We start from the raw sequence: 144,179 nt of genomic DNA on the forward strand, positions 1-144,179 counted from the left end.
CAGCAACTTACTGGCAGCAAAATTACAGTATTGCCATTTACAGCACCATTTATCCTCCTGTATATATATTTGCATCATTGCATATATTTACTGTAAAATATACAGTAATATACAATACAAACTGAAAATACAGTAACACTACATATATATCCTACAGTAAAATAGAGCTCATAATACAGTAAAACACGTCATATTACAGTAAAATACAGCTAATATTACAGTAAAATACAGCTCATATTATAGTAAAATACAGCTCATATTACACTAAAATATAGTTGATGTTACAGTAAAATATAGCTAATATCACAGTAAAATACAGCTAATATTACAGTAAAACACGTCATATTACAGTAAAATACAGCTCATATTACAGTAAAATACAGCTCATATTACAGTAAAATACAGCTAATATCACAGTAAAATAAAGCTCATATTACAGTAAAATACAGCTCATATTACAGTAAAATACAGCTAATATCACAGTAAAATACAGCTAATATCACAGTAAAATACAGCTAATATCACAGTAAAATAAAGCTCATATTACAGTAAAATACAGCTCATATTACAGTAAAATACAGCTCATATTACAGTAAAATACAGCTCATATTACAGTAAAATACAGCTCATATTACAGTAAAATACAGCTCATATTACAGTAAAATAGAGCTCATATTACAGTAAAATACAGCTAATATCACAGTAAAATACAGCTAATATCACAGTAAAATAAAGCTCATATTACAGTAAAATACAGCTCATATTACACTAAAATATAGTTGATGTTACAGTAAAATATAGCTAATATCACAGTAAAATACAGCTCATATTACAGTAAAATACAGCTCATATTACAGTAAAATACAGCTCATATCACAGTAAAATACAGCTAATATCACAGTAAAAAAGAGCTCATATTACAGTAAAATAAAGCTAATATCACAGTAAAATACAGCTAATATCACAGTAAAATAGAGCTAATATCACAGTAAAATACAGCTCATATCACAGTAAAATTGAGCTCATATTACAGTAAAATAGAGCTCATATCACAGTAAAATACAGCTCATATCACAGTAAAATACAGCTAATATCACAGTAAAATACAGCTCATATTACAGTAAAATACAGCTCATATCACAGTAAAATTGAGCTAATATTACAGTAAAATAGAGCTAATATCACAGTAAAATACAGCTCATATTACAGTAAAATACAGCTCATATCACAGTAAAATTGAGCTCATATTACAGTAAAATAGAGCTCATATCACAGTAAAATACAGCTCATATCACAGTAAAATACAGCTAATATCACAGTAAAATACAGCTCATATTACAGTAAAATACAGCTCATATCACAGTAAAATTGAGCTAATATTACAGTAAAATACAGTTCATATCACAGTAAAATAAAGCTAATATCACAGTATAATAGAGCTCATATTACAGTAAAATAAAGCTAATATCACAGTAAAATAGAGCTCATATTACAGTAAAATAAAGCTAATATCACAGTATAATAGAGCTCATATTACAGTAAATTACAGCTCATATCACAGTAAAATAGAGCTCATATTACAGTAAAATAGAGCTCATATTATAGTAAAATACAGCTCATATCACAGTAAAATAGAGCTCATATCACAGTAAAATAGAGCTCATATTACAGTAAAATAGAGCTCATATTACAGTAAAATAGAGCTCATATCACAGTAAAATTGAGCTCATATTACAATAAAATAAAGCTAATATCACAGTATAATAGAGCTCATATTACAGTAAAATAAAGCTAATATCACAGTAAAATAGAGCTAATATCACAGTAAAATAGAGCTCATATTACAGTAAAATAAAGCTAATATCACAGTAAAATACAGCTCATATTACAGTAAAATAGGGCTCATATTACAGTAAAATACAGCTCATATTACAGTAAAATACAGCTCATATCACAGTAAAATAGAGCTCATATTACAGTAAAATACAGCTCATATTACAGTAAAATAGAGCTCATATTACAGTAAAATAAAGCTAATATCACAGTAAAATATAGCTAATATCACAGTAAAATACAGCTCATATCACAGTAAAATAGAGCTCATATTACAGTAAAATAAAGCTAATATCACAGTAAAATATAGCTAATATCACAGTAAAATACAGCTCATATCACAGTATAATAGAGCTCATATTACAGTAAAATACAGCTAATATCACAGTAAAATACAGCTCATATTACAGTAAAATAAAGCTAATACCACAGTAAAATACAGCTCATATTACAGTAAAATACAGCTAATATCACAGTATAATAGAGCTCATATTACAGTAAAATAGAGCTCATATTACAGTAAAATAGAGCTCATATTACAGTAAAATAGAGCTCATATTACAGTAAAATAGAGCTCATATTACAGTAAAATAGAGCTCATATTACAGTAAAATACAGCTCATATTACAGTAAAATAGAGCTCATATTACAGTAAAATAGAGCTCATATTACAGTAAAATACAGCTCATATTACAGTAAAATAGAGCTCATATTACAGTAAAATAGAGCTCATATTACAGTAAAATAGAGCTCATATTACAGTAAAATAGAGCTCATATTACAGTAAAATACAGCTCATATTACAGTAAAATAGAGCTCATATTACAGTAAAATACAGCTCATATTACAGTAAAATACAGCTCATATTACAGTAAAATAGAGCTCATATTACAGTAAAATACAGCTCATATTACAGTAAAATAGAGCTCATATTACAGTAAAATACAGCTCATATTACAGTAAAATAGAGCTCATATTACAGTAAAATAGAGCTCATATTACAGTAAAATACAGCTCATATTACAGTAAAATAGAGCTCATATTACAGTAAAATACAGCTCATATTACAGTAAAATACAGCTCATATTACAGTAAAATATAGCTCATATCACAGTATAATAGAGCTCATATTACAGTAAAATAGAGCTCATATTACAGTAAAATAGAGCTCATATTACAGTAAAATAGAGCTCATATCACAGTAAAATTGCACAGTAATCACAGTATCACAGTAAAATAGAGCTCATATTACAGTAAAATTGAGCTCATATTACAGTAAAATTGAGCTCATATTACAGTAAAATAGAGCTCATATTACAGTAAAATACAGCTCATATTACAGTAAAATAGAGCTCATATTACAGTAAAATACAGCTCATATCACAGTAAAATAGAGCTCATATTACAGTAAAATACAGCTCATATTACAGTAAAATAGAGCTCATATTACAGTAAAATACAGCTCATATTACAGTAAAATACAGCTCATATTACAGTAAAATACAGCTCATATCACAGTATAATAGAGCTCATATTACAGTAAAATAGAGCTCATATTACAGTAAAATACAGCTCATATCACAGTATAATAGAGCTCATATTACAGTAAAATACAGCTCATATTACAGTAAAATACAGCTCATATCACAGTAAAATAGAGCTAATATCACAGTAAAATAGAGCTCATATCACAGTAAAATAGAGCTCATATTACAGTAAAATACAGCTCATATTACAGTAAAATACAGCTCATATCACAGTATAATAGAGCTCATATTACAGTAAAATACAGCTCATATTACAGTAAAATACAGCTCATATTACAGTAAAATAGAGCTCATATTACAGTAAAATACAGCTCATATCACAGTAAAATTGAGCTCATATTACAGTAAAATAGAGCTCATATTACAGTAAAATAGAGCTCATATCACAGTAAAATACAGCTCATATTACAGTAAAATACAGCTCATATCACAGTAAAATTGAGCTAATATTACAGTAAAATACAGTTCATATCACAGTAAAATAGAGCTCATATCACAGTAAAATACAGCTCATATTACAGTAAAATAAAGCTAATATCACAGTAAAATAGAGCTCATATTACAGTAAAATAAAGCTAATATCACAGTATAATAGAGCTCATATTACAGTAAATTACAGCTCATATCACAGTAAAATAGAGCTCATATTACAGTAAAATAGAGCTCATATTATAGTAAAATACAGCTCATATCACAGTAAAATAGAGCTCATATCACAGTAAAATAGAGCTCATATTACAGTAAAATAGAGCTCATATTACAGTAAAATAGAGCTCATATCACAGTAAAATTGAGCTCATATTACAATAAAATAAAGCTAATATCACAGTATAATAGAGCTCATATTACAGTAAAATAAAGCTAATATCACAGTAAAATAGAGCTAATATCACAGTAAAATAGAGCTCATATTACAGTAAAATAAAGCTAATATCACAGTAAAATAGAGCTCATATTACAGTAAAATACAGCTCATATTACAGTAAAATACAGCTCATATTACAGTAAAATACAGCTCATATCACAGTAAAATAGAGCTCATATTACAGTAAAATACAGCTCATATTACAGTAAAATAGAGCTCATATTACAGTAAAATAAAGCTAATATCACAGTAAAATACAGCTCATATTACAGTAAAATAGGGCTCATATTACAGTAAAATACAGCTCATATTACAGTAAAATACAGCTCATATTACAGTAAAATAGGGCTCATATTACAGTAAAATACAGCTCATATTACAGTAAAATACAGCTCATATCACAGTAAAATAGAGCTCATATTACAGTAAAATACAGCTCATATTACAGTAAAATAGAGCTCATATTACAGTAAAATAAAGCTAATATCACAGTAAAATATAGCTAATATCACAGTAAAATACAGCTCATATCACAGTAAAATAGAGCTCATATTACAGTAAAATACAGCTAATATCACAGTAAAATACAGCTCATATCACAGTAAAATAAAGCTAATATCACAGTAAAATACAGCTCATATTACAGTAAAATACAGCTAATATCACAGTATAATAGAGCTCATATTACAGTAAAATAAAGCTAATATCACAGTATAATAGAGCTCATATTACAGTAAAATACAGCTCATATCACAGTAAAATAGAGCTCATATTACAGTAAAATAGAGCTAATATCACAGTAAAATACAGCTCATATCACAGTAAAATACAGCTCATATCACAGTAAAATAGAGCTCATATTACAGTAAAATACAGCTCATATTACAGTAAAATACAGCTCATATTACAGTAAAATACAGCTCATATTACAGTAAAATACAGCTCATATCACAGTAAAATTGAGCTCATATTACAGTAAAATACAGCTCATATTACAGTAAAATAGAGCTCATATTACAGTAAAATACAGCTCATATTACAGTAAAATACAGCTCATATTACAGTAAAATACAGCTCATATTACAGTAAAATAGAGCTCATATTACAGTAAAATACAGCTCATATTACAGTAAAATACAGCTCATATTACAGTAAAATACAGCTCATATTACAGTAAAATAGAGCTCATATTACAGTAAAATAGAGCTCATATTACAGTAAAATAGAGCTCATATTACAGTAAAATAGAGCTCATATTACAGTAAAATACAGCTCATATTACAGTAAAATACAGCTCATATTACAGTAAAATATAGCTCATATCACAGTATAATAGAGCTCATATTACAGTAAAATATAGCTCATATTACAGTAAAATAGAGCTCATATTACAGTAAAATAGAGCTCATATCACAGTAAAATTGAGCTCATATTACAGTAAAATAGAGCTCATATTACAGTAAAATACAGCTAATATCACAGTAAAATACAGCTAATATCACAGTAAAATACAGCTCATATTACAGTAAAATACAGCTCATATTACAGTAAAATACAGCTCATATTACAGTAAAATAGAGCTCATATTACAGTAAAATACAGCTCATATCACAGTAAAATAGAGCTCATATTACAGTAAAATAGAGCTCATATTACAGTAAAATACAGCTCATATTACAGTAAAATACAGCTCATATCACAGTATAATAGAGCTCATATTACAGTAAAATAGAGCTCATATTACAGTAAAATACAGCTCATATCACAGTATAATAGAGCTCATATTACAGTAAAATACAGCTCATATCACAGTAAAATAGAGCTCATATTACAGTAAAATACAGCTCATATTACAGTAAAATACAGCTCATATCACAGTATAATAGAGCTCATATTACAGTAAAATACAGCTCATATCACAGTATAATAGAGCTCATATTACAGTAAAATACAGCTCATATTACAGTAAAATACAGCTCATATTACAGTAAAATACAGCTCATATTACAGTAAAATACAGCTCATATCACAGTATAATAGAGCTCATATTACAGTAAAATAGAGCTCATATTACAGTAAAATACAGCTCATATTACAGTAAAATACAGCTAATATCACAGTATAATAGAGCTCATATTACAGTAAGATACAGCTTATATTACAGTAAAATAGAGCTCATATTACAGTAAAATACAGCTAATATCACAGTATAATAGAGCTCATATTACAGTAAAATACAGCTAATATCACAGTATAATAGAGCTCATATTACAGTAAAATACAGCTAATATCACAGTATAATAGAGCTCATATTACAGTAAGATACAGCTTATATTACAGTAAAATAGAGCTCATATTACAGTAAAATACAGCTAATATCACAGTATAATAGAGCTCATATTACAGTAAGATACAGCTTATATTACAGTAAAATAGAGCTCATATTACAGTAAAATACAGCTAATATCACAGTATAATAGAGCTCATATTACAGTAAAATACAGCTAATATCACAGTATAATAGAGCTCATATTACAGTAAAATACAGCTAATATCACAGTATAATAGAGCTCATATTACAGTAAGATACAGCTTATATTACAGTAAAATAGAGCTCATATTACAGTAAAATACAGCTAATATCACAGTATAATAGAGCTCATATTACAGTAAAATACAGCTAATATTACAGTAAAATACTTTATAATTTATAAAATCAATGGTCTACGATGTTTAGAAACGTGTTGAAATAATCTCCTCCATTAAGCAGAACTTGGGAAATGTTTGTTAAAAGACTTAAAATGTGACTGGATGTTGAATAACCTATACCCAGCGTTACTCATCAGAGTCATATACAAAGCTCTGCATTTGCATGTGGTTTGTGAGTTTGCGTCGCTGTGACACAATGCTGCTGTTGTTGATGGACAGACTCATGGGAACTCTTGAGAAAGATATTTGCATGATGGCTTTCCAAAAACGGGGAAATTCTGAGCAGACAGGTTCATCTCCTTGTTTCCTCTCCTCTCTGAATGGACACACTCAGTGCTAGAAATGGAAATAATGCATACACTCTTCATCTGAAATTAAAGTCATTAAACTAGACAGCAGTTCAGAGCTTGAAGACTGATGAAGTCTTTTTTGAATAACTCTGCCATCTTCTTCTGGTGTTGGTGAGTATGTGGTATTTAAAGAATGTGATTTCTTTCGTCTCCGTTTCCTCCTCCTGATTGCGAAACTCTTAAGAGCTTTAATTTGACACTGATATATTTCTGTAATACTATCGCTGCATTATACGCAGTGTTATTTTCATACATGATCACTGGTGTCTTATTTAAAATTGCATATTTGTGTATATCCCTCGATAAATTGTGCTTTTCTTCTAGCAGGGTCTGAATAACAGGGGGGTTTGGGGTGGACAGACCCCATAATAATGCTTGAACCTCCCTCAAAATCAAAACAAGATGTATTTGGGGGAGGGGGGGGGGCACTTTAATAGTGAGAAATCACTTTCTCTGATCTGTATCTTAAATAATAATATTAATAATTAAAAGAATAGATAATATAAAATTACTTTTGACCACCCATTAGCTCATGCCACAGTAAATACATAATCACAGCAATCAGTTTATGCAGAATAATCTAGAAAATCAGAAGATCTAGAGCCCTTGTGAGGCATGTTTCTAGTAAAATATATGTTTGTATCTACATACAGCCTCATAGTAAAGTCATTTCAACGTTTGTATAGTATGACCTACAGTATAATGTCAGTAGGCCATCTACCTCACGAACCGTTAATTATTCCTGAAGACACCAAGTGATGAGGTGTTTCAGGTGTAATTCTGTCCCATTCTTCCTGCAAACAAGTCTTAAGGTGGGCAACAGTACGGGGGCTTCATTGTCACATTTTGCACTTCAAAATGTGCCACACATGCTCTATTGGAGACAGGTCGGGACTGCAGGCAGGAATATCCACATGTCTTCCTCTCTTTCTCTGAGGAACATTGTGTTTATTTCAATCATTTTCTCATGTATTTGTTGTCAAACTGGCGATCCTCGGCCCATCTCTGCTCCTAAAGGACTAGACCTTTACTGATGCTGCTTTAGTACCAGATCATAATCACCATCACCTGTTGACATCACCTGTGTCACATCACATCATTATTCACCAGTTTACCTGATTACTGCCCTAAACTGCTCATGTCACAACTTTTATTGAAATTTATGGCAAGAACCACAATTGGAATCCGAGTTTAATTTGAAAGAAAAACAAAATAAATAAATAAACGTTTGTTGTATTGTCAGCAATGAATTGCAATAATAATATCTTAAATAATAAATTAAATTTATGTTTAATATTAATATATATTAATATATTAAATAATATGAAAAACCATATAATACTATATAATATAAATATAATTTTTGTGTTTGTATATATATATATAGTATTATTATTGTTATAAATACTTTGAGAAGTGCTCTGTACAGTAGTAATGTATTTTAAATCATTTTTTAAATAAATGTATAATTTTAAAATAAATGTAGTTTTTATATATCTATTTGCGGTTTAACATTAATAGACATTAGTTAATATTAACATGTGATTGCACAGGACTGAACAACATTAGCCAAAAACACTGGATAATAGCCATTTTGATGACACGATTACACAATTTGCGGCATCGCAGATATCATACTCAGCCTTTGCTATTGGAGTGTTTGTCAGATTTGATATTAATAGAGCATAAATGGGAGCAGTATTTGATCAGATTTCTTTATTTCTAAAGTACGTCAGGCGGTGTGAAGGATGCAGTGCTTGCGTATGTTGCGTTCAGAATGTGCCTCTCCTCTTAAAAACAGGGTAAAAGGTTTCAGCTCAACCTTCAGTAAGGGAAGAGATTTGCATCAAACGTGATAAAAGAGTTGTTGTGTAAGGTTTTTTTTTTTTCAGATCAGCATGGGCCGTAATGCAGCATTCCTGCTCCTCTGGGGTGAGTGCAGTTCAGAAATTGTGTGTGTGTGTCATTATTAGCCACAAATGACTTTGTAAACTTGTCCTATGCTGCCTGTTTTAACCAGGACTCGCTGGTAGAAAGATATTGTACATCAACGGGGTCTTTCTGGTTATATTTAGGAATATTTAGGAATGATAAAATGGCCAAATATTTAGTAAAATCAGCTTGAACTTGGCATGTCATATCAACCAAATGTTGATAACCAAAGGTTTTTAATTCTACTTTTTACTGAAGAAATCTAAATGTACCATCCTTTCCCGATGGCGAAGGCAGGGCCCTGGATTCTAATAAACTAGATCGCTTTTAATTCATATTTTAAAACCAAAAAGAAACCCATAACCTGATTCCAATTGATATGAATAATAAACATAACCAATTTGGTACAAAATTACCTTTTACTTCAATACAATTAAACAAACAAAGATATACAAACAAAAGAAATAAAGGTTTGAAATAAAGGTTTGATTTAAGATAAAGCGTTCTAAATCCATCATGTTCCATCCAAAATCCACCCGTTCAAAACCCTCTAAATCCATCATGACCTCTTTTCTTGTAAATGAGCATTTTCTATCAGGCTCCTCGAAGTTTCAGTTTATAGATAATGAAAAGGTTATCAGCTAGTAAATAAAATAACTTTTTCATAAATGTCACTTGTGAAGTTTCATAAACTCATTTGGAGAGGAGCACGTGATATGATTGAGCATGTCTGGCTGCTCATCTGTAATCAGTAATAATCCAATCAGAGTGATCCTAGTTTACTATAAATGGATCATTTTCTCCCTACTGCTCTATCTTCATTTTGGAAGAATCCCCCCTTCCACCCCATCTCCTCCTTTTCCTCCCTTTTCTAAAGGGGGAGCTCTCGAGACCTACCTGATCTCGGATCTCCTGATATGCTTATCGACCGGGCGGGAGCCCTGGGCTTAAATATCTTTGAGCTCAGGGTTCCCGGGACAGCATGCCAAACCTGCTTTATACGCCAAGCATATCTAAGTGGGAACTCTTGAATAGACACTTCAAGGTAAATTTTCTTTTGCGTCAAAACCAGCTAAATCCACTGCTGCTTTTTATGCAAAAACCTCTAAATCCACATATTGGGACAAGACAGTGTAACTAATTGAAAAATTACTAAAGATGCAAATTATTTTACCAAACATTAAACACATTACACAAACCACCTAAAATGAAAAACATGTGAATCTGTCAAGTAAGTGGCGGTTCATTCCGCTGTGGTGACCCCTGGTAAACCATGGACAAAGCAGAAGGAAAATGAATGAATGAAATCTCTCAAGTAAGTGATTTGATCAATAACAATAAAACTGACATTAATTAAATATTAACTATCTGGTGTCAATTCTGATATTTGGGATTTGAATTATCTTTTAAAAATAGCTTAAATTAGCAAATAAAACACAAGGTGGGCCTACTGGACAAAAAAAGAGGTGTCTCAGACAATTTTAGAAATTCATTCATTCATTCATTCTCCCCATACTCAAGGTCTTGATCTCTTTTTCATCTCTTGTTTATCCTCATAGCATCCATGCTGGATAAAAGAACAGCATCTTAACTTCGTCTTTCTTAAAACAGTGTTGCCGTTTAATGTATAGTAAATCGCACTCAATCAAAGCAGCGTCGCTGCTCAAAAGCACGTTATGAATGCATGCTACACTTCCGACTGTACATTGTGTTTTGAGGTACGGGACGTTTTCATTTGCAATTCACTGACAGTCAGACAGGCTCATCCTGCCCATCAAACTCAGTCTTTTAAAATCGAAAGCAGAATAAAACAGTCTTCTCATAAAGCTGGCGTATCAGCGCGCCGCTACATTGAAAACATATGATTCGATTCACGACTTCTGATTGGTTCTCAGGATATAGCAGCTTTTGCTGTCAAAGGCAAGTGGCGTTTAGAGGCTTCTGCCAACAAACTGTTATTTCTGAATGTGCTGACGCTGGGATTTAGATGATGTGAAGCAAAAATACTTAATGAACATGCAGTACGTGCCTAAAGCATTCGCTTAGTGTCATTAGCTCAATTTGGCGTAAGTGGCGGCTTTTGCATCTGACCTCTTTAAATAAACCCTGTTGCAGGCCTGTGTCGGTGCTTGTGTTCGTAGTGGCATAAAAACCGCTTCGCCCTAAGCGCAAATAAACAACAGTTCGCTCTTACAGGAGCCGGGGAATGCTCTAGAACTGGAGCTATAGTGCGTGGAGGAAAAGGAGAGAGTCACGGCCAGAGGAGCCACTGAGATATCCTGAATTCTCAGGGTGAGATCTGGATGTCCGGGGTCATTGGCGATTCTCAATTGCGGTCGTGGATATCCGCCTTAGCGGCTCATGCTGTATTTAGTAAACACAGTGCAACAAATAGTCTGTTGATGCTCAAGGAGGAAATTGCTATCCTCACAGCATCATAGACGTTACAAGCTTTCTACAGTTCTCTATTCGACAACTAGCTGAGAAAATAATCTCGCTCTCACACCAACGTTCACCCCGACAACATCCACCCTGATGAAGTCTACCAGAATGCTCTTTTTCATATATCTTCCGGGATATTAATTTCCGGTCACCTTACAACCACTTCCGTCATGGCACAACAGGTAAAACTTCTTAAATATAAATGCATAAATTCAGAAACAAAACATCTAATATACAATCAACAAATAATGAAAGAAATAAAAATTTCATAACAAATAAATGAATTGCCAACTGGGCTTCATAAACAGGAAGAGTGAAAGAAAAATCTAATGGATATGCATTTACTGGGTAATCCACTATTTTATGGGTTAAAATCTGAGTTTAGGGTAAAGTGTGACATAAATAAAAATCACTGCTACAATGGATTATTCCTCCCTTTGATTTACTACATTGTGTGAACGATTTATTAATTTGCTACAAACATTTTGTATGTATTTCAGCAATAATATATATTGGCTGTCTAACCTTGACTTATGGTCCTTTCAAGAGCATTTCCCATTTTTACTTGCAGGAATATTGAGTTTTTGTCTTCCACCAGACTACTGCCAAATCAGTGAGTCTTTAAACAGCAACGTCTCTTCAAACCTTCAAACCTCAGAGAGTAATATTTCCATTTCTTCAACTCCTGTAACATTAACTAGCACCCAAACACCTGAGTCAACAACTGAAGCCTCAACCAGCAGAAGTGTCACAGACTCTGAGAAATATTCAGAAACATCATTGACAGACCCATCAGACAATACATCTGAATAAACAGCTACAGAAGACTCCATCTCTCCAGCAAACACCTTGAGTGCTTCAAGCGATACTAACAGCAACATATCTACACCAAACATGACTCTGAATAATACTGATGAGACCACCGTGACCACCGATTCCAATTCAGAGAAATATCTAGTGAAAAACTCATCAAAAAGCACCCAAACACCTGAGATCAACACTGAAGCCTCAACCAGCAGCGTGACAGACTCTCAATCATCAGTGGAAACGTCAGGCACTAAAACTCTATATATAATATGCACTTCAGCAACTACAGGACCTTCAATGATGTCTTCTGGTACAACTAAAAGTGTTGAGGATCATAAAACAAACACAGCGACAACATCACAGCAACCATCAGACAACGCATCCAAATACACCCCGGATACATCATCTCTACAGGTTTCATCTTCAACACCAGACTCTAGTCTAAATCTAAAGGAAACCTCAAAGAGTAATATTTCAATTTCCTCAACTCCTGGCACATTAACTAGTGTCCAAACACACGAGCTAACAACTGAAGTCTCAATTAACAGAAATCCGGAGAAATATTCTGACCCATCAGGCGGTACATCTAAATACACCGCAAATACCACAACAGAGCTTCCATCCTATACATCAGAAGACAGTCTGAATCCATACAACACATCTATGACTGAGTATCACAGCTCCATCACAGCCACAGAAGCCTCCGTCTCTCCACCACCGTTCATTTCAATTTCAACTGAGAACACAGAGCACATTTCAGATAATCTCTCATTTACAACAGAGCCATCTACAGCAATACAAAGAGTTGAGACACATGTCAGCAGTGCACCACAATCATCCACAACTGCCCTGTCATATGACAATAATCACAATAGAACAGCATCAACTATGAAAACAGCCGCAGGACTGATCTCATCCAGCAGTTCCACTGAAATGCCTGATAAAGAGGCTCTACACTGTAATCCCGAATAAGTTGACAAAACTCAAAAAATTTGAGGTAATCAGTTACGTCAAATTTTTTAAGTTATGAAATTTTCTATTTTAAGTAAACAGAAACATCAAGTTTTGAGTTTGTTGTACTCATGCAAGACACTTCTCCTAACTTAAAATACCCAAGTTACTCAGCTCATACATTTTAATAGCAATTAACTTAATTGTTTTAATTTCTCCAAACTTTAAATCCTCAAGTCACCTAGCTCATACATTTTAACAGTAATTAACCTAATTGTTTTAATTTCCTTCAACTTTAAATACTCAAGTCACCCAGCTCATACATTTTGATAGCATTTTTATTAAATTAACTTCTCCATCTCAGTTTCACAAATGAAATTAGCCATAATTTTAATCTTTAAACCCCATAAATCTATCAAAATACATCTGTAATTTTAAACACACAGACAATACCATTTTAGACATTTATTTTTAAAGAAAAAATGTCCAACAGTACAAATGTGCCTCCTGTGCAATTACAAATGTCATGAAACAATAAAAACAATTAGACATTAGGAGATTTAAAATAAACACTATTCTGAAATTAATAAAAATTTCCCAAAATGCAAATATATCAAACAAGAGCTTCAAGAAAAAAAAACACTAAGTTTGACAAAATTAAATAATAATAAGATTAATAAGAACTACGAAACTTACAGTCTTAAAGCATTCGTTAATAAAGAATAAGTGCACATTCTGTGAAGTGACTCTTGTTTAGAAAAAAAAAGTCATTGGCACAGTCACTATCAAATGGTTTATATATATATATATATATATATATATATATATATATAAATATTCAGTCTTGGTTGAACTATGATTCTGTCATTTACTCTAACTTATTCCAAACCTGTTTGAGTTTCTTTCTTCTGTTGAACACTTAAAAGGTTATTTTTGACAAAAAAGCTGAAACCTGGAACCACTGATTTCCACAGTATTTGTTTTCCTATTAGAAAGTCAATGCCTCAAAATAACTTTTGTATTCAACAGAAGCAAGAAATTCAAACAGGTTTGGAACAAGTGAAGAGTAAGTAAATGACAGAATTTTACATTCTAGACAATCTATCCCTATATATATATATATATATATATATATATATATATATATATATATATATATATATATATATATATATATATATATATATATATATAAAATAAAATGCACCATTACCAATTAAAGGTACATTCATGTTTTGAAGTTACTACCCCAGTGACAGTCTTTATTGAGTACAAAAAAAAGGCTCTACATCAACTCATTCTTTAAGGATTCTATGCTAATCGACTTTCTATTTTCTATCATCCATGCCAAGCAAAACTTTTTGTACAAGTTCAAAGTCCTTTACTATATATTATGTGAAGAGCATACATTAATCCAAACAAGACAAAAAAGGTCTGGAAGTGTGCTGTGGGTGGTGTCCAATTCATTCTTCAGGACAGCAGAGACCCTCAGTGACTGCAGGGCCAATAAAGCATCTTCAGTCAGCGCTTCAGGATTATTAATCTAAAATATAATTCAAGGATATTAATGTTAGGACAATATCAATATGACTGAGCCAATTTTACATGATTCATCAACAAGTCATGATTACAAATATGTTAAGTAAAAGTTGCTCCTCAACTTTCATCTTTTCAATAGAACATGCCTAATTGTGAAAAGAATGAATGAAGTCTTAGATGAAAATCAGGTGTTGATCAGATCAGATGTTGATATCAGGATCTTCATATTGTAAACTGAACTCAAGGTCTAGCTGAAGTTTCACTTTCCTTGCTGCAAAAGTATCATTGCAAAATACACTGTAATATTTATTTTAACTGGATATGCCAGGCATAGTAGTACAAAATGAATATTTTACCCACCTTTTACATGCCTCCATATAAGAATCTTTCTGTAGTCAGCAACAACCGACCTTCAATTCTGTATTTACACAAAGTCACAGTGTCATTCAGCTGAGAGTGGAAGTAGTACAATTGCATGATGTCTAACGTCAACCCCCAAAACGGTTAGCAATAGAGCTGATCATCATGTTAGTTGCTTTGATTCGATGAACACGGATTTGACTTAAACAGTATTGAAATTTTAAAAAATGAATAGGACGAAAAATAAATTTAAGGCCTGTTTTTAAAAGCTAGAAATAACAAAACTTACCTTATTGTCTAATGATGTAAAAATATATAGCCTAAAAAAATATATATTTAAGATATAAATATATTTTAAGCTGCAAAATTTGCACATCAGAAAAACTATTTCTTGTTTACCACGTCTGGATGATTAGAATATTTGTTTTGTTATTATTTTATTTAATATTTTATTTAATAATTTTAATTACTTTGTATTACTGTGTTATAGATAGGCATACTTTGTTTTTAGGCTATATATATTCTCTCCAGAGTAAATATTTTAAAAAAATTGATTGGAAAAAAAACGTTTACCATACCTTTAACATATGTTTGACTTAAATGACATTTAAAATCATTTAACTGATCGCATTGATCAGGTAATCATTGATATGCAGAGATGTCTTCTCGATCGCAGGGAAATAATCAGTGTTGATCAGTACTGGTGATTGAGGTAAAGTTAGTTTTATATTTACACATTTAGACTTTCTCCTTAATAATATAATATAATTTCAGAAAAGTAGTTTTTGCATATTCTAAATAGTAAAATCATATTAGCAGCCAATGACTTTCAAAGTACAACATTGTTCAGTCAAAAAAATTGTGCATTAAGTGTAACGTTAATGTTGTTTTCATGTCATACTTGTATATGATTTCAGACCGAATACACAAAGTACCATGGTAAACGACATATAGAGAGAGTCACAAGTTGTTACTGGACGAATGTATGAATATAAAACCAACTTTACCTCAATGTGCTAGTGTGAGATGAAGCTCTGCTCTGTACCTGCTCAGGTGAGGAGCACAGCTTAAATGTTCTCCGTTAGGCTCTCCTGTATGGATCAGCATGCAACAAGCTGTGTGTGACAGACAGCTACGTTTTGAGGCTAAGTTTTTGCCCGTCATCAGAAAATACTGTTCAGTATTTAGGCGGAGATTATTTGAGTTATGATTATGCGCCTTTCGTTTCCGTAGTGCCTACAGATCGCGAAGATAATACCACATTCACAGTCTGGACAGAGTTCAGCGCAGTGCCATGACGTGCGGTTGTGTGAGCGCGCGTCACCATGACAACCTAAACGCATGCTCGCGCCAAGATTTAAAAATATGTTAAACATTGAATCTGCCGATTTCAAATGTTTTTGTCCTTATAACACTGTTAAAATTCATAGTTAACACATTACAACTAACGCTAACGTTGCACTGATTCAACTTTTTTTAAACAGTAATGTTAACGTTAGTTAGCAACAAGTGGGGCTAAACACGTTTTCTGTAATGCACGACATGTAAACGCATTCAGACAAACTCTACATTACATTGAACTGTTACTGTGATTATATTGATTAAAACATAAATTTAATATTTCTTGGATTTGTAAATAGTTTACTTACTGTAGTGTGAAGCGAGGCCAATCCGCCATCTTGAAAAAACGAAGGAAGCACGAGAACGTACGTGAACCTGGATGACGTCACACGCAAAATCACTGGGCTGAAAGATTTTGAGTTAATGAAACTTTAAAGAGACATTTTGTATAAATTAAACACAGCAAAATCGTTCACCTTACTTGAAAGATTTAATTTTTACAAACTCAAAAATAAGAAAAAGTTCTAAATACTCATCTAGGTTAATTAAGATTAACGAATTTTAATGATTTAAGTTAATACAACTCAGTTCAGTTAATTAGTTACAGCATTAGGGTTTACAGTGTAACAGTGACTGAATCTACAGCTGCAGATATCATCACAGTCATAAACACAGATGACAGTCAAGAAACTCTGGTCAGTTTGAACACAAAAGAATCACCATCATACACAATGACTGATACAGGGAGCACAAGTTTGTTTACAACCTCAGACTCAGATATAGAGACCTTCAGCACTGACATACAGGAGCAATATTTAACTCCTACCGACCAAGACGACTCAAAAACAGCTTCTCCACAGGCAACGTCTACACTAGTTACCAACCATCTGCTTACTCAGGTAACCTACAAGTCATACCACACCTGGAAAATTACAGTTTCCCACATTTACATGTGACCACTGGTCATATTCTTTCATATTAGACCTATTTGTAAATCATTTACTGTTGCTTGGAACATTTAAATCTCTAAATAATTATTTATACTGTATTTAAAGGTGGGCATAGATAGTTTTTTTAATTCTAGATTAATCTCACTGTAATCTTGGAACTAATATAGATTAATCTAGATTAAAATGGCTCATTTGAATTCTGCTGAAGGCATTCAGTATATGTGTGCTACTCGAATAATGAATAAAAATAAGTCTTTGAGAACGATTTCTCAAGCCAGGTGGCGCATTAGACCAGGGGCTCATCTCCTGTTTCCAAAATGCATCAGAAACTGCTGGAGACACTGTTCTACCATAATCGGTGATGAAAATAAATGATGTTCAATAAGATGTGCTTGTGTTTACTGTTTATTCAGTTAAACATGAATGTCGAGCTGTAGGATTTTTGATCACCTTAATCCGACTGAAGTCATAACTGAACTAAACAACAAAATGGCTGGCCACTGGCCCTGAGGAAGCCCCGCTTTGGCCCGAATAGGCCCCGGAAGGGACAGCGGAAATGTGACTGTCCCTGGCTCGCCCTAGTGTGCTCGCTTTAGGCGCGATAGTGGAAACGCAGATCTTGTGTTCACACGCTCAACAGAAAGCGCTGTTCACCAATGAGTGATGCTGACACTGAAGAATGCGCAGTAACAGTCTATATTTGCGTAATAAAGCATACATTTCGCAGCTATAACAACTGATCAGAGATAGACGCCGTGGAAAAAACTCACTCTACAGACACACTCATGTCAGGATCCACAAGTATCACTTTAATAGTGATGGAGGAAAGCAAAAGTTACCTTACAAACATGCCAGCAGTTCAAAGGTCCAAAGAGAGAGAGAGAGAGAGAGAGAGAGAGAGAGAGAGAGAGAGAGAGAGAGAGAGAGAGAGAGAGAGAGAGCTTTCATTTTCTCCCTAGCAGTGAAACAGTGTCTCCCGGTTCTGCTATAAACATGTCCAGCAAACTCGCATGCAGTGAATTGTGGACAATTGTCTGCTTTTTAAGTAGGAGCATTTTACTCTCATTTTACACTCGCCATCGCCTCATTCCAATAGTATTCTACCACAATATAGCGCATATGAGATAAATGACGTCAGTATGTAATAATCAGCGATGATCTATTAATAAACCGATACTGAATTGTCCCTGTCTGCATCGATACTAATGTTACATCAAAATGAAAGGAACTGTGAAGCACTCCACATTTACAATAACTTTATTTTAATATTTACAGTAATGCGTGTTGGATTTTTCAACTGTAGTTAGTGAATATTGGCACAGATTTTGCTAAATCGCTAAAGTGATTTGATGTTGATGTATCATTGAGCTCTAATTCGCACACATGCATAGACTTTGTGTGTATTTACTCACCTGAATACTTAAAGTGGACCTATTATGCAAATATAACTCTAATAAACGGGTTAAACACACAGTTATGTGTCAGCAGTGTGTGAATATAGCCCGCTTCTCATTGTAAAAATTATTAATTAAATTTGTTTTTAATCAGACTTGATGCAGAAACACTTTGATTGATGTTCTCCCTTTGTACGTGTCATCAGAGGGGGAAAGCCCCGCCCACTAGAAACCATCTCTCCCTCATTAGCATAGGACAGTAGTTTTGTTTTGGAATCTGCCACTATGCTGACACATTTGTATTTGTAGCTCCGCCCTCTTTTGAAGAGAGCACAATCTCATTTGAATTTAAAGCCACAGTCACAATAGAGATCAAAGCCTAAAAGGGTCAGTGTCAGAGAGTTATGGAAATCCAGCATTATAGCTAGATATTAATCTAAATTTTTAAGTATTCTCAGTAAAAATATCTTATTTTCAAGTAATTTTCTTTTCTTTACTGTTTTTACAGTCAAGCCAGGCAGTGCCCTGTAAGTCCACCATTCAGAGGAACCAAATATCTAATGCAGACGCCACCTCTAATGCATTTTCTCCTCTCACATCTACAAACGAAGACTTGATATCCAGTGATAATCCAGTGACCGACCCATCAGCTCATAAACCCAGCCAGATATCCATCCAAGCAGAGCAGAAGGACTCAGACTCCACCAACACCTGCTCAAACAGCATACCTTCAACACCCGCAGATCTGATAAACTCACCATTATCTACCAACACCACCAGAGAAGGAATCGCTGATAAGTGTGAAATCGAAAGCATAACCTTTCGTCTAAACACAAGGAAAGTGCCCATGTTTAAAACTGTGGCCTTTAATTACCCACTCATGCATCAGGTCACAATCATGAGCACGGTGTCAGAACCATGAAGCCGTCACACTGATGAAGTGAACAGAAACTTCCTGCTAATTAAAATAGATCAAGTGTTTTGCGGTTACTTAACAAACTATGCAGGTTATTTGAGCGTCACACAGATCATATGACAAGGTGCTCAAATGGCCCAACAAATAAACAAACAAAGAAACTGGGAAAACAGTGGAGGAACTGGTTTGATACTGTATGAAGCACTTTCACTTTGACTATAAATATGATACCGCTTGAATCACAGGTATAAATATTGTATATAACATTGATTTTTACGGCCGTTACATTTCTGTTGATGCTTTTATCTGACATTGCACTGAATGTACAATTTATTTCAGTTCTTGCTTTCTCTCAACAACTTCTCTCACAACCTTGGTGTTGCTGGCACAGGACTGTAGTTTTTGAGTTACATGAAGGCTGTTTGAAAACACAAACAAGCAAGAGTGTTTATGTACAAAACTGTCACGCCTGTAAAATGCTGTAAACACTTATGTACATGGAAATCTTGTAAAACAAAAACTACACAGATTTTTTATTTGTCTGTAACTGTACTTACAAGTATGTATACACTGCAAAAAATGCTTCTGCTACTTATTTATAGTCTAAATATCTCTAAATTCTTAAATCAAGAAGCATTATCTAGATCAGTGTTTCCCAACCCTGTTCCTGAAGGCACACCAACAGTACACATTTTCAGCCTCTCCCTAATCAAACACACCTGAATCCCCTCATTAGAACATAAGAAGAGACTCCAAAACCTGAAGTTAATTAGTCAGGTAAGGGAGACATCCAAAATATGTACTGTTGGTGTGCCTCCAGGAAAAGGGTTGGGAAACACTGATCTAGACTAGTAAAACATATAGTCTTGTGTTCAGAAATAATGAGTCAAAACGAAGTGAGTTTTTCCTTAAAAGAAGAAAAATAATCTGACAATGGGGGAAGAAATAATCTTGTTTTTCGTTTTGACACAAGACTATTGTGTTTATAATAATAATAATAATAATAACAATAATAATAATAATAATAATAATAATAATAATAATAATAATAATAATAATTCCTAACATTTACATAGCTCTTTTCTGGACACTCACAGCGCTTTACAGATGTTTGGGGGGAATCTCCTCATCCAGCACCAGTGTGCAGCATCCACCTGGATGAGGCGACAGCAGTCATTTTGCACCAGACCGCACACCACACACCAGATGATTGGTGGAGAGGAGTTGGTCAAGCTGGATTTATACTTTTGCCTGGCGCCACATCACGTTCACCATTGTGGTATTCTTTAAAATGATAGGGGGCGCTCAAAAGAAACCCACCCTAAAGTCAGGCGGATAAACAGAGAAGTAGGAAGTTTCCAGAACTACGTCACATCATTAATATCAGTCAAGATTGTAAAACTAATTATTTTTATTGTTTTTATAAATTATTTTAATGATTATCAGGATTTTTATAATTATTTAATATTTTTTTGAATCAAACTTTGCTGCATCACTTGCTTTTGTTTATATCAGTTTCACCTATTAAAGTTTATTAATGACAACAGAACATGAGTTACTCTAATAATATGTATTTTTATTATGGCAAGAATAAAAGTACACGTACTAAAACATAGATGTGTTTTTAGCCCGCTCCACAATTGACACATCACTGTCTGGCTAGTTTCTTTCCTCTTCTTATGCTAAAAGGGAGTCATGGTTCACCAGTCCTGACCATCATCACCAATAAAGCCCAGAGGAACAGGCCATCAGTAAACCGAGAACTGAGTTCAACTCAAATCAAACCGCGTGAACTGTTCACTCGAGTCTAAAAAAAAAAAAAAACACGCTCCACCAGCCGAAATCATGTCACGCGCACCCAAAGCAAACCTCCGCAAACACATCGATGACGTCACATTCACCACGCGCACTCAAGCGAACTAGCGGACACGTCGACTATAAACCAGGCTTTAGGAGGCCATGACGGACAGAGGCCAGTGGGCAAATTTGGCCAGGATGCCAGGGTTATATCCCTACTCTTTTTGGAAAGACACTCTGGGAATTTTAACGACCACAAAGACCTCAGTTTGAGGTCTCATCTGAAAGATGGGAAAACACTAATTATTAACTTTTTTTACACTGGCTCCCAGTTACATTCAGAATAGATTTTTTATTTTATTTTATTTTTTTTTTATTGAATTTTTCAAAAGTAGTTGTGTGTACACAGTACTGAGTAGAACATGAACAGTATACATTATTTTAAGGGGAAAAAAAAGAAAGAATAGAAAAGAAAAATAAATGAATAGAAATTATAAGATAAATAAATAATAATAAAGTAAGAAAAATGTATAAATAACACTAGATAAATGAAATTAAAAAAAAAACAGCATTGTGGTGTAGTTTAAAACAATATTACAATATTGTGGTGTGTACAATTAAGGATACATAGTAGAGTTATAATCAATGCCAAGACAGTTCAAAGAACTGAATTTAAGTTCTAAGAAAGAATTTATCCAAAAAGAAATCAGAGCTATTCAAGGTAAGACTGCCATGTCTAGTATGAACGAAATGTCTTATCTGCAAGTATTTAAAGAAATCGTTTTTAGGGATATTATGCTTTAGATGCAGCTCCTCGAATGACATAAAAATATCCTTATGAAAGAGATCATATATCCTGTACATTCCCAAATTAATCCAGCTACCAAATTGAGAGCCCATATAGATATGATAAAAATTTGTATTACTGGTCAGTGTGGATAGAATAGGCAGGTTCTGGTTGTACTTAAGCGATCTTCTTATCTGCGACCATGTTTTGATAGTTCTGTTAATAAGCGGGTTTTCTTTTGCCTTGTCAGGAATTTGGGTTTTCTGGTCAAGTAAGTTAATCAAAGAAACTGGGTTACAAAACTCTTGTTCAATGTCAACCCACAAAGCATCTTCAGATTTATGTATCCAGTCTAGAATGATCCTAGCCTGTATTGCCCATATATAATATTTAAAATTTAATATAATAAATTTAGACATTGAACTATTAAGATCTTTTATATCAGCATTTGTCAGATTTGAAAAAGTCATGGATAGTGGGTATAATATTTTTGGGAATATGATCATTTTTATAAGGTTTATTCTTCCTGAGAAAGAGACTGGGAGTTTTGACCATCTTGTGATTCTATAAATCACTAAATGGCCTAGGAGCTCAATACATTATAGATATGCTCACTGAAAACAAACCTAACAGATCACTCAGATCAAATTAGGATCAAATAGATTAGAAATCCCAAGAGTTCAGTCAAAGCAGGGTGAATCTGCTTTCAGCTACTAACAGCGCCCCCTGCTGCTGGATCAGCTTCCAGAAATGATCAGATGTGCTCCAACATTAGACACATTCACATCAAGACTGAAAACACATCTGTTTAGCTGTGCCTTTACTGAATGAGCACTGTGCTACGTCCGACAGATTGCACTATTATGTTTTTCTTTTCTTTTTCATTCTTTTATAACACATTTTATCTGTTTTTATGCTTATTTATTTTATTTTTTTAAACCATTTTTATTATTTGTTTTTATTTCTCTTATACTTGTTTCTTTTATTCCTGTTTGTGTAAAGCACTTTGAATTGCCACAGTGTATGAAATGTGCTATAGAAATAAACTTGCCTTGCCTTGCCTAAAATATATCAAATCTAATCAAAATGAATAGAACAACTCATTTTCTTTGTGGATTCTGTGTTTAATGATTTGTTAAATGTATTATCATAGCATAAAGTGCATATGCGCAGGTATTTAATTTTGTTAATTCGCAGATATGAAAAAGTCAGGACCACGGTTTAAAGTCTCATCCGAAAGATGCTCATACCGAGGACTCACACAGACCGCAGGTTGAGCACCCTCTACTGGCCTCTCTAACACCACTTCCAGCAGCCACCTGGCTTTCCTATGTGGTCTACCATCCAGGTACTGACCGGTCGCAGCTCTGCTTAGCTTCAGTGGGCGACCATGTGAGAGTTAAGGAGAGCTAACTCCCGGCATTAATCCATTGGCTGATTAATTTTTGCCTTTTTAAAGCAAACACACTTCATTTTTGACTCATCTCTGAAAACCTCACAATATTTTGTGCTTGTCTAGAAAATGTTTCTCAATTTAAGAGTTTTTAGATATTAGGACTAAAAACAAGACATAAACTCCAATAAGAAAGGCATTTGCAGTGTAAGAGACTTAAAAAAAGTAATATATTAACATTTCATTTTAAAAACTGTTTTTCAGCAGTAAACTTTGGAAATTTACCATCATCTTCTGGGCATAATCTTTATACAGATTAAGCACTACTTATTTTGTTGCCAGTGTAATCTTGTTCATTAATATAATGCATATACATTAATTTAACAAATCTCTTATTTAAAACTGGTGAAGCTTCACGCTATTACTGATAGGGCTATTCATGTCTGTTGATATCTGCGATCTCGCTGAAAAAATGTGATTCGACTTTAAACTTTGTGTAATTTAATGTATTAAATGTACTGTGAATATCGCTTTGGGTCAAACAGATTTTCTGTAAGGGTTTGGCTTAGCTGCTAAATCGCTAAAATAAATATATCGTATCTATTTCATTTAAAAAATAAAGCACATTTGGGACTGACTGCATTCCTTTCATGGATAGACAGAAGGTTATGCACACAACTCACAGATCAGGTCAGGTTATAGACTGTGAGGTTCAGATAAAACCGGAAAAACAACCTGGAACAAATAAAACCTTGACTTCTCACTGTAAAAACACTTTTCTGAAGTAGATTTGTTTGGTCTCATTTCTAGTCCAAATATCTAAAAACTCTTAAATCAAGAAGTATTTTCTAGACAAGCCAAAATTAAGGGAGTTTTTTGTGAAAACAAGCAAAGTAATCTGCCAATAGGGTAAGGGAACGTCAAAATGAAAAACAAGATTGGCAGATTACTTTCTTTGTGTTTAGAAAAAAACTGCCAAAGAAATTTGGCATATGATTTCTGAAATCAGGACAATATGTTCTGCTTGTCTAGAAAATGCTTCTTGATTTAAGTATTTTTAGATATTTGGACTAGAAACCAGTTAGGAAAGCTTGTGTTTGCAGAGCTGCACAAGAACTCACAGGATAGAAAGGCTGGAAGATATTTAAAATTAAAGTAATGTTTTAAAATAAAGCATTTAAAACCAGAGATGCCAAATCCTCAGCAGATACTAATCCTCACATAAACGCCAGCTGTTTTTCTGATTTCTTGAGTTACGACAGATTCAATAAGCACACCTTTTTCTTTGTTTTCCTTCGATTCTTCTTTTTAAAGCTCTCCTCAGTGTCATCCTGAACTCTCTAAAGTGCTTTTGTTTTCTCCATAAGGGTTTTATTTGTTCTTAAGTATGTGAACGCCTGTAGAAATAAACGCAGACAGGTTTGAAAAGACATTAATCATGTAAGACTAAATAGATTATATGATGATTTCAACATAATATACAAAAAATAGTATATTAGTCTTATAGTCTAATAGTATAGTCTGTAGATGCCTTAAAACAGCCTCCGATATAATTTTATGATCATCAGAGTAAAATTACACACTTTTTCAATAACCTGTTTTCACAGCAGTGCTGGAATGCATTGTTGTATAAGTGCGTATATCCAGTTTGGTAAAAAGAGGAATGCATTAACAATGCACCAAGTGATAGCTAAGTGCTTTACGTCAGGTGACAGCAAACAGAGCTAATAAAAGCACTGAAGACTCTGAAGAGACACTGATTTTACCAACATTTATCAAGGAGTTTATCCTGGGTGTATGACATTATAGATGAGCGATGGATTGGGTGAGTCTGACTTCAGCATTACTATGTCGTTCATAACAAATTGCGCAGGTGCTTTTCTTCATTCTTCATTATCTTTTTAAGGTTATTGTGAATCACAATAAAAAGTTTCTGCGCTGGAAAAAAGTATTTATTTGTATGCATATTTAGAAAATTAATCTTGCTTTCACCTTTAATTTTTTGTTTCTCACTACATACACACTGTAAAAACATCTGTTATTTCCATATTTTGTGTTTATTAGTGGTTGTGATTTGCATTATGGGATGTTGATCTCTGCTCTGTCCACTTTTGATGTTGTAAATTAAATTCAACAGTTTAACAAAGTGACGTTTATCGATATATATATGAAATATAACATAATAAATAATATCAAGAAAAATAAGTCTAAAATTAATATACATCACAAACACAGACAATATAGCACTTTAAACTATTAAAAATGCTCTGAAATCACTTTTTTTTTACTACTTTACGACTATTACAAGGTTTTAATAGTCCATAACATCATTGGAAGAAAGATCAAGGTCCCATAATGCAACTCAAAAGCAGAAATAAATGAGGAAAATGTAAAATTAATCATAAAATATGGAAAACTGCTAATTTATGGATATCTTTTTACAGTGTAAGCTTCTTTTTGTATTGTTTTATGCTAAATTGAATGCATAATTTAGATTTTTCCAAAACAAAAGAGCTAATACATATGACTAAATCATGTTAGAATGATAAGTCAATAGGAAGACAAGACAAAAACGCAATAACATTGTCTATTTGTTTGTGCTTTTGCGATGTACATAATGCAAGCTGTGAAAAAGAATTCAACAGTAATTAGAGTATGTAGATAATTGTAGTGAAGTTCAAACTTCTGTTTATAAAACACTACAATATACAATTTTAATGTTTTTTTTTAAAGTTTTCATTTTTAAACACCATGATTAAGTGTATACACGGTCTTGCCCCTAAAGTAGTCTGTGAGTTGGTACATAAATTCAGCAGTGATGGGGCGAAGACTAGAGGACCAGTAAATGGGAATTGTAGAATCTGCAGATGCAGAACCGCTGTGGGTCAGTCATCCTTTTCAGTAAATATGGAATGACATGCCTGTTGATTTACCATTACAATCAGAACTCCCAGTGTTTTCTGTAAAGCTGAAAGAATGGTTGAACTCTTTACAGCAATGTGAACATTAAGTCTTCTTCTTTCAGGTTGGTCAGGTTTACATTTCTCTTTATACAGATTGACTTATATTTTATGTTTGTGGCTCTGTATGTATTGTACATTAGCTTTATGCTATATTCCTTATGTACGCAACATCGGTTATCTTAGTATAACAATGTCAAGTGTATTTTCCCTGTTAAATAAACAAGCAAATAAAAAAATAATAAACCTAAATTAGAAGCTAGAAAGACAAAATAAAGAAGAATGGTCAAAATACGTTTTATGATGTGAAACACTTGATGTTGGAAAATTTGCATTCGGCATTGAATCATTTATTTAATCATTTCTGATCTAAGCTCTAAACCTTGCCATTCAACAAATAAATGTGTGTTTATATTCCACATGAATGCACAGAAATGTTAAAAATAGCATTGTTAACATTGCTATCAATAAGCAACATTTCTTATGCAACAGATAAGCCTATTAGAAAACTGATGTTTTTTATGAGTTGATCAATTTCTGTGTTAGGTGTCATGTTGTTTCTATTGTGTCTTCCATTATTGTCCAACACTTAGGTGAGATGTTTTAGATGCTCAGAGGGTGAAGAGGGTGTTGATAATTGATAGGGCTCCAATTTTGGCTTTTTTACGAGATCTACAATAAGTCTTTGGTGTCTCCAGAATGTGTGAAGTTTCAGGTCAAAATATGTGTCAGATGGATTATTATACCCTGTTGGAAATCTCAATTTTGATGTAAGAGGAAATTGAAGCTGATTTTGTGCATGTGACTGTCAATGCAAATGAGCTGGTTCAGCCCCGCCCCCTCGTCGTCATTTGGCTTCAGAGAAAGATAATCAGGGTCACAAATGCCATTAAGACGATCGCAAAAACAAAACAAACACTTGTGTTTTTAACACGTTGGGCTGATTTTGCTCATTTTGATATGCTGTTGTACAGAGATCATTATACAGACCCCCTAGTTTTGCACAATTTTTTGGGGTGATTTTTTGAGATAAAAATGACTGATTGTGTGGTGGTAATTGCCAGAAATTTGTGGACAATTTTGCGATTATATATATATATATATTTATTATTTACCATATTAGGTTACTATGTTAGGTGTGCAATCTGACACAAATCATAAAAATAAAGCTTTATTTTGGTCTCTTGTCAGGACAAGATCTAAAACAGATCTAAACGGTAGGGATTAAGCCAAGGGAAGGGCGTATAACTCTTTTTTTATATCCATGGTCTTAGTTTCTCTCAGATTTCACTCCCTGGAGCATCTGACATCATGTACCTCACTCAGGACATGCGTTAGGGCTTCCCCTACCGTAATACACCTAAAACATGAATTGCTGTAAAACTCGTCAATGGCAGAGAAACGGTTTCTCTCGAAAATATTTATCGATTTGACGCACAAATACTGTCCTTCAATTCAGTCGCATCTAGTGGCCATCATCCGTGAACCATTCTCCATCATTGTAAGCTGCTAGCTGTTCAGTCTGTTCCAGTGCTCTGATTTGTTTGCTCCGACTTTCTTTTACAGTCTGAAGCTTGTCAAACGCACAAAACATCCACTTCGCAGCACAGGAAGTCTAATCCAATCTTTGCATTGACTTCACATGTCATTCACTTGTGCTTCATCCACGTCTGCTTACTGCACAGGCTGCAAAACAATTCCGCCCCCTTCCATATAACGTAATGATTGTGAGGGCGCAGGTGAGACGTCAATTTTCGAGACACTCTCCAATACATCATGTGCACTGGCTGCACACGTAAAACAATTAATTGCAAACTGAAATAAATATCATTTGATTATATGGTTTGGAATTGGATGTTTTTTGAGATTATTTACATTTTTTTGTGATTATTTTGCGTTTAATTAAGAATTTTGTAGGATCGTGGAAATTTGTGAGTTTTTCCTGATTATGCGTTAGATTCAGCGATCGCAGAATCGCAAAAAAACTAGGGGGTTACAGCTGATTACAGCTAAGATACATTATAAAATAAAGCGGATTTAACAGCCACAAACTGGCACTCCTGTGACTGAAGTGTCCTTGTTTATAGTTGTGCACACTAATGTTGTCTGGTGGCTGAATGATATGTATTTTTTTAAAGGCATCTGGATGGATGGATGGATGGATGGATGGATGGATGGATGGATGGATGGAGAGAACTATTCATTACTATTAATGCTAAATAAACATTACATAGCTGAACAAGTTTTTGTTAATACAGTTTAATACATTTTAAATTGAATAAAACTGCCACCACATTTGTTTAAAATACGCCACATGCTGCTAATCTGGTCATTTATTTTGCTCTTTATTCATAATGAAGTTATTATACACTTGTGCACAACTACATGGGTATGCTATGAGCCCAGCAACAGCTGACAGGTCAGGAAAGAACCTTTTTCTTTTGGTCAAAGATATTTTAATTCATAACAAATACTAAATAATGTTGTTCTGGTGTTTACCTGCAAACCAACTCGCAGCATGCAGTACCGTGGTGCTCACGAAAGACTGCGGTCAATGTGCTTTAAATTCTAGTGCTTGTCTGCTCGGTATTGCGTGGTTGATTAGCACTGGTTGTGCGCTCACTGCCTCCGTGTCGCAACAGAAATTGCTCATTGACAAGTACATGTCATCCTTTATAAGAAGTTGTTTTTTTCGCGCAGATGGATCAGGTCTGATCGGAGCTTTCACACATCTTTAAAATAAAAGTCGTTATTCATAAAAACATGGTGTCATTCGCGATTCACGCTAAAATAAATACCTATTTAATTAAAGTAATGAACCCCGGAACAAAGAAGGGAATATGCTGGGAAGATTACAGTGGAAATAATATATTTGGGTTTTTTTTCAAATAAAGCCAAGGTAGCACTCATTTTACAGCAAACGGTAAGAATGACATTCATACGACACTAGGCAAATAAATAAAGCACAGAATAATCTAAAATCACGAAGGTAAAGTTTTTCATCACTCAGCTTTAATTCAGATGGACAGACAGACCAGCATGAAGAGAACAGTTAATGCAGGATACAAACACACACGTTATTAGATCTCACTGCCGCATCTGACTATGTAAGTTAGCAATGTTTGCTCAAACATTTAATGATTTGTTTAGATAATATAATTGCATACATGCTGAATGCTTATAGCATACAAGATCGTATCGCTTGCTTTATTACAAATTTTATATACATTTTAAATAATTTGTTTAAATAGTTCTTTAAGATCGATTTCTAACCTTATTAGACTGAACCGAATGACAACAGCGAGCAGAAGAATGAAAGAATGAAGAATGAAAACACAGTGTGCTAAGACATGCACTGCTGCTTTCTGGCACCATCAAAATTAAAGTCCAGATTTGATCAGAAAGTTAAATAAAAAAACGCCTCAAACAATCAACCAAACTAAAAAAAGGAATCTGCAAAATCCTCCCCGATATAATGGCCTTAGCGCTATATCGCTCCACCACACTATGCAGCTGTGGTGATTCCAGTGGTAATGAACTATGTGGCTCAAAAAGTACCGTCCAAAATGCTAATAAAAAAACAACGTGTAGCACTTAATGCTTCTTGAAGTGAAGTTGGATCACAGGGATTTGGAACAGATCGTTTAATCCCAGTTTCTTTGTAAATCCTCTCTAATGTGACATGGGAATATATGCCTGTCCATCAATATTGGTGGGGACTTGCTGCGTTTAAATCTCTCCAATATGACAGTGTACCAACTATACCTGCACAACATTTCTGTGCAGACAGCTTTCAAAACTTTAGGTCCATTTAAGTTCTTTTGACACATTCTCTCATACATGTTTTAAATGTTATACATTTGATGTTTTTAGGGGATTTATTTGACAGATTCAAGGATGAGAAAAAAAACACTGATAATTGCAGTGTTAAGCTTAGGTGAGTTACTCTGAAATATCTTTATTCCTCTCATTACATTTTATATATGAAAATTTATCTGTAATATATATTGCTTTGATTTTTTTAAATAACAGCATTTACTATTACATCTATAACTGGACAAACAACTCCTGACAATGTTACAACAACAGAACAAACAGCTACAACCACTGCCCCTGTTACAATAACAGAACTTACATCTACAACCGGAGAAACAGCTACAACAGAACAAACATCTACAACCACTGACCCTCTTACAACAACAACAGAACAAGCATCTACAACAGAACATACATCTACAACAGAACAAGCATCTACAACAGAACAAACAGCTACAACTACTGACCCTCTTACAACAACAACAACAACAACAGAACAAGCATCTACAACAGAACAAGCATCTACAACAGAACATACATCTACAACAGAACAAGCATCTACAACAGAACAAGCATCTACAACAGAACAAGCATCTACAACAGAACAAGCAGCTACAACTACTGACCCTCTTACAACAACAACAACAACAACAGAACAAGCATCTACAACAGAACAAGCATCTACAACAGAACAAGCAGCTACAACTACTGACCCTCTTACAACAACAACAACAACAACAACAGAACAAGCATCTACAACAGAACAAGCATCTACAACAGAACAAGCAGCTACAACTACTGACCCTCTTACAACAACAACAACAACAACAGAACAAGCATCTACAACAGAACAAGCATCTACAACAGAACATACATCTACAACAGAACAAGCATCTACAACAGAACAAACAGCTTCAACCACTGACCCTCTTACAACAACAACAGAACTTACATCTACAACAGAACAAGCATCTACAACAGAACATACATCTACAACAGAACAAACATCTACAACAGAACAAACATCTACAACAGAACAAACATCTACAACAGAACAAGCAGCTACAACTACTGACCCTCTTACAACAACAACAACAACAACAGAACAAGCATCTACAACAGAACAAGCATCTACAACAGAACATACATCTACAACAGAACAAACATCTACAACAGAACATACATCTACAACAGAACAAACATCTACAACAGAACAAGCATCTACAACAGAACAATCAACTACAACCACTGACCCTCTTACAACAACAACAACAACAACAGAACTTACATCTACAACAGAACAAACAGCTACAACTACTGACCTTGTTACAACAGAACTTACCTCTACAACCGGAGAAACATCTACAACAGAACTTACATCTACAACAGGACAGACATCTACAACAGAACAAACATCTACAACAGAACAAACATCTACAACAGAACAAACAGCTACAACTGCTGCACCTGTTACAACAACAGAACACACTTCTACAACTGGAGAAGCATCTACAACAGAACAAACAGCTGCAACCACCGACCCTCTTACAACAACAACAACAGAACTTACATCAACAACAGAACATACATCTACAACAGAACAAACATCTACAACTGCTGCTCTTGTTACAACAACAACAGAACATACATCTACAACTGGAGAAACATCTACAACAGAGCAAACATCTACAACTACTGACCCTGTTACAATAACAGAACTTACCTCTACAACCGGAGAAACATCTACAACAGAACTTACATCTACAACAGAACATACATCTACAACTGGAGAAACATCTACAACAGAACAAACAACTACAACCACTGCCCCTCTTACAGTAACAACAGAACATACATCTACAACAGAACATACATCTACAACAGAACAAACAACTACAACAGAACAAACATCTACAACTACTGCTCCTGTTACAACAACAGAACATACATCTACAACCGGAGAAACCTCTACAACAGAACAATCAACTACAATCACTGCCCCTGTTACAACAACAACAGAACACACGTCTACAACAGAACAATCAAATACAACCACTGCGCCTGTTACAACAACAACAGAACACACATCTACAACAGAACAAACATCTACAACTACTGCTCCTGTTACAACAACAGAACATACATCTACAACCGGAGAAACCTCTACAACAGAACAATCAACTACAATCACTGCCCCTGTTACAACAACAACAGAACACACGTCTACAACAGAACAATCAAATACAACCACTGCGCCTGTTACAACAACAGAACACACTTCTACAACAGAACAATCAACTACAATCACTGCCCCTGTTACAACAACAACAGAACACACGTCTACAACAGAACAATCAAATACAACCACTGCGCCTGTTACAACAACAACAGAACACACGTCTACAACAGAACAATCAAATACAACCACTGCGCCTGTTACAACAACAACAGAACACACATCTACAACAGAACAAACATCTACAACTACTGCTCCTGTTACAACAACAGAACATACATCTACAACCGGAGAAACCTCTACAACAGAACAATCAACTACAATCACTGCCCCTGTTACAACAACAACAGAACACACGTCTACAACAGAACAATCAAATACAACCACTGCGCCTGTTACAACAACAACAACAGAACACACATCTACAACAGAACAATCAACTACAACCACTGCGCCGGTTACAACAACAGAACACACTTCTACAACTGAACAATCAACTACAATCACTGCCCCTGTTACAACAACAGAACACACGTCTACAACAGAACAATCAACTACAATCACTGCACCTGTTACAACAACAACAGAACACACGTCTACAACAGAACAATCAAATACAACCACTGCGCCTGTTACAACAACAACAACAGAACACACATCTACAACAGAACAATCAACTACAACCACTGCGCCTGTTACAACAACAACAGAACACACATCTACAACAGAACAATCAACTACAATCACTGCCCCTGTTACAACAACAGAACACACGTCTACAACAGAACAATCAACTACAATCACTGCGCCTGTTACAACAACAACAGAACACACATCTACAACAGAACAATCAAATACAATCACTGCGCCTGTTACAACAACAACAGAACACACATCTACAACAGAACAATCAAATACAACCACTGCGCCTGTTACAACAACAACAGAACACACATCTACAACAGAACAATCAAATACAATCACTGCGCCTGTTACAACAACAACAGAACACACATCTACAACAGAACAATCAACTACAACCACTGCCCCTGTTACAACAACAACAGACCATACATCTACAACAGAACAATCAACTACAACCACTTCCCCTGTTACAACAACACCAGAACACACATCTACAACAGAACAATCAACTACAACCACTTCCCCTGTTACAACAACAACAGACCACACATCTACAACAGAACAATCAACTACAACCTCTGCCCCTGTTACAATAACAACAGAACACACATCTACAACAGAACAATCAACTACAATCACTTCCCCTGTTACAACAACAACAACACAACATACATCAACAACAGAACAATCAACTACAACCTCTGCCCCTGTTACAACAACAACAGAACACACATCTACAACAGAACAATCAACTACAACCTCTGCCCCTGTTACAACAACAACACAACATACATCAACAACAGAACAATCAACTACAACCTCTGCCCCTGTTACAACAACAACAGAACATACATCTACAACAGAACAATCAACTACAATCACTGCCACCATTACAACAGGTTCATCTACAGCTACAACCACAGTCTTAACTAGTTCAATACCTACAACAACCACAACAACTGCAAGCACAAATCAAGAAACAACCCAAACCACTTCAACATTTCATGCTACGATTTCCAGCCCTGATAACTTTACAGATGACTTGTTAAATTCATCTTCACCAGCATATATTGACAGAGTAAAGAAAGTCAAGGAGGTACGTTGTGTGATAAATATTTATAGCACAAATATTGACAGTGAAATTATAGTTTTAAAAGAAACAGATGTTTTTGCACATCGCTTTGCTGTTGTTTTATAATTATTAGTCCTGGTATTTAGGGGTGTTTTATTTTCCAAAGTCCATCATAAGTCTAATGCTGGGTTTTTCCTGGCTCAGAGTGAGGCGAAGGTGGTGTCTATTTAAAAAGGCATTACGTGTAACTGGCTAATATGCTTAAATCTAGTAATCCAATTTATGATAAATATCAGTAAAGATGAAAAATCAGATGTAACAATTTAGAGAAGTGTTTTATTAAACTGAATAAACCTGAATCCGACACAATAATATGAAGTTAAATCTGTTTTGTTAAATATGTTAAATTGTTAACACAAATTAACAATATTTAGAGATCACTACATTGCCATATGCTCTGTGTACAATCATTTCTGTGTAGTGATGCGATTACTGATGAACATGAACTAAAGCCACCAGTAGGTGGCAACAAGTCTTAATAAGTGCATCTCAGAGCTCATCTCCCGAAAAGAAAACCAATCGATTTGTTTGGTATTATTTTTGTTGACAAAATAAAACAAACCAGCAGAAAATCTGCATATCTTGGTGAATAACTCTCAAATTTGTATTAACTCATTATACTGAAGTGTTATACACGATTAAATATCATGTTAATGTGCTATATCTTCAGGAAAAAACTATCCAAATCGCAAACAGATTATTGATTATCTTGTGAGATGTGCAAACATTATTAAAAGTGCATCAATATAGACAAACAATGGTTCTAATAAGATTTTCATTTCAAGTTTATTCATACATTAAATATTGAACAAACTTTAAACTGAATTATATGTAATTAACTGCAAATTTCCCAAAATTTACCAAAAAGGTTTTCTTGTAGACTAACAAGTCTATGGACATGATCAAATGGCTTTGCTGATGTAAATGCATGTTTTGACTTTTGTGACTGTTTACAAGCTGTTTTAACTCGCAGTCGAAACACTGATTGAGTGATGATAAAGCCTCAGATTAGGTTATGGCAGATGTGCTAAACAACATAGTGATGTTTTCCATGAGCTAAAAAAAAAAAAAGTTAATTGATGAATCTGAATCAATTATGAATGAGGACTCAGTCCATTCCTCACGCATCTTGTGTTTAGCTCTAACTATTGACCTTATTCTTTATGTACATGCGAGTGAATCTTATTGGCTCAAGACTTCTGGTCTCATTCACTGCCATTGACTGTTAGCTATTAAAAAATAGCTTGTATTGCTGCTGGTGTTTCAAACTGGTATTTAGAAATTATATAATTTTATTTGAATAGTCATAATCACACTTGTTAGTAGAGCATAATTTTCTGATAATTTTCTGCCTTTCTCATTTCAAGATATACATGCCATAGGCAACTGAATCAGAGGTTCTAAAACAATCACAAAATCAAGCTTACTTCCACATTGCAGAATACGGTCAATAATCGCTCTCCTCTTTGTGTACGTATCACAGTCAAATCATGCATCTCCGAGAATCACGGACATCACTGCCTATGAGTTCTGCTTTCCAAAATGTGATGAAATTTTGGTAGCCTATAGTATCACCTCTATCTTTTCTTGATCGTCATCAATAAAGGCTGATTCAGTAGAAATCGATGTTGCTCCTTAATCTGGCAAGCAGTTCTTTATAAGCGATACAGACACTAATCACTGAAATCCAACAATTGGTTGCTTTCCTGTTGGCATGGGTGGTCTAACAAACATGGTTTAAGGTTTTAGATGAAATCACATTACATTTCTAAACAAAATGGTTCAAAAGCAATAATATTCACTGAAATGTGGACAGTGCTACATATCATGTAAAAACAAAATAAGTATTTAATGTTTAAAATGAAAACTTATGAATGTTGTGTTGAACCTGACATTGTTCAAATGTTCCCACAGCTTGACCCAGTCTTTAAAGCAAGATTAGGCCCTTCTTACATTACAATGAATGTTATAAGATTCCGGTGAGTATTCATTTTTCTTTTTAATTTATACATTTATTGCTTTTATACATTTATACATTGATTACATGAAGCTGTTGAAGAAACTGAAACTTAAATCTAAATCCAGTGAAGAACTTCACGAAAATGCTTGAAACAACTTACCTCAGTAACTGAGATGTTTTAAGCAACTACCCAGATTTTTTTAACCTGTACTTTAATACTCAAGACCTTCTGTATTGAGAATTACATTAAAAATGACCACAACTCTTTCTTTTCTGTGTGCACCTTCTAGTTCTGGATCAACCATCACTGAAATGAGTATAACAATGGCCAATTCAACCAGCAATGGAAGCTCAGTCTCAGAACAAATAAACAACGCTATTACTAATGCAAACATTAGTTTAACTATCAGCAGTGTACAAGGTAAGATATACATACATCATTATTAGACTTTATTAGACTGAAGACATATGACTGGAGATTAATAGTTTTCTGATCTGTTTCTCCCACACTACTACCATACCTACTACAACCACAACAACAGTGACAACAGAACAAACAACTACAACTACTGCGCCTGTTACAACAACAACAGAACACACATCTACAACAGAACAAACACCTACAACAGAACAATCAACAACAACCACTGCGCCTGTTACAACAACAACAGAACATACATCTACAACAGAACAATCAACTACAACCACTGCCCTTGTTACAACAACAACAGAACATACAACTACAACAGAACAACCAACTACAACCACTGCGCCTGTTACAACAACAACAGACCATACAACTACAACAGAACAACCAACTACAACCACTGCACCTGTTACAACAACAACAGACCATACAACTACAACAGAACAACCAACTACAACCACTGCACCTGTTACAACAACAACAGACCATACAACTACAACAGAACAACCAACTACAACCACTGCGGCTGTTACAACAACAACAGACCATACAACTACAACAGAACAACCAACTACAACCACTGCGCCTGTTACAACAACAACAACAGACCATACAACTACAACAGAACAACCAACTACAACCACTGCCCCTGTTACAACAACAGACCATACAACTACAACAGAACAACCAACTACAACCACTGCCCCTGTTACAACAACAACAGACCATACATCTACAACAGGACAAACAGCTACAACCACTGCCCCTATTACAACAACAACAACACCAACAACAACAGACCATACATCTACAACAGGACAAACAGCTACAACCACTGCCCCTATTACAACAACAACAACACCAACAACAACAGAACACACATCTTCAACAGAACAATCAACTACAACCACTGCCCCTGTTACAACAACAACAGAACATACATCTACAACAGAACAATCAACTACAACCACTGCGCCTGTTACAACAACAACAGAACATACAACTACAACAGAACAATCAACTACAACCACTGCGCCTGTTACAACAACAACAGAACATACATCTACAACAGGACAAACAGCTACAACCACTGCGCCAGTTACAACAACAACAGAACACACATCTACAACAGAACAATCAACTACAACCACTGCCCCAGTTACAACAACAACAGAACACACATCTACAACAGGACAGACAGCTACAACCACTGCGCCAGTTACAACAACAACAGACCATACAACTACAACAGAACAACCAACTACAACCACTGCGCCTGTTACAACAACAACAGAACACACATCTACAACAGAACAATCAACTACAACCACTTCCCCTGTTACAACAACAACAGACCATACAACTACAACAGAACAACCAACTACAACCACTGCCCCTGTTACAACAACAACAGAACACACATCTACAACAGAACAACCAACTACAACCACTTCCCCTGTTACAACAACAACAGACCATACATCTACAACAGAACAACCAACTACAACCACTTCCCCTGTTACAACAACAACAGACCATACAACTACAACAGAACAACCAACTACAACCACTTCCCCTGTTACAACAACAACAGACCATACATCTACAACAGGGCAAACAGCTACAACCACTGCGCCAGTTACAACAACAACAGAACACACATCTACAACAGGACAAACAGCTACAACCACTGCCCCTGTTACAACAACAACAGAACACACATCTACAACAGGACAAACAGCTACAACCACTGCGCCAGTTACAACAACAACAGACCATACAACTACAACAGAACAACCAACTACAACCACTGCGCCTGTTACAACAACAACAGACCATACAACTACAACAGAACAACCAACTACAACCACTGCGCCTGTTACAACAACAACAGACCATACAACTACAACAGAACAACCAACTACAACCACTGCGCCTGTTACAACAACAACAGACCATACAACTACAACAGAACAACCAACTACAACCACTGCGCCAGTTACAACAACAACAGAACACACATCTACAACAGAACAATCAACTACAACCACTGCCCCTGTTACAACAACAACAGAACATACATCTACAACAGGACAAACAACTACAACCACTGCCCCTGTTACAACAACAACAGAACATACATCTACAACAGGACAAACAGCTACAACCACTGCCCCTGTTACAACAACAACAGACCATACATCTACAACAGGGCAAACAGCTACAACCACTGCCCCTCTAACAACAACAGAACACACATCTACAACAGGACAGACAGCTACAACTACTGCCCCTCTTACAACAACAGGCTTGCCGACAACTACAACAACAGTCTTAACTAGTACACAATCTACAACAACCACAACAACTGCAAGCACAAATCAAGAAACAACCCAAACCACTTCAACATTTTATGTTACGATTTCCAGCCCTGATCAATTTACAGATGACTTGTTAAATTCATCTTCACCAGCATATATTGACAGAGTAAAGAAAGTCAAGGAGGTACGTTGTGTGACAAATATTTATAGCACAAATATTGAAAAAACCTGAATCTGACAAAATAGTCAGTTAAATCAGAGACAGACAAAGATAGAGCTCACTCTCTTACTATATGCTCTGTGTATAATCATTTCTGTGTAGCACTGCGATTACTAATGAATATGAACTAAAACCACCAGTAGGTGGCAACAAGTCTTAATGAGTGCGTCATTGAGCCACTGAGCTCATCTCCAAAAAATGATCTGATGATTTGTTTGGTATTATTTTTGTTGACAAAATAAAACGCAACAGTGGAAAAATCTACATTTTTGTTTAATAACCCTCAATTTCTATTAACTCATTATACTGATGTGTTATAGAAAACAAAATGTCACATAAAATAGTAAATGTTTAGGAAAAAAAACAATCCATAAAAATCTAGTGAGATTAGCAAACATTAAAAGTGAACCAATTAAGTTTTATAATAAATAATAATATAAATAATAATCAAATTTGAAAAATTAATAATACGTAATAAATTGCACATTTACAAAACTTTTACTTCCATTGACTATTAGACGTAAAAAACAGCACGTCATGCTGCTGGATGTTGTAAACTAGTATTTTGTAATTATATAATTGTATTTGAATGTATATTCATAAACACACTTGCCTGTAGAGCAAGTAGTTTTTCTGATCATTTTTTGCCTTTCTTATTCCACAATATATATTCCATCCGCTTGTTAAGTGGTGATGTATGAAATACTGTTTCCAGGTCCAAGCCGCTACTCATTTGAATTGAATAAATATTCATTTATGACCACTTTTTAGTCATAACACATTAAAATTAATGTTATATAAAATCATGGTGTACACATCAGCCTCTGGGTTTGTTGCATCACCGAAACCTATGTTTTAATAATTTATGAAAAAAGTAATCACTTTCTGCCCTTCGGATATTAGGCATTGCTGAAATATATTGCAATCATGATTTTCAAAAGTATTACATCGCTTTGTAAATATTCATTATTACCATTTGATGAGCTTCCCCATATCGTTTGATATGGCGCTTAGACACGGAAGCCGCTTCGTATGACGTCACACTTAACAAGCGGATAGGCAACTGAATCAGAGGTTCTAAAACAATCACAAAATCAAGCTGACTTCCACATGCAGAATACGGTCAATAATCGCTCTCCTCTTTGTGTACGTATCACAGTCAAATCATGCATCTCCGAGAATCACGGACATCACTGCCTATGAGTTCTGCTTTCCGAAATGTGATGAAATTTTGGTAGCCTATAGTATCACCTCTATCTTTTCTTGATCGTCATCAATAAAGGCTGATTCAGTAGAAATCGATGTTGCTCCTTAATCTGGCAAGCAGTTCTTTATAAGCGATACAGACACTAATCACTGAAATCCAACAATTGGTTGCTTTCCTGTTGGCATGGGTGGTCTAACAAACATGGTTTAAGGTTTTAGATGAAATCACATTACATTTCTATACAAACGGGTTCAAAAGCAATAATATTCACTGAAATGTGGACAGTGCTACATATCATGTAAAAACAAATGAAGTATTTAATGTTTAAAATGAAAACTTATGAATGTTGTGTTGAACCTGACATTGTTCAAATGTTCCCACAGCTTGACCCAGTCTTTAAAGCAAGATTAGGCCCTTCTTACATTACAATGAATGTTATAAGATTCCGGTGAGTATTCATTTTTCTTTTTAATTTATACATTTATTGCTTTTATACATTTATACATTGATTACATGAAGCTGTTGAAGAAACTGAAACTTAAATCTAAATCCAGTGAAGAACTTCACGAAAATGCTTGAAACAACTTACCTCAGTAACTGAGATGTTTTAAGCAACTACCCAGATTTTTTTAACCTGAACTTTAATACTCAAGACCTTCTGTATTGAGAATTACATTAAAAATGACCACAACTCTTTCTTTTCTGTGTGCACCTTCTAGTTCTGGATCAACCATCACTGAAATGAGTATAACAATGGCCAATTCAACCAGCAATGAAAGCTCAGTCTCAGAACAAATAAACAACGCTATTACTAATGCAAACATTAGTTTAACTATCAGCAGTGTACAAGGTAAGATATACATACATCATTATTAGACTTTATTAGACTGAAGACATATGACTGGAGATTAATAGTTTTCTGATCTGTTTCTCCCACACTACTACCATACCTACTACAACCACAACAACAGTGACAACAGAACAAACAACTACAACTACTGCGCCTGTTACAACAACAACAGAACACACATCTACAACAGAACAAACACCTACAACAGAACAATCAACAACAACCACTGCGCCTGTTACAACAACAACAGAACATACATCTACAACAGAACAATCAACTACAACCACTGCCCTTGTTACAACAACAACAGAACACACATCTACAGCAGAATCAATTACAACCACTGCCCCTGTTACAACAACAACAGAACATACAACTACAACAGAACAACCAACTACAACCACTGCGCCTGTTACAACAACAGAACACACTTCTACAACAGAACAATCAACTACAACCACTGCGCCTGTTACAACAACAACAGATCACACATCTACAACAGAACAATCAACTACAACCAATGCGGCTGTTACAACAACAACAGACCACACAACTACAACAGAACAACCAACTACAACCACTGCGCCTGTTACAACAACAACAGACCATACAACTACAACAGAACAACCAACTACAACCACTGCGCCTGTTACAACAACAACAGACCATACAACTACAACAGAACAACCAACTACAACCACTGCGCCTGTTACAACAACAACAGACCATACAACTACAACAGAACAACCAACTACAACCACTGCCCCTGTTACAACAACAACAGACCATACAACTACAACAGAACAACCAACTACAACCACTGCCCCTGTTACAACAACAACAGACCATACAACTACAACAGAACAACCAACTACAACCACTGCGGCTGTTACAACAACAACAGACCATACAACTACAACAGAACAACCAACTACAACCACTGCGCCTGTTACAACAACAACAGACCATACAACTACAACAGAACAACCAACTACAACCACTGCCCCTGTTACAACAACAACAGACCATACAACTACAACAGAACAACCAACTACAACCACTGCTCCTGTTACAACAACAACAGACCATACAACTACAACAGAACAACCAACTACAACCACTGCGCCTGTTACAACAACAACAGACCATACAACTACAACAGAACAACCAACTACAACCACTGCCCCTGTTACAACAACAACAGACCATACAACTACAACAGAACAACCAACCACAACCACTGCGGCTGTTACAACAACAACAGACCATACAACTACAACAGAACAACCAACTACAACCACTGCGCCTGTTACAACAACAGACCATACAACTACAACAGAACAACCAACTACAACCACTGCACCTGTTACAACAACAACAGACCATACAACAACAACAGAACAACCAACTACAACCACTGCCCCTGGTACAACAACAACAGACCATACAACTACAACAGAACAACCAACTACAACCACTGCGCCTGTTACAACAACAACAACAGACCATACAACTACAACAGAACAACCAACTACAACCACTGCGGCTGTTACAACAACAACAGACCATACAACTACAACAGAACAACCAACTACAACCACTGCCCCTGTTACAACAACAACAGACCATACAACTACAACAGAACAACCAACTACAACCACTGCCCCTGTTACAACAACAACAGACCATACAACTTCAACAGAACAACCAACTACAACCACTGCGCCAGTTACAACAACAACAGAACAACCAACTACAACCACTGCCCCTGTTACAACAACAACAGAACAACCAACTACAACCACTGCCCCTGTTACAACAACAACAGACCATACAACTACAACAGAACAACCAACTACAACCACTGCCCCTGTTACAACAACAACAGACCATACAACTACAACAGAACAACCAACTACAACCACTGCTCCTGTTACAACAACAACAGACCATACAACTACAACAGAACAACCAACTACAACCACTGCGCCAGTTACAACAACAACAGACCATACAACTACAACAGAACAACCAACAACAACCACTGCGCCTGTTACAACAACAACAGACCATACAACTACAACAGAACAACCAACTACAACCACTGCCCCTGTTACAACAACAACAGACCATACAACTACAACAGAACAACCAACTACAACCACTGTGCCAGTTACAACAACAACAGACCATACAACTACAACAGAACAACCAACTACAACCACTATGCCTGTTACAACAACAACAACAACAGACCATACAACTACAACAGAACAACCAACTACAACCACTGCGCCTGTTACAACAACAACAGACCATACAACTACAACAGAACAACCAACTACAACCACTGCCCCTGTTACAACAACAACAGACCATACAACTACAACAGAACAACCAACTACAACCACTGCCCCTGTTACAACAACAACAGACCATACAACTACAACAGAACAACCAACTACAACCACTGCGCCTGTTACAACAACAACAGACCATAGAACTACAACAGAACAACCAACTACAACCACTGTGCCAGTTACAACAACAACAGACCATACAACTACAACAGAACAACCAACTACAACCACTATGCCTGTTACAACAACAACAACAACAGACCATACAACTACAACAGAACAACCAACTACAACCACTGCGCCTGTTACAACAACAACAGACCATACAACTACAACAGAACAACCAACTACAACCACTGCGCCTGTTACAACAACAACAGACCATACAACTACAACAGAACAACCAACTACAACCACTGCCCCTGTTACAACAACAGACCATACAACTACAACAGAACAACCAACTACAACCACTGCCTCTGTTACAACAACAACAGACCATACAACTACAACAGAACAACCAACTACAACCACTGCGCCTGTTACAACAACAACAGACCATACAACTACAACAGAACAACCAACTACAACCACTGCGGCTGTTACAACAACAACAGACCATACAACTACAACAGAACAACCAACTACAACCATTGCCTCTGTTACAACAACAACGGACCATTCAACTACAACAGAACAACCAACTACAACCATTGCCCCTGTTACAACAACAGCAACAGAACATACAACTACAACAGAACAATCAAATACAACCACTGCCCCTGTTACAACAACATTAGAACACACATCTACAACAGAACAATCAACTACAACCATTGCCCCTGTTACAACAACAGAACACACATCTACAACAGAACAATCAACTACAACCACTGCGCCTGTTACAATAACAACAGAACAATCAACTACAACCACTGCGCCTATAACAACAACAGAACATACAACTACAACAGAACAATCAAATACAACCACTGCGCCTGTTACAACAACAACAGAACAACCAACTACAACAGAACAACCAACTACAACCACTGCGCCTGTTACAACAACAACAGAACAACCAACTACAACCACTGCGCCTGTTACAACAACAACAGATCACACATCTACAACAGAACAATCAACTACAACCACTGCCCCTATAACAACAACAGAACATACATCTACAACAGAACAATCAACTACAACCACTGCGCCTGTTACAACAACAACAGAACATACAACTACAACAGAACAGTCAAATACAACCACTTCGCCTGTTACAACAACAACAGAACAATCAACTACAACCACTGACCCAGTTACAACAACAACAGAACATACAACTACAACAGAACAGTCAAATACAACCACTGCCCCTGTTACAACAACAACAGAACACACATCTACAACAGAACAAACAGCTACAATCATAATTGAAGTGACAACAGTTTATTTTACGATTTCCAGCCCTGATAACTTTACAGATGACTTGTTAAATTCATCTTCACCAGCATATATTGACAGAGTAAAGAAAGTCAAGGAGGTACGTTGTGTGATAAATATTTATAGCACAAATATTGACAGTGAAATTATAGTTTTAAAAGAAACAGATGTTTTTGCACATCACTACGCTGTTGTTTTATAATTATTAGTCCTGGTATTTAGGGGTGTTTCAGTTTCCAAAGTCCATCATAAGTCTAATGCTGGGTTTTTCCTGTCTCAGAATGAGGGGAAGGTGGTGTCCTGATCATTAATTTTTTGCTACTTAGAATATTTTTGCATCAAGTAAAACTTTATTTTATTGATTAAAATATTCAATATTTATTAAAAAGGCATTACATTAAATACATGATTCCCTAATATGTTTAAACCTAGTAATCAAAATAATGATAAATATCAGTAAAGATGAAAAAATAGATTTATCAATAATTTACAGAAGTGTTTTATTAAACTGAATAAACCTGAATCCGACACAATAATATTAAGTTAAATCTGAGACAAATTAACAATATTTAGAGATCACTACATTACCATATGGGCAGCTGAATCAGAGGTTCTAAAACAAAATCAAGCTTACTTCCGCATTGCAGAATAAGTTCAATAATGGTTCTCCTCTTTGTATATGCACCACAGTCAAACTGCACACTGTGGAGAATCACAGACATCCCTCTCTACAAATTCTGCTTTCTAAAATGCCTGTAGTATCATCTCTATTCTTTACTTGATCATCACCAATAAAAGTCGATCCGGTAGAAATCGTAGTTGCTTCTTAAGCTGCTTGTGCAAGCTTAGTACTTCAGAACTAATAACATAGGTCTTATTTAAATAAAACTACAATACAGCCTATACAAATATAATGTCATGCCAAATATTCATGTATCAACACAAACTGTTTGAGCATCACTTGAGGTCTGTTGATAACCATGATGCTTACCTAATCTTTGGGGGAGGTGGTTCAGCAATAAACGGAGGCAACCACCTGTTAATTCTTTGTGCAGCGAAAAACCCTGGCCTAATATGCAGGCAGTGACATGTAAAGTAACTTTAGCTTTGCTTTGGCAAGCAGTTCGAGTACTTTTTTTGAGATTTTAACAGATTTGTGCGTGCTGAGCATCAGTTAAGACAATGTTAGCAGCTGTCAGCTGTAATTGTTGGGTAAACTGGATAATTTCAAGCTTTTGTCAGCTAATGTCAGCCTCCGGGTTTAAAATGATTATTGGGGCGGGATCAAAATCGGTGACCTTGCGCAAAACTGCAAGTGCAGAGATGACGCATCGGTTTCTCATTAATATTCATAGCTGAGTTTTCTTATCCTATGAGAAGAGCCGGCTTCTTAATTATTCATGACTGCGCGTGCTTTCCGAAGGCAAGACAGACCTGCCAGTGCCAAGCTGTGAGACCCTATGTTGATGACTGTGTGAGACCGCATCCACGGACCCACGGCACACAGTATTTAGCCGTTCATGAAGGGTCGTATGCGTTTGCTTCCATGATCCACAGGGTGCTGCATGTTTTTCCCCGCGATGCTGTCAGGGCCGATACAGCAAGGCTGTTTGTGTGCAGCAAGCCTTTTAGTCGGGAGAGCAGTACGAGTATGGCGGAGAATGGCGGACTTTGTCCTTTATCAGTGAAGTTCGTTCACATTTAGACACATCGCCGTGCTGCTGTGTTCGCCTAAATTCTCCAGATTACCAGCAGGGCTAATGGTTGAAATAGGCAGGGCAAGAGACCTGCTGCACAGAGTCTGCATTCAGACCCAGAGATTGAGGGAGAAGTCCTCCTCATTTATAGTGTTTATATAAACACGATTATCTTTATAATAATATAAATTGTGGTGGTGTGTATATGAAATTAAGAGGAAAAAAAATGTAGCAGGGCATTAAATTACTGTTTATTTCTCTGCGTTTTAACTTTGTAAACTATAAAATCATGCGTCTCCTCACGGTTTGTGTCTCATTTTGTGAGCCGACTGACAACAGTTGTTCGCTCCCCTCCTTCTCCCCTGCTCTGCTGGGGCCACGCCCACTCCTGCCTCTGATAGCGGAGCTCCACGCCCATTATGATGCACTTTTTAAAAAACAATTCTGAGGTAGACCTGAGCTGAAGGTGGGGGTGTCATGGCCCTTTAAGACTTTAGATGAAATCACATTACATTTCTATACAAACTGGTTCAAAAGCAATAATATTCACTGAAATGTGGACAGTGCTACATATCATGAAAACAAATGAAGTATTTAATGTTTAAAATGAAAACTCATGAATGTTGTGTTGAACCTGACATTGTTCAAATGTTTCCACAGCTTGACCCAGTCTTTAAACAAAAATATAACCACTCATACATTGAAATGGCAGTTGTTAGATTCCGGTGAGTATTTCTTTTTCTCTATATATATTTATATAGAAATATATACTGTATACATATATATATATATATATTTTAAGGGTGTGATGAGATGCTTTCTCCACCAGACGAGACATGAGATTTGGTACATGAGATTTTTACACTATTTTAAAGAAATCCTTCATGAAGAAACATATGAATGCAATAGTCTTTTATTCAACTGAATATGCAGTGAATTCTATGAAGGACTCACAAACGCTGCACAATATTTTGCTAAAATATGAATGGAAATAGTCTTTTTAGAAGTAATTTTACAATATTAGTAAAATATTTGCTTATTTATGAATAGAATTTTTTTTTCAACCGAAAAAAGCAAAAGCAAAAACAAATTAGGTTTTTTAAATTAATTCATAATAAATGGGTTTTTACTTCCATTTTAATGAACGTGCATATAATTTGATGTATGCAATAGTTTTATGTTAGTTTATATTGAACTCTTTGCAATGAGCATGTAAACACTGCAAAATATTTGTTAATATATAAATGGAAAATAGCTCTAAACTCTTCTGACTGTGTATTTAACACTGCTGATCTTGATGGTCAATTCGCATTTTGTGAAAGTAAAATAAAAGGCAGAAAAAAAGAGCGGGCGCTAAAATAGACTAAAATGACAGCGGTGAAGTGTGCCAGACAAAACACTAACTGTGTGCAAATACTGCCAAAAGACCTTTACTTACAGTAACAGAACAACGAATATGATAAACCGTAAGCACAGTGAAAAACTACTGTCGCAGACCTCTATACGCAAAAAGCTAACATTAATAATAAGCTAAACAAGTGGACCGGATGATTTACAGCTCCGCTTGCTCTGACGAGTGCTACAGAGATCACACGGTGCTTCATCAGTGTCTTCATAGTGAAAGTGTGAAGATGTTTTTCAGACTGAAAGACAAAAGTGATGCTGTTGCAGAAGCAGCTGTTAGATTATTTTCCCCTCTCCTGTTCACATTAGTTCATGCATATTTTAGTCATTTGCTTATTATTACATATTTAAAAAATTTCAAGATTATCTCTTCTTAAGTGTATCACACTGATACTTATACTAATTAATTACACAAGTAATATTAATTATTCACCTTCATAATCATGTTCAACTCCTGTCTCTATCCTACTATATAATTAGTCATTTTATAATCAGTATGTTAAGCCAGTGTTCAGTCACACTGAACACACTGCTCTCTGCTTTAGGAAAGGCTTTCCTCTCCAGCTCCATCTCAGTCCCAGTGTTTGTTCATCAGCAGGGGACAATGTAAATGTGCAGAGACCTCAGTTATGCCACAAAACAGAGATATGCTGATATTTCTTTCAAAAATATGTCAAATCCCAGCACAGTCACAGTTTATATGAATGATTCTTCTTTAGTTTGTATTATTTCTGTTTTTAATAGGAGTTTGTTTTTAAAATAGCAACTCAGTCATGGCAGAAAATATATTATTATGAAATGAAAGGGTTCTTCACCTTAAATGAGTTTCAAATAATTTTGTTATGGGCAGCATGGTGGCCCAGTGGGTAGCACGTTCGTCTCACAGTAAGAAAGTCGCTGGTTCGTGTCCCGGCTTGTTTAGTTGGCATTTCTGTGTGGAGTTTGCATGTTCTCCCCGTGTTGGTGTGGGTTTCCTCCGGGTGCTCCGGTTTCCCCACATGCCAAACACATGCGCTAAAGAGGAATTGATTAACTAAATTGGTCATAGTGTATGAGTGTGTGTTTGAATCTGAGAGTGTGTATGGGTGTTTCCCGGTGTTGGGTTGCGACTGAAAGGGCTTCCGCTGCGTAAAATATATGCTGGATAAGTTGGTGGGTCATTCCACTGTGGCGACACCTTGTTAATAAAGGGACTAAGCCGAAAAGAAAATTAATGAATCATTTTGTTATAAAACTGTGTATCGTGAGGTTAGTATCATGAATCGTATCACATCGTGGGTTGGATGAATTGTTACATCCCTATCCTAATGTGTTATAAGAATTTCTTTATTGAGCGTTACATTAAACAGGCCCATAACTCTCTCCTCCTTGTGCCTCTTCCAGTCCTGGATCAATCCTCTCTGATATAAGTGTAACATTTACAACTGTACCCACTGATGAGGACATAATCAACACTATCAAAACTGCAACCCTGAGTTTTACTGTTACCAGCGCAGAGGGTAAGTTAAACAAGCATCATCACCAATACAACATCATTCAAAATAATTTAGGATGCTTTTGGTATTTCTCCAGTGTTATTAAACTATACAGTTGCTGTTACATGTGAAATTAACAGACTGGTGACATATGACTGGAGATTACTAGTTTTCTGCTCTGTTTACAGCCACTATAAACCCAACAACAGTGATGACCACACCTACAACTACAGCTCCTGTTACAGAAACAACACAACAGACAAGTACAACTGTCCTAACCTCTACAAGTCCTTTAACGTCTACAACAGAACAAACAACTACAACAGAACAAACAACTACAACAGAACAAACAACTACAACAGAACAAACAACTACTGCCCCAGTTACAGAAACAACACAACAGACAAATACAACTGTACTAACCTCTACAAGTCCTTTAACGTCTACATCAGAACAAACAACTACAACAGAACAAACAACTACTGCCGCTGTAATAGAAACAGCACAACAGACAAATACAACTGTCCTAACCTCAACAAGTCCTTTAACGTCTACAACAGAACAAACAACTACAACAGAACAAACAGCTACAACTACTGCCGCTGTTATAGAAACAACACAACAGACAAATACAACTGTCCTTACATCTACAAGTCCTTTAACATCTACAACAGAACAAACAACAACAACTACTGCCGCTGTTATAGAAACAACACAACAGACAAATACATCTGTCCAAACATCTACAAGTCCTTTAACGACTACAACAGAACAAACAACTACAACAGAACAACCAACTACAACAGAACAAACAGCTACAACTACTGCCGCTGTTATAGAAACAACACAACAGACAAATACATCTGTCCAAACATCTACAAGTCCTTTAACGACTACAACAGAACAAACAACTACAACAGAACAACCAACTACAACAGAACAAACAGCTACAACTACTGCCGCTGTTATAGAAACAACACAACAGACAAATACAACTGTACTAACCTCAACAAGTCCTTTAACGTCTACAACAGAACAAACAACAACAACAGAACAAACATCTACAACAGAACAAACAGCTACAACAGAACAAACAGCTACAACAGAACAAACAGCTACAACTACTGCCGCTGTTATAGAAACAACACAACAGACAAATACAACTGTCCTTACATCTACAAGTCCTTTAACATCTACAACAGAACAAACAACAACAACTACTGCCGCTGTTATAGAAACAACACAACAGACAAATACATCTGTCCAAACATCTACAAGTCCTTTAACGACTACAACAGAACAAACAACTACAACAGAACAACCAACTACAACAGAACAAACAGCTACAACTACTGCCGCTGTTACAGAAACAACACAACAGACAAATACATCTGTCCAAACATCTACAAGTCCTTTAACGTCTACAACAGAACAAACAACTACAACAGAACAAACATCTACAACAGAACAAACAACTACAACAGAACAAACAGCTACAACAGAACAAACAGCTACAACTACTGCCGCTGTTACAGAAACAGCACAACAGACAAATACAACTGTCCTAACATCTACAACAGAACAAACAACAACAACAGAACAAACATCTACAACAGAACAAACAGCTACAACTACTGCCGCTGTTATAGAAACAGCACAACAGACAAATACAACTGTCCTTACATCTACAAGTCCTTTAACGACTACAACAGAACAAACAACTACAACAGAACAAGCATCTACAACAGAACAAGCATCTACAACAGAACAAACAGCTACAACTACTGCCCCTGTTACAGAAACAACACAACAGACAAATACAACTGTACTAACATCTACAAGTCCTTTAACATCTACAACAGAACAAACAACTACAACAGAACAAACAACTACAACTACTGCCCCTGTTACAGAAACAACACAACAGACAAATACAACTGTACTAACATCTACAAGTCCTTTAACATCTACAACAGAACAAACAACTACAACAGAACAAACAACTACAACAGAACAAACAACTACAACAGAACAAACAACTACAACTACTGCCCCTGTTACAGAAACAGCACAACAGACAAATACAACTGTTCTAACAGCTACAACAGAACAAACAACTACAACAGAACAAACAACTACAACAGAACAAACAACTACAACAGAACAAACAACTACAACTACTGCCCCAGTTACAGAAACAACACAACAGACAAATACAACTGTACTAACATCTACAAGTCCTTTAACATCTACAACAGAACAAACAACTACAACAGAACAAACAACTACAACAGAACAAACAACTACAACAGAACAAACAGCTACAACTACTGCCCCTGTTACAGAAACAACACAACAGACAAATACAACTGTCCTTACATCTACAAGTCCTTTAACGTCTACAACAGAACAAACATCTACAACAGAACAAACAACTACAACAGAACAAACAACTACAACAGAACAAACAACTACAACAGAACAAACGTCTACAACAGAACAAACAACTACAACTACTGCTCCTGTTACAGTAACAGGCTCACCTACAACTACAACCACAGTCCTAACTAGTACACAACCTACTAGTGCAACTACTACTTCATTCACAACTACAACACAATCAGGAACGACAACTACACCTATAACTACCACCATCACCTCTGCACCTACAACATCACCACCAACATCTCTAACATCTAACACAATTTCTACTCAACAAACCACAAACCCACAAACCACAGTTCAACCTACAACCACCAAAACAACTGCAAGCACCACTCAAGCAACAACCCCAATCACATCTACAGTTTTAGTTAGGATTTCCAGCCCTGAGCAATTTACAGATGACTTGTTAGATCAAACTTCACAAGGATACAGTCAGAGAGTAAACAAAGTCAAAGAGGTATGTTGTGTAACATGCTGAAAACACACATTTTGGCAATTGTTTTGCACATCAGTATGCTGCTAATTTTATAATTATTAGTCCTGGAAGTTAGTGGCTTTTTATTTTCTAAAGCTGTTAATTTAAAGTGATGCAGACTGATCACTGAAATTCAATAATTGATCACTCTGATTGCTGGCATTAGTTATTTTACATAGTAGTTTTATGGCTCGTTTCCACTGACTGGTACGGTACGGTTCGGGTCGGTACGGGTCACCTTTATCAGGCTTGCGTTTACACTACCAAGGGTACTCTTTTAGTGGGCGTGGTGTATGACAGAAAGTTTCAGTCAACATCATTCTCGCTGGAGGAAATGTCTACAATACAATACTTTTCTAAAGGGATTAGGGGTTCAAAAGGACGTCAATAATCAAGCGCACATTATCATCAGCTCAAGAAGTTTGTTATTTCAGATATAGACACGCGGTGAGCACAAGCAAGAAAGCGAAACGGCTCGCGCCTCAGACTGGCTCGTAAAAAACTACAGAGCACAGGGTAAATCTGCTCTTCTTCTTGGCTTTGTGGCTGTTCATCAAGACGACGTCAAGGTTTGTTTGAGCCCGGGTCGACCATGGCTCGTAGGGGTGTCAAAATTAATTGTTTCTTCGGTGCGCCGCAACGCAGACGCGGACAATTCGGTATCGGATCAGTAATAATCATAACCGGTTATTATGTACTGACGTCATTTATCTCATATTTGCTCTGTCGCGAGGGAGGCGAGCGCGGGTATTTACAACACTACAGGTGCCAACTACTTAAAAATTTGACTGTGTGTGTGTTTTCTGTACAGTCTTTCACTGACACTTACAGCAGAAGCCCCTATTTCTCTGCGATTGAGGGAATGAAAGCAAACTCCATTTCTCTCTCTCACTGTGACCCATTTCACCTGCTGGCGTGACTCTTCCTCCCCTCTCTTTTCCTCTCGGCTGTATGCATTCCCGCAGCTGTATCTGTGCATTGTCGCAGGACCCGACCAGATTTCATGCGGCGTGGGAATAAATTTCAGAATAAAGCGTGGGATCGGTCGGTAACTCTGGTGTAATTTTAACAGGAGTGGGCGGTCTCACAATATCACTCCTGAGCGAGGGAGCGAGCAAGCAAGCGCACGTGGCGTGAGTGTGTGTGTTTGTTTGGTGCTGTCTATGTTTGTGTATGTGTGTGAATGAGAGACAGTGTGGTGCTGTGTGTTCATGTGTGTGTTTGTGTTTAGCCAGATTTCAGCTTGTTATAGCCACCCCCCAAAATACAACACTGTGTATGGAAAGCATCGTCAATGCACCGTGATGCACCGAAATATCGAATTGAACCGAATCGATGGCATGATAATCGTAACCGAACCGAACCGTGAGACCAGTATAGGTTCACACCTCTAATGGCTCGTTTATTATATGTATGTATAATTATGCCGCTCTTGGCTGTGTATTTTAAACATGGCGGGTCCTTCGTTTTCATTCTGGCTTGTTGTGCAAGCGAATTACGTATCTCTGTAAACCAATAGCGTTCAGCTGCGTTTCTAGCTCTGCCTTTTGGTGTTTGGTACCCTTTCGAAAGGGTGCTAATAAAGGCGTACAGTACGGTTCGGTTCACCTTTTGACAGTGGAAACGGCCTTAAAAGTGTACCAAACCGTACCGTACCATTCAGTGGAAACAGGCCATTAACTGTGATGAAAACTCAATGAATGTTGTGTTGAACCTAACATTGTTAAAATGTTTCCACAGCTTGACCCAGTCTTTAAAAAAAAATATGGCCTTTCATACATTGCATTGACAGTCATTAGGTTCCGGTGGGTAATTCTTTTACTTATTTATACTTTTATTACTTTTATACTTTTATTGAGATTGAGATAAAGATACAAAAGACACTGCGGCTTAGCCCTAAATCCTGTGAAGAATTATGGCAACTTTACTATGATGCAAAAACGACTTACTATAGAAACTGAGCCATTTCAACAAGTGCTCAGAACTATACTGTAACGTTCTAGTACTTTTTCTCTATGAATCTTGTAAAGATTTCCACAATTGATCTGGGATTAAACACTTCTTTATAGCATTGCAGTTTTTAGTAAATCACAGCTTCTTGTGCAATACCACCAGAATGTATTTTCCTCCAAACGAATTCTAAGACTTTCTGTATTAAGCCTCACATTTAAAATTGACGTTAACTCTTTCTCCTCCTTGTGCCTCTTCTAGTCCTGGATCAATCCTCTCTGATATAAACATAACATTTACAACTGTACCCACTGATGAGGACATAATCAGCACTATCAAAACTGCAACCCTGAGTTTTACTGTTACCAGCGCAGAGGGTAAGTTAAACAAGCATCATCACCAATACAACATCATTCAAAATAATTTAGGATGCTTTTGGTATTTCTCCAGTGTTATTAAACTATACAGTTGCTGTTACATGTGAAGTTAACAGACTGGTGACATATGACTGGAGATTACTAATTGCTCTGTTCTGTTTCTGTTTTACTAAACTCCACAAAACACTTACATTACAGTAAATCCAACTACCATCCCTATTACAACCACAACAACAGCGACAACTACAGCTATTCCTACTACCACACCTACTACAACCACAACAACAGCGACGACTACAGCTATTCCTACTACCACACCTACTACAACCACAACAACAGCGACAACTACAGCTATTCCTACTACCACACCTACTACAACCACAACAACAGCGACAACTACAGTCATTCCTACTACCACACCTACTACAAAAGCGACGACTACTGTCATTCCTACTACAACAACAACTACCACTACAACCACACCAAAAACAACAACAACTACAACAACGACAACTACAACAACAACTACAACAACTACACCAACAACAACAACAACAACAACAACTACAGTAGTACCAACGCGTCCTCCTCCAGTTGTAGCCATTCAGGTTGTCCTTGTAGTGCTATTTGTTCCAGATTTAGCAATCCCAACAACTCCGGCATTTAAGAACCTCGCCACCAAAGTAGAGAAAGAAGTAAGTTTCAAGCTGCAACCACAGAGCTTTATTGACATTTGTGTTCAATTATGTGGTACGTCTACAAACTGAACCACTCGGTGGAACAAGCCGTTAGACAACATTTAGATTTGCTGCTTTGGCAACATCAGATTGAAAATGCATAATTATTTCTAATAAAATACAGGTTAACGTTTGAAAGGATTAGTTGGAGGGGTTGAATGCTTAAGGCAATCTGTCAAAGAGTTTGGAGCAGCATTTAAGCCAGTGGTGTTGGTGGTATTTTACAATGGTGTTGCTAATAATAATGCTTGCTGAATTCTCCATAGCAGCCCTTTAAAAGAACAAAATGTGACTTGCTTCTGTGAAATATAATTGATTCACCAAGTAGCTAGAAACATTCTCAATGTTGACCATCTGTTTCCACAGTTTGATGAAATCTATAAAGCCCAGTTTGGGCCTCGTTTCATCAGGACCGTCGTCATAGCGTTCATGTAAGTTAATTATCTGCTTCATTATGTAAATGAATCATTTATTAACTAATGCTCAATCATGCTCAATTGCATTTTGCGTGTGTTTAAAAATGTATCACTATCAGCACCCATGACACTGGTGTTGCTAGTGTGATCCTCTGCTGTTTGCTCTTGTAGGAATGCCTACATTTCAATCCCTATATTCTGTGGAAGTCATAAATGAAAAACATACCTTGTTTTTTTGTTTGTTTTTCAGAGCTGTTACCAAAACCCGTGCAGACCAAAATGTCCAGGCACAGGTTGATTTAATATTTAACCAAGCATCCACTGAACCCATTCCCAGCAGCACTGCTGTTGTAAATACCCTGAAAGAAGCAGCGGCAAATCCTAATTCAGGCTTGAACATCACCGTCGATGTCGCCACTATTAGTGTCATCAGTAAGTTGAGATCAGAAACTAAAAGAGTTTACTTTACTAGAAAATGATGTGGAAACTTGTGGCCTAAGGGCCAGGACACACCAAGCCAAGCTGCACATTGATCACAACAAACTGACACCAGCCAACTGAAAGCATGTGTTCTGTGCCTGACGTAAAAGCGTGCGTCTTTCCACACATATTTTTACACTCCACGAAGGAAAACCAGAAGATGAGATGTGCATATACAAAGCACAAACACACTGTTACACAACGGACAATTTAGTTCATCCAATTCACCTATAGCACGTCTTTAGATTGTGGGGGAAACCAGAGCATCCGGAGAAAACACATGAACACGAGGAGAACATGCAAACTCCAACTGGCCCAACCGGGACTCGAACCAGCGACCTTCTAGCAGTAAGGCCACAGTTCTAAGTGAAGTATTATATTTCTGACCTTCCCATAATTCAAGAGGCAGAAAATTCCAGAGAACAAGAGCATAGGAAGAAAAAGCCCCATAGATCTGAGATGTGTTTGAGGTACCACCATCAAGATTGACTGAAACAAGTGAAATCTACAGCTAGGAGTGTATAGGTGTAACTGTTGTTTATCATCCGCTTACAGAGGACAATACAGGCAGAGAGACCTCAGAAGTTTGACTAAAAAATAGATAGCTAAATGTTAAAAAGTAGCAGGCCTAAAACTGACCCCTGAGGTAGACCAGTAGAGACAAAGCTCGTCTCAGATCTACATACACTCACTCAAATAAACTGGGAGCGGTGTCTCTACCAACAGTATCTGGATGCAGCCTTTATGATGTAAGCTGAGACACAATGCACTCAATAGAGCTAGGTTAGGTTAGGGGTGGGGTTAGGTGAGCCTATTAAAAAGCATTGGATACAGCTCAGATTGCACGAGGCCTGCGTCCAGACCCTTGAATGTACATCCGACAGCGAATAGCTACATGCTGAAGCTGAGGTGGCACGTGCAACACAACAAACACACCAGCCAGACCAACAATGGCCGATGACTCAACACTTTTGTGTCCCATCCCCAAAATCACTCAAAGATTTTCCATGAGGTGAAACTTAACAACACTAGCTGAATTAGCATAGAAATACAAAGAACTTTATGTTATATGTTAATTCAGCTAGGGTTGATTACCTTCACTTTGTGTAAGAATATAAGTGATTTAAGGCAACAGGTTTCCACACACTTTTCCAGTAAAGTCAATGATTTGGGTTAAGAGTGTGATTTGTCTGATTGGGCTAGTTCCTAAGATGCTCACACTACATCAAATAATCCCACTAACTTGTCTAGAATGTCCTGTCTTTAAACAGAAAATCCCCTGTATTTTTATAGAGTCAGTGCAGTTAATCCCATTGACGATCTTCACCAGCGGAACCTTTGTGGCTGCTTTCTTAAATACAAGTTCTCCTGAGTTCCAGAGCAGGGCATTGTTGTTGAAAACAGAGGTAAGCATGAAGGGTCTCCTCTATTTATAAAAGAAGAACTTTGAATAAACTAAATGCTTTGTTTTGCAGCTTGAACCTTTCTTTATTGCCGACTACCCTGGAAATTTCAGCGTGTTAACCTTAACAAACCTCGGGTATGCATGATATGCTGCTGTATTTGTTTAGATTTTCCTTTAATGTGATGCTCAGTGTTCATGTCTGACTGTTGATTGTCCTCTCTTTTCAGTAGTGTCAATTATGTGGTAAAAGCAGAGAGTGTGGCCACAATCCAAAATACCATGGATGTCACATTCGTGGCAGAAGCAACTCTACCTAACGCCACTCAGATAGCGAACACTGTAGTTCGAGCAGCCAAGAGCAACACGTTATCCTTCCAGATCTTCACAAGTCAAATCATAGTGAATAGTACAGGTGAGTGATGCACTTATATTAGTGTATCAATGATTTTTACAGTAGAATGTGCTTATAATGTGGGTAATTCAAGCAATTAATCCAGTATAATGTCTGTTTCACATACACTGTACTCCATCTGCAGTGGGCTCACGGCCTGTATTATTAACAAGCTTTCACACTGCATGCAGTTTAGTTATCGTTTCCGCACCGAGTCTATTTTTGATGCGATAGATACAGAGAATAGATGGTGCTTTGTAGCTAAATGACCAATGATTGACACAAAATAGTAATAATGTTCAATTCATTTCAATTCCCCTTTATTTGTATAGCGCTTTTACAATGTAGATTGTGTCAAAGCAGCTTCACATTAAGATCATAGTGAACTGAAACAGTGTCAGTCCAGTTTTCAGTGTTTAAGTTCAGTTCAGTTGAGCTCAGTTCAGTGTGGTTTAATTTTCACTGCTGAAAGTCCAAACACTGAAGAGCAAATCCATTGATGCGCAGCTCTACAAGTCCCGAACTACGCAAGCCAGCGGCGACAGCGGCGAGGAAAAAAACTTCACCATATAATGTCATGTTATATGCATAATTAAAGTGTAAATTGTCCTATATTAACATTAGATAAGTCCTAAAAAGTTACAAAATGCATCTAAAAATATAAAAAAATGTATAAATCATAAAATAGATTTAATATAGTTGGAAGATAAAGAGGAGACTCACATCTCACTGGGGCTGATCGACAAAAACACTAACTTACTTATGCGTATTCACACTTACGATTTGCAACTTTCTGATTTAGTGGTTAATTCATATTAATTCGTAGGGTCTCATTTTTTACACTTTAGCATGGGATCTGCTCATCGCTCCATAGGTTTGGGGGCAGGTCTGCTCTTAAGTCTTGGTATTAATTTAATTGTATTATTACATCTGAATTATCCATTGGTTTACTGACAATACATAAAATAGTAATGCTTTTAGTAGGATCCACAGATTGTCTCGTACGAAAAGATGAATGGCAATAAAAAAGGCATTGGAAGCACTGGGACCATTTTAAAGTGCAATGTTTGCATGCATTTCAATTTCAATTCACATAAAAAAGTAAGTGCGCTGCAAACGTGTGAAACAGGTGGACATTAAATACATGAATTATTCACAGGTCATCAAACCTGATCTATAATCAATAAAAAACACTTGTAGATATGAGGTATTAATAGCAAATTGGCCATGTTTGTAAGCAAATGCCATGTCGTGTGTTGAAGATGAAAAATAAGCGATAAAAAAAGGTTGTTGTTGTTTTTACAATCGGAATGTAGACTACAAGCTTGACATTTTTCACACATATTTCCAGTTCAGATTAGCAGTGTTAGGATGTTCTCTGTCTGCTTTACAAGAAGAGCTTCAGGCAAACCTTTGAAACTGTCACCGACTGATAAATTCTGTCTTGTTCTCTTTTTCTTTGAACAGTGTATTCATCAGCTGAAGCCAGTAAAAATCTCAGTGTGCTGATCGCTTTACTCCTTGCGGCTGTGTCTCTTCTGCTTCCCCAATTTCATTGATCGTAACTACAGCACACATGATCAAGTGAAGGACTCAAATGTAAAACTACTGATGCTACAGTGCTTGATAAGTAGTAATGAATGTTGCATTTGACATAATCATACACTGAAAACTTCAAAGCAAACGATCATCATAGCATGATGTTTCAAAAGCCAGCATGATGCACTTATGTTGCTTTCTCTGTCAGTCAATGTATTGTTATTTCCCAGGATGGTTACATTTAGCAGTAAAAATATCTGTTCATTAACCAAATTTACGTATTTTGTGGTTTAAAAATGTTTATTTTGTGGTTGTGAATTGCATTATAGGATGTTGATCTCTGCTCTGTCCACTTTTGATGTTGTAAATTGAACTCTACAGTTTAACAAAGTAACTTTTATTAACATTTTAGAAGTTTGAAACAATATTTGGTTTTTGTAGCACAAATTTACAACACCAAACCAGACAATATGTCACTTAAAACTACTAAAATGTTCATGAAAGTCACTTTTTACGACTTTTCAAGGTTAAAAGTGCACTGAAAAAAGTGTTGCATGCAAAACTGTTGCAAACAATTTAATTGGGTTGAATTTAAACAAATTAAATTGAGTAATGTTCAACTTAATTCGTTTGTTTAAATTCAGCCCAAATAAATTGTTTACGACCACTTAACTTAAAAAAATTTAGTAAATCCAAGGAATCATCTTTGAATAATTTTTTTCAGTGTGGTTGGAATAAAGTTCAAGGTCCTATAATGCAATTGAAAAGCAGAAATAACTCAAAAAATAAAAACATGAATCACAAAATACAGACAACTGCTAATGTGCAGATGTTTTTACAGTCTAGATATATAAATACAGGGAATTATGATGCAGAATTTGTTGATGTTCCAGAAATGAAGATAAGATCTGCAATCATTATTTTTTTAAACACAAACACATTTTTGAAGTGATCAATCGAATTTTTTAATCACACATGCTTGTAGCTCCTTTGAAATGCATCGTAACGTCTCTGAAAGCAAACCCATGTTATGGAAAATGTTAAAGGTCCTTTTTATGCAGGCTGACATTGAAAAGCCAGGAACTGGCTTTGATTAACAAAAGGAATGAAGTTTTTCAGTGATTATGAAACCCGTAAAACAACTTGTGAGAATGCTATAGTCACAGGATATGACATCAGAAATATCTGGGGTAAATAAAAGCCTATGTATAAAATAAGGGCTATGAAAACCTGTGCAACTTATTTAATAAAACTTCAACACGTAGCTAGTATTTAGTTTTTGTGTAAATTGTTACAAAGTTGTGAGTATTTCTAAATTATTTATTCTAAACAAATCTATTTTTCTGATTATTTAAACATCAAAAGTGTCACCAGAAGAATCACTTATTCTAAACCTAAAGGGCTTTTCTGTGAGTTCATGAGAAATGATCAAATATTGTATTATTTTTGTTCATGTTGGATGTGGTATTGTTTTATTTCTGTAATTTATACTCTGTTAGATAAGTTGAAGATATGTTGTATTTATCACTATGCTATAATAAGAGACTCTGTTGTATCTAAAGACATGTTTATAAAGTGGTGACACAACTAGGATTGTAAGTGATGAATAAATATATATTTTCAATCCCTGTGTGGGTCTTTTATTTCTCTGCCCATTTTTCAGCTGGGAGAATGTCCTTATCAGCGGAGTTTCATTACAGATTAAATCTGTTTTGGGCAGGTTCATCATGTTTTTCTGAAGCATGTGGTAAATGATTACAAAATATTCTCAGTCCCCATTTTATCTAAATATGTCATCATTTTCCTGCCTTCCTGCTGTTTTACACGTGTATGACCATCTTCTGTGTTTTAAATGTAAATGTTTATAAATGTTTTGTTATCACTTTACAATAACGATAATGCATTTACTTATAACATAAGAGCAAACAACAACAAGCACATTCATTATTCATTATCAATATATTTTCACCTTTATAAAAGAGACGGGTGAGTTTGGCCATTTTTGAATCCATTAAGCTGATCTCCGGGTCTGGCGGCAGCCCTTTTAGCTTAGCCTAGCTTAGCGTAGGTCATAAAATTGGATTAAACCATTATCAGTTTGCTAAAAAAATTTAAAGTGACTGCGACAATTTTCCTATGTAAAGCTTGACTCTTCTGTAGTGACACTGTTTACCAAGATTAACAGAGGTTGATATGTCTGTATATTTACATTTCTGTCTGTTCTAATACACTATGTAACTACAGGAACTATAGGGGTTGGACAATAAAACTAGAACAATAGCCAGTTCAGTGTTGTAGGTGTGATGTTTCCATGTGCTCCTCCTGGTATTCGGTCTTCATTGATCTTCACTCCAGCAGTAGAGGAGAGTGTGAAGGGTTCATCAGCAGAGGAACAGCACAGTTCTGCTTCATATATAGCAATACACACACCATTATGGGGACAGAGCAGAGTTCAGAAGAGGATTGTTGGTGCACGTCTCGCTGGCACATCTGTGTCAAGATCAGTGAAGATCTTGGGCTGTGGATAATGTGAAACATGTATTGATCTCTGATAAGTCCACCTTCACTGTCTTTCCCACATCCAGGGGAGTTACGGCGTGGAGAAGCCCCAAACAAGCATCCCACCCAGACTGCTGATGCCCAGAGTGAAGCATGGGGGGATCATTGATGGTTTGGGCTCAATATCATGGCATTCCTGAGGCCCAATGATGGTGCTAGATGGGCACTGCTTCACTGCCAAGGACTACCAAACCATTCTGGAGGACAATGTACACCCTCATGGGTCAAACGTTGAACCCTGAAGGCAGTGGCATGTGTCAGGATGATAATGCACCAACACACACAGCAGGACTGGACACAGAGTGGTTTGATGAACATAAAAAAGTGAAGTTGACATCTTCCAAGGCCTGCACAGTACCCAGATCTAAACATTATTGAGCACTTTGGGGTGTTTTGGAGGAGCGAGACGGAAAAGGTTTTCCTCCAGCAGCATCACAGTGACCTGAACACGATTCTGAAGAAGAACGACTCAGAATCCCTCTGGCTGCTGTGCAGGGCTTGAGTCTGTCATTCTCAAGACCAACTGATGCTGTAATGGCTTTAAAAAGAGCCCTGCACCATACTAATGAATTAGTAAAACCAGGCATTTCACTTTTATGGGCCAACCGCTGAACACTTGCATTAACATTGAGTCTTTTAGCAGACGCTTTTGTCCAAAGCGACTTACAATTGAGGAGGTATTCAGCGATTCAACAAGAAGAGGCAATACACACAGGAAGTGCTAACTATACAAATCAACTGCTAGTGCTCAGAGATTGTGCTAGAGTAAGGGTGAGTAGTGTAATGATCACAAATCTCACGGTTTGCATCATATTTAATTTTTTTTGTCATGTATCGGACCATTTCTCGTATCAGCCAAAAAGGGGAGAAGAAACATGTCATTTGCTTTATTCTTTATGTTTTATTATGAATGTCGTTAGTAGAAATAATTTATTTTTTGTCTCATTTTGATTAACAATTTAATAATTCATCATAAAACTTCATGTTTCATCACGAGATGCATCAGTCAGTGATATATGCTTGATGCTTGTTTGTCATCACCTATTGGTTAAACAATGTCATTGCTACAACTTTGTAACTGACTGAAAAGTGTAAAAACCAAATCTCTGTGGATCAAACGCAGATTTGAATGCTGCGCAGTTAACATATGTAAATCCTCATCATTTATAATATATGTTGTGTGGGTGTTTGAATTGGCATCCCGATCATTTAATGTTTAATTGTGCAGCTCTACACTGAACGCAATGCAGGCCAAACAAGCAGTGACAGAAAACTATTTAGGTACCTCCACAACTTCTTCTGTCATCATTATATTTTACAGGAAAGCCAAAATGCTTTCATACATGAAATCTGAATGATGCAGGAGGTGATCTTTCTGTGATCGTTACAAATATACATACACATATATCGTAGTCAACATTTGGAGTGGATCATCAGCTTTTATCTAAATTGTGCTAAAACTATTGAACAACACTCATTCTTGTGTCTTGTGTCTTAGTTGATTCACTTTGAATGTTGACTACGGTATATATATTAACCCGTGGGTCATTTGCATTCTGAATCGTAGGTTGTGTACACCTCTAGTAAGGAGAAAGGAGTGTTTGGAAAAGTATTTCTACTGGTGGCTTGTTAGGCCCACTGTGAGGCACGCTTTATAAATGCACAATGTTTTTCTGTTGTTTTTATGAGGTATGAAGTGACTGTAAGAGAATGGCTGGTGCAAAACTGGTGCAAGTGTGGGTTAATGTGTCAGAGAGATGAAAGAGTGTGTTTTCTACAGGTGGTTTGTCAAGCCTATTGTTTGGGGTTGTTGTGCGGTATGTTGGGGAGAGAAGAGTGGGTCCTGGTAAACATTGTGAATTAATGCTGCAGAAATCTACAATCTTTAACTGTATTTATTATTGTTGTAGGCCCTAAACATTATTGTCAGTAGTTGGGTAGGGTCAATAGCCAATAGACATCACGATGCTGAGCCGGAATTGTGATCCTCTGCTCCATCCAGCAGCAACCCGCTCGCAATAAACACACACTCAGGCCCGTTTACACTAATACGTCTTAGTTTTAGCATTCTAGAATGAAAACTCTCCACGTCCACACTGGCGTTTCACCTAGCATTTCTGAACAGCCCTCCTTTAACATTTTACCACTAAAAACGCACATCACGTCACCACACACACACACACACTCTGTCATGCGCTGCAGCGTATGCGCACCTCTGAGCTCCAGCAGTAAGCGAGTGCTTTGAGCACAAAACTCCAGAGATCAGTGCACGTGGGACAGTTTATCAAGGATGTATCGATGGATGTCGTCTCACTATAGTTGTTAAAGGTGACATTTAATTAATCTTGTCTCTATCTAACGACTCTCGGGTCTTTTGAATCACTGCTTCAATCTTTCGCTTTCACGCTTGTACTCAGTAATTTTAGTGTAAACCTCAGATACTGTTGGTTGGTTCCTGTTGGTTGTGCACCTTTTCACCAATCAAGTTTGTGGACGCCATTATAACCACACAGATCACTCTGCCTATTCATGCCGGGTGGTTGCAGACAAAAGTGAAGACAATTTAGGGAGTCGTGGAGGAAAATGAAGAGCAGGGCGGGGGTGTGTGAGGACGGGAATCGGTAAAATGAGGTGCCAGATCAGATATCAGAGGTGCCGGCTCCAGATCCGGCTTGTTCCGGAACAAATTAAGCCCTGGACATCGTAAGATGCCAAATTGGTCGACATCACCCAACTCCTATTAGTAGTAGTGGAATTTTCTTACAGTTAATTTTTAACACACTACCTGCAGAAGCATCAATAAAAACATTTTAGCAATCGTTTAGTTTTTTCACTTCATATGATCTGATTACTGCTAATTGTCACCCCTCTGCATATTATTCATCTTCACAGATTTTCTTGTTTGCATCAATTGAAGTGTTTAAAGTAGGTTAATCTAGTGCGTTTACATACTTTATTTTTCAGTCCAGCTTCTTTTTTTTAATGGGTTGATTTTGACTTTCAGCAAGGCCGTGGTTAGGGATCTTGGGCTAATAAAGGTGGGTGAATAATTAGTAAATTATAAGTTGTTTTTGAGGTAAAAGTCATACTGTAGATAATAAAGACTGTGAGCACCATACCAAAGTGTTGGCAAAAATAGTGTACAACAAGTAAGATCCAGAAAAACTGACTATCAAAACATTCAGAAATCTGAAGTTATTTCTGCTGGCTCTGTAAATGTCTACTGTTGTTGTGTAAAATAGTGCCATCTGCTGGATCTCAAAAATATTAAAGCCTAAAAACAAGCAAACAAGTCAAATGTTCAGTTCAACTGAGAGAGCTGCTGGGCAGAATTAAAGCCCAAATCCAGAGGAGCAAAACTAAAATAAACAGAACTAATGGAGGATGAAATGCACAAACTCTAAAATTCAAGAATCTTGTTTTCTGTGTAAAAAGAGAAAGCTACATTCTCATAATCACAAATGTTTTCACAGGTGAAAGTACACAGAAATTACAGTTCTGTATATGTATATATGTGTATATATACATATATGTGTGTGTGTATATATATATATATATATATATATATATATATATATATATATATATATATATATATATATATATATACACACATACACACATACATACACTCACTGGCCACTTTATTAGGTACACCTCACTAGTGCCGGGTCGGACCCCCTTTTGCCTTCAGATCTGCCTTAATCCTTGGAGTCAGAGATTCAACAAGCTACTGGAAATATTCCTCAGAGATTTTGCTCCATATTGACATGATAGCATCACACAGTTGATGCAGATTTGTCGGCTGCACATCCATGATGCGAATCTCCCATTCCACCACATCCCAAAGGTGCTCTATTGGATTGAGCTCTGGTGACTGTGGAGGCCATTTGAGTACAGTGAACTCATTGTCATGTTCAAGAAACCAGTCTGAGATGATTCACGCTTTATGACATGGTGCGTTATCCTGCTGGAAGTAGCCATCAGAAGATGGAGACACTGTGCTCATAAAGGGATGGACATGGTCAGCAGCAATACTCAGGTAGGCTGTGGCGTTGACACCATGCTTAATTGGTACTAATGGACCCAAAGAAAATCTCCCCCACACCATTACACCACCACCAGCAGCCTGAACCGCTGATACAAGGCAGGATGGATCCATGCTTTCATGTTGTTGATGCCAAATTGTGAGCCGAGCATCCGAATGTGTCAGCAGAAATGGAGACTCATCAGACCAGGCAACGTTTCTCCAATCTTCTATTGTCCAGTTTTGGTGAGCCTGTGTGAATTGTAGCCTCAGTTTCCTGTTCTTAGCTGACAGGAGCGGCACCCGGTGTGGTCTTCTGCTGCTGTAGCCCATCCGCCTCAAGGTTGGACGTGTTGTGTGTTCAGAGATGCTCTTCTGCAGACCTCGGTTGTAACGAGTGCTTATCAGAATCAGAATCAGAAAGAGCTTTATTGCCAGGTATGTTCACACATACGAAGAATTTGTTTTCGTGACAAAGCTTCTACAGTGCAACAGGATTACAGAGACAGGACAAAAAACAGATAATAAATATATTTTAAAAAATAGAAGTAAGTAGTGAGTGCAAATATACAGATTGACAAGTGTATGTACATGTTTATTACTATATACAACGTTATATGTGCAGCTGTTATGTGCAAATTGGCATGTAAAGTGTGTTGTTAAATAAGTGTATATGTGTATAATGTGTATATGTGTATTTGAGTTACTGTTGCCTTTCTATCAGCTGGAACCAGTCTGGCCATTCTCCTCTGACCTCTGGCATCAACAAGGCATTTGCGCCCACAGAACTGCCGCTCACTGGATATTTCCTCTTTGTCGGACCATTCTCTGTAAACCCTAGAGATGGTTGTGCGTGAAAATCCCAGTAGATCAGCAGTTTCTGAAATACTCAGAGCAGCCCGTCTGGCAGCAACAACCATGCCACGTTCAAAGTCCCTTAAATCCCCTTTCTTCCCCATTCTGATGCTCACTTTGAACTGCAGCAGATCGTCTTGACCATGTCTACATGCTTAAATGCATTGAACTGCTGCCATGTGATTGGCTGATTAGAAATTTGAGATAACCAGCAGTTGGACAGGTGTACCTAATAAAGTGGCCGGTAAGTGTATGTATGTGATATAATGATATGCAACATAATATAATATAACATTATAATATTTATATTACATACAATTCTGAAAAAAATTGTACATACAATGACAAAATTTGTACTGATGTAAAACTAATGATACTGTAATATGTATAATGTAATATAACAAATAATATACTATAATATAACATACCACATATAATTCTGAAAAAACAATGTTGCTTAACTGTAACATAATATAACGTATAATAATCAATATACAATCAATATAATATAACATAATACATACAATTCCGAAAATACTAAGTACAGACATAAAAACAATGTAAATCTCTCTAAAGACTCGCCTCACGCATGACATCGTCAGAGATTATCTCTAAACACACGAGTGACATCAACCTAAAAATAACTCGCCTAACTACAATCTAAGTGCTAATCATTACTTTAAGAGTATAAGAATAAGTGCTCTTAATCTGGAATAAAAGCAAGCACTACACTGTAAAAAAAACACCACAAAATATTTATATGATGATTTAGACTTCTTTTAATAAGTTAATCAGGTTTCAGATACATTTTTTAAGCAAGTTACACAAAGTTTACCTTAATATGTTTAGTCAGTTTGACTGACGTAATTTGAGATGACTAGAAAAGTTCATTTAATTCAACTTAAAAACATAAGGGAGCAGGATTTTCTCTTATTTTCACACCTGGCCATAGTTTCTTTGCATTAATGAATAATGTCTTCGCATCTGATTAATCCTTTAGGATGACAGCAGCAGTGACACATGCATTTCTTTGGCTTTAACCTGGAATTTAAGTAAACAAAGCAGCTGCTAAAAGCCTGAGATGAATGGCAGAACTCCAGAACAGGAATGCTGTTTAACAATTACATCAATGCGTCAATAAGAGATTTTCTTCCTTTTTGAATACAATTTCCGCACTTGCAATAATGACTCGCAGCACATGACCAGAAACAGAGGTGATAAAGCCTTGAATTTCACTAATGCATGACTACAACACATGCTTTAGCCATGGGATTTACAACACAGCCAGTGTATTAGCATCACAGGACATTCAACCATCCGCTCCTGAAGCCATCAAGAGAAGTGGGTGAATCTGATTTACTGTATTCCTCTTATATTACTAGTTATACATGTTTTTTTATTTACTTATTTTCATTTTTATGTCTATTATCTATCTACTACAGAATATTGGACAAATTCTAATTGCATATATGTTTTATTTTATATAGGTAGAATTTGATTGAATTGTACGCTGTAATTCTTTATTTATATATCATATTCTATATGAATGATTAGGACATTTTCTGTTTATTATAAAGATGATTTAAATGACATTTTTTTAAAAGACACAAAATTTTATTTAAAAAACAATTAATTGAAAAAAATTACGTTCTAAAAAAATTATTATTAATTATTAATTATATAATTAATTATATATTATATTTATGATTATGATGTTTTCAATTTAACATAAAAATAATTCAAATTGCATTAAACTTAAATGTAAAAGCCAAGACTTTATTAAAAATAAAATTAATACTTAAAAATATATATTTATTACATTTATGAGTTTTTTCGTTTATTATAAAAATAATTCAAACAGCCTTTTTTTAAATATATAAATAAACATTAAAAAAGAGCAAGAACTTTACTTAAAAATTCTAATATTGATTAATACTATATTAATGATTATGACGTTTTCCCTTTATTTATGCTTATAAATTGCATTATGGGATGATAATCTCTCCTCTGCTGACTTCTGATGTATAAAATTGAACAGTTTCAATAAAGTGACTTTTGTTGAAACATTTTAGTCATTTGAAACGACATATTGTATAATAAATAAATAATATATTAGAATAAATCCATAAAATAAGTGTTAAAACACTTGCAGTTTATTACCAGTTTTTTTTGTACCATAATTTACAAGACAATATATCATCTCAAACTATTAAAAATGTCAATAAAAGTCAACATAAACAGATTTTGGTGAGCAAGGAGTAAGGATTGATTAATTCCCACAATATATAGAAGACAGACACTAAAATGTCAATGAGTGGAAGTTATAGCTTATATGCCAATACAATCGCGGTAGTCGGATTCAGAACAAGAAGGATTATTTTATATAAGACTTTATTTACGATCACACATTTACCCCAAAATACTCAATAATTGTCGTTTGATGTTAATATTTTTACTATTTCAAATAGCATCATTTCACCACTTGCATTTTCCTTCAGAAAGCATTCTAATATGATGATTTGCTGGTCACAAATACATTTTATTATTCTAGTCATTATCAATATTAATAGTGGAGTCATTTTTCAGCATTTTTTTATTTTTTGATGACTAGAAGCATCCACATTTATCTGAAATTAAAAGTTACAGAAACATCGCACACTTTACCATTCATGGAATCACAGGCATTAGATTTATTTATTTATTTATTTATTTATTTATTTATTTATTTATTTATTTATTTATTTATTTATAAAGAAATTACAGAAATTATTTAGCAAGGATTCTTTAAATGTATAATGTCTGATTTTCTTATTTATCAAATAAAGCTGAAATAAATGATGATGATGATACTACTACTACTAATAATAATAATAATAACAATAATAATAATAATAATTGTTTATTGATAATCAAATCAGCCTATTAAAATGATTTCTGAAGGATCAAGTTGTTAGAGTAAACGTTCAGATTTAAAAATATATCATTATTTGAATTAAAATATTTAAATTTAATCCGACTTTAATACATGTAACTACAGTGTAATGTTAATATAACACGAATTCATTTAAGCTTTATTAAGCAAATTTGGTCACTAGAATATTTTGTCTCAAAATGTACGATTTAACAATCTTTTATTTCTTTTCACTGAAATATTTGTTTTTGGGAATATGAATAGCGGTGGGAATGAAAACCTAACAAAAACTAATCAAAGAGTTCTGTTTAATTATATTGTATTAATGACCAAAAACAGTGGATTAACATTTCATCACATCGCACCTAGCAAATAAATACCAAACATTGCTGTGTAATAAACAGCTGCCACCTCAACACCACTCTGAATGAGAACTGAAGTGAAATAATGACCCAGAGCTAGATAAAAAGCCCAACATACAATAAAAGGCTACAGTAAAATTACTCATATTAATAATATTAAAAATCTAAAATATCACTGGCTAGTTAACATTACAAACAACGTTGTATTTAAACCAATGTATTTGTGCAACCATTCAGAAACCAATGAAAACAGAGAGGAGAAATATTAGTGCTAAGCTGTCACTGCTCAGAAAATTCTGAATTGAATACTTTATAGACTTATAGTTATTTTCAACTTTGACTGTGAGTGAAAATGAAAACACTTAGACTGAAAAAACACTGTTGTTATTTACTTTTGTTTGTTAGTTTGGAAATAAAACAAGAATAATTGTGTTGATGTAAGAGTTGAAGGTTTTCATTTGGATATTTCTTTTATATCACTCCATGAAACAAACACGGTTTACAGTTTTTAAAAATGATTATATATATATATAAACAACTAGTTTTTAATCATATATATCACTAGTAAAAGTCGTCAGTGTATAGGTAAATCAACAGAGAACATGTGGAGCTGCGCATGGATGGATTTGCTTTTCAGTGATTGGACTTTCAGCAGTGAAAATTACACCACTAAACTAAACTGAACTTCAACTCTGAAAACTGGACTGACACCGTTTTAACTTCCATTTACTAGAACTTCTATGTTAATCTGCTTTCACGCAATCTACATTGTAAAAGTGCTAGAGAAATTTAATTGAAAAATACATATTCAAACAATGAACAAAATTTCTATTTTATTTTTCTTCTGGAGAACGTCTTATTACTTTCAGTTTGGCTAAAATAAAATATGTTTTTCTCTGTTAAACAGAAATTGGGAAATATATGAAGGAGGTTCAATAATTTCTCCTTGTAGTAGATGAAATGGAAAATAAAATAATCTTGAGAACATTTATATTTAAATATCTACAGATTAAAGACACAAACACATTGAAATGTTTCATATTAGAACAAAAGCATCTGAAATATTCAAGATATATTACAGCTGATAGATAAAAGGGCCACTTTTAAGTGAAAATAATTGAGCACAAAACTACAAAAGTGTTCCTACAGTGACCCATGACCCATTTTGAACCCACAAAAGAAAAAGAAATCTTGAGTTACTAGTTGTCTCCGAGAAATTCTTGAATTATTCACTGGCTTAGCTTCCTTAAGTGTTTCCTCGAAGCCGAAGTATAGTAAAACTGGCAAACAATGACTGTCAAACGCTCTCCCACTGCACTTTTCTTAAGTTAAAAATATCTAACACACCTCTTTCAATTCATCTGCTCATTATTCAAGCGCTCAATGACCAGAACCGGGTGTGTCAGACTTGTTTGCGGGCAGAAAAGAATTGAGAAATGCAGAGGAGAAGGTTTATACAGTACTTTGAGTTCTTAATTAAATGTGATCAATTCCCACAGATATCAAGATGTGGAGAACAACACTGATGACCACAACTTTTATATTAATAGGTCAGGTTTTGTCTTTTCACATTTATTTGAAAATGTTAAATTGTTCAACCCTCTGTTTTTACATGATCTGACATTTCATTATGCACTGTAATTACAGCTCAGTTAATAACGACAGCTGATGCTACAAGCCCCACAGACTTAACTGAGGGAATCACACCAGAATCTAACATCAATTTCACAAATGATTCTGCAACAAACACAACTGATAGACTTTCATCAGAAATATCTATGGAATCAATTACAAGAAGCACTGCTGAATCTATAACCAGTTTAACAGGTGAGATCACTTCATCATCTTGCACAATTACTTCAAATGCCATGAAAAGAAATTACTGAGTAAAAATGTACATTGTCTACAGATGAATCGACCAATGATGGCATTTCAGAAATGCAACTATTCTCCACATCTTCGTTAGACGACTATGAACTGTCAACACTAGAAGGGTCTATTATGCCAATTATAACAGCAAAATCAGAGACTGCAATTACAGCTGAAGAAACAACTGTGGATTTCACTTATGAACAAAGTACTGATGAGGAACTAAAATTAACAACGGAGCTGACAACAGATTTTACAGAGAAAACTGAAATGCCAACTGGAGGACTGGCTGATCAAATGACAACAGAAGTCACTGGAGAATTGACAACAGAATTTACATCAGAATTAACCACCAGCATTGCAGATACACTAACAGAACTTACGACAGATTTGACAGAGGAAACTGAATTGCCGACATTTGGAGTAACTGATCAATTGACTACAGAGTTCACTGGAGGTTCAACTATTCCTGAAGAAATGGAATTGACGACAACATTTACATCAGACTTATCTACCAGTTTCACAGAAATACCAACACAACTTACAACAGATTTGACAGAGGAAACCGAATTGCCAACTGTCGGAGTAACTGATCAATTGACTACAGAGTTCACTGGAGATTCAACTATTCCTGAAGAAATGGAATTGACGACAACATTTACGTCAGACTTATCTACCAGTTTCACAGAAATACCAACACAACTTACAACAGATTTGACAGAGGAAACCGAATTGCCAACTGTCGGAGTAACTGATCAATTGACTACAGAGTTCACTGGAGATTCAACTATTCCTGAAGAAATGGAATTGACGACAACATTTACATCAGACTTATCTACCAGTTTCACAGAAATACCAACACAACTTACAACAGATTTGACAGAGGAAACCGAATTGCCAACTGTCGGAGTAACTGATCAATTGACTACAGAGTTCACTGGAGATTCAACTATTCCTGAAGAAATGGAATTGACGACAACATTTACGTCAGACTTATCTACCAGTTTCACAGAAATACCAACACAACTTACAACAGATTTGACAGAGGAAACCAAAATGCCAACTGATCAACTGACAACAGAGGAAACTGGAGTATCTTCTACTCCTGAGGAAGTATCTACCAGTTTCTCAGAAATACCAACACCATACACAACTGATTCATCTCAAGATTTAACACAGGACACTGAAATGCCAACTGCTGGAGTAACTGATCAACTGACTACAGAGGTCCCTGGAGAATCAACTATTCCTGAAGAACTAGAACTGACAACACTATTTACATCAGAAATACCAAGCAGTTTCACTGAAATACCAACACAATTTACAACAGATTTGACAGAAGAAACAGAAATGGCAACCATTGGAGCAACTGATCAAGTAACAACAGAGGTCACTGGAGAAGTAACTACACCTGAAGAAGAAGAACTGACCACATCATTTACATCAGAAGTATCTACCAGTTTCACAGAAATACCAACACAATTTACAACTGATTCATCAGAAGATTCAACAGAAGAAACAGAAATGCCAACTATAGGAGTAACTAATCAACTGACTACAGAGGTCACTGGAGAATTAACTACTCATGAGGAGCTAGAATTGACATCAGCATTTACATCAGAAGTATCTACCAGTTTCACAGAAATACCAACACAATTTACAACTGATTCATTGGGAGATTCAACTGAGGAAACTGAAATGCCAACAGCAGGAGTGACTGATCAATCAACTACAGAGGTCACTGAAGAATTAACTACTGCTGAAGAAGAAGAACTGACAACAGCATTTACATCAGAAGTATCTACCAGTTTCACAGATATACCAACACAACCTACAACAGATTTGAAAGAGGAAACAGAAATGTCAACTCTTGGAGTGACTGATCAATTAACAACAGAGTTCACTGGAGAAGTAACTACTCCTGAAGAACTAGAATTGACAACATCATTTACATCAGATTTATCTACCAGTTTCACAAATATACCAACACAATTTACAACTGACTCATCTGAAGATTCAACAGAAGAAACTGAAATGACAACTTTTGCTGTAACTGATCAACTGATCACAAAGGTAACAGGAGAATCAACTACTCCTGAAGGAGAATTGACAACAGCTTTTACATCAGAAGTATCTACCAGTTTCACAGAAATACCAACCCAATTTACAACTGACTCATTTGAAGATTCAACAGAGCAAACCGAAATGACAACTGTTGAAGTAACTGATCAACTGACAACTGAGGTGACTGGAGAAGTAACTACTCCTGAAGAAGAACTGACATCATCATTTACATCAGAAGTATCTACCACTTTCACAGAAATACCAACACAATATCTAACTGACTCATCTGAAGACTCAGAGGAAACTGAAATGACAACCAATGGTGTAACTGATCAACTGACTACAGAGGTAACTGGAGAATCCACTACTTCTGAAGAAGAAGAATTGACAACAGCATTTACATCAGACGTATCGACCGGTTTCACAGAAATGCCAACACCATTAACAACTGATTTGACAGAGGAAACTGAAATGTCAACTTTTGATGTAACTGATCAACTGACCACAGAAGTCACTGGAGAAGTAACTACTCCTGAAGAAGAACTGACAGCATCATTTACATCAGAAGAATCTACCAGTTTCACAGAAATACCAACACAATTTACAACTGATTCATCTGAAGATTCAACTGAGGAAACTGAAAAGACAACTGTTGACGTAACTGATCAACTGACTACAGAAGTAACTGGAGAATTAACTAGTCCTGAAGGAGGAGAATTGACATCAGTATTTACACCAGAAGTATCTACCAGTTTTACAGAAATACCAACACAATTTACAACTGACTCATCTGAAGACTCAACAGAGGAAACTGAAATGACAACTGTTGATGTAACTGATCAACTGACAACCGAGGTAACTGGAGGATCAACTACTCCTGAAGAAGAATTGACAACAGCATTTATATCAGAAGTTTCTACCAGTTTCACAGAAATACCAACACAATTTACAACTGACTCATCTGAAGATTCAACAGAGGAAACTGAAATGACAACCAACAGTGTAACTAACCAACTGACTACAGAGGTAACTGGAGAATTAACTACTCCTGAAGGAGAATTGACAACAGCATTTACATCAGATGTATCGACCGGTTTCACAGAAATACCAACACCATTAACAACTGATTTGACAGAGGAAACTGAAATGTCAACTATTGGAGTGACTGATCAACTGACCACAGAAGTCACTGGAGAAGTAACAACTCCTGAAGAACTGACCACATCATTTACATCAGAAGAATCTACCAGTTTCACAGAAATACCAACACAATTTACAACTGATTCATCTGAAGATTCAACAGAGGAAACCGAAATGACAACTGTTGAAGTAACTGATCAACTGACAACCGAGGTGACTGGAGAAGTAACTACTCCTGAAGAAGAACTGACATCATTTACATCAGAAGTATCTACCAGTTTCACAGAAATACCAACACAATTTACAACTGATTCATCTGAAGATTCAACAGAGGAAACCGAAATGACAACTGTTGAAGTAACTGATCAACTGACAACCGAGGTGACTGGAGAAGTAACTACTCCTGAAGAAGAACTGACATCATTTACATCAGATGTTTCTACCAGTTTCACAGAAATACCAACACAATATACAACTGACTCATCTGAAGATTCAACAGAGGAAACTGAAATGACAACCAACGGTGTAACTAACCAACTGACTACAGAGGTAACTGGAGAATTAACTACTCCTGAAGGAGAATTGACAACAGCATTTACATCAGATGTATCGACCGGTTTCACAGAAATACCAACACCATTAACAACTGATTTGACAGAGGAAACGGAAATGTCAACTATTGGAGTGACTGATCAACTGACCACAGAAGTCACTGGAGAAGTAACAACTCCTGAAGAACTGACCACATCATTTACATCAGAAGAATCTACCAGTTTCACAGAAATACCAACACAATTTACAACTGATTCATCTGAAGATTCAACAGAGGAAACCGAAATGACAACTGTTGAAGAAACTGATCAACTGACAACTGAGGTGACTGGAGAAGTAACTACTCCTGAAGAAGAACTGACATCATTTACATCAGAAGTATCTACCACTTTCACAGAAATACCAACACAATATCTAACTGACTCATCTGAAGACTCAGAGGAAACTGAAATGACAACCAATGGTGTAACTGATCAACTGACTACAGAGGTAACTGGAGAATCCACTACTTCTGAAGAAGAAGAATTGACAACAGCATTTACATCAGACGTATCGACCGGTTTCACAGAAATGCCAACACCATTAACAACTGATTTGACAGAGGAAACTGAAATGTCAACTTTTGATGTAACTGATCAACTGACCACAGAGGTCACTGGAGAAGTAACTACTCCTGAAGAAGAACTGACAGCATCATTTACATCAGAAGTATCTACCAGTTTCACAGAAATACCAACACAATTTACAACCGATTCATCTGAAGGTTCAACTGAGGAAACAGAAAAACCAACTGCAATAGTAACTGATCAACTGACTACAGAGGTAATAGGAGAATCAACTACACCTGAGGAACCAGAATTGACAACAGCATTTACATCAGAAGTTTCTACCAGTTTCACAGAAATACCAACACAATTTACAACTGACTCGTCTGAAGATTCAACAGAGGAAACTGAAATGACAACCAACGGTGTAACTAACCAACTGACTACAGAGGTAACTGGAGAATTAACTACTCCTGAAGGAGAATTGACAACAGCATTTACATCAGAAGTATCTACCAGTTTTACAGAATTACCAACACCGTTAACAACTGATTTGACAGAGGAAACTGAAATGTCAACTATTGGAGTGACTGATCAACTGACCACAGAGGTCACTGGAGAAGTAACTACTCCTGAGGAAGAAGAACTGACAACATCATTTACATCAGAAGTATCTACCAGCATCACAGTAATATCAACAAAATATATGACAGATTTGACAGAGGAATCAGAAATGCCGACTGAAGAGGTCACTGACGAATTGACTACAGAAGTAACTGGAGAATCAACTACTCCTGAGGAACTAGACTTGACAACAGCATTTAAGACCGATTTAACAGAGAACACTGAAATGACAACTGGAGGAGTCACTGATCAATCAACTACAGAGGTCGCTGGAGAATCAACAACTCCTGAGGAACTAGACTTGACAACAGCATTTACATCAGAAGTATCTACCAGTATTACGGAAATACCAACTCCATTTACAACAGATTTAACAAAGGAAACTGAAATGACAACTGAAGGCATCACTGATCAATTGACTACAGAGGTCACCAGACAGCCAACTACTCCTGAGCAACTAGATTTGACAACAGCATTTACATCAGAAGTATCTACCAGTATTACGGAAATATCAACTCCATTTATGACAGATTTAACAGAGGAAACTGAAATGACAACTGGAGGAGTCACTGATCAATCAACTACAGAGGTCGCTGGAGAATCAACAACTCCTGAGGAACTAGACTTGACAACAGCATTTACATCAGAAGTATCTACCAGTATTACGGAAATACCAACTCCATTTACAACAGATTTAACAAAGGAAACTGAAATGACAACTGAAGGCGTCACTGATCAATTGACTACAGAGGTCACCAGACAGCCAACAACTCCTGAGCAACTAGATTTGACAACAGCATTTACATCAGAAGTATCTACCAGTATTACGAAAATATCAACTCCATTTATGACAGATTTAACAGAGATGACATCTGGAGCAGTCAGCGATCAATCAACTACAGAGTTTGCTGGAGAATCAACTACTTCTGAGGAACTAGAATTGACAACAGTACTTGCATCAGAAGTACCAACAAGTGTAACAAAAATATCAACTTCATTTACAACAGATTTGGTAGAGGAAACTGAAATTCCAACAACGGGAGTGACTGATCAATCAACTACAGAGATCACAGGAGAATTAACAACTCCTGAGGAACTAGACTTGACAACAGCTGTTACATCAAAAATATTCACCAGTGTTACGGAAAAACCAACAACATTTACAACAGATGAAATTGAAATGGCAACTGGAGGAGTCACCAATCAGTCAACTACAGAGGTTAATGAACAATCAACTACTCAGGCACCAGAACTGACAACGGTATTTACATCAGAAGTATCTAACAGTTTTACAAAAATACCAACACCATTTACGTCAGACTCGGAGGAAACAGAAATGCCAACTATTGGAACGACTGAGCCATCAACTACAGTGTTCAGTGGAACATCAACAACTCCTGGGAAACTAGAATTGACAACTGCATCCACATCAGAAGTACCTACCCATGTTACTGAAATACCAACACAATTTATAACTGATTCAGAATTTGAATTGTCAACAACAGGAGCAACACATCAATCAACTACAATATTTAGAACAAATTTACCTAGTATGAATCCCTCAACAACTTTGCTTACAACTATAGTACCCGTCGTGTTTACCTGTGATGAGACATTTGATCCTGCACTCCTGAATGCATCTTCACCTCAATATACAAATCGAGAACAAAAAGTCATGCATGAAGTAGGTTGTGTAAAAAAAATGTCATATTTACTACAGAGTACACAGTAGAGAACTAATTTCTAATGTGACTTAATTTGCAACTTTTTCACAGTTTGAGCCGATCTTAACAAACAAATTTACTGCCTTCCTCTTGCTGAATGTTCTTCGGTTCCTGTGAGTATTTATTTCTTGATTTTTTTTATTCCTGCAAAATGTTGATACTACCTTTACAACTTACTTATCTAAACTTTAACATTTAAATCTCTTTATGTAGTCCTGGTTCAGTCGTCACATTTATAGATTTGGAATTCACAGTGAACAATTTGCCCACTGATGATGAGATCAGAGCTGTTTTCATCAATGCAAACACCTCATTTAATATCACCAGTGTACAAGGTAAGTAAATCAGATGAAGAGGTGAAAAAATATTTTTAAAGAAAATTTCTATATAAATGTATCACTTGGACTAATTTAACATCTATTTTTTTTTTTATCAACAATAATCCAAAAAATCTACAAAACACCCAACTATCTACGTTCAAAAACAACAGTCAGGCCAGATGAAAATGCTACAACATCTAAAACAACCACTGGAACAACTGCAACAAGCCAAAATGAAACTCAAACTACAAGTGAAGCACAGACAACCACGACCACGTCCCAACTTCCGACAGATACAACCCAGTCAACATTCTCAACAAGTGCAGAGCCAACAAGTACACCTCAGTCTGTAACTACTTCACAACCAGCACAAACTGAAACTCAAACTACAAGTGAAATCCAGTCAACAATGACCACATCACAACTTCCAACAGATACAACCCAGTCTACATTTTCAACAAGTGCCCAGTCTACAAGTACACCCCAGTCTGTAACTACTTTACACTCAGCACAAAATGAAACCCAAACTACAAGTGAAATCCAGTCAACAATGACCACATCAGAACTTCTAACAGATACAACCCAGTCTACATTTTCAACAAGTGCCCAGTCTACAAATACACCGCAGTCTGTAACTATTTCACAACCAGCACAAAATGAAACCCAAACTACAACTGAAGGCCAGACAACAATGACCACATCACAACTCCCAACAGAATCAACCCAGTCTACATTCTCAACAAGTGCCCAGTTTACAAATACACCCCAGCCTGTAACTACTTCACAACCAGCACAAACTGAAACCCAAACTACAACTGAAGGCCAGACAACAATGACCACATCAGAACTTCCAACAGATACAACCCAGTCTACATTCTCAGCAAGTGCCCAGTCTACAAATACAACCCAGTCTGTAATTACTTCACAACCAACACAAAATGAAACTCAAATTATAACTGAAGCCCAGTCAACAATAACCATATCGGAACTTCCAACAGATACAACCCAGTCAACCTTTTTAATGAGTGTCCAGTCTACAAATACACCCCAGTCTGTAACTACTTCTCAACCAGCACAGACTGAAACCCAAACTACAAATACACTCCAGTCTGTGATTACTTCACAATCAACACAAAATGAAACCCAAATTACAACTGAAGGCCAGACAACAATGACCACATCAAAACTTCCAACAGATACAACCCAGTCTACATTTTCAACAAGTGCCCAGTCCACAAATACACCCCAGTCTGTTACTACTTCACCAACCACACAAATCGAAACCCAAACTACAACTGAAGGCCAGACAACATTGACCACATCAGAACTTCCAACAGATACAACCCAATCTACATTTTCAACAAATGCCCAGGCTGCAAACACGCCCCAGTCTGTAACTACTTCACAACCAGCACAAAATGAAACCCAAACTACAAGTGAAATCCAGTCAACCATGACCACTTCACAACTTCCAACAGACACAACCCAGTCAACCTTCTCAACAAGTGCCCAGTCTGTAACTACTCCACCAACCATACAAACTGAAACCCAATCTACAACTGAAGGCCAGACAACAATGACCACATCAGAACTTCCAACAGATCCAACCCAGTCTACATTTTCAACAAGTGCCCAGTCTACAAATACACCCCAGTCTGTTACTACTTCACCAACCATACAAACTGAAACCCAATCTACAACTGAAGGCCAGACAACAATGACCACATCAGAACTTCCAACAGATCCAACCCAGTCTACATTCTCAACAAGTACCCAGCCTACAAATACATCTCAGTCTGCAACTATTTCAGAATCCATACAAACTGAAACCCAAACTACAACTGAAGGCCTGTCAACTATGACCACATCACAACTTCCAACAGACACAACCCAGTCAACCTTCTCAACAAGTGCCCAGCCAACAAATACACCCCTATCTGTGACTACTTCACCAACCGTACAAACTGAAACCCTAACTACAACTGAAGCCCAGACAACAATGACCACATCACAACTTTCAACAGAATCAACCCAGTCTACATTCTCAACAAGTGCCCAGTCAACAAATACACCCCAGTCTGTAACTACTTTCCAACCCATGCAAACTGAAACTCAAACTACAACTGAAGCCCAGTCAACAATGACCACATCACAACTTCCAACAGACACAACCCAGTCAACCTTCTCAACAAGTGCCCAGTCTGTAACTACTCAACCAACCATACAAATTGAAACCCAAACTACAACTGAAGGCCAGACAACAATGACCACATCAGAACCTCCAACAGATACAACCCAATCTACATTCTCAACAAGTGCCCAGTCTACAAGTACACCACAGTCTGTAACTACTTCAGAATCCATACAAATTGAAACCCTAACTACAACTGAAGCCCAGTCAACAATGACCACATCACAACTTCCAACAGATACAACCCAGTCTACATTTTCAACAAGTGCCCAGCCTACAAATACACCCCAGTCTGTAACTACTACTTCAACCATACAAATTGAAACCCAATCTACAACTGAAGGCCAGACAACAATGACCACATCAGAACTTCCAACAGATACAACCCAATCTACATTCTCAACAAGTGCCCAGTCTACAAACACGCCCCAGTCGGTAACTACTCCACAACCAGCACAAACTGAAACTCAAACTACAAGTGAAATCCAGACAACAATGACCACATCAGAACCTCCAACAGATACAACCCAATCTACATTCTCAACAAGTGCCCAGTCTACAAATACACCCCAGTCTGTAACTACTTCATCAACCATACAAATTGAAACCCAATCTACAACTGAAGGCCAGACAACAATGACCACATCAGAACTTCCAACAGATACAACCCAATCTACATTCTCAACAAGTGCCCAGTCTACAAACACGCCCCAGTCGGTAACTACTCCACAACCAGCACAAACTGAAACTCAAACTACAAGTGAAATCCAGTCAACAATGACCACATCCGAACTTCCAACAGATACAACCCAGTCTACATTCTCAACAAGTGCCCAGTCTACAAGTACACCACAATCTGTAACTACTTCAGAATCCATACAATCTGAAACCCAAACTACAACTGAAGCCCAGTCAACAATGCCCACATCACAACTTCCAACAGATACAACCCAGTCTACATTCACAACAAGTGCCCAGTCTACAAATACACCCCAGTCTGCAACTACTTCACTAACCATACAAACTGAAACCCAAACTACAACTAAGGGCCTGTCAACTACGACCACATCACAACTTTCAACAGATACAACCCAGTCTACATTCTCAGCAAGTGCCCAGTCTGCAACTACTTCACCAACCATACAAATTGAAACCCAAACTACAACTGAAGGCCAGACAACAATGACCACATCAGAACTTCCAACAGATACAACCCAATCTACATTCTCAACAAGTGCCCAGCCTACAAACATGCCCCAGTTGGTAGCTACTTCACAACTAGCACAAAATGAAACCCAAACTACAAGTGAAATCCAGTCAACAATGACCACATCCGAACATCTAACAGATACAACCCAGTCTACATTTTCAACAAGTGCCCAGTCTACAAGTACACCACAGTCTGTAACTACTTCAGAATTCATACAAACTGAAACCCAAACTACAACTGAAGCCCAGTCAACAATGACCACATCCGAACTTCCAACAGATGCAACCCAGTCTACATTTTCAACAAGTGCCCAGTCTACAAGTACACCACAGTCTGTAGCTATTTCAGAATCCATACAAACTGAAACCCAAACTACAACTGAAGCCCAGTCAACAATGACCACATCACAACTTTCAACAGATACAACCCAGTCAACATTCACAACAAGTGCTCAGTCTACAAATACACCCCAGTCTGCAACTACTTCACCAACCATACAAACTGAAACCCAAACTACAACTGAAGCCCAGTCAACAATGACCACATCACAACTTTCAACAGATACAACCCAGTCAACATTCACAACAAGTGCTCAGTCTACAAATACACCCCAGTCTGCAACTACTTCACCAACCATACAAACTGAAACCCAAACTACAACTGAAGGCCTGTCAACTATGACCGCATCACAACTTTCAACAGATACAACCCAGTCTACATTCTCAGCAAGTGCACAGTCTGCAACTACTTCACCAACCATACAAACTGAAACCCAAACTACAACTGAAGGCCTGTCAACTATGACCACATCACAACTTTCAACAGATACAACCCAGTCTACATTCTCAGCAAGTGCCCAGTCTGCAACTACTCCACCAACCATACAAACTGAAACCCAAACTACACCTGAAGCCCAGTCAACAATGACCACATCACAAGTTCCAACAGATACAACCCAGTCTACATTCTCAGCAAGTGCCCAGTCTGTAGCTACTCCACCAACCATACAAACTGAAACCCAATCTACAACTGAAGGCCAGACAACAATGACCACATCAGAACTCTCAACAGATACAACCCAGTCTACATTTTCAATAAGTGCCCAGCCTACAAACACGCCCCAGTCTGTAACTACTTCACAACCAGCACAAAATGAAACCCAAACTACAAGTGAAATCCAGTCAACAACGACCACATCCGAACTTCTAACAGATACAACCCAGTCTACATTCTCAACAAGTGCCCAGTCTACAAGTACACCACAATCTGTAACTACTTCAGAATCCATACAATCTGAAACCCAAACTACAACTGAAGCCCAGTCAACAATGACCACATCACAACTTCCAACAGATACAACCCAGTCTACATTCTCAACAAGTGCCCAGTCTACAAGTACACCACAGTCTGTAACTACTTCAGAATCCATACAAACTGAAACCCAAACTACAACTGAAGCCCAGTCAACAATGACCACATCCCAACTTCCAACAGACACAACCCAGTCAACCTTCTCAACAAGTGCCCAGTCTGTAACTACTCCACCAACCATACAAACTGAAACCCAATCTATAACTAAAGGCCAGACAACAATGACCACATCAGAACCTCCTACAGACACAACCCAGTCTACATTTTCAACAAGTGCCCAGCCTACAAATACACCCCAGTCTGTAACTACTTCACCAACCATACAAATGGAAACCCAAACTACAACTGAAGGCCAGACAACAATGACCACATCAGAACTTCCAACAGAATCAACCCAATCCACATTCTCAACAAGTGCCCAGTCTACAAGTACACCACAGTCTGTAACTACTTCAGAATCCATACAAACTGAAACCCTAACTACAACTGAAGCCCAGTCAACAATGACCACATCACAACTTCCAACAGATACAACCCAGTCTACATTTTCAACAAGTGCCCAGTCTACAAATACACCCCAGTCTGTAACTACTTCATCAACCATACAAATTGAAACCCAAACTACAACTGAAGGCCAGACAACAATGACCACATCAGAACTTCCAACAGATACAACCCAGTCTACATTCTCAACAAGTGCCCAGTCTACAAACACGCCCCAGTCGGTAACTACTCCACAACCAGCACAAAATGAAACCCAAACTACAAGTGAAATCCAGTCAACAATGACCACATCTGAACTTCCTACAGATACAACCCAGTCTACATTCTCAACAAGTGCCCAGTCTACAAGTACACCACAGTCTGTAACTACATCAGAATCCATACAATCTGAAACCCAAACTACAACTGAAGCCCAGTCAACAATGACCACATCACAACTTCCAACAGATACAACCCAGTCTACATTCTCAACAAGTGCCCAGTCTACAAGTACACCACAGTCTGTAACTACTTCAGAATCCATACAAACTGAAACCCAAACTACAACTGAAGCCCAGTCAACAATGACCACATCACAACTCCCAACAAATACAACCCAGTCAACATTCTCAACAAGTGCCCAGTCTACAAATACACCTCTGTCTGCAACTACTTCACCAACCATACAAACTGAAACCCAAACTACAACTGAAGGCCTGTCAACAATGACCACATCACAACTTCCAACAAACACAACTCAGTCATTCTTCTCAACAAGTGCCCAGTCTGTAACTACTCCACCAACCATACAAACTGAAACCAAAACTACAACTGAAGCGCAGTCAACAATGACCACATCACAACTTCCAACAGATACAACCCAGTCTACATTCTCAACAAGTGCCCAGTCTACAAGTACACCCCAGTCTGTAACTACTTCACAACCCATACAAACTGAAACCCGAACTACAACTGAAGCCCAATCAACAATGACCACATCACAACTTCTAACAGATACAACCCAGTCTACATTCACAACAAGTGTCCAGCCTACAAATACACCCCAGTCTGTAACTACTTCACCACCCATACAAACTGAGACCCAAACTACAGCTAAAGCCCAGTCAACAATTACCACATCACAACTTCCAACAGATACAACCCAGTCTACATTCTCAACAAGTGTCCAGCCTACAAATACACCCCAGTCTGTTACTACTTCACCACCCATACAAACTGAAACCCAAACTACAGCTAAAGCCCAGTCAACAATTACCACATCAGAACTTCCAACGGATACAACCCAGTCAACATTCTCAACAAGTGTCCAGTCTACAAATACACCCCAGCTTGCAACAACTTCACAATCCATACAAACTGAAACCCAAACTACAACTGAAGCCCAGTCAACAATGGCTACATTACAACTTCCAACAGATACAACACAGTCTATAACAACTGACCAGGGTTCTACTATCAGTACAACTACTGCTTCACATGAAAGCTCTCTTTTTTGTAAGTTAGACAAATTTATTAATATATTTTCTGCTATAAATAACAGTTAAAATGTTTATCATCAATGGAATTTCTGCAGTTAAAAAGAGGTTGAAAAGAATTAATTTATTTTGTATTCCATTTATGATGAAGGTTGGCAGGTTATGAAAGTTCTACTATGATTTATCATTGTTTAAAAATAATCAGCAATCTCTGCTTCACTCTGATTAATTGAAAGGTTTAACTGAGATGTATTCTTTTATTCATTCTTCAAAAACAGCACTACAGTCTACAACAGAGCCACTAACAACTGTAATGGAACTCACTACAAGTGCAGCAAGTCCTACTACACTGCTTACAACTTCAGTACCTGTCATGTTTATCTGTGATGAAATATTTGATCCTGAACTGCTGAATTCATTTTCAACTCAGTACAAAAATCGAGAACAAAAAGTAAAAAATGAAGTAAGTTTTATAGAAGACATTTAAATATGTTTGTAATTCAATATTGTTTGTACGAAGTACTCAGTACAGAATTCAAAACTTCACATTGAAAATGGCTATCCATCTTTTCCACAGTTCGAACCAGCCTTAAGACAAGATTTCATCTCTTTCCTTGGACTGAAAGTTCGTAGGTTCCGGTGAGTATTTCTGGTTCATTTTTGAATTGTTTTGATATTCATGCTATATCCATGCAAGTATCTATGCTGTATGTACATTGTAAAGTAAAAGGTAGTTTTGATCACTGTACCTTTCACACTCTTATACTACATTAAAAATACAAAACAAGCTAAAGATTTTGTCAAATGGCAACTATAATCATTTTTAAGTAATATTGTATAACACTTTGCATACTTTGTAGTCCTGGCTCAATCGTCACATATATGGATTTGGAATTCACAGTGGACAATCTGCCCACTGATGTGCAGATCAGCATTGCTATCTTCAATGCAAGCACAACATTTAATATCACAAACGTAACTGGTAAGTAAATCATTTGATAGACAAAATGTTTAAATTATCACTGCATTTCATTTTTACAGACATTATGCATTTGTCTGATTGACTTCTCTTTTGTTTTTGTTTTTCAATTATATTAATAAAATCTATGATGCAATCAATCATTCAACCTATATTAAATAACAACAGTCAGACCTGATGAAAATGCTACAACCACTGCATCCACTACAACAAGCCAGCAAACAGTTACAGAAAACTCCCAGGTTACAAACAGCCCTCAGGCTACAACCCTCTCAACAACTCTATTGCAACCTGTTACAGCAGCAAACCTGACCTCTTCACAACAAACTCTAATCCAAACTACAACTGATGCACAGTCAACAACAACTACAACAGCTACAACTAAGTCTACGTTCTCAACAATTTCACTAATGACACCAACTCTAGCTACAGCTATATCTACAACTGCGACAATCCCAACCACAACAACATTGCCATCTGCATCAACTACTATCCAGCCAACATCAAACACTGCAACAGTAGTTACCACCCAACAGACAACGTCAACCACTTTACAACCACAGTCGACAATAACAATCCAGTGGACGACAACATCCCAACCTATCAGTACAGTTCAAGCTACAACGGTATTTTCCAGTATATCGACAACTCCAAGCCTTCCTGCAACTACTACAATTCAAACCACCCCTTTACTTAAACCAACACCACCCCTAGAACCTTCAGTCACAAACAGTCAAACAACCACCACAACCAAACCAGCAATAGTCACAACTACAACACCACCACCAACCACCACAACAACTACAACAACAACAACAACCAAAACAACACCAACCACAACACCACCGACAACCACCGCAACAACAAAAGCAACATCTGTGGTTTCAACTACAACAGCATTACCAACACGTCCTCCACCAATTGTAGCCATAGAGATGGTCATTTTAATAGTATTCACTTCAGATCTGGAAGACGCAACATCTCTAGCATTTAAGAACTTGGCAAAAGAAGTTGAGCAAGAGGTGAGTTTCTTTAAGACGCAATATCACCAGCAAGGAGGTGCAATTTTAGCTTGTAAAAGAAATAAATTCTTCATTGAATTTGATCTTTTTGATCCATTCAAAACCTCCTTTTTCCAAATTTATTCCACAGTGTGACAAAGTATATAAAATGAAGTATGGAGCTCTTTTCCTGAGGGTTATCGTGCTTGCATTCAGGTGAGTTTCCAGTTTGCATTATTACATAATTACATGCTTCAGCCCTTCGAGATAGACGACGGTTTTTGACCTCACATAAAAAATATGAGTTTTATTTGTGATGTATAATTTGGCGGATGTGATTTTGCCAAGTAAGACGCAATACTGGATTAACATCCATGTTGATCCTGGAGCAATATTCCTGTAATTTTCATGGTTTCAATCATTCCTGCAAACATTTCCAGAGTTATGGAGTAGCTACTGAATCAGCACTCTAATTTATAGGATGAATGGATGTGTACAGACGCATTTTATTGATTATTAAAGGTGCAGTATGTAGGATTGATGGGCTGCATGGTGGCGCAGCGGGTAGCACGATTGCCTCACAGCAAGAAGGTCGCTGGTTCCAGCCTCGGCTGGGTCAGTTGGCATTTCTGTGTGGAGTTTGCATGTTCTCCCCGTGTTGGCGTGGGTTTCCTCCAGGTGCTCCGGTTTCCCCCACAGTCAAAAGACTTGGGGTATAGGTGAATTGGGTTAGCTAAAAATTGTCCGTAGTGTATGTGTATGAATGAGTGTGTGTGTATGTTTCCCAGTGATGGGTTGCAGCTGGAAGGGCATCCACTGCATAAAACATATGCTGGATAAGTTGGCGGTTCATTCCGCTGTGGTGACCCCACATTAATAAAGAGACTAAGCCAAAAAGAAAAAATGAATAAATGAATGAATGTAGAATTGACACCTAGTGGTTGAACTTTGTACTGTAGCTGAAATTCAAAATATTGAAGAGGGTTTTTTCACTCAACCCCTCCTATGATGACCCCACACATACACAGGTTACCAGATTGACAATGCTAACAGGAGCAAGCGTGCCTGAAGATCGAGCCTTACATTTTAAAAACTGCTCAGCTAATGTTAACATTTGCAATATTTGTACTATTGTTTATTAGGGCTGCAACAACGAATCGATTACAAACGATTACTAAAAGCGGTGGTAACAAATTTCATAATCGAATCGCCCCGTCGCGTGACACAGAGATATTTGATTATTAAAAAAAGCTTTAGTTGAGCGCGGAGTGGAGTGAACGTACTCTGCCTTTCTTGCGCACTGATGCCAAGAGTTCAGCGCCTCATAGACAGGACAGAGTAATAAAAAAAAACCGAGCGGAGGTAACGTTAGAGGAAAGATACATGGCGAATGCAGAGAAATCTATGTGACCCTAGTCATCCAAGGTGTGGGAGCATTTCACACTAAATAAACAAACAAAGAGTGTTAACGGGCAAATATGCTAAATGGGATGGGAGCACCACGGCAATGATCCAGCACCTGAAACACAAACATGCTGGAGTCTTTGATGAGGAGGAAGGGAGCAACAGCAGGGTAAATCACTACAGAATCCTGCTTTTGTTCCGTTTTGAAGTGAAGAACGTAAAGTCCCTGATGCTGGTGTTTACTCCTTATCCAGCTTGATGTGAAAAATTCAAACTGAGCTTTGGCGTGTTGGCTGGTGCTGAGCCAGGGAAAGACGTGTCATATTATCAACATTATGCAGTGCTTTTAACCACCCAATGCTTATTTTATGTTTTAGACATATAAATACACACAAGTACTAGTAAAACAACACATTTAGGGTTTGTAAAACACACAAGACTATAGTCTATAGAAGTCTATAGAAGTCTAAAAAACTATTCAAATATAATTTGCCGATGTGTATTATTCACATCAGATACATGCAGTGAAAGTAACAATAAAGTTCAATCAAAATCATTTATACGTCTTTTGAACAACAATAAACAGTCTCTTACATGTTATTGTGAATGGAATATCGTGTGAATATTTTGTATTGAAATGGAACAGCACAATAAAAGGGCTTCATCTGTCATACAGCGCTATTGTGGCTGCAGTGTCACGTGACAAACACGACGCGTCGCCACAGAAACATTAAGAGTGAACGTTCTAAAATAATAATGAACAAAACTCACTCCCGGGGCCAGACAGAATATATTAAACTCACCAGTGAAAGAGTTAACAACAGTAGTAAAGCAGCGGGGGTAGAGTTACTTTGCATCGCAAGACTCAACACATGTTTTTATTCACTAGACTTCTTTGGATCATTCCTTTCTCCATCTGTTGTCATGTATAGCTGCACAACAAAAAAGCTTTTCTTACTTAGTCATTTCGTCTCGTTTCCAATACAAATATGTAAATCTTAAATCAAGACTACACAAGAAAAATGACATGAGAAAATGAAGTGATGCTTAAAACTATCTCACTAAGATTATTTTTCTTACCCCGTTGGCAATTAATTTAGCTTGTTTTAAGCAAACAATCACTTTTCATGTGTCTAGCATGTATCTTGATCTTAATTTTTTTAGATATTTGGATTGAAAACAGGACAAAACTACTAAGTTAGTTTTTTATTATTTTTTTTTTAATTATTATTATTATTATAACTATTATTATTATTATAACAGCTCAGGGATGTTTGAGGACAGCATGTGTGTGCACTTTCTAAAGATCTTAGTTCTGTTTTTGAATAAAGGGTTGGAAATGAATGCTTTTGTTGTTGTTCTGATAAATCTGATTTATCGAAAAAAAGAATAGGCAGATTATTAATATTTTAATAGTTAATATTAATGATTATTATTAATTATTAAAACAATCATTAGTTGCAGCCCTATTTCTTATTAAAAAAATAAAGTTTGAGGATTCTCTAAATCTGCGTCTCATTTCGAAGACTGCTACTGCCCTTCAGAGGTTACATTTTCAGCCATGGTTGCAATGAAATACACTGTTTTTCACCAAGGAAACGCATGGTGCTGAAACACAATTGGTTAATCTGGCAGTGGGCGGAGTTACAGAGATCAAAACAAACGTTTTTGACATTGCAGCGCAGAACATACATTTTTAAAGGAGAATAACTTTAGAACTGTTTTAGAGATAAACATGTTCACTCAACATGTTTCCTAAACATCTGCAAACATATCATGGTATTTTTATAGTTTAGGACAGTCATAAACTTGCATACAGCACCTTTAAAAAGACTAAATCTTCACCACTTCCACACGGGCAGACTTTAACACAAACGTTATGTGTTTTCTTTCAGAGCTGTGAGCAAAATGAGGGCAATAGAACAAAATGTACAGGTTGACCTTGAAATAGTGTTCAACCAAAACTCCACTGAACCCATTCCTGACAACAACGACATTGTGCAGGCTCTAAAAGATGCAGCTTTAAATCCAGCCTCGGGCTTCAACCTCAGTGTGGATGTCAACACTATTATGGTTATCAGTAAGTTTAGCAGGAATCTGTCTTCTGATATATTCAGTGTTCGCATCTATCGAAGACTGCAACCAATGAACTGTTTTATCTTTACAGAATCACTGCAGATCATTCCAGTGATAATCCTGACCAATGGAACCTTAACGGCTGCTCTTTTAAATAAATCTACCACCGAATTCCAGAACAGGGCAATGATGATAAAAACAGGGGTAAGTGTGATGGATTCATTTAGGAATTTGGTGTATCGTCTTCGAAAACAGAAAACCAATATTGTGCAACTGCTCTTGTGTTACAGCTTGAGCCCTTTTTCTTCTATGACTACCCAGTATCATTCAGCACCATATCTTTAACAAACTTCAGGTAAGCATATGTACGCTTGCGTGTCCTGAACCCTCCAGTTGTCCTATAATATACACTATTCAGCCTTTGCCTTCACTAAACCAACTTAACTTCAAGCCTCAAATTTATTTCTCTATTTTAACACAAATCCTGTGAATGTCCAGGTTTTCCCTCATTAGTGTTCCATCAATGATTCTGACTAGAGTAAAGAGTGTATTTTATAATGATAAAAGCACCTGCAGAAGTGGAGAAAGTGTCAACAGGAGGGTTAAATCCAGCTTCAAATATACAAGTCAGTTTTCTTGACTAAATCTTGATTAAAAACTCTCTCTAGTGATGCCGGTGTGAAATCAAAGATTGTGCCGTCAATCCGGAACAGCATGGATTTAGCATTCGCAGCCGGCACAGCTCTGCCCAGTGACACCCAGATAGTGAACACTATAGTCCGAGCAGCCAGGAACAACACGTTACCCTTCGAGATCTACACTTACTCAATAATAGTAAATAATACAGGTAAGTGGTGTGCTTTAATCTTGTACTACAACAAAACATTAATTACTTTGACATTGTATTAAGTAAGGGATAATGTACATATAGCTGGAGGTTATTGTAGAATAAAGTGCGACAGGTTTATCAGCAGCTGTTGTGTAAGACTGAAGGGTTTATTCTGCAATAATCACCGGCTGGATGTACATTATACTGACTATGACATGGCTACTGGACACAAAACTAATCTATTAGACATAAAACAATGATCTAGTAGTAGTAGTAATAATCTACTAGCTCTTTAATTAAATGAAAAGCTTGCAGAAAGAAAAACTGAACGCAGAACAACCTAACCCTAACCTATCTATTATTAGCACAAAAAGATAGCACTTAACAGTTAAGAGCATAACTACAAAATAATGTTTCTCTTGATTGACCAATATAATCGAAAACCTAAAATTATCTATAACATTTTGTATTGTTTTCAAGAGTTCTCACTGAGCTGATGATTGATTATGAAGCTTGTTTGGCATGCTGTCCCGGGAGAGAGCCCTGAGCTCATAAGATCCTCGAGCCCGGGGCTCCTTCCCATTTGCAGGGCAAGAGGGGAGTTTTAGCACAGGTAGATCTGGAGAACTCCCCTGTTGTAGAAGCTAATGAACAGATAGTGATTGCTCTTAAGAGATGACTACTTACTAGGAGCATGTCTATGGTGCTGATTTGGATTAGTCAATTAACTTAAGTTGCATGTTTTTGGACGATGGGAGGAAACCGGGGAACCCGGGGGAAACCCACGTGAGCACGGGGAGAACGTGTAAACTCCACACAGAAACGTCAGCTGGCTTGGTAATAACAAGAATCAGTGACGTTCTTGCTGTGAGGCGACAGTGCTAACCACTGAGCCACCATGCCACCCATCTAGGAAAGGAGGAGGAGTAGGGGTGGAAGGGGGGGTTCTTCAAAACGAAGATGGCTGTGATATGGAACTGAGGGTGTTTATAATGGCTTAGGAATCGTCTGATTGGTGAATCATAAATTGAATAATGTGGGACCAGCCGCAAGCAATCATAAACATGTGATCCTCTCGAATTAGTTCATAAATAAACTTCACTTAATGCAATAACTGGTTTGAAATTAAAAGCATTATCTTCATCTACCCTTATTTTAATGCATATAACTGTTAAAAAGCTAAAAAGCTTTGGTTGTCATCCTCAGAATTTGATGATTGACCAATCAGAATCATGTATTCTCCTATCGCCAAGTGATAAATACAGACTAACATACTGTATTCACATAGATGTGCTTGAGTTAATATTCCACACTGACGGTGAATGATATGTACTAAATAAACTCTGTCTTGTTCTCTTTTCCTGTAAACAGCGTATTCATCAGGAGAAGTCAGCAGTAAGATCAGTGTGCTGACTGCTTTACTCCTGACGGCTGCGTCTCTTCTGCTTCCCCGGTTTATTTGATCATAACCACTGCACGTATGATCAATATGAACGATTGAGACACAAATGAATGTATTTTCCACACCTACTCAAGAGAAGGACTCTCAACAAAAACAAACTAGATCTTGAAGCTACGGTGCAGCGCATCCACTTTCAGCTCAAGTTCTGGATAAACCCTGACATTCAAACACTTTCTCTAATTTATTAAACGGCACTATAGTGTCTTTGGGTTTTGTTTCCGATCCTTGTAAAGGGCATTTTCTTCTATTTTCATCAATGTATTGTTTGTTCATATGCACTTTCCTTGGATGTGGTTTAAAAAAAGAGAGAGATTTTAACTTAAATTCAGTAAAACCTCATGCTCTACCAATGTATTTAAGTATTGAAATGTAATATAAAAACATTTATAAATATGTAAATGCAATGTATAAATTACAAAAATATATACATATATATATATATACATATAGTTGCACAGTGTGGTAAATTATTGGAATTCATTAAATCTGCTTATTTATTTATTGTCTCAATGCAAATGATCAGAATAAATGCATTAATTCTGAGTCTTTCTCCATTCTTGGTTTAATTTCTGACATCTCATCTGTCATATCTACGGTGTGATTCATCATTCTTGTTTAAGTTCCTTGTTGATTCTTTAGATTTACGAGATGCGTAAAACAATTCAATCAGGACTAGCAGGAAATGATAAAGCTCAAAAAACCAATACATGCAGACAAACTGCACTTGAATGTGTGCTAGTGATTATTTCCGCAGCGCCTGTTGAATAGATCAAAGCAAACAGGTGCTGAAAAGGATAGTCAACAATGTAGACATCAGTAATAACCGATCTGCAAATATTTATTTAGTGTGTGTCGAACGGTCTTATCTTAAATGAGCTATTGTGAGAAGCCTGCTTTAATGTATTTTGAACAGAGGCGCTGTAGAGAATGAAAGTAATCATAATAATGATAATAAACTATCATTAAAACTACTAAATAAACTGTAAAATAAACTATCAAATTAAAACTAATACACCTTTTTTCCTGTAGCACTGATGATAGAGCCAAGCTGGTTGAAAATCCATATCAGATTAAAAAGCCTATAAATTGAAAAGCCTTTAAATTTAATTTAGCTGTTTAACAGTTAACATCAGAATTACATTGTACTGCTTACTCTTCCTCATGTGAATGCCATCATATTAAAACATTTCTCAAATAAACAAATGCAATGGCTTAATTTCCAGGCCAAGTAAACTATAAAATATCACAAAACAATCTGATATCTTCGTTTTAACTGGCAGCAAATAATATACAGATGATATCAATGTGACAACAATAAAAATTGTACTGGTTAAATTGACTGAAAATTAATTGATAGATGCACATCCTTAATCGTAACCATGTAATAAAATTAAATATTTATCATACCACCTAACCCTACGTACAGAAAAATGTGGTTATGCTCACTGCCTGCTGTGCTTTATAAATGAAACTAAACTCCGCGTATACCTGTCGTGCAGGTTATGCACTCTGTCATATTTTTAATGAGTTAATTATTTGAGTAAAAGCTTACATGCGGGCTGTTTTAGATGTCATATGATTCAGTTTTCCTCATTCACAGAAGCGCAGCGGGTGTCTGGTGTGTGAATCCGCGTGTTCTGTTGGTTACGCAGCATTTCTAAAATAATATTAATCATTTAGTGGAATTTTAACACAGACACTTCTCCATTTTCATCTTATTTAGATGTAACATTCTTATTTTCAAGGTTGGTTAATGACCGTCGGTTGTCAGTCAGGGGAAAAACACATCAAATCAGTTGGTGACTGTGGAGGCCATTTGAGTACAGTGAACTCATTGTCATGTTCAAGAAACCAGTCTGAGATGATTGGAGCTTTATGACATGGTGCGTTATCCTGCTGGAAGTAGCCATCAGAAGATGGAGACACTGTGCTCATAAAGGGATGGACATGGTCAGAACAATACTCAAGTAGGCTGTGGTGTTGACACCATGCTCAATTGGTACTAATGAACCCAAAGAAAATCTCCCCCACACCATTACACCACCACCACCAGCCTGAACCGCTGATACAAGGCAGGATGGATCCATGCTTTCATGTTGTTGAGGGCAAATTCTGACCCGACCATCCGAATGTGGCAGCAGAAATGGAGACTCATCAGACCAGGCAACGTTTCTCCAATCTTCTATTGTCCAGTTTTGGTGAGCCTGTGTGAATTGTAGCCTCAGTTTCCTGTTCTTAGCTGACAGGAGCGGCACCCGGTGTGGTCTTCTGCTGCTGTAGCCCATCCGCCTCAAGGTTGGACGTGTTGTGTGTTCAGAGATGCTCTTCTGCAGACCTCGGTTGTAACGAGTGCTTATTTGAGTTACTGTTGCCTTTCTATCAGCTGGAACCAGTCTGGCCATTCTCCTCTGACCTCTGGCATCAACAAGGCATTTGCGCCCACAGAACTGCCGCTCACTGGATATTTCCTCTTTGTCGGACCATTCTCTGTAAACCCTAGAGATGGTTGTGCGTGAAAATCCCAGTAGATCAGCAGTTTCTGAAATACTCAGAGCAGCCCGTCTGGCACCAACAACCATGCCACGTTCAGCGTCACTTAAATCCCCTTTCTTCCCCATTCTGATGCTCGCTTTGACCTGCAGCAGATCGTCTTGACCATGTCTACATGCCTAAATGCAGTGAGCTGTGTAATTTATCTAATTATCTATTTATGAACTATAATTTTTTAATGCAGTTATTTGTAGAATTATTTATTTATTTATTTATTTATTTATTTATTTATTTATTTATTTATTTATTTATTTATTTATTTATTTATTTATGCAGTTATTTGTAGATTTAATATTTATTTATTTATTTATTTATGCAGTAATTTGTAGATTCATTTATTTATGCAGTTATTTGTAGATTTAATATTTATTTATTTATTTATGCAGTTATTTGTAGATTTAATATTTATTTATTTATTTATTTATGCAGTAATTTGTAGATTTATTTATTTATGCAGTTATTTGTAGATTTAATATTAATTAATTAATTTATTTATTTATTTATGCAGTAATTTGTAGATTTATTTATTTATGCAGTTATTTATAGATTTAATATTTATTTATTTGTTGTTGTATTTATGCCGGAACACTGGTTAAACAGATGCTGCACCACAATAAGCATAATATCCATCCTGAATGGTATTCAAAATTACTAATATAAGAATTAGAATTACAAATCTGTACAAACCCTTCCCCCCCAAAAAACTGCTAGGTTATAAAGATAGATGATTGGATATTCTGCCAGTATGGCGGGACTTATTTCTCTGTGTAGTGGCCAATAAGGGCACTTTTCCCCATTCATTCTAATGTGAGTGAGCCATCTTTGTATATCTGTAGTGCTTGATTGTTCTCAACAAAAGTATCAGTGACTGTACTAAACAAAACTTCCTTAAATGCAAATGTTTTTTGAAGTAAATATTTTGAGTGTTTCTCATCTTATCATTGAGGATCAGTCTGTCAGCGACCTGCATCTGTGCTCACAGGATCTTTATGTGTTTTTATACGAGGACTACATTTTTAAGATGGCATGTCAAGCAGAAACCACTGATTTCTGAAAACACACCCTGGATGACTGACATTCACATGCCATCAACACGATTCAACTGACATGGTGGAATGTTTTAATTTGGTGGTACGTTTCAAATCGATCAGGTGGCATGCTAATATTTGATATCATGAATCGGGGCGCGCTTGATATTAGGATGCTTTTAGCTATACTCAGAATAGGTTCACTGCTTTTTCTAATGAATGAATATCAGCACGTCTACATGACAGTGTACATCATTAACCAATGTTGCTAACGAACGCAAATGTATGCATATGCAAATTATAATTCAGACTCAACTATGCAACTCACAAAAAAAATTTCAAGACTATTTGTTCCTGTTAATATGAGTAATCAGTTGAGAAATGCATTTAGTTTTGCATTAAATTGCTTCATGTTGACCTGCGACATGGAGTTCATAGCTGTTTCTAAATCATGTTGCGCTGTGTCTGTTAGATGAGCAGATCGCATTCACAACACAGGAGAGGATTACTACCTGCTCTTCACACACAACACAAACTAGGCCTACCTGAAAATTAGTAAATGCTCAATAATACATGGACAGATCCTCAACGCACTGATTTCTTCCCTTTGTGCTGCTCACTTTTAAAAGTGTCTGCAGATACTGGAGGGCTGCGCGCTGACTCTCAGTGATGCATCAAGTCATTCACTCACCGGCTGCGCAGACACGACATATGCTCCGTATAATTATTCTGTAGGCTAATAGTAATAGTTTCTGTTCTCTCATCCTTCCAACCGAGTTTATTCTTCTGAGGGGAATACTTTAGTTGCTGTGAATAGTTTGTAAAGCCTGGCTCACTGTGGTCAAAGTAGTTGATTAATTTAATAAAAGTGAAACTGACTGGAGCAATATGGAGTCATTAACAGAAAATTATTAACCCTAACATAGGCGACTCTGAAACTGTGAATATTTCACTGTCATTTTATTTATACTAATCCTCTATTTAACAGACCAGTCTGTGTTTTGATAAGGGTCAATAGTGGTAGCCCACATATTTAAAATAAAAAAGGGAACCATGAGCTGAACCACAACAGATCAAGCTCATAATGAATGCTCAAATAAAGCTCAAGCCTTACAGCACACATCATGTTTTAGTTAGATTGTGTCTGTCATACAGTTGGCGTATAGGTCTGTTACTTTAACTAAAGAAGATATATTATTTGAGTTTATCACCACAACTATAGAAACTGTGCCGAAAAAACGGCACAGCATCAGGACTGGATCTGTATCGGCCGATACTCAGAATTTTGGCATCAGGATCTGATCGGTTCCAGAAAAAATAGTATAGGTGCATCCCTAATGCATTACTAGGCGGTGTCCTGCTGGCCTAATTAACAAACTTCAGCTAGTTCAAAATGCAGCAGCTAGAGTGCTTTCTAGAACAGAGAAATATGATCAGTTCTGTCATCATTGCATTGGTTCCTTATTAAATATCCTATACATTTCACAATGTTATTGACTACCTACAAAGCCCTGAACGGCTTAGCTCCTCAGTATTTGAGGGAGTTCCTGGTGTATTATAGCCCTGAGACCCCCTTTTCTTCACAAAAATATTCTGAGGCCCCGTCTGCATATAAGTTTACCATAAGGTATTTAACCATCTTGGTATTTGCTGCATTTCTTGTTTTGAGTATTGCTAGCGCTGTGACCCGAAATGTTTGGAGCTTCCTCACCTGGGTCCAGTGTGTTTGGGTCAATACTATCAGCTGCTGAATATGAATCAGTGAGACTCGGTTGTTGTTTTGGAGGGCGAATTACAAATTTGTCCATTTTTTTGGTCAGCCAGGGCAGTGTTTCCCAACCCTGTTCCTGGAGGCACACCAACAGTACATATTTTGTATGTCTCCCTTATCTGACCCATTTGTGTCAGGTTTTGGGGTCTTTTCTAATGTTCTGCTGAGTTGATTCAGGTGTGTTTGATTAGGGAGAGCTTGAAAATGTGGACTGTTGGTGTGCCTTCAGGAACAGGGTTGGGAAACACTGAGCCAGGGGATAATAATTGTCCACTTCTAAAAAAAAACTACAAGTATGACGCGACTCCCCACAGAGCTTGCTGAGGCCCCCTTGTTGGCCAGGACCCCCCCTGTTGGGAACTACTGTTATAGTCCATCACGTCCTCTATGCTCAATTAATTCTGAACAATTGATTACTCCCATATCAAAATCAACTGTAGGCGGTAGATCTTTCTCATAACTGACACCTAAACTCTGGAACAGCCTTCCTAGCACAGTTGTGGAAGCAGACACACTCTGTCAGAGTAAACTAGATTAAAGACACATCTCTTAGCATTAGCATACACATAACACACACATGCTGCTGAAATCTAAATCCTCTAAAGGATTATCAGTCTGCATTATTTAGATCAACTGGAGTCGGGAACACTTCCCTAAAGACATTATAATGTGAACAGCATCTGTGCTTATGTTAGTCTGCTTTCATTATTCCCGAGGTCTCCATAATCCTGGACGAGGCCGTATCCTGAGCAGCTGCCTTGGTGGTCATGGAGGAGTGGAGAGCATGAGATTGATCCCTGAAAGACCCCAGTGACAGACGAGTATTCACAGTGATCCTGAAGGGTCAGCCTGTACACCAGCCGGTGACCTCTCCCATCTGCAGCTTCTCCACGATGGACGTCCATCGGTCTCCAGCTTCCGGCACCTAGACTGCAGCTCTACACAAGACATTTGGCCAGAGGAGGAATGATGGTGCCCAACTGAGCCTGGTTTCCCTCAATTAGTGAAGTTTTTTCCTCACCCCTGTCGCCACTGGCTTGCGTAATTCGGGACTTGTGGAGCTGCGCATCGATGGATTACTCTTCAATGTCTGGACTCTCAGTAGTGATTATTAACCACACTGAACTGAACACTGAACTGACACTGTTTACATTCACTATAATCTTCTATGTGAAGCTGCTGCGACACAATCTACAGTGTAAAAGCGCTACACAAATAAAGGGGAATTATATTGAATAGTTCGTTTAGTCAGTCAGTTAGTTTGTCTGTTATTGTTTGTGTGTGTGTGTGTGTGTGTGTGTGTGTGTGTGTGTGTGTGTGTGTAGTGAGCCTTGTCAAGTATGCTTTTACCCATGCTCATAATTGGTCCTCTACTTTTAACCCATCCAAGTGTGAGCGAACACACAAACACAAACACACACGCACACACACACAGTGAGCATACACTCAGAACAGTGGGCAGATATTGAGTGTGTAATTGTGTGTGTATTTCGGTTGGTGTGTGTACACATTTACTCGTGTGTGTGTGTGTGTGTGTGTGTGTGTGTGTGTGTGTGTGTGTGTGTGTAAAATTGTTTGGAATCGGTGTCTGCAAGTAATGAGTGAGTGTGTGTGTGATTCTGAGAGTATTTTGTGTGTGTTTCTATGAGTAGTGTTTCTATGAGTAGTGCGTGTGTTACTGTGAGTAGTGTATGAGAATGTGTGTGTGTGTGTGTGTGTGTGTGTGTGTGAGAGAGAGTTGTATGAATGTAACTTTAGCTATATCATATCATTTAGATTATGAGATTACACAACCACATAATTAGAGAATTAGCATGTGCAGCCACTCTGAGATAGTGTCTAATGACCTTCAGAGAACTAAAAGTAGAAATGTAAACAGGATAAACCAGCAGGACTGCATTGAGGAGCTGGGCTGGTTGTGTGGATTGTTTTGTCTTGTGCACTGTTTATTTATTGGCTCTTCATTTGTGACACCTGCCTTCACTCACAACATCAACACAAGCCTTTATTTATTTATTATAATTATTTATTTACTGTGGCAGCACGGTAGCTCAGTGGTTAGCACTGTGGCCTCACAGCAAGGTCACTGGTTCGAGCCCCGGCTGCGTTAGTTGGTGTTTCTGTGTGGAGTTTGCATGTTCTCCCCGTGTTGCCGTGGGTTTCCTCCGGGTGCTCCGGTTTCCCCCACAGTCCAAACACATGCGCTATAGGGGAATAAATTGGCCATAGTGTATGACTGTGTGTGCGTGAATGAGTATGTATGGGTGTTTTCCAGCATTTTCCAGCCGCTGTGTAAAACATATGCTGGAATAGATGGCAGTTCATTCTGATGTGGCGACCCCTGATAAATAAAAGACTAAGCTGAAATGAATGAATAAATGTATTTAATTATTTGTTTAAAGTCTAAACTGCGGACAACAACTGTTCAATCTTGTGTGTGTGTGTGTGTGTGTGTGTGTGTGTGTGTGTGTGTGTGTGTGTGTGTGTGTGTGTGTGTGTGTAGAAAACAACTCACTTGCTTTACTATGTAAATGCGGTTGACAGATGTGCATGACCATCCTCATCTTCTGCGGCTCCTTGCACATGATCGGCACTCATTACTGTCAGTCACAGAGCAGTGGACCAATCAGAAGAACTCAGAGGCGGGACAACAGATGCTCAGTACGAATGTTGAATTAATCTACAAGTAAAAAGAAAAAACGTATTAACTGGAGGATCACGTGCAACTGCATGATGTTATCATGTCAATATGAAGCAAAATCTCTGAGGAATATTTCCAGTAGCTTGTTGAATCTGACACCAAGGATTAAGGCAGTTCTGAAGGCAAAAGTGGTCCAACACAGTACTAATGAGGTGTACCTAATAAAGTGGCCAGTAAGTGTATATATGTGTGTGTGTGTATATATATATATATATATATAAACAAGTCAATCTTCCATAGTTAAAGTAATTTGAAAAAGTGTGCAGCATGTTTTTATGCAGGAACACAAGTGATTTGATGATAATGTTTGCTTGCAATGGCTTTTTTAATACGAGATCAATGTAGTGAACTTTGACGCTCTCGCCACCTTCGGTGTGAACGCACAAGAAATCTGCAGCATCTTCCCATCAGATTTACATTATTAACAGCACTGACTGCAGGCTACATCTGAGCAATGACTTCCTCAATGTGTGTGTGTGTGTGTGTGTGTGTGTGTGTGTGTGTGTGTGTGTGTGTGTGTGTGTGTGTGTGTGTGTGTGTGTGTGTGTGTCTATGTTTGACTGCATTTTCCTGTGATGAACCAAACAAAAGATTTGATCTATTCTTCTATGCGATCACAGAATCAGTCATTATAATGCGGAAAGGAAACACTCCACCATTTAAACCTTGTGAAGGGTTAGTTTTTATTAGTATAGAAGTGTTATCAGAACATATCAATGTGGCTTTATAACAAAACAAACACGTGTTATAAATAAACTCCTGTCCTGTCACCTGCCCGCGTTCTCATGCAGCTAACAGAAGCTCTGCATGTGGTTTATTAAGCATTTATTAATGATTTTCTCCCTCTCAGAATATTCCCTGCTATATGAGCATATTCAAAATAAAACTATTTCATTGTATCTTCATGTGTTCACGTTTTATTTTCAGGTTTCATCAAAAATGCAACAACTTCCAAAAAGGCTAAATTCATACACGATGGTAATTCAATGGGCTTTGCATAGACAAGAACAAAGGAAACATAAAATACAAGTATTAATAAAGACAACAAAGAACAGAAATGATTAAAAACAGATTAAAATGTGTAAAAACAGAATGAAATCAAAAGCAAGAGAGACACAAATAGTGTGTTGTGTCAGACGTAGCGCAGTGCTCCTTCAGTAAAGGCACAGCTATGTGTTTTAGGTCTTGAAAGAGCTGCATTTTCAAGATATATAGCATATGATAAATGAGGCTGGGCGATACAGCAAAACAATGATCATAACATCATGTTTCATATCATTCAGGATAGATAATTATTGAATATCTTTTCACAATCCATTTAGGGATATTAGGATTTTTAAACCACTTTATTTTAATTCACCAACATTACTAAGGCAAATAGTTTTAATAGTAAAATATAATAATAATAATCATAAATCTTTTGTCTTCAGTCATTCACTCATTTTCTTTTCAGTTTAGTCCCTTTATTAATCTGGGGTCGCCACAGTGGAATGAACTGCCAACTTATCCAGCACATGTTTTACGCAGTGGATGTCCTTCCAGCTGCAACCCATCACTGGGAACAGGGTTCATACAGGCTCAGCCTAATTAAAAAAAATCAAGGAATTTAAAGCCCTTTTTCCAGCACTTTTTTATTTTCAAGAGTGACACGCAACACATATACACTACATATAGGAATTTGCACGAACAAAGTACGGTCGATTTTTCCTTTCATGACTATTGATCTGTTTTAATAGCACTGGCAAAAATACCACATACTTTTAAGGCCATAGAGACACTTTTTGTCCATTTTTAAACGTGAAAAGATTTAAATTTAGCCTTTTATTTACATATTTTACACTATTTTTCATATTTCCTCAGTCTTGTCTATCCAATGTTTTATTTTACGCTTGGTCTTAAACTGAAATAATTTTACAAAGAAGACAAGAACACTGAAAAAAGTTATTCAAAGATGATTCCTTGGATTTACTCCATTTTTTTACGTTAAGTGGTTGTAAACAATTCATTTGGGCTGAATTTAAACAAACAAATGAAGTTGAACATTGCTCAATTTAATTCGTTTGTTTAAATCCAACACAAATAAATTGTTTGCAACAGTTTTGCATGCAACACTTTTTTCAGTGTACGCTCAGTAATAACATAATAAAATAAATGACTTTGTTTCACTCGAGGTATTTGAAATATGACAACACTACATTTCTCAAAGCAGTGCTTTAAGATGGTTTGACCTGTAATGCCTGCACAATTTAGTGATGCATTAAGACAGATCAGGATACAGCTAGTGAGTATAAATCACACAAATACCTCATTCAGAAACTTTTCCAGCTGAATTCTTTTGTCGTAAAGAAATAAAAAAGTCCCACCTTTGCTAAAAGTAGGCTAAGTTTCACTTCACGTAACAGCCAAATAAGAAGTCCGTTAGCATTGTCATCGGTCATGCATTGATCTAATTCTAAACACTTGATAGTTTTTGACTAAATTTAGTCAAGGAGCAAAGATAAATAATGTCTACTTTAATAGCGAAGAGCTCGCGCTTGTATACAGTCTGTGCACACATGTGATGATGAGAAGACTTGCAGTTCGGTTGAAAAAGCCTATTTAAGAGCTTGCATATCCAGTTTTTGCGATTAACGTACATGACTGCGCTCTCATGTTAAAATAAAGCATTCGCAACATTTGCAGAAATGAATAATTGCGCAATATCTGCATTCCCACGCCGACATTTATACTGTATTAAACCAGGCTTCAGAAGAGTGACAGGTCAGAGGCGAGTAAACTCTGTCGGAGAGAAGAGAGCGAAACGTGTGTGTGTGATCATCGAAATGGCAGGAAGTATGTCCGCGGTTTAATTACTCTTGCTAATAACATAGACAACTCTAAAGTGAAAACATGCGAAAAGCATTAGTCCAATAACACATTTGTTTTTAGGTTGTTATTTTCTGCCACTGCAACACAGAAAGGTCTTTGTCCCGCCCAAACGTTACACGCAAAACTAGATAAGATCAACTGTGATTGGCCACTTTTCATGTCAGTCAATCACCATTTCCTGATCCCAGTAGTTTGTGCAGGTATTCTGGCATTAAACCGTCACAAAAGTTCACAAACATTTTTATTTTACCAGCATGAAAATTGCATAGAAATTCTCTAATTTTCCAGGTATTCCAGCACTTTAAGCACTCTGTGGGAAACACCCATACACACTCATTCACACACATACACTAAGGACAATTTTAGCTTACCTTATTCCCCTATAGCACATGTGTTTGGACTGTGGGGGAAACCGGAGCACCCGGAGGAAACCCACACAGACACGGGGAGAACATGCAAACTCCACACAGAAATGCCAACTGACCCAGCTGGGGCTCGAATCAGCAACCTTCTTGCTGTCAGGCGACATTGCTAACCACTGCGCCACCGCACTGCCCTGTCTTTTATCTCTATAATAAACAACAGTGTTAAAGAGACTCTTAAACTTAGTAAATAACAGGTTATAAAGTGTGTGCAATGGTAAAAGTAGATCAACATCTGTAAGGTGTCAATAATAATGACTTCATGAGTTCACACTTGCAATAGTTTCAGAATAAAGCGTATTTGGCGTGCTGTCCGGGGAGAGTGCTCTGAGCTCGGGGAGACACCTCAACTCGAGTTATTCCTCTTATCAGGAAACAGAGAGGAATTGGGATTCGAGCAAAGTATATAGCCCGGCCCCAGAACACTCCCCCGGGATTGTAATGCTTAAGAGGTGAGGTGACGGGGTGGTGGAGGGATGCTAAACTCTTGAGATGCTGCAGGTAAGACAGCTTTGGTATATATAGGGGTTTGGTCAAGAACTGATTGGATGATGTAATAATTGTCAATGACGTATTTGATACTGAAACTTCTGCGCGTGCTCCTCCCTAAATTTGTTAACAAAACATCCCACAGTAAACCTCAAACTCTGCAAACAACACGAATGATGATAATCAGATCTGAGCTTTCTAGTAAAGAAACTAATCACAGTTATTTAAATACACACTGCAACATAACAGATTGTGAAGTTAAATGACTACATTACCACGATGCTAAAAACTCTTTCAGATGGGGAGCTAGTGGCTTGGATGCACAAGAAACCAGAAGGCCGCTCTGGCGACATCCTTACGTCCTTTTTTTATTTACAATCTCCTCACTGCTGCTATACAGCACTCATTTCTGTGTGTTTTATTCTGACCTGAGGTGGCAATGAAGGCCCAACGACCCAACTGAAGTTCGTTCACATGTTGTGTCTAAAAGCAGGTGAAAAGCATGAGTGCATGGACTCCTTCATCATTTTCAATGCACATACAAAGTGTGAAGCAGATTGGTTAGCTCTACTTGCATGAATAACGGTGTGCACGCAGCATTCTGAAAAGTTGAGATGTTTTCAACTAGGTGTATTTAGAAAATGTGAGCGAGTCGTTTGCGCACCGCTTGCACACCGTGTGCGTGTCGCTTCCTATTCGCACGCACAAGCCATGCCATTCCATTGAAAATAACCGTAAGCTTATTGGCATTGCTTTCAAGTAGGGTTGGGCGATGTCGACCAATTTGGCACTGTACGATGTCTAATGTAAAACATTGCGATGGACGATAGCATACTCTTCGTAGGCAGCAGTGGATTAATTATTTATGAACAGTTAATTTATTCATATCATGTTAATTATTTGTAACTACTTCTTTTAATCATTATTGACAATGGTGTTCGGTCAATAAATACCAATACCATTTTATCAGCCAAGCACCAATAATACACACACATACACACGTCTATGAAATGGTACAGTGGAATCATGGTTTGGTATCAGTTTTGTGCTCACACAGAAATCTCCAGTCTGACATATTCATATTACATCAGAATACAACTCTCCATAATTTGGAAGTGCTTATGTTCTGTTATGTTTGACACAAATGCTTGCAATCTGTCATCATCAGATTCCCTCTTGTATCATATTCAACATTAAATAGGCTAGCGCAGTGTATGTTTGCTATGAAAGATAAAGCATATCAAATGCTTGTAGTGATCTCTAAAATAACTCTCAAATGCAATATGATCCTTGAAATTATGTGCACGCTTTTGGTTTCACTGACACTGTGGTATGCAGCTCATGTTATGGGTGCTGTCACTGAGGAAAAATGCAAATCATGATTACTACCCTGCGTCTCCTAAGGCAAATCGAGATCGTGTCATTTTAATAACTAATCGTGCAGCCCCAGTTACCCCTAATATACCCTCAGTTTTGTGTTCCTATTATGCAAACTGTTTTCACATACAGAGCGTGAACTGCTTCCAGTTCCAATAGGATGTTTTCTGTTTGCATGTCTTTCCTGTGGCGTTCCACAGGGATCTGTTCTGTCTTCAACATTGTTTTCTCTATATATGCTGTCGTTGGGTTCCATCTGTTTTAAACATGGAAAACTGAGGGGAAACCCTATGGAGAAACATTGAGGAGGCTGAATTCAACAACACTGGCTGCTGGAAAAATCATGCACCCCGATCATTATCCGCTTGTTATGTCGTGACGTACGTAAATACTGTTTCTGGGTCCAAGCTGCTACCCATCTGAATTGAGAAAATATTCGTTTATGACTCTTTAATCATATCACACATTAAAGTGAATTTTAAGTCTCTGGGCTTGCTGCATCACAAATACCAAAATTAACAATTTATAAAAAAATAATCACTTTCTGGCCAGACATGGATATATATATACACACACACACACACACACACATATATATATATATATATATATATATATATATATATATATATATATATATATATATATATATATATATATATATATATATATATATATATATATATATATATATATATATATATATATACACATATACACATATATATATATATTTATTTATTTATTTCTCGAAAGTATTACATCGCTTTGTAAATGTTTATTATTACCATTTGATGAGTCTCCTCATATGGTTTAATAAAGCGCTTGAACCCAGAAGCCACTTCACGACTTAACACTTAACAAGTGGATCTGCTTCTAATGCTGCGTTTACACCAGACACGGAAGAAGCGTCAAGCGCGAATGATTTACATGTTAAGTCAATGCAAAGACATGAATAAACATTAGGGTTGGGCCGATAGACGATGCCATAGTTCATCGCCGATGGCCTATAGACACCACGATGCTCCGTCCGCCCCCATTGCAAATCTGCTTGCGAAAAATACACACTTAAGCCCTGTTTACACTAATACGTCTTAGTTCCAAAATGCCATTTTAGAACGAAAACGATCCACATCCACTCTGGTGTTTTACCTAGCATTTCTGAACAGCCCTCCGTCCACACTACCGCTGAAAACGATTGTGCACTCATGGTCATGGTTGTGCACTTTTTTTACCAACCAAGTTTGTGGACACCATTATAACGTCACAGATCACTCTGCCTATTCATGCCAGAGTCCTGCGGAAAAAGTGGTTGACAGGTGGTCATTTGTGTGTAACTTATCTTGATTTATTTATGATTTGGTCATAGGTAAAACAAAGGCCATGCGGGTCAGGTAGTTGAAATGGTAGGCTACAAATAATTAATTCATTATGAATTGATTAATTATTCATATATAATTAATTCACCGCCGTCTACGACGACGATGCCATCGTCCATCGCAATGTTTCATATCAGACATCGTACGATGCCAAATTGGTCGACATCGCCCAACATAAATAGACATCCTGCGCAACAATCTGTGCGAATGAGGCGGCGCAAATGACACGATTTGCACAAAGGGGCGCGGGTTCAGCGTTTTGCACGATTGACGTGCATATCGCGCATTTCGCATGAATCGTTCAAGTTGGAGAATCTGAACTTCAACGGACATTCGCGCTACGATAACCAATCAGGAGCTTGCTCTTGCAGGGAAGTGATTATAACGTAGTGCCGGTTGTTGATGTCCAGGGGGGAAATCTTCCTGCAGACACCAGCTCATCAAACTGGGCTCGGCTCAGTCTGAAGCACCGCTGTAAGCTTCCATCACCCAGGTACAGTTTCTGGAGGAGTTGCTGAGCTCACAGAGCTAGATGCACCTCAGAATGGATCTAGTGGACTCAGAAACGAATTTCCAAATGAATCGACGCTGTTTTTCAGTCTTTCTGAAGCACATAAACACAGCTATTCTCTTAATAAAATCCATGTTAGCCATTAGCAACGAAGCTAGAGTAACTGGACAAACAGAAGCCCTGCCCATCACGCGAATCCCTGTCTGTTGTGAAGTGAATCTGACGTGTGAACGAAGTGGATCTGGTGCGTCAATGAAGCGAGTAAACTCAAAATGTTTACACATCAATTTACGTGCGAATATGGTGATTTATCTGCATGTACCGCGTCTGGTGTGAACACAGCATAAGAGGATTGTAACCTGCCGTTATGCAAGACCTTCCACCTCACAAGCCATAGTAACGATTACTTAAATGGTTAAGTTAAGCTTAACTTAAACAGTGTGAATACCGTGAGACAACACATCATTAAAATCAGGAAACAACAGCAGTACAATATTACACTGAGTCACTGTTGTGTTTCTCAGCGAAGGCTAATAACGTTGTGCACTGAGCAGTGAATATGACCTGTTCTTCTGCCTTGGTTTCAAGAAGAAATATTTGTTGTTTATTTATAATTTTTTTTATATTTTAACAAGTTGAAATGCTGCTTAATATCTAATGGTCATCATGTTTGTGTCCTAATTTCATAATGTAATTTTCAACAGGAGTACAACGCTTTAATTATTGTTTATTTACTTTATATTTTGGATATTTAGAGAAGCTTTATTGTTCAAAAACAACTGTTATTGTTAATTTAAAGCTTAAAATCTCAAAGTTAAGATCATTAAACTTAGCTTTTGGTACATTTTATCAATAAACCCTGATTTATGGTTTTATGTAATTATAATAAGCAAAACAGCAAATAAAAAAAGTGTTTTAATTTTATTGGGAAATTAATCAATTATTAAAATAATGATTAGCTGCAGCTCTACTTTAAATAGGAAAATCATCAAAGCCTGTTGGTCATTTTTGAGGAAGATGCTAATGGTCTAATCTGATTCAATGATCTATGCTAAGACAAGCTACCGCCAGACCCAACGATCAGCTGAACGGATTATAAAGAATGGTAAAACTCTACAGTGGAGCTGTGAAATGAGCATTATTTCAAGTGGAGTGCTCCTTTCAGGGTTTGTGTACACCGTGTGCTCTTTAGAGATTGTTTAATCCAGTTTCTGATCACACGTCATAACCAGAAGATGCTTCCCATGACAAAGCACCACATAAAATGACCACGCACACAATGCAAACTTGCAACATGATGGAAAGCCTTGCGTATTTGTGTGATTGGTCTGACTACATTCCATTGACATTTCTCAAATTTGACCTTCAAAAAGGAAGAAGGAAACAGATCTAACGATAATGAATTCCAAATAAATGAAAGATGGAGAAAAAAGGAGGTCACATTGTTTCGAGAAAACTCCAGTCTATTTTTACATTTGAAAGCAATACTCAGGGTGTGGACTTTCTTTTCAACTAAATCCTAAAATAAAAAGCTCAATCATGAAACAGAAAACAAATAAAAAACAACGGCTAACTCTTATCAACAAAAACTTTAGTCATACTAAAATGTAAACTTTACTATACATTTAATAAATACTGAGGTTGCCAGAGATTTACCTTTAATATATAGTAAAACCATTAAATTCATTTCTAAATTGTAAGATAAATTACTATATTTCATTAATTTATCGTCATACACCAAGTACTAACATCTACACGACGTCGCTTTGCTACTAGGGTTGTCACGATACTGGAATTCGGTATGAAATGATATTTCAATTTAAACAACATCCATTTCCCGCAAACATAGGAGCGCTGTTGAGCGCGTTCTTAAACAGTGCTGATTTGCCATTGTGTTCACATGCTCAACAGAAATGAACTCAAATCCACTTCACTGAACTCACCGCTGTTTACTGAGTGTAAGCACAGATACATGGACACTGGAGCATTTTAAAGTCATGTCGATCAGCTGGTTTGTCTAAAAGCTGACATACGAGCAATCTGCTGATGAATCATGACTTTAAAACTCTCCGGTGTCCCTGTCTCTGTGGTTACACTCAGTAAACCGTGGTGAGTTTGGTGAAGTTCATTTGAGTTCATTTCTGTTGAGCATGTTGAACACAATGGCAACTCAGTGGTAGGCATGGGACGATAACCGGTTTCAAGGTTTACAGCGGTTTGGAAAAGTCAAGGTTTTAAAACCACCAAGTTTTCTGCTATACCATTCCTGAGGTATGTCTAAGTTGTGTCTATGTTTTCACAACTGTTTTGTTTAGTTTTTTAGGGCAACAGTATCTCAATTCAATTTAATTCATCTTTATTTGTATAGCGCTTTTACAATGTAGATTGTGTCAAAGCAGCTTCACATAGCAGATCATAGTGAATTATAGAAAAGAAACCTCTACATCATAAGGTCCTAAATATTTTATATTAAATATTCATTATAATCGTTTTTTGTCCAGACATTTAAAAAGGACATATTTTGGAGCAGTAATCACAATACTGTGAAACTGTGATATTTTTATTTAGGGTGATCATACCATCAGAATCACATATCCATCTGAATATTATACCTATACCGGCCCATACCTTATCAGAGGTGTTTAAGAATGTGCTCAACAGAGCTCAAATGTTAAAGGGAAATGGACATTTTCAAAAATATCAGTACTAACTGGTACCAAATTCCAGTATCATGACAACCCTATTTGCTACACAAGCAAAAACACAACCATAAACATGTGGGGACAAGAAGGATATTAAATGAACCAAAGCGCATCACAAACTAAATTTAAACAGCACCTCACTCTTTTAGAAATCAACAAAAAGTTTAGTAGCCATACACTGTAAAAATAATTAAATATACAACAACTTTAGACCAAAACTCGGCTAATGTGGCCAGTAAATAAGTCAATTGAAGATTTATCTGTAAACTCATTTCATTATTTTAAGTGTCATACATTGTTTAATAGTACTCACACTGTAGCTTTTTTTACACAAACAAACACAACCACAAGTATGTGTGGATGAAAAAGTCACATAATGAGCATAAGCTCATCACAAACAACTTCTAAACAAGCAGAAAAACAAACTAACATATAAGATACTCAGTGGCATCATGATAATGTCAACAAAAGGCAATTAAAAGTGTCCTGCGGGGAATTCTGAGAAAGTCCATTTACAAACTTAATTCATTAAAGAAACCTATAGATATTTAAAAAGAGTCTCACTAGGAGATTTTGTCTTGATTCTAGTGTAAATAAATATTTAAAAAATCTTAAATCAAGAAGCATTTTCTAGACAAGTACAAAATATTGTTGCTTTCAGAAATAGTGAGCCAAAATAGAGTTTTGTCTTATAACAAGCAAAATAATCTGACAATGAGGGAAGAAAGTAAACGTCAAAGAGAAAACTAGATTATTTCACTAACCCCATTGGAAAGGAATAACTTTTTTAACATCTTATTTCTGTAAACAAGACTATTTTGTGCTTGCCTAGAAAATGCGTCTTGATTTAAGAATTTTTAGACATTTGGACAAGAATCACGACAAAAACTCTGAGTAAGATAAGGATTGTGTGTAGCATTACTACAGCTTTTTGTACAAAACAGTGAAATCACAGACATTGTTTCGAGTGTACAGTGGTCATCCTAACAATATTATAAATGTGCTGAATAACCTATACTCCTCCTAAATGAACACACCAGTCTCTGGCATTGTTCCAGTCTGGCATTGTTTCCACAGACCAGACTTATAAATAACCAACCAGCATAACCAGAATGATGAGACGGGTGAGTCAAGTTAACGAGTTTAACTTGTAAATAGATTTTGTTTAAACTAATCTATTCAATGATAATCTTACAGGTGAGGCTGAAAAGAGCATATGTAATTTACATGAGCTACTGAAAATGAAAGATTATTCAACTGAGTTACACATGGAAAGGTTTTGTTTGTTATAATGTGCTGCTACATATGGCTGAGTAATGTGTCACTTAAACAGATGAGTAGATGTTAATAAAGCAAGAGATTGCTCCATATTTTAAATTTACTGTACTGTATGGTCATGTTTCGATGTTCTATTGGTCTCATGCAATCATGTGATGCTAATTCACAGGTCAGAGTTCACCAAGCGTGAACTTTACAAAGCAGCAAACTTCAAAACTTGTCGCATAAGCTTGCATTTCCAGTCTGCTGCATTCGCATGGGTGACCTTGAGCAGCTGGTGTTCAATCTTCACTGATCCTCACTCCAGCTGTAAGAGCAGAGAGTGAAGAGTTCATAAGCAGAGGAACAGCACAGTTCTGTTTCATATACTGCACCGCACACAGCATTATGGGGACATAGCAGAGTTCAGAAGATGACAGATTGTTGAAGCGTGTCTCGCTGGCTCTTCTGTGAGCAAGACAGCAAGTGTTTGAGATGATCAAGAGCTGCGGAATCCAGAGTAATGTCAGCAAACTACATCCAACAGGAGGAACTGTGGACGCCAGAAGAAGCTGTCTGAAAGGGACGTCCGGCTGATATCCACAGCTGCCTGACTCACTGCAGAATGACATGTGCAGCTCGACTCTCCTGTGTCCAGCAGAACTGTTGGTCCGGAGCTGCTGTAGACAAACTCCTCACTCAGCTCACTCCTGCCAATGCCAAACGCCGGTTTCAATTGTGCAGCAGTGAAGATTTGGGGCTGTGGGCAATGTAAAACATGTATTTGTTCTCTGATGAGTCCACCTTCACTGACTTTCCCAGATCCGGGGGAGTTACGGTGTGGAGAAATCACAAAGAAGCATCCCACCCAGACTGCTGACGCCCAGAGTGAAGCATGGGTGGACCAGTCATGGTTTGGGCTCTAATATCATAGCAATCCCTAGGCCCAAAACTTGCGCTAGATGGGCGCTGGGTCATTGGCTACCGACCCATTCTTGTAGATCCAGTGGGTCAAACATTGTATCCTGAAGGTCGATCTGAAGTTTGCCACTAAACATCTGAATAAGTTGTGAGAGCAAAATCAACACATCCCAACTCGCTATGCATGAGGAATGCTGCCTGTGAGCTCAAGAACACCATCTCAACTATCAAACATGGAGGTGGAAATATTCAACCTTTGGGATTTTTTTCTGCTAAGGGGACAGGACAACAGCATAGCATCAAAGGGATGATGGACGGGGCCAGAACTGGGATAAGAACCATTAAAAATATGTCGTGGATGAGTATTCCAGCATTATAATGACCCAAAACACATGACCAATGCAACAATGGAGTGTCTCAAGAAGAAGCACATTAAGGTTCTGGAGTGGCCAAGCCAGTGTCCAAACCTCAATCCCATAGAAATTCTGTGTAGGGAGCTGAAAGTTTGAGTCGCCAAATGTTGAGCCTCAAAACATTAATGACATGGAAAGTATCAGCCAAGGGGAGCGGGAGAAAATCCCTCCTGAGATGTGCGGTGGCCAACTACGAGAAATGCCTGACTTCTGTGATCGCAAACTAGTTGTGTTTTAGGGGTGTCAAAATTAATTGTTTCTTAGGTGCACTGCGATGCAGACACGGACAATTCGGTCTTGGTTCAGTAATAATCATAACCGGTTATTAAGTACTGACGTCATTTATCTCGTATACGCTATGTCGCGGTAGCTTACTATGGTGAGGGAGGTGAGCACGAGCATTTACAACGCTCCTACTACATAAAAACGCAAAAACTGTGCACAATTTGACAGCGTGTGTGTTTGCTGGACAGTCTTTCACTGACACTTACAGCAGAAGCCCCTATTTCACTGCGAATGAGAGAATGAAAGTAAACTCCATCTCTCTCTCTCTCTCTCTCTCTCTCTCTCACTGTGGTCCATTTGACCTACTGGGCATGACTTTTCCTCTCCTCTCGGCTGTTACAGCGATACTTCTGGATACAGACATGAGTGCGTGTCTGCAGAGTTTTCTCCACCGTGTTTATCATGGATCAGCTGTGATCGCCGCTGCCGTTTATCAGTGTCACTCATCTATGAAGAGCACCAGCGCCAATCGCAGCCCTTTCTGTTGAGCGTGTGACCAAGACAAGGCTCAGAGAGCGAGCGGGATATAATTGCTATGAATGCTCGTGTTGTTTAATGGTACAGTTTACATATCTGACTGTTTTAAAGGACAAAATTGCATTACAAATAGTAAATAAATATATTTATACATTTTAATACAAGAACGGTTGTGCTGTGAAGAAAATATAAAACTGTGTATGGACAGCATCGTCAATGCACCGTGATATCGAATTGAACCCAATCGATGGCATGATAATCGTAACCGAACCGTGAGACCAGTGTAGGTTCACACCTCTGTTGTGTTTTGCGAAGGTTCAAATGCTTATTTATCTCCGTCTAACATAAATCAGTTCATAACTTCTTGAAATGCATTTTTTGTTGCTATTTTGTCTCCACAGTTAAAATAAACCTAACATTACAATTATAGACGGATCATTTCATTGTCAGCGGTCAAATACTTTTCTCCCCACTGTTTATATTATAATTTATTTTAAAGTCCGACAAAGCAGATTTATAAACATTCTTCTTCTTCTTAACTGCAATTTCCTTCTTAAGAACTTTAAATCTCAGAATCTTAAACTCTTAAATCTCATCCCAAATGGTAAATTATTAAATGAAATTTGTGTTTTTTTCAATATTAAACATATATAATATAAACCTGTGCAACTACTACAATATTTGACATATTTAAAGAGCATACTTGTCTTATTAGATGTTTGTGTTCATGATTAATGTCAACGCAGTGCGTCAACAACTCTTCCTGGTTATTAAGTTTTTGTTTCTTTTCTTAACAACCCTTTCCTGATAGTAAATTCTCCTTTGAGCATTAACATCATTAATGGAGCACATCTCACACAACAGTATCAATTGATGCAATTAAAATGTGGCTGTAAAGAACTTGTAGCTAAAGTATAAACAAACAAACAAATGATATAAACATTACTGTCTCATTTTTAACCCTTGTGTACTGTTCAAATTTAATCATTCTTTATGTTGGCATCTGTTTTTGCCCCATTGACTTTAATTATAATCACATTTTTTGATTGCAAAGCCATGACACCATATAATCATGCATTCTTAACTGGTGCTGGTTTTGCCTGTTGGGATTAAGAGGTACAACATTTTTTACTATTGTTCATCAGTTGCAGTATAACAAAAGATTAGTTTCTGGCTTTTATGTGGAGTAAAACAGCCGATTATGGTGCATGCATAAATACAGAGACAAATTGCACCTCTGTCCAACAGGGAAAACCAGCAACAATCAAGAATGTAATCAATAAATGTCATTATAATGGATGTCAAAGGGCAAAAACAGCTGCCAAAGAATTTTCCCAAAATACTGTATGCGTCAAACTAAGATTTGTCAGCAAAAATCATTCCATTTGCTGAAACACAGAGAAAGTCGTGGCCAAATTAAGCCTCAAAACCAGCCCAGAGTGGATAAAAACGACCCAACAGCACACAAGGGTTATAAATGTACAGATATTTGTCTACACTGGATGTTCTGCGCAGCCCGGTCTGCTACCTAACAACATAAAACTGAAAACATTTTCTAAATAAAAAAGTCCCACGCTCACTTATTAGTGGCCACACTGCATTTCTGGTGGACATGCATCATCAATTCACAATCAGTGACGCAGGATTTACTTTGAAGAATCATTTTCTTCAGCCTGTCAGCTCTGTGTGTGTTTCCGCCATTCCTTAGCAAGATAAATATGGGTAGAAATGAGAGGTGTCGAAAGTCTTGATTCCAAAAGCGTCACTGACTGTGAAATAGATAGATCTGTCACCACAAATAGCATCAAACTCAGAGGAAAAATCAACAATATGACAATTTTCCATTGTAACTGTAGACACATATTTTTTTTAAAGAAGGTTAACCAAATACTTGACTTAATTTATGCTATTATAACAATTTACTGACGAACACACAGATTATAGTTAAGTAGGCTTGCGGAGTATCACTCATCTTTAGACATTAGGGCTGGGCAATGAAAGAGGGGTCAGATTACACTGATTGGGTATAAAACTCAAAGACTTTAGACGGGGAAAAGCATATATATCTTATCTTTTGATAATTAGTACATTCCAACCAAATACGGCTGCACAATATCTGAAAAAATATATTAGTTTCTCTGCAATGTATATAGTGATACGGGCTTTAATAGCTCAATTTGGAAAGAATTCATACTTTTATATTATATTTTATTTTATATTATATTTTATGATTTTATAGGATAAATAATCAAACTGATTAGCGATTTCTGAAGAGTCCAACTGTATTCAGGTACAGAAACAAATTAATCAAACATAAACAAAAAACACTGCATACACTTCATTGTGACAAAAAAAACACAATTAATCTTAAACTGTAAAGTATTTATAGTATTTATAGTATAGTATTTATAGTTATTTATAAGTATTACAGTTTATAGACACATGGATTAAATTAGGGTTGGGTCGATAAGCGATGCCATCATCCATCGCTGATAGATATCATGATGCTGAGCCGGCATCACCATCTTCCATCCCGCCCCCATCGCAGCAGCAAACCGCTTGTGAAAACCACACACTCAGGTACCTCTGAGCTCCAGCAGTCTGCGAGTGCTTTGAGCATAAAACCCCAGAGAGCAGTGCATGTCAGACAGTTTATCAAGGATGTACCGCTGGATGCCGTCTCACTATAGTTGTTAAACATGATATTTAATTAATCTTGTCTCTATGTAAGGACTCTTCGGTCTTTTGAATCTATCAGGTAACGTGTCACCGACAACAGTTCATCAAACTAGGCTTGGCTCAGTCAGACGCACCATCATCCAGGTATAGTTTCTGTAGGTGTTTATGAACTCACAGAGCTGGGTGCACCTCTGAATGGATCTAGTGGACTCAGACACGGCTCCAAACAAATCAACGCTGTTTTTCAGCCTTCCTAAAGCACATAAACACAGCTATTCTCTCAATAAAATCCATGTTAGCCATTTAGCAACGAAGCTAGAGTCACCGGGCAGACAGAAGCCCTGCCCATGATGCAAATCCGCGTCTATTGTGAAGTGAATTTGACACGCCAATGAAGCAAGTAAACTCAATATGTTCACGCGTCTATTGACGCACGAATAGCGCGATTTATCTGCACGTGTCCTGTCTGGTGTGATCACAGCATTATAACGACACAGATCACTCTGCCTATTCATGCCAGAGTCCCATGGAAAAAGTGGTTGACAGGTGGTCATTTGTGTGTAACTTATCTTTATTTATTTATGATTTGGTTATGGGTAAAACAAAGACCATGCGGGTAGTTGAAATGGTAGGCTACAAATTTTTAATTCGTTATAAATTAATTAATTATTCATAAATAACTGATTCACCACCGCCTATGACAATGATGCCATTGTCCATTGCGATGCTTCACATTAGACATCGTACGATGCCAAATTGGTCGACATCGCCCAACCCTAGTTTAAATACACTTAAAATATCAGTCACAAAACAAACAAGCAATTTAAAACTTTCACTCTTTTAAGGCTAAACTTCACAATAGCCCCTTTCACACATACAGACCTTTCCAGAAAATTACCAGCAATTTTCCAGAAAGGGAAGATACCGGTAAATTCGTTCTGGCTATTTTCTGGAAAGAGCAGTTAAAACATTAGCGGTAATTTGCCGGGATGCTGCGCTGTGTGAACGCAGAAGGAAAATTGCCGGAAAAAGCGAGTTCACGATTAAAACGCACTGACATGAGATGTCTACTCCAGCTAATCAGAACACTCAGACGCAGTCACATCTGCGCTCTTTATGAAAACAAAAGCCTTTGAATATTTTTCCAGACACATTTAGCTGCTAGATGTTAGTCAGATAACATTTTTATGTTTTTTAATGCCAACTGTGTATCGATAAAATGCTTATGATGAACCGCTGTTTGTTTACCTTCAAGCTCTGCTTCAGCTGCTCGACGCGTATGCACGTGAAGCAGTCAGTGAGTGCCAGCACACACATATTATGGTCCATCAACCATCAACAAAAGCCCGACCCCTTCTATGTGTACAAATACAAGCGCTGCAGTTTAGAGCTCATTTCTGGTTAATGATGTCAGAAATCACTGGTATTTTGGAATGGATGTGAGAACGGTCTTTTTCACTAAAATTCCGGAACCTTCTTGCCTGAGTGATTGCTGCTTTTTTAATTTACCGGTAAAGACATTCCGGTAATTTTCCGGATATTTACCAGTATCACTGTTTGAAACTCCACAACAGGACTCAAATCTCCTAATACTCTAATCTTTACTCTAATACTCCTGCCAAAATCACTCTGGACCCCTCACACCCAGCACACTGCCTCTTTGAACTTTTTGAATGTCACCTAAAGCCGAAAACTATCTTACAAAATTACTAATGTAAAATTATGTGCTGTTATCATGGCAAAGATAAAAGCAATCAATTGTCAGAAATTAGTAAGTAAAACTTTTACGTTTAGAACTGTTTTTAAAAATGTGCTTCTGTCCATTAAGCAACACTTGGTAATATTTATGATATTTTTATATTTGAAATCTAAACTTTAAGTATGTGATTTGCATATATTGCCATGTGTCAGATCTTTCTCTCTCTCTATATATATATATATATATGAGATGCAAGCTGCTTTTTCATTTGTCTGGAGCATGATTGACACCCCTCAAGTGTGACCTTTGAAGACACTTAGAGGCTTTCATTCAGAGGCGTAAACTATTAGTCCTAAAGACAGGAGAACAAAAGCTGACACGTCTGATCATCTGAACAGTGATGTTAGGTGTGGTGACAGCAGGATAAGCAGCAGAATACCACCTCGATTACTCTTTACATAACCATAGGGAACCCAACACCTGCATAACACAGCAAAAAAAAACATTGTGTAGTATTTATTTTTAAATCAAACTAGTAGCCTGAAGACAGGATATTATAACACACAATAAAGCAGTATTCTCCATTACTCTGTTAATACAGTTAGGTTTTATTACATGCAAAATACTGTGGTTTAGGGCTGCTGTGATTATCTTTATTATATTCATGTGTGTGTGTGTGTGTGTGTGTGTGTGTGTGTGTGTTTTACAGTTGACATCAAAATGTATTAGCCCTTGTGTTAAATTTTAACAAAACACAAGTATTTTTTCAACATTTTTAAACATAATAGTCTTAATAATTAATTTCTAATGACTGATTACTTCTGTCATTGTCATGATGACTGTATATAATATTTTATATTATTATTATATTAGCGCTGGGCAAAGATTAATCGCGATTTATTGCATCTAAAATAAAATGTGTGCTGTGTATATTTATCATGTATAAATAAATACATGCATGCATATATCTGACAACATTTTTTATTTATATTTAGAATAAATGAATAAATATGTTAACTGGTTTGTGTAGTTTTGTTTTTATGTACTTCTGTGTTTATCACAAATACATAATAAAATTAAATATACACACACATATATTATGTGAAAGCAAAGTTTTATTATTGATGCTATTAATCTTTGCCCAGCGATATAAATATAAAGAATTGTAACATAAAAAATTACAAGCATAGATACATCCAATAAAGCAAATGTACAAAAGAAATAAACAGTGCTTTATGGTTTTTTATATATATATATATATATATATATATATATATATATATATATATATATATATATATATATATATATATATATATAAAAAACCATAAAGCACTGTTGTTTGTATCTATGCTTGTAATTTTTATATATAATATATATAGTATATCGTCTATATATATATTATATATATATATATATATATATATATATATATATATATATATATATATATATATATATATATATATCGATATACTGTGTATGTTTCCAGTGTTACTAGTAATGACATCAATAGTGAACACTGAAGTGATATTTAATAGTGCTTCAGGATTGTAGCTTGTCAGAATGTATGAAATTGATCCCCATGTTATACTGTAGAAGATCTCAGTTGTCAGAAAATCTTTACATCAATAACGATATGTGTAAAGCGCAGACATACGTGAGAAAGCTCAGCTAGGGTTTAACCTCATCTATCTTACAAAGAGGCAAATAATGAAAAGGCAGCTCTTACACAATCCACATTATACAAAACACAATAGAAATAAAGGTGACTTGACAGGCATCGATCAAAATCAAAATCAATACAAAATAAATGGTGGCAGGAAAATCTAAATTCTAATCTTATCTTTAAAAATAAATCAAAGACAATGAAGTGACACTGACACTGAGAGGGATTTATGAGGGTGTGATTTAAAGAAAATAAGCTGTATTTATTCAGAAACTGAGATTTATCTGTGTGATTGACTTGTTTTTAAGTTACGTAATAAAATAAAACTGAAATAGCTATTTAACTTGAAGCACAAAAAACACGCACAAACTAGAGTTGAGGCCTGGCAATGTGAAAGCCCTTAAGCTAAGAAATTCTTTAGTAAAACTCGGATTGGGTTAAACTTGGGTTATTATCCTGAAGCGTTCCAAAGAGTTGCTACAAATACTACAGCAAGATAAGTGTAAGCTAAAGCATCACTTTTTTGCAATTGGAAATAAATATATCAACTCGACCGCGCTGATCTTAGTTTAGTTTGAACAAATTAAGATCGGCGAGGTGTTTCTTATGGCAGGGTTTTATCCTTCATACATGTTGAGTTGATTGACTTGATAAGGGAATATGTCTTGACATAACCCACACAGATGTGACTTAGTAAAGTGTGAAGTCATGAATGATTTTAATTGTTGCGTTAGTCTGACTGTAAATGCCCTCGTCAGGCAGCGCTGGAGCAGTGTGAGAGAGTGGACCACTGCGCATCAAACTAACAGTATTAACAAAAGAAAAATACACAACCGAAGACACTTAAATGCTTGTATTTCTTGTATTTTCACCAGCTCTGTGATGCTCGTCCACAACTTCATGCATTGGGTTAAATTAGGCTGTCCAGTGTCTGTGTTCAGTCCGTTTCAATCATGGTGGAAATCCAGACAGGCAGTCAGGCAGCGTAATACAGAGAGTGAATCAAAGCGCATCAAATGATCGGTAATTAAAATGGGAAAAAAGAAAATTAAATAAATATATCTATACTTTTATATTGGACACACATCTGATGCTTGTATTTGCAGCAGCTCCACATCCACAACTTCACGCATTGTGTTAAATCAGGCTTTACAGTCTCCTTTACTCCCAACAAGAGAAACTCAAACAACCCCGTGACATCAGACACAGCGACATAAAAAGATGGCTGCGCACTAGGTCTAAAATCTATAGTAAAACACGCCGTTTTCTGCTAAATGCTTACATTAATCCAGTTCGTTTAATATATTTCCATTAAAGTGGAATCCAAAATAAGGTAAACTTATTAGTGCTTCATTTCCCCTTTAAAATCACTGAGATTTGGATCCTATTTTAACATCTGGACATTTTTAAAAGGAGACTTGGTGTTATTATCACTCCAATATGATTGTGGACACACTATACTAGGGCTGGGTGAAAAATTAATAACGATAATTATCACAATTTTTTATTTTTTTCGATAAAACGATAATGACGGTTCGATAATTGTTGGATAATGTTTACGTACCATGCGTAACGCTGCGCAGGCATTTTGCAGCCTAGCCTTCCGGGTGCCGCACGCAGTACAAGTATACAGTCATACAGTGTTAGATGCACTTGGAGGAGTAAGAAAAAAAGGTAAAAACAGCCAGTCATAGACAATGTTGGCAAGAAACATCACTAGACCTCAGTAGTCTGGAGCTACTTAGTTTTTTGCAATCCGACACAAAACAGAGCAAAGTGCACTGAGCAGACGACTCGTGTCATCATAACAGGCAATACCACACACTTGTTTCATCATTTAAAACAATGCCACCCTTATGAAGATGCTAATACAAATACAGACCCAAACAAGTGTTGATAAACCAGCGCAACTACCCAGCAGAGTTTCATGTCATCATTTTCGAAACACAATCTCAAACACACCTCAAAGAACACTTGATGCTTGCTGTAAACTACAAGCTGCATTATTTAAGGGCATTTGTTATGACATTGATAGGGGCCAGTTTCAGAAAGGAGATTAAGTGAAAACTCAGAGTATTTTAACCCTGAAATGAGAGAAACTCTGGGTTTTCTGTTTCAATATGGCAGGTTTGTTAAACTGGAGAAAGCAGGGTAAGTCAAGCCTGTTTCTGAAAGAGAGGTGACTTTAACTCAGAGTCAGTTACTGTGGTCAATTACTCTGTGAAGCTAACCTGGACAGGAGCAGGTTTATCCTCTAAACTCTGAGTTTCTGTCGGTCTCTTCACCTTTATTAAAGATGAAGCTGTATTTCTGGCCTTAGCCTTACGCTTCCACACACCTATTTTAATGCTCATTTTGGAGATGTGCATAAAAAACGATTGATGGAAACGTCATGATGCACATAAGACATGACTTTTGAAAATAACTGAGTATAACTGAGTAGGATTAAGTTTTATTCGATAAGAAAAGATGCACAGAAAATGCGATGGAAACACTTTTACTGAACAAATTCCATTATGCGCATTAACAAAAGGTTTGTTAAATAGATTATAATAAAAATGTGTGTGAATAGACAAACCAGCAGGCTGAGCACACAGCAGAACATCTGAAATGTTGTTTGGGTCATTATAAAACACCTGAACCGTTTCAGTATTAATGTATATTAATTTCCTCCAGAGTGTCAAGAGCATCTGTTCTCCGCGTCTCATGGCTTCAAACGCCCCCACATGTTCATTGTGTCAACATTGTCGTCTGAAGAGCAAGTACATTTATTAAATAAAGAAAAGATTGACGCAGCTTCTCCTACTACAGTAAATTCTGTTTTATTGTTGATATTTGGCGCCAGTTAATCAGGAAGTGACGATTTTGTTCTCTTTGATTCATTGCAGGGAAACGCTGCTTTATTCGCACATCTTTTATTCCAGTTTTGCACATAAAATTTTATTAATATATTTGGATGGAAACATAGCTATTGCCTACATTTCAGTCACACAAAGAACAAAGTCACTTACGAGAATGGCTTGTCCTTATTTAATAAATAATTATCTTAAACTCACTGTATTTTGACATGTACTCTAACTAGATTAATGGGATTATTATTTGATGCACAATTAATAAAATGAGAGTCTGCTATTCGTGCCAGTTTTAAAAAACCCGTGGATATAACCGAGATCTGCACATAACAGGGGTTTTTATGCGTCCCGCAGTATGCGATGTCAAGAGGGTGACTGACTCCATAAGTAAGGTAACCTGCACACACTTGATTATGTAATGTGTGGACGTGTCTCACAGCACAAAGCATAACTAAACCTTTAAATGTCCATGCTTAATCAGTCATCGATAAGGTCTATCGGTTAAATGGTTATAGACAATCAATAGATCATCAAGTAATCGTTAGCATCCCTAAATGAAATATATTAAAGGATATTTCACCTAGGGCTGCTCGATTATGGGAAAAATCATAATCACGATTATTTTGGTCATAATTAATACATATTTTGGTGTAGTGGTTAGTGCGTCAACACATGCACTCCAGTGCTCATGGTGACCCAAGTTCGATTCCGCCTCGTGGTCCTATGCCGATCCCTCCCCTCTCTCTGCTCCCCATGCTTTCCTGTCAATAATCTATACTGTTTTATCTAATAAATGTGAAAAACCCGAAAAAATTATATTCAAAAAAAAAATTGGTTGAGAAAAATCTTCTCTCCGTTTAACAGAAATTGGGGTGGAAAGGGTCGCTAATAATTCAGGAGGGCTAATAATTCTGACTTTAACTGTATATACACAGTTATTTTCCTCCCTGTAAATAAGAAAAGGGAAATAAATACAATAGAATAAAAATATGAAACAAACTGTACTTTAAGCATCTTCACTGTAAGAATAAAACTTTAATTACAGCTACAAAAGTCAAGAGCAGTGAGGGATTTTGTCCTTTTGTTGTTTGATTCATAATAAAAACAGCCGGCAGCAGGATTATTGCGTGCTGTCACTTTAAGAATAGTGCGGCTCTAATATGGTTGCTCTTTCACATGTTGTTTGATTCCCAACTTGTTTGTTAATTACACAAATGAGGGTTAATATAAATAATCACTAAACACCGCGCTCTGACACATATGTGCATGTTTCTGACCATTAAAGCGCTCACATTAAGATGGCGTTAGATGTGTGTGCTCTGCTCGTCTCCGAAGCTAAGCGCGCACACACACACACACAGAAGCATGCGGTTTCGTTCGCGCTTTTAAAAGCATGAGTGATGCGCATCCCATGCTGCAAACGTTACATTACAGTATGCTTTTAGTCATTTTCACGTGGAACTGAGCTTTGCTGATCAACATATGTGTACAACTGGAAAGGGGGCGTTGTATGATGGAATAATCGTTTATCTCGATTAATGGTTTTTCATAATCGTTAGAAGCCAAAATCGAAATCGGATTTTCGATTAATTGCACAGCCCTTAATTTCACCCTAAATTCACCATACTCACCATTAAAAGGAGAGTTCATCCAAAACTGAACATTGTCACCATGTCTCCTTTTACTTGTCCCAAGCTTGTTTTCTTTTTTCTTTTTCTGATGTTGAACAGTAATACCCAATAACCTGTAGGTAATGTCTTTGGTTGTTGAATACTTGAACAGTAAATGCTGAATTAAGATTGTTCTTTTGTTTATTATTCTATTATTTATATTTTCAGACAGCTCAAACATTTCACAAACTGTGTTAAATCAGCTACACAAAGGGACTGCCATGCTGAAAATCCTATAAACTTGATAGATATAAAGCTTTGACATTTATCCTGATAATTATCTACTGATAAGAAAAATTATCGTGATCATCTTTTTGGCCATGTCGCCCAGCCCTACACTATACCTACACACACTTCTGTCCAAACAGCTTACCAAAGTTGATTTAGCATCATAGGTGCCCTTTAAAGCCTTGTTCAACTGTGGCTCATTTGGATCTGAATGAAAGCATTTCTGTACTGTGTAGTAGGACATCCACAGGACAGATGAAGAACTGCAGGAATGGCCCACAGAAATTATTACGCTGTAAAGTCTAGAAGGGATACAGCTGAAGATAATCCTACAAAGAAAGTTACTATGTTTACATTACTGTAATGAGAAGGCTTAGGGTTGAGGTTAGGATAGAAATGGATAGTCAATTTAATAAATGATCTAAATAATTTTCATTAACCTCCAGAGCTGTAGCTCTTCTGTTTAGTGATGTTGTCAATCTGCAGAAGTGCAGTGTTGATCATTCAATATCTGCACCTGAATACTATTAGACTCTCCAGTGAACTATAATTCACTTTTATCTTTGCTATATTCTATTTATTTATGCTTCAAATGTTTTGTTATACACTCCCCTATAAAAATCACCCCAATCAATCTAAAATCAACAATTCTTTCCAAATAATGCATATAAAGTAATCTGGTGAAATTCTAATTGCAATCCATATTGCAGGAGACCAAAATATCGCCATGTCAGATAATAAAGAAATATTATTACAACTGAAAAATTTACTGCTAATCAAAGCTGCATTATTTGTTTTACCTGTCTTTAGTGATCCTTTAGAAAACATTCTAGACATGAAGGATCCAAGCAAGGATTTTGGCTGTGATATATATATATATATATATATATATATATATATATATATATATATATATATATATATATATATATCAGTGTTTCCTCTAGGATTTTTTCCAGCTGTGGCGGCAGGCCTTTTTTACACAGATCTACCAACTACCTGTGGCGTTATTTCAATGACAAATGTCGTGAGCGCAGTATTAAAAGTCGAGATCACATTTATGTAATAGCGAGCATGTGAATCTCTTTGCCTGCACACTGATTTACTCTGCTCGTGTACAAAACGTCTTGCACGCCCCCTCAAATATACACTGCTCAATTTCAGATCTTCCTGTGCGCTCTTAAATAAACGCTGCTGAAGTGTGGTTTAGTGCGTTTATATATAGAGTATGTCTCCAACATTTATTAGATTTGCTAGGAATATTCATGAATGTCTCCAATAGACCTACAGAGCGGTATTAATGCATCCTGAAGTAAAGTGAAACGGCCATACGTCGTGTTTGCTGGCCTCACGCATCACGCACCTGTCAGTCAGTCAGTCAGCACGTAACCTTAAAAGGCTAAATAAATAACGCACAGCACTACAACTGTAGAAAGGTTTGCGCTGTTATAATTCATACCCTTTAATACGTTTTGGTGCGATCGTCACCCCCTATGAAAAAAACACGACTGAATGTTTTGAAGGAGAAGCTGTAATGTAGCCGTGGCGGGATCAATTTTGGCATGGTGCCCCACCATGGAAGAATGAATGTAGCGGAAACCTTGTATATACAATATATATGCAAACAATCTTTCTTAAAATATAAGTACTTATTTCTTTACTGTGAAGAACATCTGATTGATCTAAAGTGTTTTTTGCTTTTTTTTTTTTTTTGTTTTTCATTTTACATGAAAATTTTCTAAATACTTATTTCTCAGCTACATATCTTTGAGACTGCAGCTCTGCACAAGACGTTTGGCCAGCGGAGAAATTAAAATGGTCGTGCCCAACTGAGCCTGGTCTCTCTCAAAGTTTTTTTTCTTCACTTCCGCCATTTAGTGAAGTTTTTTTTCCTCTCCGCTGTCGCCACTGGCTTGCATGGTTCAGGATCTATAGAGCTGCGCATCGATGGATTTGCTCTTCAGTGTTTGGACTCTCAGTAGTGATTATTAAACCACACTGAACTGAGCTAAACTGAACTGAACTTAAACACTACAAACTGAACTACACTGTTCCTATTTACTGTGACCTTTTATGTGAAGCTGCTTTGACACAATCTACATTGTATAAGCGCTATACAAATAAAGGGGAATTGAATTGAATATCTTTAAAAAATGTCTCAAAGTAAGCAAAGTTTACTGCTCTAGTTCTATACATACTTTTTTCCGACATATCTTTGTCCTCATGAGGTAGCTACACAGAAATCCTTTAAACAAATGTTATTGTAAGGAGAATAATTGAACGATATTGGTAAAAACACTTAATAAATAAAACTTGTTGGGGATTGGATGGCTGTTATCCCAACTGGGTAGGTATACATGGACAAAAGAAAACAGAGACATGTTTAAAATGATGTAAGAATGTCAGCCCCCATTTTGACTCGCCATATTTTGATAAATCGTCTACAAATTCCTGAAATCTCAGGCAAATCGGTGCTTGTTCATGTGAAGAACAATCACACATTGAACTATATCACAGACGCCATCTGAGAGAATCACTGAAGAGGCGCAGACACCCGTGAGGTATTTGGCGTGCTAAACATCTGGAGCTGTTGGTGATTCAAATCATACCGTGGGAAATGTGTTCTGACTGAAAATAACATCGGCGATCACCTGCAGCCAATGAGAGAGCAGCATCCACTAGTGTGGGTACCTGCAGGCCAGCGGGAGCATGGGGGAGAAGTTAAAAGGGCTTTCTTTTTTCCTTTTGGACCCAAGAAATGGAGGAAAAACTAGTGGAAATTTGACAGGAGCACCCGTGTTCTCTGAGCAACACCACAAATGGGTCGAAAAGAAAAAAGTTGAAGTGAAATTGCTAATTCCCTTCAAATAAACACTGAAGGCTTCTTTCTCATTTGTTAATAACTAAAGATATACTGTACTGTGTGACCCTACGTTGTTTCCATGTCACTTCATGCATGTTGGTTTGAGAGACGTAGCTTGTGAACTGAGACAATGTTATCAGCGACATCGACCCCTCCTCAAAGAAGCTTATCTTGTTCCCGAATACAAACATTTAAAGTATTTGTAAAAAACACGCTATTTGCCTTTCCGAATACCGTATTTGGGTTCTACCCATACTTTCTACACACTGGATAAGCATACATACTTTTGGTTGTTTTAAACCAAATGAGATTGCTGGGTCAAAAATGGACAAACCCAACAGGTCTTGAAAAAGGACTTTAAATTTTATTAAAAATTAATCCAATGTTGGGCCATGTTGTCCATATCTGACCCAACTTTAAGTTAATTCAACACAGGGTTGTTGTTTTGTAGTGTACAGATAATGGATAAACATAATACTGCATAAATTCCCTGTATAGCAGTTTTCTATGCTGACCAGCAGGAGGAGCCAACAGACAGTTATACTTTCATAACCACATATCCAGAACATCGATCAGCTGTCTGCTGAGTCAGTGAGGAATAAAACAATTAATAAAAACAAGCAGTAAAAGCTCAGACATAAGTTCATGTTCACTAGGTAAAGAACAAAAATCAGCTTGAGATTAAAGGCTGTAAACAATGAACCACACGACTCGTGATCTGCATGATCCAGAAATATCTCAATATATACACAATATTTATGTAAATCTCACGTATCAGTTTCTGCAGTTTATAGCCATCGAGTGTATTTGTTTACATATGTAAATGTGCTTTAATAAAAATTTAGTTTCATATATATTGATTCCAGTAATATTATTGAATAGTATGCAAATGTTTATGATTTATTTGCAATACAGCTTGTATAGTAATATTTTCTATCATTTATTGGATATATGAGAGACTTGCTTTGTTTATCAAACAATTGGATCTAACTGAATTTGCATTGCAAACATTTAATAAAAGTTAAAAAGTGCTTATTTTTAATTTCATATTTTAAGTTAAGTTACTATACTGCCAAACATCATTCTGCAAATTTCATTATTATTTTTTTTTACAAAATTCTGTGCAAAAAATGTCGCAGATTCTGTCTGGCCCTGCTTACAGTGTATGATACTGTAAAAATGCTGGGTTGTCGTAGCCCATATTTTGGGTCAAAAATGGAGATTATCTGGGTTAAAAAGTGCAATTTAAAAAAATCTGCAATTACATCTTTTTAGTTTTAATAGTATACATCAGTAGTAAACTACAGTATACTACAGTTTATCAGTTCAGTATAGTTAACATTACAGTATGTTGCAGTATTCATTACCAAAGAGTTGCAAAAAATGCAGTAAAACACACATTATACAATAGTATCGTTCAAAAACACAATAGTATTTACTATAAATCGCATGTGAAAAGCGCACTGGCAAAAAGCAAACTAAACACAAGAAAGTACATAGCACAACAGATAAATCTAATTTTAAGGCTTTTCTCGTGAATATTACAGGGTTTCCGCACTTTCATGGACATCGGGAGTTTGTAAATAACTATTATTTTAAATCGAGCACCTTTGTAACTCACATCCCCCAGCATATGAAGCGCCATGAACTACCTGTACCTAACATTTCATTTACACTTAATATTTACATTCAAATGTCATAATGATGATGTTTTGAATGTCATTTTAACAATGTTGACAATTCTGAAGTCATCTTTAAAGAACTTTAATTAGCTGAATTCTGTCCTGGCAATATTCAAATGCAGCTTCTGGAGTTTTGATAAAATGCATCATTTGTCATAGTTCATGTATAAGATTGAAATTTAAGATTGTTAAATTTAGAACTTCTTAGTTTTGTCGTTCAGACTTTTAACTGTTGGAAAAAACACTATGAACTATAAATTCAAGTACTTTCAAAGATCTGTGTTTGTTTTCAAGTACTTCCAAGTACTTCAAGTTTCCAGTTCGTGTGTGAAAAATCAAGCACTTTCAACAAGCGTGTGAACCCTGATATAAGTATAGCAACAATCGCCCAGAACACCTCATAAATGAGTGTAAACCAGCTGGAAGTTAAGGAAAACCAAAATTCATATTGAATAATATAGCACTTGAATTAAAGTAACTTAATCGTCGATTGACGGAGCCGCGCAGATTCGAATAAAAACCTGGATTTCATAGCAGGCCGCATGTAGGCCTAACGATACTGTTAACGTCACTGGTTCAATAAGTGACCACATCTGAATGAAACAATACACAGAGGTAAATGTCTTCAGAAACGGCTCAAACACGCCTAAAACACGACCCAATGCTGAAGACGATTATAAAACCGCTAGTAGGCTAAAGTTAATGTTAAAACAAACATCTGACAGAAACTCTTCCCGCGCATTCTCCTCACAGAATCGATCTCGGCGTCAATTATTATATGCTCTCAGATAGCTTACATTAGAAAAGGTTAAATGTTTCTTACCTTAAAGTTTACGACGGTGACTTTTAACGCCGTAATTTGCGATGGCTAACACACATAACGCCAACTTGACCGTTAACGGCGGGTTGCCAGATGTACGCAACAAAACAACGCAGTGGACACTTTTCACGGTGATGACGCTTACAACGGCCACCAGCATCTAAAATCCTTGACATCTTTAATATTTATATATTATTATTATTATTATTATTCATTTATAAAGCTATACGTTCTATTATATCATCTTTGCAAAAATAAAATAAAAAATTACTTCTCTTCTGGCTGCCTACTCCTTTTTTGAGAATCTGAAAACACTATCATGGAGTTTTTCTTTTATTATTTGATCATATATATCATATATATATACATACACACAGGGGCGTAGCGGACATTTTAAAAGTGGGGGGACGGCTGATTGAGATAATACATTTATATAATTATTAATCACCTGTTTCTAAATGTTATGTCTCTAAAAGCATATCCCTCCCATCCCCCCTGGTTGCTACCCCCCTGTATATATATATATATATATATATATATATATATATATATATATATATAAACCTAACATATTTTACATCATTGTTTATTATTATCTTTAAAAATATTTGTAATTATGTATGTCATCAAATGGGGCAGCACGGTGTCTCAGTGGTTAGCACTGTGGCCTCACAGCAAGAAGATCGCTGAGTCCTGACTAGGTAAGTCGGCGTTTCTGTGTGGAGTTCTACTTGTGTGGGCGTGTGTGTGTGTGTGTGTGTGTGTGTGTGTGTGTGTGTGTGTGTCATTAAGTGTTTCCCAGTACTGGGTTGCGGCTGGAAAGGCATCCGTTGCATAAAACATATGCTGGAATAGTTGGTGGTTCATTCCGCTGTGGTGACCCCTGATGAATAAAGGGGACTAAGCCAAAGGAAAATTAATGAATAAATGAATGAATGAATGTCATCAAATGTCTTAAAGTTGTCATCAAATGTTTCCCAAATTGCACTAGTGTCGCCTCTTGGTGATTCTATGCTCTTTGGTGGTGCTCAGGCGTCTGTAGCTCCGCCTTCTTCTGAAAAGAGCCCAATCTCATTTGCATTTAAAGCGACAGTCACCAAAACACCACAATCAGGATCAAAGAGTCAGTTTCAGAGAGTTAGAGAACATTATCTGTGTGCTATTCTCAGCTCAAACATCACTCCAAGCCACAGGTGTCAATTTCAGCTCCTGAAGGACCGCAGCTCTGCAAAGTTTAGCCTTAACGCTAATTAAACAACTAATTGAGTCCTTCAGGCTTGTTTTAAACCTCTAGGTAAATGTATTGAGGCAGGGTTGGGACTAAACTGCAGGGCTGCGGTGCTCCAGGAACTGAGTTTGACACTCCTGCACTAGGTGCATCAGACTTATTTTACATCTTAGGGGCAGAATAGGTCACCATGAAGATTTACAGCACAGATAGCACTGAGTACATGACTGCCATTATGTCTATTCCCCACAATGGACGTCCAGCGTTCTCCATTCTCTGGCACTTAGACTGCAGCTCTGCACAAGACAATTAGCCAGAGGAGAAATGGTCGGCCCAGCTGAGCCTGGTTTTTCTCCAGGTTTTTTATCCTTCACTTGTTTTCCTTGAAGTTTTTTTCATCGCCGCTGTCTCCACTGGCTTGCATGGTTCGGGATCTGTAGAGCTGCGCATCGTTGGATTTGCTCTTCAGTGTTTGGACTCTCAGTAGTGATTATTAAACCACACTGAATTGAACTGAACTGAACTTAAACACTGAAAACTGAACTGACACTGTTTCACTTCACTATAATCTTCTATGTGAAGCTGCTTTGACACAATCTCCATTGTAAAACACTAGAGAAATAAAGATGAATCCAATTTAATTGAATTATGACAGCCATTATATGTCTGTGACTGCCATTATGTCTAAAGGAATAATAGATGCGGTCAAATGCAGACTTCTGAATTTAATTTAAATCATCAATATTAAAAATATTCTGAAATAAACATTCGTTCATTCATTTTGTTTTCAGCTTAGTCCCTTTATTAATCTGGGGTCGCCCCAGCGGAATGAACCGCTAACTTATCCTCCTGAGACCCCGCCCATTGACTTGTGTCCTCTGTAGTGGACATTGCATTTTCATGAATTGTCTTTGAATATTTTGAGCTACTCTGTCAAGTCGTGTTGTACTGTTCAGAGGACATCCTGGGCTTTCTAGTGATATGTTATTTGATTGGCTGGCATGCTATAGGAACCACTTCTTACTCTGCATCCAAAATGGCTGACATACAAAAAAAGCACATCTTATGAGAAGGAGAGAGGCATGTAAAATTAAGCTTTTTAAATGTTTTTTTTACTATTATTATTACATTTATATTAGTTTATTAAAGTGTCAGGAACAATACATTTAGCTTTCAAAGCTGTTGACTTGTTTGTGTTTCAAAATATCATCCTTTTTAAAATGTCCACAATAGTGTACACCAGGACCATCTTAATGTAATTAATGACTGCATGTTGTAGGAGGCAGAACTGAAGCAGAGAGGGTTCTTTATAAGATACTTGAGGGAGACTCTGATTTAGAGTCTGACAATCAGACAATTAAAGAATTAGAGACAATTAGAGAATGACAATCATTTTAAAGGGCACATAGTTTACCTCTTTTTTATGATTTAATATTAATATTATGATACTTCTTCGTGGGCCAGTTTAGGTTCAGTTTAAAACACAATTCAGATTGTTTTATTATAATGTGTTAAAAAGTGTCATGTTGGGGGCGTGTCCACAGTTCGCTGATTTAGGGGTGTGTTGCTTTACATGTAAATTAGTTTCGGCTTCCCGCCCAACGTAACAAGGGGGCGGGGCCATGAGCTCACCCGCTCTGCGTTTGCAACAGAGACAGGCAGACTGAGAGAAGGAGCTGGAGTGAGATGATCAGCATTCAGTCGTACATGTACGACTCTGACACAGACCAAGCAGAGAGTACAAAATCATTTGTGTCTTTGTACAGTTTTACAGCCAACTGTGTGCTAGTTTCAAGTGCCGAGCTTGTACACAGAAACTAATAACCACACACACTGAATTAACTTTGACTGAGGCACCGGATGCGCCGCTCGAAGCCGCGACATGGCACACCAGACACTCTGTGGCGCGGCAGAAACATGAAGTCTCCCGAATCGTCGCGCCACGCATTTTTGAATTCTAAACAGGTTTCTGCAGCGGTCCGCGGCACCCAGCCGTCGACTTGAGTGTACCCTGATAGAAACCGATGTTTAGAATTGTAAAACGCATGCTAGTTAAGATCACAGGGAGCTTCTGGGATCGCGAGAAATGCAAACGGCTGAAGTATAAGGTAGACTTAATGAGAAGTACACATGTTTGCAAACCTACCTAAAGATACAACCAATAATTCCGATTAGAGCGATCATGTGGAGAATATTGATCTTGTGTTGAGCCCAATGAGCCTTGCATCTAAAAATAGAGCTAGCGTGTTCCTTTAGCGATATCGCTTCGACTCACGCTGAAAATGGCGGACGTGAATCAACAAACTGAGGATATGATGACGCGCCTGTCAATCAATATTGGTGGGCGGGGGGACCGCTCTCCTACGTAAAGTTGCGGTCGGTTTGAAAACCGCTCCAATTGGTCCACCGTTTTTATGTTGTTAAATTGAAAAAAAAGCACTGGGTGTGTTTTTATCACCCCAATATGACAGTCTATACACCATACATGCACATATGTCTGTCCAAACAGCTTGAAAATAGATTTTTTACCATAGGTGCCCTTTACATCACTTTTATGTTAAATCTGTTTTGGATTAACATCACTTTTTTTGTTTTTGTTTTGTTTTTTTGAGTTTGGCTCTCTTTCAGGCTAAACTGTTTCAGGAATTTCAATACAAAAGAAAAAAAATGGCTTTCGTTTTGTTTTTGTTACATTAATATTGTATTATGATCCCTTTACAGCCATATCCTGTACAGTGTTGTCTGAGTGTTGGTCGTCTTGAACTGAAATGGTCCTGTGGTCCACTACAGTGGACATGCTGTAAAATTAATAATAAAAACAAAATGTAAAAGCTCTAAATTGTAGATTTTTTTAACCCAAATGATGTAGGAAATCACAAAAAAAAAACATTTATTTACTCATTCATTTGCTTTTCAGCTTAATCCCTTTATTAATCAGGGGTCACCACAGTGGAATGAACTGCCAACTATTCCAGCATATGTTTTACACAGCAGATGCCCTTACAACCACAGCGGAATGAACCACCAACTTATCCAGCATATCTTTTATGCAACGCATTGTCCTTCCAGCTGCAACCCATCACTGGAAAACGCTCATTCACACACACACACACTGTGACCAATTTAGTTGATCAGTTCCCCTATAGTGCATGTGTTTGGACTGTGGGGGAAACCGGAGCACCAGGAGGAAACCCACACCAACACAGGGAGAACATGCAAACTCCACACAGAAACACCAACTGACCCAACCGAGACTCGAATCTGCAACCTTCTTACTGTGAGGCAACAGTGCTACCCACTGCGCCTCTCCAAAGCTTAACATTGATTTAAAAATTTGTCATTTAAATTTAATAGCAAAAATTAACCCAACATTTCCCATTTTTGACCCAACGCTGTGGTTACAAGAGCCCAGCATTTCTCTTTAACTAAACAATTGCATGCTGTTTTTAATTTACTGAAGTATACAGATAAACAGCTGCCAGTTAATGAGAGATCCACATGATCACACATGATGACTCTTTATACACAGTAAAGCCGGTTCTGCATTGGGAAATATGTGGCTGACATTCAGACTGCATCATCTGACTGTGACATCACTAATGTGCAGAGGCGTCATGTGACGGAAACCAGATCAGCTTCATTCCAGAGCTTTACAACAAACACACACACACACACACACACACACACACACACACACACACCTGGCTCTTAATTATTTCTCTCTCTTTTCCCTTTGTATTTGTCTTCATGTCATGTAATTGGTTTCTCTCTTTGCATAATAAGTATATACACACAGTATTAATCATAATTGAGCTGACACCTTACAGATCTCTCGGTTTTTTTATTTGAGTGAACTTTTTTACAGTAATATATTAGTGCAGAGGGGCAGCATGGTGGCACAGTGGGTAGCACAATCGCCTTACAGCAAGAAGGTCGCCGTTTCGAGTCCCAGCTGGGTCAGTTGATGTTTCTGTGTGGAGTTTGCATGTTCTCCCCGTGTTGGTGTGGGTTTCCCCCACAGTCCAAACACATGCGCTATAGGGGAATTGATTAACTAAATTGATCGTAGTGAATGAGTGTGATTGGATGTTTCCAAGTACAGGGTTGCAGCATAGAAGGGCATCCACTGTGTAAAACAAATGCCTGAATAGTTGGCGGTTCATTCTGCTGTGGCAAACCCTGATGAATAAATGAACTAAGCCGAAAAGAAAATGAATGAATGAATAAATGGAAAAAATCAAGAGAAACATAAAAAATTATTACATTAGTTCTCATTTTGTAGTTTGTAATATTTTTTTACAGTATTCGTGGTTGTGAATTGCATTATGGGATGTTGATCTCTGCTCTGTCAACTTTTGATGTTGAAAACTCAACTCTAAAGTTTAACTTTTATTGACATTTTGAAATAATAAAAGAAATAATATCTAGAGAAATACTTACCGGCCACTTTATTAGGTACACCTGTCCAACTGCTCAATAATGCAAATGTATGATCAGCCAATCATATAGCAAGTGACTTTGAACGTGGCATGGTTGTTGGTGCCAGACGGGCTGCTCTGATTATTTCAGAAACTGCTGATCTACTGGGATTTTCACGCATAACCATCTCTAGGGTTTACAGAGAATGGTCCGACAAAGAGGAAATATCCAGTGAGCGGCAGTTCTGTGGGCGCAAATGCCTTGTTGATGCCAGAGGTCAGAGGAGAATGGCCAGACTGGTTCCAGCTGATAGAAAGGCAACAGTAACTCAAATAAGCACTCGTTACAACCGAGGTCTGCAGAAGAGCATCTCTGAACACACAACACGTCCAACCTTGAAGCGGATGGGCTACAGCAGCAGAAGACCACACCGGGTGCCGCTCCTGTCAGCTAAGAACAGGAAACTGAGGCTACAATTCACACAGGCTCACCAAAACTGGACAATAGAAGATTGGAGAAACGTTGCCTGGTCTGATGAGTCTCCATTTCTGCTGACACATTCAGATGCTCGGCTCACAATTTGGCCTCAACAACATGAAAGCATGGATCCATCCTGCCTTGTATCAGCGGTTCAGGCTGCTGGTGGTGGTGTAATGGTGTGGGGGAGATTTTCTCGGCACACTTTGGGTCCATTAGTACCAATTGAGCATGGTGTCAACACCACAGCCTACCTGAGTATTGTTGCTGACCATGTCCATCCCTTTATGAGCACAGTGTCTCCATCTTCCGATGGCGATAGAGCACCCTCAATCCAATAGAGCACCTTTGGGATGTGGTGGAACGGGAGATTGGCATCATGGATGTGCAGCCGACAAATCTGCAGCAACTGTGTGATGCTATCATGTCAATATGGAGCAAAATCTCTGAGGAATATTTCCAGTAGCTTGTTGAATCTGACACCAAGGACTAAGGCAGATCTGAAGGCGAAAGGGGTCCGACCCAGTACTAGTAAGGTGTCCCTAATAAAGTGGCCGCTGAGTGTAAGTCTGTAACAGAAAATGTGCTGCAGTTTATTCCAAGGTTTCTATAGCGTAATATACAACACCAACCCAGACAATATAGCACTGCAAACGATTACACATGTTTAGAAAAGTCACTGTTTACATCTTTTTTGTGTGTTGCTGAAAGATCAATATCCCATAATGCAAAAGCAGAAATAAATGGGCAACAATAACACGATGTACAATGTGTGTATATAGGAATAAATGAATGAATGCAGGAAGTGATTCAGCAGATTGAGTATGTAAACAGGATATGGAATGAATGAAAAATGAAGCAGTTTTTCTGACTCCAGGTCAGTGTTTATGATTCACCATGTGACAGTGAAGACCCGGCAGTGGATCTCGGACTGAACTCTGAGCTGTGTATGAGGAAGTGTGTGTGTGTTTACTGTCAGACAGCAGCTGAACTCTTCACATTGACTGTGTGTGTGTGTGTGTGATCATGAAGCTGCTGCTGTTTATTGTTCCGCTGCTCTTTCTGACCGTCTGCTGTTCTGCACAGAGACCACACCGATGCCGTGAGTCTGCAAATACTCTGAAATACTACACTCCTGTATAGTAAACACTGTGTTTTTGAGCTATACTATAGTACAGTGTATTATGCTGTATATATTATAATCTTTGATAATCAGTGCTCCAACATACTGTAGTATGAACAATAGTGAACTGATAAACTGGGATAAATGCTGTAGTATAGTTTTACTATAGTAAAGTGTAGTATAATGTACCCTATAGTTTATACTATTGTTTATTATTGGGTCATTTGTATATATAAATAGCTGTGTTACCATAGCAGCTATAGAATACATGCTCGAAGTACTTACTATAAACATACTGCAAAAACACTGTAGTATTTACTGTACTATAGTAATATATGGGGTTTGATTAACATCAGGGGGGGGGTTGTTTTAAGTGTTCGGTTTACCATTTTATGGTTACTTTAGGTTCTTATTTGATTGTAGTTTTTAATTATGGTTTACATTTTATCTTTCAGTTTAATTACAGTCATATCTTATAGTAATTTTGTGTTGGGGGTGAGGATTACATCAACATTTGTTATTTTATTAGTGTAATTAAATGAAAATACAACAATGGTTACACAAGACTAGAACATTCAGTTTATCAACCTGAACAAACAACATATACAGTATATTTACAGCTGAAGTCAGAATTATTAGCCCCCTTGTTTATTTTTTCTCCAATTTCTGTTTAATGTAGAGCAGATTTTTTTTCTATACAATAGTTTTAATAACTCCAATAACAGATTTATTTTCTCTTTGTCATGATGACAGTAAATAATATTAGACTAGATATTCTTCAAGACACTTCTATACAGCTTAAAGTCACATTTAAAGGCTTAACTAGGTTAATTAGGTTAACTAGGCAGGTTAGGGTAATTAGTTATTGTATAATGATGGTTTGTTCTGGAGACTATCCAAAAAATGTAGCTTAAATTGGCTAATAATATTGACCTTAAAATGGTGTTTAAACAATTAAAAACTGCTTTTACTCTAGCCGAAATAAAACTAATAAGACTTTCTCCAGAAGAAAAAATATTATCAGACATACTGTGAACATTTTTTTCCTGGCAGCTAATATCCATTAAATTACTGAAATTTACCAGAAATTTTAATTTAAGGACATTTCTGTAATTTAACATTTAAATTTACTCTTTTTTTTAACAGTGTATACACACACACACACACACACACACACACACACACACACACACACACACACACATATACACACAAACATATATATATATATATACACACAAACATATATATATATATATATATATATATATATATATATATATATATATATATATATATATATATATATATATATATATATATATATATATATATATATACACACACACACTATCGGTCAAAGTTGGGGGTCAGAAGGATTTTTAAATGCTTTAATATAAGCTTCTTCTGCTCACCAAAGCTGCATTTATTTCATCACAAATACGGTACAAATTGTAAAATTGTGAAATGTTATTGCACTATAAAATAACTGTTCAAAAGTAGATTATAATGTAATTAAATAATTTATTCCAGTGATTTTAAAGAGGAATTTCCAGCTTCATTACTCCAGTCTTCAGTCACATGATCCTCCAGAGATTATTCTTCAGATATTATTACTATTCTTAATATTAGTAATAAAACAGTATTACTAGTAATTAGTAATAAAAGCAATAATGACTGGACTAATAATCTTATTTTAAACTACATACAATAAGAAAGCAGTTAGTTAAAATTATAATAAATATTTAACATTTTTATTTTACATTTAATAAATGCTGCCAGAAATATTTTCTTAAAAAAAAAAAAAACATCAAACAAAAACACCCCAAACTTTTGACCTGTTGTGTATATATAAATATAAAATATGCAACTGTTTGGATAAATCTGTACAATATGTACAATACTATTTCTAATATTATCTGTCTTCTAGTGGAGATATTGCATGACAAAACTGATGTCGCTTTGTTTAGCAAACAATTGTTTTAATTCGATTTTGATGATATTGGTGTATGTTCATGTGTTATCTTTTGTTTGTTGTGGTCAGTTTTTCAGCTCCTACACTCTCAAAATCATTCTGCATCAATCTATAAAATGCATAAAAATGAATATGATTTACTTCCTTTAATACATTTGATCAACATAATAAACATATTGTCATGACTTATTGATCATATTTTATACTGAATATAATACATTTATAAAGTATTAAAGTCCCTCAGTAAGACTCTAGAGATGAGTATTTGAAGGAGTTCTCTATAAAGGCTTAATATGAGGCAGAAATACATCAGATTAATGAGTATGTCATACGAGTATACCAGAGAGGTGTTTTGGTATTTTAGGTATTTTTCTGGTGACCTTCAGTGCTTCTGCTTTCAGTGTAAACAGTGAAGTGAAATCAACTGAATAACCACACAGCAAACCCCCCCAAAATCTTTTAAGAGTCACTAAAGTGTGAATGCTGTGATCTTGTGTTTTTCAGACAGTCCACCGCTGCTGTCCGGCAGTCTGAGTGTGGTGAGCCTCTATTTACATTATTAAGATCATTTACATTGCTAACACTCAACGTTTACATGTGGGTACTGCTTGGTCCTTTTGGAAACCAAATAAGAATATACGTGTAATAAGCAGGATAATATACATCCAGCCGGTGGTTATCGTGATTATTATATGTACGTTTGAAATACTTAATTCTGTTATAATATAACATACACTCACCGGCCACTTTAATAGGTATACCTTGCTAGAGCCCCTTTTGCCTATACAGAACTGCCTTAATCCTTGGTGGTGTAGATTCAACAAGGCACTGGAAATATTCCTCAGAGAATTTGTGCAATATTGACGTGATAGCATCACACAGCTGCTGCAGATTAGTCTCCCGTTCCACCACATCCCAAAGGTGCTCTATTGGATTGAGCTCTGGTGACTGTGGAGGCCATTTGAGTACAGTGAACTCATTGTCATGTTCAAGAAACCAGTCTGAGATGATTGGTGCTTTATGACATGGTGCGTTATCCTGCTGGAAGTAGCCATCAGAAGATGGAGACACTGTGCTCATAAAGGGATGGACATGGTCAGAACAATACTCAGGTAGGCTGTGGCGTTGACACCATGCTCAATTGGTACTAATGGACACTAAAGTGTGCCAAGAAAATCTGCGATGTGATTGGCTGATTAGAAATTTGCGTTAACGAGCAGTTGGACAGGTGTACCTAATAAAGTGGCCGGTCAGTGTAATTGTGTTATGTTAGGGTTAAAGCAGATTGATGAGGTTGTCATCTCAAAATAAATCTTGGCAGGATTATCAGCAGTTAATTACGGCTCAGAACAATGTATTGTGTTTAGTAGTTGTGTAATAATCAGGATAAAGCACATCCAGAAGGTTGATTTCACAGAATAAAGCCTTCGGTTTTACACCACAGCGCACATCAGGCTGCTGATAAACCTGTCAGGCTTTATTCTGAGATAACAACCTGCTGGATCTACTTTATTTCCAATATAAAGTGCAACAGGATTATCAGCAGCTGTTGTAAAGCACGAAAGGATTATTCTCCATAATAACCATCCTTGATGTACTTTATCCTGCTTATTACATGGATATTATTATTATTATTATTATTATTATTATTATTATTATTATTATTATTCAATAGCAAGATGGTGCCAAACAGTTGAGAAATGTGGAGTGACAGATGAGTATTTATAGTTGATCTATAGCTTAGTGAAATGGAAATTCTTTAATAAAGTGTTGTTTATAATTTGTTATAATATTGAGATAATAAAACTGTATATGTTCCCTTATGGCTAGCACCTGAATGTGCCTGTAATATTATTAGGTTCAGCAGTTGTTACTTAACCTAAACAGACTTATATATACATACACACACGTGTTGTTTTTCTAGAGTGCTCGGGATGGCCAGGACTGGGCGGTTGCCAAATATCGCTATGATGCGTTCGGGCAGCGGATCCGGCTGTGGGAGTTTGGTGAAGTGGACAGTAAATCCTTCCACCTGAACATGCTGTTCCTGTTTCGAGAGGTAAAACACACACACACTGTGAGAAACCGCACTGAGGAACTGGGGAAAGTTGCGAGAGACTGTATGTGTAAAACTCAGCGTGCAGCAGAGAGTCAGAGGAACAGAAAGCAGCAGATCCTGCACACTTACTGTCATTATAATGAAGAGTTCAGCAGATAGAGCACAACTCCTGCACTTACACATCATTACTGACAACATTCACACTGCAGCAGGGTCAACCAATCTGGAGAAACGTGTGCTGAGATCACTGAACTAAACACACACACAAACAGATAAGAAAACGCACACATAAGCAAACAATCATTCTATTACACACACACACAAAGAAAATCTCCCTATTACACACACAAACAGACATGCATGCAAACAAGCATGTAAAACAGACACACACACACACACACACACACACACACACACACACACTGAATGGCTTATACATCATACAGAATGAAATTAAAACCAGTGGAATCTGTATATGTATGTATGCATGTATGTACTTATGCGTGTGTATGTGTGTGTGTGTGTGTGTGTGTGTAGGGTGTTGTTTACAGCATGGACTACAAGAACGAGACGTGTCAGAAGAATGCCCTGCACAGCTCCTTCCACCCCTCGCGGATCCCCCGTAATGCAACACTCCTGGCGCAGCTGATTCTGGGAGGCTCGTCGGCTCCAGGTGAAGGTCTGCTGGTCAACACCTGGACAGGAGATGTACCTGAGACTCAAGGTGAACAAACACACACACCGCTTACACACACTGTATTTACTGAGGGTTTTTGTCTTGTTGCTTGTCCAAATATCTTAAAATGCTGAAATCAGGAAGCATTTTCTAGACAAGCACCAAATAATGTCTTGTGTTCAGAAATAATGAGTCAGGTCAGTTTGTCTAGTTTTCTAATAATAATACAGTCATACTATCAACATCAAAATAAGAGTTACTTGCAGATTCAAAGACTAAATTTCCCTCCTAATTATGACTTTTATCTCATAGTTGTTTATATAAAACATTCTACATTAAACATCTCTGTAAAAATATCTGACAATAATTGGATTATCTCATAATTTCATTGCACAGTATTGACATTTTAGCTCATAATTATGATTCAGCATGCCATACGGTTTGTTTTTCACACAAGACAAATGGCATAGTAGGTTATAACATGCATTAAACTGGTGTGAATTTCTCTAGTCCGGCTCACGGCACCAAAACTGTTGTGAAATTCTAAGACGAGCAAAAAACCAGGGAGAAC

The 144,179-nt window shown here is 36.8% G+C and overlaps 4 protein-coding genes and 2 long non-coding RNA genes across 6 annotated transcripts in view; all 6 read left to right on the forward strand.

Moving 5' to 3' along the window:
• The first annotated feature begins 7,344 nt into the window (after window positions 1-7,344).
• LOC130231512 (uncharacterized) lies at window positions 7,345-13,428 on the forward strand. The gene is made up of 3 exons (XR_008838053.1): window positions 7,345-7,415; window positions 9,197-9,236; window positions 12,250-13,428. It is a non-coding gene; the product is annotated as an uncharacterized LOC130231512 (long non-coding RNA).
• A 3,878-nt stretch (window positions 13,429-17,306) lies between these two features.
• Window positions 17,307-20,454, forward strand: si:cabz01085394.1 (uncharacterized). The gene is made up of 2 exons (XM_056460846.1): window positions 17,307-17,575; window positions 19,529-20,454. The coding sequence occupies exons 1-2, from the start codon at window positions 17,408-17,410 to the stop codon at window positions 19,940-19,942; spliced, it is 582 nt and encodes a 193-aa protein (XP_056316821.1). The 5' UTR covers window positions 17,307-17,407; the 3' UTR covers window positions 19,943-20,454.
• Window positions 20,455-25,678: 5,224 nt separating this feature from the next.
• LOC130231511 (uncharacterized) lies at window positions 25,679-31,150 on the forward strand. Its single transcript, XR_008838052.1, has 3 exons — window positions 25,679-25,738; window positions 30,747-30,810; window positions 30,906-31,150. It is a non-coding gene; the product is annotated as an uncharacterized LOC130231511 (long non-coding RNA).
• A 699-nt stretch (window positions 31,151-31,849) lies between these two features.
• On the forward strand, window positions 31,850-52,732 carry LOC130232571 (GATA zinc finger domain-containing protein 14; the record flags this gene model as incomplete). The annotated part of the gene is made up of 3 exons (XM_056462551.1): window positions 31,850-33,664; window positions 33,697-33,715; window positions 50,293-52,732. Coding segments are annotated over 3 exons (4,182 nt in total), but the record flags the coding sequence as incomplete, so codon positions are not given.
• Window positions 52,733-72,751: 20,019 nt separating this feature from the next.
• On the forward strand, window positions 72,752-94,804 carry si:dkey-162h11.3 (mucin-17). The gene is made up of 15 exons (XM_056460821.1): window positions 72,752-72,825; window positions 72,908-79,476; window positions 79,568-79,629; window positions 79,730-79,851; window positions 80,007-86,606; window positions 86,866-87,050; window positions 87,165-87,226; window positions 87,448-87,569; window positions 87,735-88,588; window positions 88,719-88,783; window positions 91,867-92,051; window positions 92,139-92,251; window positions 92,338-92,402; window positions 92,716-92,894; window positions 94,248-94,804. Exons 1-15 carry the CDS (start codon window positions 72,777-72,779, stop codon window positions 94,337-94,339), a joined length of 15,324 nt encoding a protein of 5,107 aa, XP_056316796.1. The 5' UTR covers window positions 72,752-72,776; the 3' UTR covers window positions 94,340-94,804.
• Window positions 94,805-138,734: 43,930 nt separating this feature from the next.
• Window positions 138,735-144,179, forward strand: part of epdl1 (ependymin-like 1) — a 15,050-nt gene continuing 9,605 nt past the window's right edge. The window contains exons 1-4 of the mRNA XM_056460850.1: window positions 138,735-138,877; window positions 141,378-141,412; window positions 142,798-142,932; window positions 143,470-143,656. Of these exons, the coding sequence (XP_056316825.1) occupies window positions 138,802-138,877; window positions 141,378-141,412; window positions 142,798-142,932; window positions 143,470-143,656 (433 nt within the window). The 5' untranslated portion in view covers window positions 138,735-138,801. The remainder of the gene's footprint in view (window positions 138,878-141,377; window positions 141,413-142,797; window positions 142,933-143,469; window positions 143,657-144,179) is intronic.

The sequence above is a fragment of the Danio aesculapii genome, chromosome 7 (genome assembly GCF_903798145.1).
Source record: "Danio aesculapii chromosome 7, fDanAes4.1, whole genome shotgun sequence".
Taxonomy (NCBI): domain Eukaryota; kingdom Metazoa; phylum Chordata; class Actinopteri; order Cypriniformes; family Danionidae; genus Danio; species Danio aesculapii.

Bases quoted from the DNA above. Each gene is read 5' to 3' on its own strand.
- si:dkey-162h11.3 (XM_056460821.1), top strand. From the start codon at position 72,777: ATGGAATCAATTACAAGAAGCACTGCTGAATCTATAACCAGTTTAACA. The intron at 86,607-86,865 runs GTAAGTTAGACA...CTTCAAAAACAG, and splicing joins ACATGAAAGCTCTCTTTTTT to CACTACAGTCTACAACAGAG. The intron at 92,052-92,138 runs GTAAGTTTAGCA...TTATCTTTACAG, and splicing joins CAACACTATTATGGTTATCA to AATCACTGCAGATCATTCCA.
- si:cabz01085394.1 (XM_056460846.1), top strand. From the start codon at position 17,408: ATGACTGATACAGGGAGCACAAGTTTGTTTACAACCTCAGACTCAGAT. The intron at 17,576-19,528 runs GTAACCTACAAG...CTGTTTTTACAG, and splicing joins CCAACCATCTGCTTACTCAG to TCAAGCCAGGCAGTGCCCTG.